The sequence below is a fragment of the Molossus molossus genome, unplaced genomic scaffold (assembly GCF_014108415.1).
Source record: "Molossus molossus isolate mMolMol1 unplaced genomic scaffold, mMolMol1.p scaffold_m16_p_2, whole genome shotgun sequence".
Lineage (NCBI taxonomy): Eukaryota > Metazoa > Chordata > Mammalia > Chiroptera > Molossidae > Molossus > Molossus molossus.
In genome coordinates, this window is record NW_023425355.1 from 104,426,184 (window position 1) to 104,552,353 (window position 126,170).

The 126,170-nt window shown below is 47.5% G+C and overlaps 7 protein-coding genes across 12 annotated transcripts; 6 read left to right on the top strand and 1 right to left on the bottom strand.

Moving 5' to 3' along the window:
- Positions 1-13,559: 13,559 nt before the first annotated feature.
- Positions 13,560-36,654, top strand: GRIPAP1 (GRIP1 associated protein 1). 2 transcript variants are annotated; one of them, XM_036270719.1, is made up of 26 exons: positions 13,560-13,629; positions 15,889-15,955; positions 16,096-16,157; positions 17,115-17,141; positions 17,999-18,106; positions 21,571-21,721; positions 22,737-22,921; positions 23,113-23,160; positions 23,834-23,865; positions 23,964-24,011; positions 24,146-24,245; positions 25,911-25,988; positions 26,183-26,275; positions 27,038-27,172; positions 27,946-28,041; positions 28,279-28,491; positions 28,625-28,738; positions 29,523-29,600; positions 29,699-29,794; positions 29,920-29,976; positions 30,081-30,180; positions 32,420-32,550; positions 33,643-33,765; positions 33,895-33,988; positions 34,830-34,984; positions 36,244-36,654. In XM_036270719.1, exons 1-26 carry the CDS (start codon positions 13,588-13,590, stop codon positions 36,334-36,336), a joined length of 2,526 nt encoding a protein of 841 aa, XP_036126612.1. In that variant the 5' UTR covers positions 13,560-13,587; the 3' UTR covers positions 36,337-36,654. The 2 variants fall into 2 exon arrangements, with proteins under 2 accessions (XP_036126612.1, XP_036126614.1); XM_036270721.1 differs by lacking the exon at positions 26,183-26,275 and having other exon boundaries at positions 13,583-13,629.
- A 1,812-nt stretch (positions 36,655-38,466) lies between these two features.
- Positions 38,467-47,701, top strand: KCND1 (potassium voltage-gated channel subfamily D member 1). Its single transcript, XM_036270822.1, has 6 exons — positions 38,467-41,134; positions 42,895-43,057; positions 43,160-43,243; positions 43,331-43,429; positions 43,690-43,940; positions 46,302-47,701. Exons 1-6 carry the CDS (start codon positions 40,011-40,013, stop codon positions 46,531-46,533), a joined length of 1,953 nt encoding a protein of 650 aa, XP_036126715.1. The 5' UTR covers positions 38,467-40,010; the 3' UTR covers positions 46,534-47,701.
- A 2,856-nt stretch (positions 47,702-50,557) lies between these two features.
- Positions 50,558-79,287, top strand: OTUD5 (OTU deubiquitinase 5). Of its 2 annotated transcripts, XM_036270455.1 has the most exons (9): positions 51,260-51,884; positions 61,643-61,736; positions 71,019-71,083; positions 71,171-71,327; positions 71,421-71,569; positions 75,942-76,145; positions 77,517-77,706; positions 77,795-77,908; positions 78,208-79,287. In XM_036270455.1, exons 1-9 carry the CDS (start codon positions 51,291-51,293, stop codon positions 78,327-78,329), a joined length of 1,689 nt encoding a protein of 562 aa, XP_036126348.1. In that variant the 5' UTR covers positions 51,260-51,290; the 3' UTR covers positions 78,330-79,287. The 2 variants fall into 2 exon arrangements, with proteins under 2 accessions (XP_036126347.1, XP_036126348.1); XM_036270454.1 differs by lacking the exon at positions 78,208-79,287 and having other exon boundaries at positions 50,558-51,884; positions 77,795-78,176.
- A 2,946-nt stretch (positions 79,288-82,233) lies between these two features.
- On the top strand, positions 82,234-86,614 carry PIM2 (Pim-2 proto-oncogene, serine/threonine kinase). Its single transcript, XM_036270854.1, is given in 6 exon segments — positions 82,234-82,468; positions 82,601-82,710; positions 83,382-83,432; positions 84,852-85,224; positions 85,667-85,843; positions 85,942-86,614. Coding segments are annotated over 6 exon segments (936 nt in total). The 5' UTR covers positions 82,234-82,407; the 3' UTR covers positions 86,106-86,614.
- Positions 86,615-88,046: 1,432 nt separating this feature from the next.
- Positions 88,047-97,497, top strand: SLC35A2 (solute carrier family 35 member A2). Of its 2 annotated transcripts, none has more exons than XM_036271615.1 (4): positions 88,047-88,379; positions 89,924-90,106; positions 94,618-94,769; positions 95,679-97,497. In XM_036271615.1, exons 1-4 carry the CDS (start codon positions 88,289-88,291, stop codon positions 96,432-96,434), a joined length of 1,182 nt encoding a protein of 393 aa, XP_036127508.1. In that variant the 5' UTR covers positions 88,047-88,288; the 3' UTR covers positions 96,435-97,497. The 2 variants fall into 2 exon arrangements, with proteins under 2 accessions (XP_036127508.1, XP_036127507.1); XM_036271614.1 differs by having other exon boundaries at positions 95,643-96,568.
- Positions 97,498-98,322: 825 nt separating this feature from the next.
- PQBP1 (polyglutamine binding protein 1) lies at positions 98,323-102,646 on the bottom strand. Of its 3 annotated transcripts, none has more exons than XM_036270806.1 (7): positions 102,510-102,646; positions 102,005-102,089; positions 99,848-99,959; positions 99,470-99,582; positions 98,970-99,272; positions 98,681-98,744; positions 98,323-98,520 (listed from the first exon to the last, which is right to left on the bottom strand). In XM_036270806.1, exons 2-7 carry the CDS (start codon positions 102,069-102,071, stop codon positions 98,364-98,366), a joined length of 816 nt encoding a protein of 271 aa, XP_036126699.1. In that variant the 5' UTR covers positions 102,072-102,089; positions 102,510-102,646; the 3' UTR covers positions 98,323-98,363. The 3 variants fall into 3 exon arrangements, with proteins under 3 accessions (XP_036126699.1, XP_036126696.1, XP_036126698.1); XM_036270803.1 differs by having other exon boundaries at positions 98,681-98,771; XM_036270805.1 differs by lacking the exon at positions 102,510-102,646 and adding an exon at positions 102,216-102,489 and having other exon boundaries at positions 98,681-98,771.
- A 116-nt stretch (positions 102,647-102,762) lies between these two features.
- Positions 102,763-107,837, top strand: TIMM17B (translocase of inner mitochondrial membrane 17B). The gene is made up of 6 exons (XM_036270809.1): positions 102,763-102,866; positions 103,751-103,850; positions 105,329-105,392; positions 107,056-107,184; positions 107,271-107,381; positions 107,470-107,837. Exons 1-6 carry the CDS (start codon positions 102,841-102,843, stop codon positions 107,547-107,549), a joined length of 510 nt encoding a protein of 169 aa, XP_036126702.1. The 5' UTR covers positions 102,763-102,840; the 3' UTR covers positions 107,550-107,837.
- Positions 107,838-126,170: the final 18,333 nt, after the last annotated feature.

The window sequence follows — 126,170 nt, forward strand, 5'->3', positions numbered from 1 at the left end:
TGTACTGCAGGCCGACGCACTAACCACTGAGAAGCCGTCCAGGGCTATCTTTTTTTTTTAATCCTCACCCGAGGATATTTTTTCATTTATTTTCAGACAGAGTGGGAGGGAGAGAGAGAAAGCAACATCGATGTGAGAGAGATATATCAATTGGTTGCCTCCCGCACGACCCCGACCAGGGCTGGGTACTGAACCACAACCCAGATACATACCCTTGACCAGAATCGAACCCACGACTCTGGTCTTTGGACCCACACTCTAACCGCTGAGCCACACTGGCCAGGGCTATTCTATTTATTTTATAAAAAAAAAACAAAACAGCCCTGGCCGGTTTGGCTCAGCGGTTAGAGCATCGGCCTGCGGTCTGGAGAGACCCGGGTTCGGTTCCTGCTAAGGGCATGTACCTCGGTTGCAGTTTGTCCCCGGCCCTGGTTGGTCGTGCGGGTGGCAGCCACTCGATGTGTTCCTTTCGCATCGATGTTTCTCTCTCTCTCTGTTCCTCTCTCTCCCTCCCACTCTACCTGAACAAAAAATGGAAAGATGTCCTCGGGTGAGGATAAAAAAACAAAAACAAAACATGTATTAGGCCCCGCCAGTGTGGCTCAATGGATTGAACGCCATCCCATAGACTGAGAGGTCCCAGTTCAATTCCCAGTCGGCACATGCTCAGGTTGTGGGCTCAGTCCCCGGTAGGGTTGTGGAGGAGGTAGCGATCAATATGTCTCTCTCACATTGATGTTTCTGTCTCCCCCTCTCTCTAAAAAAGTCAATAAAAAACAGTTTTAAAAACACATAATACCCAGAAGTCTTATTTTAAAAGTTTGTATTCTGAAATAATTTTAGATTTACAGAAGAGTTGCAAAGATATTAGAGAGTGTTTCTATACCCCTCACCCAGCTCCCCCTAATGTTAAAATCTTACATAACCATGGCACATTTATTGATGCAAAGGAAACAACACTGGCACAGTACTAGAAACTCAATTTAAGACTCTATTTAGCCCTGGCTGGTTTGGCTCAGCGGTTAGAGCATCGGCCTGCAGTCCAGAGAGACCCAGGTTCAGCTCCTGCTAAGGGCACGTACCTCCGTTGCAGTTTGTCCCCGGCCATGGTTGGCTCGTGTGGGTGGCAACCACTCGATGTGTCCCTTTCACGTCGATGTTTCTCTCTCTCCCATTCTATCTGAACAAAAAATGGAACAATGTCCTCGGGTGAGGATAAAAAAATTTTTTTAAAGACTCTATTTATATTTAATTGGTTTTTCTATGAATGTCTTTTTTCTGTTCTGGGATCCAAGTAAGCATACTCTGCGATCTCTTTCTGTGTAATAGATTACCATAATCTTAATGGCTAAAAAAATGCATTCATTATCTCCTAGTTTTTGTGGGTCAGGAATCCAGGCTGGCTTAGCTGCATCATTTACTCCAGTGGCTCTGACCAGGCTGCGATCAAGGACGATATTGGGCAGGATTAAGGACTCATCTGAAAGTGGGACTGGGGAAGGCTCTGCTCTGGGCTCCTGTGGTTTATGGCAGGATTCAGTTATCTGCAGCCTGTTGAACTGTGGGCTTCGGTTCCTTGCTGGTTGTCAGCCTGAGGTGCTCTCCGTCCTTGCCATGTGTGCCTTTCCTTCCATGAGGCAGCTTACAGCATGGTAGCTTGCTTCATCAAATCCAGCAAGTGAGAGAGTCAGCAAAACAAGTTACAATCTCTTGTAATCTAATCATAGAAGTGGCATGCCCTCGATGCCCAAGCATTTTGTTGGTTAGAATCAAGTTACTCCGCTGAAGGGGATTACAGAAGACCATGACTATTAGGCAGGGAACACTGAGAGGCCATCAGAAGCTCCCCACCACAGATACCACATTGCATTTAGCTGTCATATCTTCTTGGTGAAAGTTTCTCCATCTGTCCACTGAGAGGGCCTTGACATTGTGTGATTCCAGAAGCAATAAGCACATCTAAGTACCCAACTCTTGGTTTCTAAATGCTATTCTCTAATAAAAGGAACCAGGGCTCCTTGGGAAAATGGCTAATTTTAAGGCCAGGGGTAGGGAAATACAAGATGAGCCTGCAGCATTGTGTAGTACCAGAGAGTACTATATGTGTGTATGTGTGTGTGTGTGTGTGTATACAGGAGCCAACCTGAAAGAGCTCCCAATGAATGACCAATGCTGGAATAACGAGCAACCAAAAAATAATGATAGTATTGGATTATAGTTCAAAAAATAAACATTTATGATTCCATGATGTATAAATAAGAGATGTGATTGAATAAATGCTGAAGATGGGACAACTCTTCCTTATGTAAGAATTCCAAATAATAAATGTAAAAGGAGTGAGGGAAATAGAAAGTTGCTATTAGAATACCACAGTAATAATTGATCCACTAAATGCTAAAATTAGTGGACAAAACTTTAAGGTAACACAATAGTTATACAGCCTTAAAGTAGCGCCTCTGAAATATTTATTAAATACAGTCATACCTCAGAGATATTATAGGCTTGGTTCCAGACCACTGCAATAAAGGGAGTCATAATCTTTTTTGCTGGGAGAGGGTCTCACCTTCAATTTGTTTTTTAAAAAAATGCAATAAAGTGAAGTGCAATAAAACATATGGTTAAAAAAAAAACACATGTAAATTGATTTTTTAATAAATGGTGCAGAGGCAGTGCAGAATGAATAATTTCATCAAACAATATTAAAACAATTACATATTGCCCAGCTGGTGTGGCTCAGCAGTTGAGCATTGACCCATGCACCAAGAGGTCTTTGGTTCAATTCCCAGTCAGGGCACATACCCAGGTTTCGGGCTCGATCCCCAGTGAGAAGCATGCAGGAGGCAGCCAGTCGATGTTCTCTCTCATCAATGTTTCCATCTCTCTCCCTTTCTGTTCCTCTCTCTTTAAAATCAATAAAGAAAAAAATATTTATAAAAATAAAACAATTACAGCCCTGGCCGGTTTGGCTCAGCGATTGGAGCATTGGCCTGCGGACCAGAGAGTCCCGGGTTCGTTTCCCACTAGGGGCACATACCAAAAAAATAAAAATACAAAAAATAAAACAATTACATATCTACATGTCTAAAAAATCAGAACAGTGATTGACCCATGAAGAAGGGGATTTGCTGGGAATGAGTAAGAGGAAACCTTCTTGGGGTGGTATAAATATTCTACATCTTGATAGGAGTATGGCCTCTTGAGTATATACATCATTTATCAGTAAGCTATGCATTTTGTAAATTTTACTGTGTAAATTTTACCTTTAAAATGCCTGTAAACAGCCCTGGCTGGTTTGTCTCAGCAGTTAGAGTGTCGACCCGAGGCCCAAAGAGTCTCGTGTTCGATCCCCGTTAAGGACAGGTACCTTGGTTGTGGTTCGGTCCTTGGCCCTGGTCAGGGTCATGCAGGAAGCAACCAATCAGTGTGTCTGTCACATTGATGTCTCTCTCTCTCTCTCTCTCTCTCTCTCTCTCTCTCTCTCTCTCTCTCTCCCTCCCTCCCTCCCTCCCTCCCACTCTGTCTGAAAATAAATGGAAAAATATCTTCAGGTGAGGATTTTTTTAAAAATGCCTCTAAACAAATATTGAACTCTAGTAAACAGATTTGCTTTTGCAGAGGTACAGATTAACAATTCTGAAATTCCCTAATCTAAGCTTGAGGAAACAAGTAAATGTATTATTGGAGCCAGTTTACTTACTAAAGGAGTTACAAATACAAGAAGGAAGTTACAAATATAGAGAAAGGAACACAAGAACATACCCCTGTAGTGTTGAATTAAAATTGGAGGTATCAAGATGTTCTCATAATTTTAGATAAGACAGAGAAAGGGAACTCTGTGTGTGAGTGCGTGCATGCATGTAGTTCCCACGTCTATTCACTGAGAAGACCTAGAAGCAGATAGACATCTAGTGATGATCAATGGGCCCACATAGCATACAAATTTGAATTCATTTTCCATTTTAAAATATTTATTTTGAAATAATTCAGGTTTACAGAAAAGTTGCAAAATAACAATTCCTGTATACCCTTCATTCAGATGCTCCTTATGTTAACATTTTGCCACCTTTTCTTTATCATTCTGTCTCTGTCTCTATTTGAGTCTCTCTGGATCTCTCTCTCTTTCTGTGTGTGTGTGTGTGTGTGTGTGTGTGTGTGTGTGTGTGTGTATTCATGTTAGGAGTCCCCAAGACCATGCCCAAGTTTGGTGTTTCAGTAGGAGGAGTCACGGGATTCAGCATATAGTTGTACTCAGTTAAAGTTTATCAGCGAAGGGATAGATACATGAAAGGATCAACAAGGACACAGGTGGAATCTGGAGAAATCCATGCACAGACTTCCTTATGCTGTCCATCTCCCTTGAGGAAAGGGAACAGGCCCCTAGGACAAAGTCTGGAGGAAACCAGGCACAAACTTCCAAAAGACTTCTCCCAGTGGAGTCACACAAGATACATGTAATTCCTCTAGCAAAGAGTTGTGACAATATGAGTGATGTGCTCTGTATCAGGGAAGCTCATTAGAGACTCACTGCCCAAGGTTTTCACTGGAAGCTGGTCATGAATCACCCTCTACCTAGCAAGAACCAAAATTCCAGACTACCTGAAGGAATGCAGATGCTCAGTATAAATCACATTGTTTGTACAAGCAGGTTAAGCCCAGTGAACCATTCTTATAATTTAGGAAAGGTTTTATATCAGAGGAGGGAATTGCTTACCAGCCAAGTTTCCAGATGCTAGTCAAGGGTCAACTTTGCAATCAGGTCTCTGTAAGGCTAAACAGTCTCAGGCCTATTATGTTAACTCTCTCCTGTACAAAGACATATAGAGAAAGGTGTTCCCTTATATAATGACAGTATCATTATCAAAATCAGGAAATTAATACTGATACAATACTATCATCTATTTTACAGACATTATTCAAAGTTTGCCAGTTGTCCCACTGGCATCCTTTATAATAAAATAAAAAACTTTTTTCTGGTACAGGATTGAATCCAGGATCACATGTTGCATTTAGCTTTCATGTAACTTTAGTGTCCTTTAAACTGGATCACCTCACTTTTTCTTTGTTACATTTTTACAACTTTGATGTTTTTGAAGAGCATGAACCTGTTATTTTGTAAAATGTCCCTCAGTTGGAGTTTGCCTGGTATTTTCTCATGATTAGATTCAGGATATGAATTTTTGGCAGAAGCACCACAGAAGTGATGTCTTTGTCAGTTTATCACACACATCAGGAAGCAGGAAATACCAGTTTGTTCCCATATTGTTGATGTTAATGTTGTCTACTTGGTTAAGGTGGTGTTCACTCTCTCCACTGTAAAGTTACCCTTTTTACCATTATAATTAAGAGGTAATTTGTGGGGTGATCCTTGGATACTATGTAAATATAATGTTCTTCATCACATTTTTACCCACTAGTGTTGGCACCCATTGATGATTCTTACCTGAAATAATTGTTACAGAAGTGGTTGCTAAACTGTGATTTTTTTTTTTAATCCTCACTCGAGGATATTTTTCCATTGATTTTTAGATAGAGGGAGAGAGAGAGAAAGAAACATTGATGCAATAGAGACACATTGATTGGTTGCCTCCTGCATGACCGGCCCCGGGCTGAAGATCAAACCTGTAACTCAGGTATGTGCCTTTGACCTGGAATCAAATCCGCAGCGCTTCAGTCCACGGAGCCAAACCAGCCAGGGCTAAACAGTGATTTTTAAAAATTCCATCATTTCTTCTATAGTTATTCGTGTTCCTCTGTAAGGAAAATTTTCCACTTGTCCTTCATTTATTTATTTAGATCAGTTTAGACTCATGGGTTCTTTTTAAATTCAAATTTATTTGCCAGGCTAGTGTGGCTCAGTGGTTGAACGTCGATCCATGCACTAAGAGGTCACTGGTTCAATTCCCAGTCAGGGCATGTGCCCAGGTTGTGGGCATGATCCCCAGTGGGGGGCATGCAGGAGGCAGCCAATAGATATTCTCTCTCATCGTTGTTTCTCTCTCTCTCTCCCTCTCCCTTCCTCTCTCTAAAATCCATAAAGAAAAAATATTTTTAAATAAATAAATTCAAATTCATTTAATGCATGGTAAAACAAGATGCTCCGGGCTCATCTTGTACTTTCCCTGCCCCAGCCCTGGAATCAGATTTCAACAAGAAACCCTGGTTCCTCGTAGCGAAAAGTGGTAATTGGACAAGATAAATCAATTAAAAGCACATGAATTAGAAATGAATAAAGCTATCTCTATTTTCAGAGATATGATTTTATACCCGGCACACCCTAGAGAATCAATGGTAAAACTAACTCTAATGAGAAAAGTACTCACCAAAGTGCAAGGATATAAAATTAACACAGAGAAATCAATGGCCTTCATATATACAAATAATAACCACTTAGAGGATGTAATAATAGAGAAACCCCCATTTATAATAGCAACAAAGAAGATTAACATACCTCAAGAAGGAACCTAAGAGGAAATATGAAAAAAAAATCTATGTGAGGAAAACTTTAAAATGCATTTGTCAAAACCCACCTTTATAGCACACACACATAAAATGCACTGTAATATATGAAAATTTTTTTAAAAAAATCAACCAGGCAGTCAGGGAATCCCAGAATGGAACGAAGACTGTGACAACATAATCTAACTACAAATGTATGGCATAACCTCACTGAAGGGCATGGGGGGAAGACATGCTGACCTAAGTAACCTTGGAAAATGATATTTTACTGGAACTCCAAGGCTAAAGACAAAAGGAACCATAGAAAAGCAGTTAAACTCAATTTTGATAATGTTGTTTCCCACGAGGTACAAGCTCACAATTCTGATATTGCTATACATATCTACTGAGATTAAACAATTGAGTAAATGGGTGGTGGATGGCTGGAGCCAGGTTTCTCACTGTTTAAGTGAGAGGCTACAGATGAGTAAGAAGGGAAGGAGAGAATGAACCATGTGGTACTATTATGAATTCATGTTTATCTTAAAGTATATTCAGAATAATAGATATGGAAATAATTAGAGATATGTATGTATACATGAGTTAGTACACACATCTATTTCCTAGCTTCTAGGATCATAAACACCTTCAAAACTTAACTGACACACTGGGAGAAAATATGTAGAACTTATATTACAGTAAAGTGTTAATATCCTCAATATACAAAGAAATTGAGAAGGAAAAGTCCCAAAAGCCAATTGAAAAATGGTCAAAAGATGTGAACAATTCACATATTTAAAGATTTTAAAATGGCCCTTAAATCTATGAAAAGCACACTCTCACTCTTTGTGTGTATGCGTATGTTTTTTGTTTCACTCTTTTTTTTTTTCCTAATCCTCACCAGAAGATATTTTTCCACTGATTTTTAGATAGAATGGAAAGGAGGGAGGGAGAAAGAGAGAAACATCCACATCTCACTCTTTTTTATTTTTTAAATGTTTTTTCTTTATTGATTTTAGAGAGAGAGAGGAAGGGTGAAGGAGGGAGAGAGAGGTAGAAACATCAATGAGAGAGAACATCGATTGGCCGCCCCCTGCATGCCCCCCCACTGGGGATACAGGCCCACAACCTGGGCATGTGCCCTGTCCAGGAATCGAACCAGCGACCTCTTGGTACACGGGTCGATGCTCAACCAGTGAGCTACACCAGCAGGGCTCACTCTTTTTTAAAATGTTTTTTTAAATGGATTTTTCGAGAGAGGAAAGGAGAGAGAGAGAAACTTCGATGTTCGAATGAAACATAGATCAGCTGCCTCCTGCACGTCCCCTATCAGGGATGGAGCCTGCAACCTGGGCATGTGTCCTGACTTGGAATCAAATCAGTGACCTTTCCATGCATGGTGTGATGCCCAACAAACTGAGCCACACTGACCAGGGCCACACTCTCACTCTTAATTAAAGACACATGAAATAGAACTACACTAAGAGAATGGATAAAAAAACGTTATGGTATATCCATACTATGGTATTCTACCCATCAATAAAAAGGAAAAAATTCGGCCCTGGCCGGTTTGGCTCAGCGGTTAGAGCATCGGCCTGCGGTACAGAGAGACCCGGGTTCGGTTCCCGCTAAGGGCACGTACCTCGGTTGCAGTTTGTCCCCGGCCCTGGTTGGTCGTGCGGGTGGCAACCACTCGATGTGTCCCTTCACATCGATGTTTCTCTCTCTCTCTCTTCCTCTCTCTCCCTCCTGCTCTGTCTGAACAAAAAAATGCAAAAATGTCCTCGGGTGAGGATAAAAAAAAAAAAAAAAGGAAAAAATTCTGATACACACAACAATTTGGATGAATCTCAAAAGCATTATGCTGAGTGAAAGAGTACACATAGTCTGATTCTATTTGTATGAAACTCTACAAAAGACAAATTTAATCTATAGTGATAGCCACTCAGTAGTTGGCTAAGGTGGGGAGGGGTTGAGATGGGACATAAAGGAACCTTTTGGGAGTGATGGAAATGTTCTATATATTGACTGTGGTGGTTGTTACAAGGTTGTATACATTTAATCTCACTGACCTGTATCCTTAAAGTAGATATATTGAAGGGGAGCAGAATATGCTACCCTAAAATGTGGCATGTGCATTATGTTGAGCTGAAAGCAATCAAGACCCAGAAGACTCAAGAAAAACTTTTTACCTCTCCCTTAACTGCCTAAAAAAATTAGATAGGGGACCTGTACCAGAAAGAGAGCTATAACCAGAGATAACTTAAAAATTTTTTTTTCTTTATTGATGTATTAGAGAGACAGAGGAAGGGAGAGGGAGAGATGGAAACATCAATTGGCTGCCTCCTGCATGCCCCACACTGGGGATTTGGCCCACATCCTGGGCATGTGCCCTGACCGTGAATCGAACCAGTGACTTCTTAGTGCATGGGTCGATGCTCAACGACTGAGCCACACCGGCAGGGCCAGAGATAACTTTTTGTTGTTGTTGTTGTTAATCCTCACCTGAAGATATTTTTCCACATATTTTTTTTTTATTAGATAGAGTGGAAGGGTGGGAGGGAGGGAGGGAGAGAGAGAAACATCAGTGAGAGAGACACATCGACTGGTTGCCTCCCGCATGACCCTGACTGGGGCCGGGGATTGAACCTACAACCCAGGTACATGCCCTAGACCGGGAATCAAAACCAAGACCTTTTGGTCTGCGGTTCAACACTACCACTGAGCCAAACCAGCCAGGGCCCCAGGGATAACTTTTTTATCTGAAAGACTTACCTTCATGGCAGGGCAAACATCTGATTACCAAACATCTGCTCTTCTTTTCCTGTGAATTGCCTCCTTACCTTTGAAGTCCCAGGCCCTTGTCCCATTCTTTATCTTAGGATAGCATATAAGCTTCAATTGCTTGACTGCTTTTGGGTTTCATATTTGTATGGGGCTCCCACATGTGCAAAATTAAATTTGTTTTTCTCCTATTTTTTTTTTATCTTCACCAGAGGACACTTTTCCATTTTTTGTTCAGATAGAGTGGGAGGGAGAGAGAGAGAGAGAGAAACAGCGACGTGAAAGGGACACATCAAGTGATTGCCACCCGCAGGACCAACGAGGGCCAGGGACAAACTGCAACCAAGGTACGAGCCCTTAGCGGGAACTGAACCCGGGTCTCTCTGAACCACAGGCCAACGTTCTAACTACTGAGCCAAACCGGCCAGGGCTAAAGTATGCTATTCTTCATGTAGGATAAATAAAATAATATACATGTATCTGCTCATTTGTACAAAAACACAGAAAGGAGAAACCAGAGAGTAAATAGATTGGTTACCTTAACAAGGGTGGGAAGTGAAAAATGGAATTCAAACAGAAACAAAGAAACCCACTGTATTTCAAAGGAATCACACAACCCCATTAAAGGGAGTGGGAAAGGGGAGAACTAATTCAAGTAACTTTTGAATATATTATTTTGACTACCGTCAGATTAAAGACAAAGGAACTGCATCAAGCACTGAAGCTATAGTAGGCTTGTTAAGCACAGTATTTGACTGTATTTAACACAATATAAGACCACCATGAGCCTAACGACAAAAGAAACTGTATTGCCCTCTAGTTGGTAGATTTGTTTTTCACAGTCTTGTGGGCTAGCAATTCCAGCTATTTAATGTGTATTATGTGATTACATAAGTAAGTAAATTTATTGTGGCTAATGGGAGACAGGTTTCTGTTGGAAAAGGGGTTTACAAATACTATGGAAAGTGAGAAAACTAGAATGAACCTTGTGTTATTAGGTTGAAATGAAAGATATTAGTAATAAATTTATGTTTTATTTTTATTTATTTATTTTTAATTTTTTTCTGTATTGATATTTTTTAGAGAGAGAGGAAGGGAGAGGGAGAGAGAGATAGAAATATCGATAAGAGAGAACATCTATTGGCTGCCTCCTGCATGCCCCCCACTGGAGATTTAGCTCACAACCTGGGCATGTGCCCTGATCAGGAATTGAACTGGTGACCTCTTGGTGCATGGATCGACCATCAACCACTGAGCCACACTGGCCAGGATTTTTTTTTTTAATCCTCACCTGAGGATATTTTTCCATTTATCATCAGATAGACTGGGAGGGAGGGAGAGAGAGAGAGAGAGAGAGAGAGAGAGAGAGAAACATCAATGTGAGAGAGACACATCGATTGTTTGCCTCCTGCAGGACCCGATGGCGGACCGCAACTGAGGTATGTGCCCTTGACTGGAATCGAGACTGAGACCCATTGGTCCACTGGCTGACACTCTAATTGCTGAGCAAAACTGGCCAGGGCCAGGTCTGGCTCAGCGGTTAGAGCGTCGGCCTGTGGTCCTGAGAGACCCGGGTTCGGTTCCCGCTAAGGGCACGTACATTGGTTGCAGTGTGTCCCCGGCCCTGGTTGGTCGTGCGGGTGGCAGCCACTCTATGTGTCCCTTTCACATCGATGTTTCCCTCTCTCTCTCTTCCTCTCTCTCCCTCCCACTCTGTCTGTACAAAAAATGGAAAAATGTCCTCGGATGAGGATTAAAAAAAACAAACAAAAACTGGCCAGGGCATGAACTTATACTTTAAAAATGTGTATACCGCCCTGGCCGGTTTGGCTCAGCGGTTAGAGCGTCAGCCCGTGGACCAGAGAGGCCTGGGTTCGGTTCCCGCTAAGGGCACGTACCTCAGTTGCAGTTTGTCCCTGGCCCTGGTTGGGGTCGTGTGGGTGGCAACCAGTCGATGTGTCTCTCACATCGATGTTTCTCTCTCTCTCTTCCTCCCTCTCTCCCTCCTGCTGTATCTAAAGATAAATGTAAAAATGTCCGAGGATAAAAAATAAATAAATAAAATAAAAATATGTATACATATAGCAAACTATAAAAATAGATATAGATGTGTGTACACATGGATTAGAATACACACATATAACCCTGGCTGGTTGCTCAATGGTTAGAACATCAGCCTGTGGACCAAAGAGTTGAGGGTTCGATTCCAGTCAAGGGCATGTACTTCGGTTGTGGTTGGATCCCAGGCCCTGGTTGGGGTCGTGTGGGAGGCCACCAATTGATGTGTCTCTCTCACATTGATGTTTCTCTCTCCCTGCATGCCTCCCACTGTATCTGAAAATCAATGGAAAAATATCCTCGCTTAAGGATTAAAAAAATAAAAAAAGAATACATACATATATTTCATAGCTTTATAGACTGAGAGGACCTAAACATAATCAAACTCTAGTAGCAATGAAAGCTCAAAAAGGATGTGTCTGGCCCTGGACAGTTTGGCTCAGCAGTTAGAGCATAGGCCAATGGACCAGAGTTGCAGGTTGAGTTCCTGGTCAAGAACACTTTCCTCAGTTGCAGGTGCAATCTCTGGATCCTGTCGGGATTGTGCAGGAGGCAACCAATATAGATGTGTCTCTCTCACATCAACGTTTCTCCCTCTCTCCCTCTCACTTTATCTAAAAAAAATCAGTTGAAGGAGTGGGAGTGGGGAGGAGGGAGTCAATGTAAGGAAAACGGAGAAGCATCTGTAACAAAAATAAATCAATTAAAAATTTTAATGGAAAAATATTCAAAAATATTCTTGGGTGAGGATTTAAAAAAAAAAGGAATGTGTCTGGAGCATCTAGTAATGACAGAAAAAATGAAAAAGGAGATAAGGGCAAGTCAAAGGGACACAAAATTTGAAGGAGCTCCCACTGGCAAAATCTGGGACAATTAGAGTGTCAAAGGAAATAATGATAGTGATTGATTGTAATTCATTGAATAAAATAAGAATATCAGTGAACAGACATAAAATACATATGTAAATGGGGGAGAAGAGAAAGCTCTTCCTTATACTAGAACAGCAACTAATAAATATCAAAGGAATGTTTTGTGTTAGGAAATCATCAACGGATGCTGAAGCCAGTGGTTACAAATTTTTATGTATAGACAGAGAATTATAAAGCAAAATTGGAAAAATGTAAACAATGAACGGATCTGGGTAAAGGGTACACGGAATTTCTTTGTACCATTCTTGCTTTTCTGTACGTTTAAAATGATAACAAAATTAAGTCCCCTCGTCCCCCGGAAAAATAAAGAAAACAGGGAGTGTCCTAGTGCTGATATGTTGTTGCTAACCATGCTAATTATTTTAGTTCCCAAATAAAAACTACTATTTGGCTACTGTACTGAGGGTTTGCAAAGGAGCTCGAAAGCACAGGTGAGGATTTTTTTTTTCCCAAAAGAATTTATTTTAGAGAGCGAGAGGAAGGGAGAGAAACATCGATTTGTTGTTCCACCCATTCATGCATTCATTGGCTGATTCTTTTGTGTTCCCGGACCAGGGACCGAACCCGCAACAGTTGTTCCACCCATTCATGCATTCATTGGTTGATTCTTTTGTGTGCCCTGACCAGGGGTGGAGCCCGCAACCTTGGCGTGTGGGGATGACGCTCTAACTAACTGAGCAACCGGGCCGGAGCCCACAAGAGAGTCTTATAATGCACTTTAATACTTAAATTTGAATATTCGAGGTGTTTCACCGTCCCGTTTTGTTTTTCGTTTTGTTTTTTTAAGTGAAGCTTTTTCGTTTGATTCACTGCTATTCTTTAAAGTTTTAAATTTATTGGTGGTGAGGTCCTTTACCTAACATGATGTACATTATCATGATAAGAAAATCAGCATCAAATCTAAAAAAAGAAAAGAAAAGAAAAAGGCTAAGGGCTTCACAAGAGGTGGGATTCCCCTTTGGAGTCACTCAGGGGAGGGCTGGAACAAGACCAGCGCAAAGCTTCCGCTTTCATTTCTCTGGCTATTAAGTCAACCATTCTCATTAAAGGAGAACCGTGGAAGGGTGATTTTCTGTCGGCAAAAACTTTCTTCCTGACGAGTCCACCCATGACACAGGGATGCCATAGTGTCACATCACAACGGATACTCTATGAAAACTCAAAAGCCAGACCAGTTGACCTAGAAACTAGTAAAACATTAAATTGTAATTAATCTGACCTATCAGTTCTATTATTTTCTCTTCGTTTCCAAAACGCTGAACTTCCGGAATAGATTCCCCCCCCCTCGATTCCTGGCCAGTGGTTTGGTCCCACCCTCATTATGACAGTAGAACGAACTGCGTCTGCGCAGAAAGCTGTCGGGGGGGTGGGGGGGAGGAACATGGCGCAAGCTCTGTCCGAGGAGGAGTTTCAACGGATGCAGGTGCTGCTCACCGGGGAAAAGACCACCGGGCTGGGCTACTGGGGGCGGAGTAGAGAGAGATCGTGCCACCGGCTCTGAGACAGGGTTGGTTAGGATGGACCTGGAGTCTAAGGGGTTGGTCCGAAGGAGGGAAACTGAGGCTCTGAGTGGTGAGATTATTGAATTCCGAGATATTATTGGGCTCTAAGAGGTTGAATTCTGTGAGCCTTGTGGGCAGAGAAAAGAGTCCTACAGTAAGGGCTATCTTACTCAGACCTGGAGAGGATGAGACCTTTGGCCTGTGTGGGGGACACCATGGGTGGATGATGATAACATTAGGCTTTGAGGGAAGGAGATCCTGAGAAGGAGAAACCATTTTGTCTGGAGAGGAAGGAAGTGGGCGTTGGGTCATTTACGTCACGGTGGGGGGAGCCCTTGAGAGGGCAATAACATAACCTGCTAGGAGGTGGAAATTTTTATGAGAACATACCATTGTGCCAGGGGATTGGGGAAAGACCCCATATGTTGTCATTGTTTTGGGGAGGGGGAGATCCTGTGCAGTGGTGGTAGTGGATTCCAAGAAGGGGCAGTACCATTGGATGATTAGGGGTGATTAGGCCTGGGGTAAAGAAGTCACTGAATGGGTAATACCATTAATCCCTGTTAGAGAGAGGACCAGAGGAGTGATACCTTGGACCACATGGAGTGTGGGTCACTGGGCTTTGGGGAGGTACAGGACTGGGTACTCTGACCACTTGATTCTTTGGGGGAGGGGAGCTCTGAGATGGGATGAAAGGCCAGAGTGGGCCCTTGCTAAGAGAATTCCTTACTGAGAAAGACCATTGGGTTTTGGGGGGGGGAGACTCTGAAAGGGGAAAACCCTGAGTAGGGTCCTGTGGGAGGAGAGGAGGAACTCTGAGTGAGGGAAACCAGTTGTCCCTGTGTGAGGGACCCTAAGGGTGGAAGGTTGAGATCATTGGACCATGAAAGGGGAAGACCCGTGTAACTTGTGCAGGGGGCTTTGAGTGAGGAAGAGTAATCCAACTAGCCCACCCAAAGCCTTGTGGAGGAAAGAGAATGAAGCTTGTAGGGCTATCCCACAGGATCATGACTAGGGAGATCTTGTGCGGGGTGGGGACCCTTGAGTGAGGACAATTGATTTATTTAGGCCATGAGTGAGGGGAAAAAACACTGGGCTGTGATGGATAGGAACTCTAGGTGGGTACCAAGGGTGTACCAATTGAGTTAGGACTGTGGGAGACAGATCATTGGGTCTAGGAGAGAACAGATGCAGGAAGATTCTGTAGAGGCCAAGCCCTCTGACCTTTAGCACAGCATCAGGGAGGTGGAGACTGGTGCCATGGGAGGGAAAGGGCATGGTGGAGTAAGGGACTGTGGTTCTGGGAAGAGCTGGCATCAGCGCCCTACAGGGCTGGTAGGTAGGTGTATGCTGTTTGACATGGTTCATACTTTACTTTCCCTCAATTCTTGAAAAGGAATGGACATATTGAGAGTCTTGGGGATGGGGACCCTGGCAAGCCCTTTTTCACTCAGTGAGATTAGTCAGGAGACTACCAGGCCCTCTCCCCTTGGGAAAGAGGAAGGAAGGCAAGCCCCTGCTCCCTTGTCTGGCCAAGAGGATAGATAACACTCACCCCTGAAAGAAAAATAGTCAGGACAGTGTTTAGTCACGCAGTGGTTCTCAACCTTCCTAATGCTGCAACCCTTTAATACAGTTCCTCATGTTGTATGTGGGCGTATCTGCATGTGGGCGGACCCACCTGCAGACGGATAGAGGAGCGGTGTCTTGGTTAGGAACCGTCAGAAATATGTGTTTTCCGATGGTTTTAGGTGACCCCTGTGAAAGGGTCATTCGACCCCCAAAGGGATCGCAACCCACAGGTTGAGAACCACAGGTTTAGTGTGTGACGTCAGCCAGGAGGAAGAGGAGGAGGAAATTTATCCTGTGGGCATGGAGAGCCATGGAACACACATAAGCAAGAGCCCAACTATGTCAGTGCATAATGGATTGGAAGAGGAGAGATGGAAGCAGCAGGGAGATTCAGCTGGCTGTGCTTATAGGTAGAACTGGAGAAGGTGGGGAAGGGGCTGAGAGTCTGGAAGCTCAATTAGGATGCAGTATGCACAAGTCTTAAGGCGTGATTACAGAGGCACACAGAGGGCAGCAGAGTCTGTGGGACTCAGGGGATTGGTACCCTTATGGTGAGGATAGGGGCACATTCCTGACCAAATCATTTTCCTTCCCTGCTTCTGCCAAAGGCTCAGCTCCTGGAACTCCGGACAAACAATTACCAGCTTTCAGATGAACTACGAAAGAATGGTGTTGGTGAGCCAAGAGGGTCTCATTAGATGGGGGTGGTTTTGGGAAACAGAGGCTAAGGGAAAACACCTTAGAGGCCTGGCGGAAAGACCTTTTAGCACCTGGCCACTGACTGTGGCTGAGACTCCCTTCTTTCCTCACACCAGAACTCACCAGTCTTCGACAGAAAGTTGCCTACCTGGATAAGGAGTTCAACAAAGCTCAGAAGGTAGTTCCCTCCACCACTCACCCACCCATGCTTCCCTGTAGTCATCTGAATCATTCATCGGTCCAGTGAGCACCTACCATGTGAACCAAACCTAATGTTACATGCTGTCATTAGTCATTCAAAAAGTTTTTATGGAAGTCTCTTTAGTTTGCTAATTTTATCCAATTCTGCTCAATTTATCAATTAATTTTAGTTTACTCTTAATTCATTTTTAATTTCAATTACTTATTCTCATTCACTAACATTTAACTAAAGAGTCAAATCTAATGGTCAATCTGCCCTGAATCTGCCTCCTCTCTTCCACTCACTCTCCTGCCTTGTGCTCCTATTTCCCATCCTTGTCCTGGTCCTGTTGGTAAAGTGAGACTGAGCCTACCTCTCCAGTCCCCTGAAGGTGAGATAGCATAGCATATAAGCTATCGTGGCCTTTCAGGGCATTCAAGGCCTTTGTTTATCTCTTCTTCACTGCTCTCTCCCCATGCATAGCACAATGCTGTACATAATGTCTGCTCTAATATTTGTTAGATGAAGGAATACATAATGCAGAAAGTCTGGCAGTCAGGAAGCTGGGCTTGTCTTTGGTAGGGCGCTGAATCCTCCACCTGACAATGTCCTTGGCTGCTCAGCAGAGGGACAGCAGTTTCCATGGTGCATGGCAAGGATCCACAAAGACATGTTTGGACAGATGTAGCAGTACAGTCACAACGTCTGAGCCTGGAGACCTAGCCCATGAAGGGTTAAATACTGAGACCTTTGAATAGCCTGAAGAGCTTAAAGGAAAGGTTGTAATCAGGATGCCATGCACTCGCTGCATCGTTATTATGGGCTACAAATTTTCATGCAAGTTCTGTGGTTAAAGATGCTTCCATCTCCCAACTCCTGTTATCATTGCCCCCCCCCCTTGACACTTGTTCCTCTCTGTTTACCTTTTCTCTCTAACCCCCGCCTCACCTTTAGGCACTGAGCAAGAGCAAGAAAGCTCAGGTAAGGGAATTCGTTGGTGGGTGAATGTGTCTGGGAGACTGTCTCAGCAGGGATATTTCTGTATGCTGGGATTTCCTAGTACTGGCCTTTCTCTGTGTGTGCACTTGTATCCGTGACTATCCATTTCATAGCCATATGTTACTGTGTCTGTCTTTGTTTTCTTGTCTTCATTCATCTCTCACTCTGTGCCCTTCTGAGTGTCTTTTCTTCCCCCTTTCTCTTTATCCTTCTCTCTATCTCTGTCTTCCTGTTCCTCTCTCTGTGACTTGTTTCTCTCCCCAACCATCTCTGTGTCTCTCCCCAACCTGTACCTATCTCTGCCATCATTTCTCTTTTCTTTATCTCTTTCTGATTCCTTGTTTCTCTCCCCCCATTCCTCTATCTCTTCCTCACTCATTTCTTTCCCTGACTCCCTCTCTCCTCTCTTGCTGTTCTGTTCTCCTTCTATTGGTCTGTCTGCTCCTCTCTCTCTGTCTTCTTACCTTTTCTTTTTTCTCTTTCCCTTTCCATTCCTCTCTTTTCCCCTATCTATCCCCTTTCCTCATCTCTCTCTACCTTCTCTTTCCTCTACTTCTATCTACCTTTCTCTTTCCTCCCACTCCCTTTCACTCATGTCCCTGTACATCTTCCTTTTTCTATACCCCCTTATCTATCTCTCTCCCTGCCTGTCTCCTTTTTTTTTTTTTTTACCTCTCCTGCCATCTTTCTTTTCCTGTGTCTCCTGATTTTATCCATCTCATTCTTTGTACTCTATGTTCTCCCCACCCATGTCATTTTATACCTCTCTCTGTTCCTTTGCCTTACCTCCCCATCCTTTCTGCCCCTGTTGGAGACCTAGCCCATGTCTGCCACTGCAGGAAGTCGAAGGGCTGCTGAGTGAAAATGAGATGCTGCAGGCAAAGCTGCACAGCCAAGAGGAGGACTTCCGTTTGCAGAACAGCACGCTTATGGCCGAATTCAGCAAGGTGCCAATTCCTGGGATAGTCAAGGGGGATCTGAAGGGTAGAGGCCACCTGGACTGAAGTTGGAGGGCAGCTGAGGGTGGTTGAACAGAGACTGGCCCTGGATCACTGTCCATGGTGCTGAAACAGGTCCTGGCTCTCTGCTGGGGGGCAGTGGTTTGACAGATGGGGATACCTACTGTGCTGGAATTAGAAGACTCCAAGCCCTGAGGTCGGCTGGTTCCTGACCAAGTCATTTCTTTTCTTTGAGCTTCAATCTCCTTGTGTATATTGTGGGGCTGATGCTATGGAACCCCAGGATATTGGTGGGTCTTCAGTAAAGTTCTTATGTTTAACACAGGATGGACAGATGTTTGAGCTACTTCCCTTTTTTCTTTCTTTCTGACATGAACCTGGGGTTCTAGTTCTACATAACTCATCTTGAATTGGATAATTCTATCTCCTCACTGATTTTAGTGTCCTGGCTATTTCTAAACCTACTGGGCAGTTGAAGACATTGTCTTTTGTTCCCTGTCTCTAATCTGTATTCATGCTCAATGGTTTTTCTAAGTTTTTAGTGTGTTTTAAGGAAAAAAGTCTCATGACAACAAAATTGCATTCCCAAGGCTCCACGTAAGACTGTAGTGCTTAAGACCTTAAAAAAAAAAAAAAAAAAAAAAACAACCTTTAAGCAGGTACAATTCCAGGAGAGGTGATTTAGCAAGTAGTAGTTAAAAGCCAGGAGACCTAGATTAAACTCTTGGCTCTCCTTTTTACTAACTGCAACCTTGAGCGTGACACTTGACCTGCCTGTTTCTTGGTTACCAACTGTTTAAAATGGAACTAATGATAATGACAGTACCTGCCTTGCAGGGCTTTTGTGAGGATTGAATGGGTAAATATCTGTAAACAACTTAGAACACAGCTTTGCACATAGTATCAGCTATGTAGATGTTAGCTACTAATAGTATCCTTTTATTAATTTATTTTCCCTCTAATACATTTCTTGACTATTTTAAAGTTTTATGTCTATCCTTGTCCCTGCCCTGCCTCAGTCCTTTCCACCTCTCACCTGCTTTATTCCTACAACCTCCTTGCTGGTCTCCTCACTTCTAGCTTCTTCTACTAGACCAAGCCCTACAAGCTGTCCTGACCAACAGGTCTTACCACATCACTCCTTTATTTTATTATTCTTTAAAAATCCTCACCCAAGGATATGTTTCTATTTATCTTCAGATAGAGTGGGAGGGAGAGAAAGGGAGAGAGAGAGAAACATCGACATGAGAGGGACGCATCAACTGGTTGCCTCCCGCACGACCCCAACCAGGGCTAGGGACGAACCACAACCCATGACTCTGGTTCGCAGGCTGACGCTCTACCACTGAGCCAAACCAGCCAGGATGCACATCACTCCTTTATACAACACCTCCTTTGCCCGGCCAGTGTGGCTCAGTGGTTGAGCATAGACCCATGCACCAAGAGGTCGCCAGTTCAATTCCCAGTCAGGGCACATGCCCAGGTTGTGGGCCAAATCCCCAGTGGGGGCCATGTAGGAGGCGGTCAATTGATGTTCTCTCTCATTAATGTTTCTATCTCTCTCCCTCTCCCTTCCTCTCTCTCTAAAATCAATAAAGAAAAAAAATTTGCCCTGGCTGGTTTGGCTCAGTGGTTAGAGCATCGGCCTGTGGTCCAGAGAGACTTGGGTTCAGTTCCCGCTAAGGGCATGTACCTCAGTTGCAGTCTGTCCCCGGCCCTGGTTGGGTCATGCAGGAGGCAGCCACTTGATGTGTCCCTTTCATGTCGATGTGTTTCTCTCTGTTCCTCTCTCTCCCTCCCACTCTATCTGAACAAAAAATAGAAAAATGTCCTTGGGTGAGGAGAAAAAAAAATTTAAACAAAACCTCCTGGTGGTTCATTGCCCACCTACACTTCAGAGCCGCTGGTGCTCACATAACAGCTGACATCATTACCTCACTTCTCACTGCTTCCTGCCTCCAGCCTCAATGGTATCATGGTTCTTACTGGGTGAGGCAGGGACAGGTGTTCCTCCATAAATCCAGCTCATGTGCCCCAGCATCTGCCCTGGGCTAGGCCCTGCGCCAGGTATAGAACCTCCTTCACACTTTCCTCCTTCTGGGATCTGGAAGTGCTCACAGAGAGACCTGAGTTCAAGGCTTGCCTCCCTTTCCTGCTTATTTGCCAAAATATTTCAGCTCAGTTGTTCCTTCAATAAATAGTTATTGAACATCTGCTTTGTGCTCTGTATTATGGAAGTAGTTGTGAGAGGTACAGAATGGTCTCCACTCTTGGGGAGTTTACGTTCTGGGGGTAGGTTGGGGAGAAAGATGATAACATAGTAAAATAATAGTAGTACTGATAGCTGACAGTTATGTAGTGTTTACTGTGTGCCAGGTTCTGTTTGATGTGCTTTACATTATTCACTCATTTAATTCTTGCAGCAAGCCAATGAGATGTTACTAGTATCCCTATGTAACATGGGGAAAACTGAGCCCCAGAGAGAGGAAGTAATTTGTCCTAAGGTCACACAGCTAATTAATGGCAGAGTAGAAACCCATATCCAAGCAGTCTGGTTTCAGAATCTGTGCTTGTGACCCTATGCTACAAAATTGTCAATTAGAATTTATGATCCAAAATTTTTTCAGAGCTTTAAGAAATTAAAAAGTTTGTTAAATTTAGTTGTGATTAGTGCTAGGTTAAAAAAAAAAAAAATGAACAGAGTGCTATGCTAGAGAGTATTGGAATTTCTGTGTTGGGCGATGCTACTTGAAAGGGGGCACACCGAGCAGAGCATTGAAGGATACAAGCCAGTCATGTGAAGAGCTGGATTAAAGGAATAATGTTCTGGTAGGAAATATCCCAGGTAATAAAAATTCTTTGTGAGTCTCAGTATTCTCATCTGAAAATGGGACAAAGGATCTTGTCAGGTCTGCTGTGAGAACTGTATTTTAGTCAGGAGTTGATCAAGGGGCTGGATTAGTTTTATTTGCATTGTACAACTCTCCAAGGTGAAGGGCTGACAGTATGGGGCTATGGGCAGTGCTGGCCCTGGAAATGCCCTGAAAACTGTCTGTGGTGCCTAGACTCTCAGACACAGACCCCTCCACAGAAGAGGGATGGCGGTGGGGCTCTCCGTGATGCTGACATCTTGAACCAGCAACTTCCAGAAGAACCTGAGGTCTTGGATTGCGAATGTGAGGTTGGAGTGGGCAAGCAGAAATTTGTTCTCAGTATTATCAAACTTCTGTGACTACCACTTAACAGATGTGTGAATTTGAAGTCATTTAACACCTGTGCCTCAGTGTTCTTATCTGTGAAGTGGGGATAATGAATAATGAGAGCATCTACATAACAGGAGTGTTATGGGAATCAAATGAATTGTAAAGTGCATGGGCCAAGTGCTTTGTATATTTCAGCAAATATTGTCCTGATTCTCTGCCTTTCTGCTACCTCACTCTTCCCTTGTTCAGCTCTGCAACCAGATGGAACAGCTGGAGCTGGAGAACCAGCAGTTGAAGGATGGGGCTTCCAGGGCAGGAGCCCCCCAGGCTGGGAGTGTTGTAGATGGGGAGCTGCTGAGATTGCAGGCGGAAAACACAGCCTTGCAGAAGAATGTGGCAGGTGTGTGGAGGCCCTCCTGGGGACCTTGGGGTTTAAGTAGGATGTTTTCCTCCTGGGGAAAGGTGGAAAGGCTTCAGAATCAAGCTTGGCCCTGCCATGAACCCCAGCATATGACTTTGGACAAGCCATTTCACCTCTCTGAGCCAAAGCCTCCTCATTTACAAAGTGTTTATAGTGATGTCCACCCCCTGGGAGACTGTAAGAGAGATAAGAGTGCTATCTTTCTAAGTTTAGTTCAGTGCCTGGTACCTAATAGATTTTACAGATTAGCAAATTGAACGAGATGTTTGCTAAACAGAGAAGGGGAATAAAGGAATGCTGGGAAGATTCTAAGCCTAGATTGTCAGTGGGGTTTTGAGATCAAAGCTGAGAGAAAACTTTAAAGAATGTGGGAGCGTCCTGATGTGTGGACTTTTGGAGAGCAGCTGGGGCTTGTAGGGTAGTGGGTGGTAGTTTAGAGATCAGGAGGGAGGCTGTAGAATGTGACTGGGAGGTTATAGGAAGAATTCAACCATAAGTAGTCAGTGGAGGATGGTGGGCATGACCTTGGAGGGCTGTGGACAGGGCTTGGGAAACAAACTTAGTTTAATTTGATGGTAGACAGGATTTCAGTAGTTGGTGGGCTTAAAAGATTTGTGATTTGCCTGGCTGGTATGGCTTACTGGTTGAGCATCGATGCACCAAGAGGTCGCTGGCTCAATTTCCAATCAGGTCACAGGCCCAGGTTGTGGGCCAAATCTCCAGTGGGGGGCATGCAGGAGGCGGCCAACTGTTGTTCTCTCTCATCAATGTTTCTATCTCTCCCTCTCCCTCTCTCTCTGAAATCAATAAAGAAAAAAAATAAAATAAAAAAAGATTTGTGATTTGTGTGGATGGGTCTGAACCTTGTTTTCTAGGCTTGTGGGCAGGGTCTCTCTACCTGAGGGGTTGAAGATCAATCCGTCCTCTATTTAACACATAACGAGGTTCTTCAGAGATCACTTCATCCATTATACATCTCTGTTCTATCTACTAGCCCTGCAGGAGCGCTATGGCAAAGAGGCTGGGAAGTCCCCAGCTGCCAGTGAAGGCCAAGGGGACCACCCAGAGGGTCAAGCCCCCACTATCTTATCTCCCATGCCATTGGCAGAGGTGGAGCTGAAGTGGGAAATGGAGAAGGAGGAGAAGAAATTGCTCTGGGAGCAACTGCAAGGTTTAGAGGTGAATTTGGGTTTGTTGGGGTTAGGAACCAGGTGGCGGCCAGATGCCCTTGCTCTTCCTGTGATCCCATGGAGATGTTTGTGACATCACCATTTCATGGGCTGATAGATTAGGGAGGCAAGAGGGCAGGGGAAGGCACAGGCCTTACCTCCCCACTTGCTTATAACAACCTCCCTTTTCCTTCCCTGCAGAGCTCGAAGCAAGCTGAAACGTCCAGGCTACAGGAAGAACTTGCTAAGGTGGGACTGCCAAGCTTTCCCTGGCCTTTGCCTTATCCCATTTCCCACCTGTCATGCTTCCCCCAGCAAGGCAAAAGCTGGCTGAGTACTCTCATAGCCTCAATTTTGTCACCTGTGAAATAGAGAGACTCACCCTTATGCCTCAGAGTTGCTTTCAATATGCATTGGGCTAATGTGGTCCCACTATATCTTATACATGGTAGGGTCCATTTCTTCCTTCTGTGTCCTCCCAACTCTGCTTGTCCATCCATCCATCCATCCATCCATCCATCCATCCATCCATCCAAAAACTTATAGACTGCAGGCTCTTATCTTAGGAACTGGAGATCCAGTGTTGTGGAAGGCAATCATGATCCTGCTTTCCAGACCCCCAGCCCCCATTCTATTATGTAGCCATCTGTCAATATGTTAGGGACGTAAATGCTGGGCTTTGGAGCCTGAAGGAGCTGGGTGGAGATCATGTTATTTCTGCTGACCAGCTGGGCAACCAAATGACTGAACCCTTTTGGGACTCAGTTTCCCCATTGGTAAAACCAGTAATACTCAGGACTGTTTTGAGGATTCCATGAGATAACATAAGTAAATTCAGCTTCCAAAAAGGACTTAGTAACAAGTGTCTGTACTAATAATTATGATCATTATCACCTGTTTGTACCCCCTTGCCTCACCTCAGCTCTCGGAGAAACTGAAAAAGAAACAAGAAAGGTAAATTTCTTTTTTCCAGAGGTGAGGGAAGGGATTTGGTGGGACTAGGGAGAAGATTGACTTATAGAACTGACTCATCTATGTCTGTCTGTGCCCAGTTTTTGCCGTCTGCAGACAGAAAAGGAGACACTATTCAATGATAGCCGGTAACTACCAGTGTTGGAGGTATTGGTGGATAACAGGGACAGTGCCCAACAGAATTAACTAAAAAGCACAGGAACAGAGCTGGGAGATTGGGCCTTAGACCATGGTCAATGTACCCCACCCTCATCACCCTTAGGAACAAGATTGAGGAGTTACAACAGCGGAAGGAAGCTGATTTCAAAGCCCAGTTGGCCAGAACTCAGAAGCTGCAGCAGGAGCTCGAGGCTGCCAATCAGGTGAGGGGCTAGGTTCTGAGATCGCTGGGATAGGGACCGGGGCTGAGAGTCCAGGGAGCTCTGAAGTCTACAGAGACTAGTTGAGGAGTCTGAGATTTCTTGTGTTGGAAATATAAGGACTGGATGGGTTCTGGGCCTCCCAAGAGCTAGGAAAAATGGGAACTAGGGAGCCCTGAGAGCCCTTTGAGTTGAGCTAGGAGTCCACATGAATCAGAGATCTCAGGGGACTGAGGGCTTAGGGGCTGAGTGCCACAAGCTTGGATGAATCTGCACCTGGGGAATTGGAGACAGGAGTCTGGAGAAATCTCTGGTCACTGGGGACCGAGACCAGAGTTGGAGTAAGTCTGAACTCCCTAGAGGTTAGATGACTTTGAGACCTATAAGACTTTGAAGGGTGAGACTGTTGAACCTGGAAGCTAAGTGCTTTTGAGACCCTCGCGATATTGGTTCTGAGGCACCTAGGAAGTTGAATCACATGGGTTGGGTGATCCTGAGACCCCTGGGAGCTATGAATAGAAAACTGGTGCCCTAGCCGGTTTGGCTCAGTGGTTAGTGTGTCGGCTGCAGACCAAAGAGTCATGGGTTTGACTCCGGTCAAGGGCACATACCTTGGTTGAGGTTCGGTCCCTAGCCCTGGTCGGGGTCTTGTGGAAGGCAACCAATCGATGTGTCTCTCTCAAATGTTTCTCTTTCTATATCTTTTTCTCTGTCTGAAAATAAATGGAAAAATATTCTTGGGTGAGGATTGAATATATATACACACACATATATATATGTATATATACATATATATACACATATATAACATTATATATATATACACACATATAAATATATATATACATATATATATGTATATACATATACACATATATATATATATATTTATATGAAAACTGGTAAGTTTGAGACATCCAGAGACTGGAGTAAAAGTCTAGTTGGAGCTGAGGTCCCTGAGGGTTGGTGGTTGGGTGACTTTAAAGCCTCCAGGCTTCTCCCTAGAGTAGGTGAGTCTGAAGTCCTGTGGATTGGGGAATATGATGACTTGTGGGTCTAAGGCTCCTAGGATCTGGGGACAGAAGTCTGGGTAAAGCTGGGTCTTTAGTTAGTTAGGTCTGTAGATCCCCAGAGACTGGGGACAGGAGTGGGGTTGTTGGTCTGAGACCTCACCAGGAGCTGGAAACGAGGAGACTGTGCATGTTTGAGACCTCTAGGGTCTGGGACTATGATTCTGGGTGGGTCTGAGACTCTTGGGAGCTAGGGATATGGGGGTTGAGTGTGTCTGAAACCCCTTGAGGTTGGGGCCTGGAGTCTGTGTGAAGCTGTAGTCCCTGGGGACTGAGTGTGTCTGAGAATCCTGGGGCCTCCAAACTGGAATCTGGGTGAGTGTGAGACCTTTTACAGATGGGGGCTAAGTAAGTTCGAAATCACCAGGAGCCTAGGTGTTTTCTGAGATGCTTGGAACTGGAATATAGGGGTGTCTGAGGCCCCTGAGAGTAATGACCTAGAGCCTGGGTGAACCTCAGATATCTGATGGCTGGGTATCTCGAGACCCCCAAGTACTAGGGACATGCTATCAGGTGCTCAAAAGGGAATCTGTATAGTTCTATGTACCCCAGAGGAGGCTGAGGTCTAGAATGACCTCCCCTGACCTGGTCTCCACAGAGCTTGGCAGAACTGAGAGATCAGCGACAGGGGGAGCGCCTGGAACATGCAGCAGCTCTGCGAGCCCTGCAAGATCAGGTACATATACTGATGGGCTCAGGGAGAGGGCGGTAGGGTGGGGCAGTTACAAGTGGGTATTGTACAGGCAGGCAAGGCCCCAAGGGTTCTGCGTTTCCTGGTTGTGGTTCCTCTGTGTGTGTGTGTGTCCGTGTCCTTTCTTAACTGTCCCCCTGTTCTGGACCCACTCTCACCTGTTGTGGGGATGGGACCAGGTGTCCATCCAGAGTGCAGATGCGCAGGAACAAGTAGAAGGACTTTGGGCTGAGAACAATGCCTTGAGGACTAGCCTGGCTGCCCTGGAGCAGGTACAGGACATTTGGGAGCCCTCGCTGATCCCTCCCCAGTTCCCCATCTTGGGGCAGTGTAGTCCTGACCTCATGCTGTTTTCCCACTTTTGTTTCTTTTTCATTCTCAGCTTCTTTCTGTTGGCTTCCACCCCTGTTCTCTTTGTCCATCCACCCCTGCTTCTGTTGCATTCTAGTTTCTCTCCAGTAAAGTGCAAGAGATGGACTAGTCTTAAGTGTATACTCTGTGAATCATGTCTGTATCTCTATCTATCTATCTATCTATCTATCTATCTATCTATCTATCTATCTATCATCTATCCATTTCCATGTAGCCACCACCCAGATCAAGACAAAGAGCATTTTCTGCAACCCAGAGGTCCCTTCTACCCCTTCCCAATCCATACTTCCCCGAAGTAACCACCCCTCTGACTTCTAGCAACATAGATTAGTTTTGTCCTTTAACTTCATGTTAATGTAATCAGACACCCATTTTTGTGTCTGGCTTCCATCCTGCAGCATTCTATCAGTGAGGTTTATTCACATGTAGCTCTGGTTTGTTCTTTTATCTCAGTGTAGTATCCCATTGTGTGAATATACCACGTTTATCCATTCCCCTGTTGATCTTTCTCCCTCTGTTTTTCTCTTTGAAATTCTTCCTCTCACCTCCTGGTTCTCTTTCCACTTCTCTCCCTGTCTCCCTGGAACTGGGAGGCTAATACCTTGTGACTGGCCCCCAGGGGCCCCTTTCATGCCACTTCCCATCACCACTACTTTCTCCAGATCCAAACAGCAAAGACCCAGGAACTGAACATGCTCCGGGAACAGACTGCTGAGCTGACAGCTGAGTTGCAGCAGCGGCAGACTGAATATGAGGACCTCATGGGACAGAAAGATGACCTCAACTCCCAGCTTCAGGTGACACCTCGGCTGTGACCTGTCTTCTCCTAGTTCCCTAGTGCTGGCTCAGTGGAGTTTGTGATGAGGTGCAGTGGGAAGACTGTGTAGTCAGGAGGACTTGGCTTCCACTATGGCTTTCTAACATAGCACATCTGTGTCCTAGACCAAGTTGTTTAACTTCTCTGAGACTACGCATCTTCGGTTAGTTAGGAGAGCCATTCTGATTCCATAATCAGCAGAATAATACTGGTTTCTACTGAATAAAATAGAAGTTTAGTTCTCTCTCACGTAAGAGTCTAGATAGGTTGCCCAGGGATGGGACGATGGCTTCTGATCCATTACCAATGATCCAGGTTCTTTCTACATTGCTGTTCAGCCACCTTCAACACAAGACCATCTTGGCATCCAAGATGGTTGCTCAAGCTCCCCTACTATCATGTTTATATTTCATCTGAAAGGAAGGAGGAAAAGGGGAAGGACCCAGCATGCCCCTTTCCTTCACAACCTATGTTATACTCACCAGTTTTAATTCCATGACTGCACCTCACTGTGAGGGAAGCAGGGCAACATCAGCTAAACCACCATGTGGCCAACCACAAAGTCTACTGCTAGGGAAGGAAGGGAGAATGGATACTGGAAGCTAGCAGTCTCTGCCACGTTTCCCATGTAGAAATGCAGAGGATAATACCCACTTTATAGGGTTTCGAGAGATGGTCTATCAGAAGTGTCCTGGGTGATAAGCACCTCTTGGGGGCTCTTTATCAAACTCACTCCACTTGTCCCCACACTAGGAGTCATTACGGGCCAATAGTAGGCTGCTGGAACAACTTCAAGAAATCGGGCAGGAGAAGGAACAATTGACCCAGGAACTACAGGAGGCTCGAAAGGTGGGCAACTCTGGGAAGGCTGCAAGGAGAGGGATTGGCCTGGTTCATGGGGATGGGGCAGGTGATGTGGCCCAACCCACAGAAAGGGAAGGGATGGAATGTGACCAGTTCCATGAGGATGGGGAGCAGGTGGAGTATGGCTCGTTCCTTGGGCCTGAGGAGAGGGTTGTGGGCCTCCTTTGGCATTGGGGGAGGATGTTGACTGACATACTCCTGCTCCACCTTCCTGGCCCCCAGAGTGCTGAGAAGAGGAAGGCCATGCTGGATGAGCTAGCAATGGAGACGCTGCAGGAGAAGTCCCAGCACAAGGAGGAGCTAGGAGCTGTCCGACTTCGGCATGAGAAGGAGGTGCTCGGGGTTCGGGCCCGCTATGAGCGCGAACTCCGTGAGCTGCATGAAGACAAGAAGCGGCAGGAGGAGGAGCTCCGTGGCCAGATCCGCGAGGAGAAGGTGGGTGGGTAGATAATGATGTATGTCCGCCTCTCAGAGGATGAGCACAGCACTGTTGATGGGCCAGGGGATGGCATGGGTGAGGTGCCCACTTCTCCACCTGCCTGGCCCATGACAGTCTGTCCTCTCCCAGGCCCGAACACGGGAGCTGGAGAATCTCCAGCAGACAGTGGAAGAACTTCAAGCTCAGGTACACTCTATGGATGGAGCCAAGGGCTGGTTTGAACGGCGCTTGAAGGAGGCTGAGGTGAGTTAGTGCCTGATGAGGTGCAGAGGCTGGTCGGGAGTCATGCCAAACCAGGGGACAAGGAGTGATCAGGCCCTGGAACTTTCCGAGATGTCCTGGACTTGGGTACCCCCACAGCTTCCCTGGCTCACTAGCAGCCCTGTGGAGGAGATCAGGGATGACCATCAATAGGGCAGAAAGTCAAATCTGCAAATTTGAAAAGGCACCTCTTTCTTCTGAAGTTGTACTTCTGTCAGGAATTTATTGTAATATACTCATTTTGTTTGAACAAAAACTTTTACTGCCATTTTCTGGAAAACATCATAATACATGAGGGGTGGTGTTGTAGCCATGAGGAGCAAATGCTACAGCCAGTCATTTGCCTGGATTTGAGTCCTGGCTGGGCCACCTTCTAGATGTGTGACCTTGGCCACATTTCCTGACCTCTTTGTGGCCTGTGTTCATCATCTGTGAAAAAGGGATAACAATAATATCTACTGTCTAAGTATGGGGGGGTATGTAAAATGAGTTAATATATGTAAAATTTTTACAACATTCTTGGCCTGCAGTAGATGCTGTGTTATATTTTATTAAACAAAATGTAGATGCAGATGTCAGTCTTGGATGTGAACAGTACAGCTCTAGATGTGAAACTTCTATGTACTGCCTAAAGGCACACAATGTTCCCTGCAGGAGTATCTTTTCTGCATACTTGGGGGCCCCCTGCTGCAGTCCCTCACACCTCTCACTGGGCATGATGGCCCTTGGGAGGGGGGCAGGAACAGACCTAGGACTTGTCTTGTAGGAATCTCTGCAACAGCAGCAGCAGGAACAAGAGGAAGCCCTGAAGCAGTGTCGGGAGCAGCATGCTAGTGAGCTGAAGGTACCTGTTGCATGGTGGCATTTCCCTCTGGGGAGGGAGGGGCTCTGGTGGAAAGACTGTCTCCCAAGTGGAGGACTGAGCTGCCCTCTGCTTTGCAGGGCAAGGAAGAGGAGCTACAGAGTGTTCTGGATCAGCTCCAGCAGGCCCAGGAGGAGCGTGACTGCCACCTGAAGACCATCAGCAGCCTGAAGCAGGTCACTGCTTCCTCCTTGGTCCCCAGACACACCCCAGGCCTCAGCTTGCAGTAATGGGGCAGGGAGGGAGCACAGTGCATGCAGCCATTTCAGCATCCACCAGCCATGCTTTCTCTATCACACAGGAGGTGAAGGACACAGTGGATGGGCAGCGCATCTTGGAGAAGAAGGGCAGCGCCGCGGTATGATGGGGAGGTGTCCCAGCCCAGCCCCCTCCTGCCGTGCATCCCCCCACCCGTGGCCCCACTGAGCCTCAGCCCCCATCTTTCCCCCTGTTCTCCCAAAGCTCAAGGACCTCAAGCGGCAGCTGCACCTGGAGAGGAAACGGGCAGATAAACTACAGGAGCGCCTGCAGGACATCCTCACCAACAGCAAGAGCCGCTCTGGTGAGGGACCCAGACCTTAGGGGAGGCTGAAGCCCAGGGAGGCAGGACTTGGGTGTAAAGGCCCGATCTGCTTCTTGTATCTCACCCTAACTACTCTCCTGTGTCTTCTGCCCTTCTTGAACTTGGTCTGTTTTCCCTTTCTCTGTGTCTTTTTCTCTCCTCTGTTTTCATCTCTCTGAATTATCTCTTTCTGTGTCTCCATCTTCTATCTCCTTTTTGCTGTTTCTCTTCTCTGTTTCTGTCTCTCTCTGCCTTCTCCTATCATCTCTCTGTATGTGCCTTTCTCTCCTTGCTTTCTTTTTTATCCTCACCTGAGGACATTTTTGCATTCATCTTCAGATAGAGCAGAAGGGAGAGGGGGGAAGAGAGAGAGAAACATTGATGTGAGAGAGACACATCAAGTGGCTACCACCCACACGACCCCAACCGGGGCTGGGGACAAACCGCAACTGAGGCACGTGCCCCTAGCGGGAACCGAACCCGGGGCTCTCTGGTCTGCGGGCTGACGCAACTGCTGAGCCAAACTGGCCAGGGCATCCTTGCTTTCTTTTTTTTTAATTTTTTTTTTTTTTTTTTTACTGATTTTTTTAGAGAGAGAGGAAGGGAGAGGGAGAGAGATAGAAACATCCATCTGCTGCCTTTGCACACCCCTTACAGGGGATCGAGCCTGAAACCTGGGCCTGTGCCCTGACTGGGAATGGAACTGATGACCTCTTGGTGCATGGGATGATGCTCCATCCACTGTGCCACACCTGCCGTGGTCCCTGCTTTTTTTCCTAGTTCTCTCCTTTTCTCCTGGTGCCTTTTTCTTTTCTCTCTCCCTTTATCTCTTTGTCTCTCTCTGTCTGTTTTTGTCTGTCTATATCTCTGTCACCCCACTACCCTCACATGCACACTCCCGCACCTCAGCCAGTATCTCTAAATCTCTAATAGCCATCCTTTCATCTATAAATATGGACTGAGCCCCCATGCTCATGTCCAGGGTCCCTGATAGGAAAGCCTCCAAGTCTTAGTCCTCCAGGAACTTGAAGTTGAGCTAGGGAGACAGACTTACAATCAGGAAGCAACACTATGGTGTGATCATTATGCAGCTAAAGTCCATGTTATTTCTACCACTTAAGCTAGAAGATGCAACAACAACCAAAATTTGAGTTTCTTTGGACTTTTTCTTAAGAAAGACATGGCCTATAAATATGTTTAAATAAATATGATGCTTTGATGGCTCTGGTGCATCTTCTATATCACAGGCTCAGAGAAAACTTGCTCCCTGTCCCCCACGGCCATCCTGCTCTTGCTGGAGATCCTGGGGTTAGGGCATCAGCCCCCCCATCCTGATACCTCCAAGCAGCTGCAGGAGCAGAAGCCTAAGCACAGTGGCCATGTTTTAAGTGACATGGCAAAAATGAATGTATCTCTCACTAAATCATTGTCTTTCCAAGACACTCTGTCTCCTGAAGTAACCTCTTCTTAGAAAAGAGGAGTTTGGTTTCTGTTTTTTGTTTTTTTGTTTGTTTTTAAACGTTTTATTAATTTTTTAGAGAGAGAAGAAAGGAAAGAGAGAGATAGAAACATTAATATGAGAGAGACACATCGATCGGCTGCCTCCTGCACCCACCATTGGGGATCAAGTCCGCAACCCGGGCATGTGCCCCTACCCAGGAATTTAACCAGGACCTCTCAGTCCCTGGGACAATGCTCAACCCACTGAACCACACCAGCTGGGTTGGTTTCAGTTTTGTTACAGATTAATGTATGAATCAACAAACACATTCAAATTATGTACTATATATTCGCCTGGTTAAATGCAATTCAGATTTAGGTGCTTGGCTACGAGAGTTATCGCCATCTTTGCCTGACTCATGTCCTTATCCAGGGTCTCTACCTCTGTTATCTGCTCCAGCTTGCTGTCTCTCAGGTTTTCTCTCTGCGTGTGGGTGTTCCCCAGTGCCCTCTCCCGCTATCTGTACCCTGAGTCTGAGTGTGTATGCCATTTTTATGCCAGTTTGTGTCCACATCACCATCTTTTTTCCCATTTCTTCATCTTTGTTTCTGGTGTGTGTGGGTTTGCCTAGAGAAGCAGCTCCTTTTTCTGATTCTGCCTCTTCCTTTCCTTCTGTCGGCCCGAGTGTCTTTTTGCCTTTTTCCATCTCTGTCAAATCTATTTCTGCCTCTTCCTGCCAGTCACTGCTCTGAGACTCTGGGGGATTGGGGCTCAGGTTTCTCTACCTTCTCTGCCCAGGCCTCGAAGAGCTGGTTCTGTCAGAGATGAACTCACCAAGCCGGACCCAGACTGGGGACAGCAGTAGTGTCTCCTCCTTCAGCTACCGGGAGATCTTGCGGGAGAAGGAGAGTTCGACCATTCCAGCCAGGGTAAGGGGCAAGGAAGAGCCTACAACTTCAGCTTCTCCTACCCAATTTCTGGGCACTCCTTTTTCTCTCCACTGCAACCATCTCTTACTCTGGGCCCAGGACACACATTTCCTTGTAAACTTTAACCCAAGTTCACCAACTTAGCGATTCAGATCGCTAAGTAGGGGATGGGCAAATTATTTTCTCTAAGACCCTCTGTTTCATCATCCATGTGCCTTCCTGGTACCACAAAATAAGTGGTTCATGGTAGGTGCATCATCCATGTAGGAAGTCCTTTTTTCCAACTTATAATTATCACTTGTTATTGTTGTCTATTATGTCAGCAACTTCCTTGCCAGCTACTTTTATTTGGAAATAATTTTTTGTTATTCCATATGTGTGCATTGTCAAAAACATACACAAGCAATTTTTTTTTAAAAAATCCAAAGTAATCACATCTTTACCCAGAGATCACACTATAAATCCTTAGTTCATACCCCTCTGGGCTTCTTTCTCTTTTTTTAAGCTTAAATGAGATTAGCAGGTCTCTACCCTCCCAGTTAGGTAAAATTTTCATCTTATCTAATACTATGACTTTAATCAGATTTCTCTGGTTGGTCCAAAATGTCCTTAATTGCTGGTTTTCTGTACACCAGCATTCAGTTTCAGAGCACATGTTGCATCTGGTTGCTTTATCTGCCTTAAGTCTCTTGAATCTAGTGTGGTCCCTTTTTATCATGACACCAACCTATAGAAAAGACCAGTCCAGTTGACCTGCAGAAAGAGTTCTGTCTTTTGGATTTTCCTGCTGACTTTCTGGTGGTATTATTTAGCTGGTTCCTTTCTCTCCTAGTTTTCCTATAAAGTGGAATTTAGCTCACACGTGCTACAGGTTCTCCCTTCACCCTCTCCATAGGCTCTGAGGTGGTGTTTCCTGTTTCCCCCTTTAGGAAAAGGGGGATCCAGAGTCTCTGAGGGTGCCGAGACTCACCTACAGCCATGGGTGCAGAGCTTACCCTCCCCACTCCCGGCTTAGTTCTCATTCTCAGCCCTGATCCTGTCTGGGGCCACGACACTGAGCCAAGCTGGCCTTTCCCCTCCTCTTCCCTGCAGTCCTTATCCAGCAGCCCTCAGGCCCAGCCCCCAAGGCCAGCAGAGCTGTCAGATGAGGAAGTGGCTGAGCTCTTTCAGCGCCTGGCAGAGACGCAGCAGGAGAAATGGATGCTGGAGGAGAAGGTGTTGTCTATCTGCTTGTCCCTACATGGCCAGGAGGACGGGGATGGGGTGGTTGATGTTTGGCCAGCCCCTCCCCATGTGTGAACATGTGCAGTCACGGGGGCTGAGGTGGGCTGTACCACCCCACAGGTGAAGCATCTGGAGGTGAGCAGCGCCTCCATGGCAGAGGACCTCTGCCGAAAGAGTGCCATCATTGAGACCTACGTCATGGACAGCCGGATCGGTCAGTGCCCTCTCCCCAGCCCTCACTGCTCATCCAGCCTCTCACCTGCTCCATCCTTCCCCACTGTACAGTGCCTAGGCTTCTCTCTGGTCTCCCCTTGGAACTCAGCAAAGTTACTGACAAGACTGCAGTTGGCAGAGGGGACAGCAGGGCAGGCCCATACCTGTGTGTCTTTTTGTTCTGTCTCTTATCTTGGCTCTTCCCTCTTCTCCAGGTATCTGTCATCTCTCCACTCTTCTTTCTCTAGTGTGTCTCTCTGCTCTTTTTCTCTTTTCTTCTCCCTGTGTCTCTTCTTCTCTCTCCCTCTTCTCTCTTCTCCCTGTCTCTTCTTTCTGCCCCATTCCCCCATCATTTTGTCACACTGTTCCTGTCTATATTGTTCCATCTCCAGAAATTTTCTTTTTCTGTATGTGTATCCCTTTGGGGTCCTTATTTCTTCCTCGCCTTTTTCCTTCCTCTTTCTCTTCCTCTCCTCTCCTCTTTATCCCTTCCCTCTTTGTTTTGTTTGCTTCCTTCTTTCAAACATTCTTCTCTCCCATTTTTCCTTATGAATCAGAATAATAATGACAGATATGACATGTACTGAACTGACTGTGCTCTGTGCTTCACATGCAGTCATATACATTTTCCTAGTTCTATGAGTTAGTTATTATCCCTATTTCTCAGGACTGCACAGTTAGTGACAGCCAGGGTTCACATGGCTAAGTCTCTGTCCCCTACATGATATAGCTTGTCCCCCGCTTTTCGCCCCCACTCTCTGTTACCCTCTTTTCGGCTCTGTCTCTGGCCATCTCTCCTCTGGCTGTGCTGAGGGGACAGCTCTCAGCCTGGGACCTTGCAGATGTATCCGTGGCAGCAGGCCACACAGACCGCAGCGGGCTGGGCAGTGTCCTGAGAGACCTAGTGAAGCCAGGTGATGAGAACCTTCGGGAGATGAACAAGAAGCTACAGAACATGTTGGAGGAGCAGCTCACCAAGAATATGCACCTGCATAAGGCGAGTGTTGCCTACTAGCCTGCCCATCTGTCCTTGCAGCCACCTGACTCCCTAGGTCATGTGCCATGCAGCCCCTAGGTCATTTGACAGTCCCCCACATCCACCCACCCTGTTCACCGACTGTTCCTTCAGCCTCATCTTCTCATCTTCCAGTCAACTTACTATTGTCAGTTTAGTTGTTCGCTCTTCCCTTTGTCCTTGCACCCATCCACTCACTCATCCATTCATGCACACAGTCACCCAACTCTCCCATCAACCCACCCTACTATTTGTCCATCTGCCCTCTATCCATCTAATCATCTGCTCCATATCTTTTTTTTAAATTTTTTAAATTGATTTTTAGAGAGAGAGAGGAAGGGAGAGGGAGAGAGATAGAAACATAGATGAGAGAGAACATCGATTGGCCACCTCTTGCATGGTCCCCACTGGGATCAGGCCCACAACCTGGGCATGTGTCCTGACCAGGAATCGAACCGGCAACCTCTTGGTGCATGGGTTGATGCTCAACCACTGAGCCATACTGGCCAGATTGCTCCAAATCTTTTATTTATTTATTTATTTATTTATTTATTTATTTATTTATTTATTTATTTATTTTGGTACATGCCCTTAGCAGGAACTGAACCCGGGACTCTCTGGTCCGCAGGCCAACGCTCCAACCACTGAGCCAAACCGGCCAGGGCATTGCTCCAAATCTTTCTACCCATTTTCTGACCTACTGCTCTCTTTCTTAGCTACTCATCAATCACCTCGTCTTAGCTTTACCCACACACCCAACGACTTGCCTGCCTACCTGTTGTCCTCTATCTGTCCTCTGACTAGTTCATTTGTCCACCTATTTGCCTACTGTGGATCCCCCGTGTATCTACCCACACATCCACTTGCTCATCCTACCACCAAAATATTTTTCCCATCTCTGGGGGAGTCAAGTAATGCAGACCTGGCACCTGCTTCTGAGAAGCAAGCTCACCATTTACTAGAAAGAAGGTGGTGAGGGTGGGGGTCATATCCTCCAGTGCACCGTGCACAGCAGGAGATCCACCTCCATACTCATATCCCCAGCTCCAGGGGCCTCCACACCCCCCCCACACACACCTTTCCTGAGCTAAGCCCACTGCTGGGAGCTCTGTGAACTTCTCTGAATACCTTTCTGTCCTAGGCTAGACTTACTTGAGTATTGATTAATGAGGTGAGAAGGCTGACACCCTAGGCTTCCCCTGCTACCTTCTCTGGCCCCTGATGGCATATTTGTTTCTTAGGACATGGAAGTTCTGTCCCAGGAAATTGTGCGGCTCAGCAAGGAGTGCGTGGGGTCTCCTGACCCAGACCTACAACCAGGAGAAGCCAGCTAAAGATCTGCTGCAGGCTGCCCCCATACCTTCCCCTTCCCACCCCCAGAACATCATTCCCTTAAGCTGAAGTGGGGAAATGGGGGCCGGCACCAAAAGCAAATAGGTTGGGAGACTGGACATTAAAGGGGTTGGAGGCCTGATAGCTGGTTGTTAGTGACCCTGTCTTAGGGCAGTGGTCCCTGGGGGGTGAGGACCCTGAGGGGAGGAGCAAGGATTTCTTGCCCTCCTTGGCCCTGGTTCACAGGGGCATTTGCCTTCATTTCTGCATGAGCTCTCCCTTCCAGAGATCAACTCTTTTTTATTTTATTTTATTTTTAATTTATGTCTGGAAGCCTGGCTACTCTGCATTTGGGATTGGGGATGTTGGGTGGGGTGTGGTCCATGTTCAACCTCCTAGCAACATGTGTGTGTGTGCACGTGTGCGTGTGCGTGTGTGTGTGTGTGTGTGTGTGTGTAAAGGCTGTGCAGCCAAAATACCATCTGGCCAGACGGGCCCACCCACTGACTGTCTGCTCTCATTCTTTCCAACCAGTAGGGATGTACTGGGGAGTGGTGAGGTCACACCACTGGAATGGGGAGGGAGGTCTCTGGCCACAACTTGACTCGCCTTCCCTCACTCTCACCCAGCCTGTCTCCAGTTATGGTTGACTAGCCCCTCAAACTGTGTATAGCAGAAATAGCTGAGATATATATGTATATGGAGGTGTATGGGGTATGGGTATGGATGAGTAGACAGATGGGAGGATGGGTAAGTGTTAGATGGACTAATGGATAAATAAGTAGAAGGTTGTGCGGCTTGATGATGGGTAGATTGGGAAGTAAATGGACAGATGGAGGAATAGGTGAGTGGATGAATAAATGGATAGATGGATTGGTAGGTGAATAGGTAGAGGACGGGCAGGTGGGGGTGTAAGTGGACAGATGGTTGTCTAGGGGAATATCTGGATGGACAAGTGGGTAGATGGATGAGCTAATGAATGGGAAGAGAAAGGTGAATAAATAATGGGCGGGGCTCTGGATGGATGGACAGAAGAGATTACATATGGATAGGTTGGTGAATGGTTCGGTGGATAGGGTAAATATACAAATGAATGAGTGAGTGGGTCAGTGGAGAGATGAAGAAATGGATAAATTGGGAGTGTGATGAGCTAGGAAATAGAGGTAAATAGATTGAAAGACTAAAATTGGCCCTGCATTACTGCTCCCCAGCACCACACACCTTTAATTACTAAAAATGAGGGCTCCGTGTGCCATGCCCTGTGCACCCCCTTTCACATCACTCCGTTCAGTGCTCCCAACGGCACCATCAAGTTGTAACTCTCCATCTGACAGCGGAGGAAACAATGCAAGTCTCTTGCTCAAGGACACAGCAAGTCAAGTCGGCAAAGCTGGGGCTCGAACCCATCCATGCCAGAGGCACTTGGTACCTAGTGCTCTTGCCAAAGGATCAGAGTCCTCTAGGGGAGGAGGCATGATCTGAGGCTCCTGGATGTGGACAGATGGAGACTGCCCCTCAGTGTGGGGCCTGCCTGGGAAGGAACCTGGTATGGGGGTGGGACCTCGCTTGTCCCCATCTGCACTCAACCCCCCCATTTCATCTTTGAAGGCAGGGCAACAGCGCTCTAATCCTAGCAGTCTTGATTAAGAGCTGGGCTTTAAACCATGCCCCCCACCCCAGCAGCTTTGGGGGCCTAGCCAATCTAGAGAAATGCCCCCCACCAGTCCTCCATCCACACCTCCTCCAGCCTTGGGGGGGCAGGGAGGGGACACAGCGCTGCATCATTCCCCGTGGCACTCTGCTCTAGGGCCATTAACAGACGCCTCCCCATCGATCGCATCTGCTAAGTGCTGCTGATTCAGACGGGTGGGGGTGGGGGCCCCTAGGGGCAGAGGGGTAGGAGCTGGGCAGGAAGAGGGGGGAGTCCAGGAAGGAGGTGGGGAGAACTGGCAAGGCTCCCTACCACCCCCATTTTCCAGATGACGCGACTGAGGCCCAACCAGCTTTGTAGGAGGCGGAGTCTCCCCAGGGTCCTTCTCAGGCAGTCCTAGGGGAGGGGGCTCTGGGAGCCACGAGGCCCCTCCCTGCCTCTCCATCTCCCGGCAAGCTCAGAGGGGCGGGGAGAGAGAGCCAGAGGAGGAGGAGAACTCAGGCAGCTCTGCAGAGGGGGGCAGGAGCTCCAGTGTTTGGTACCCCCAGCCCCTCCGCTGTTGCCGCTGCTGCAGTGGGGACACAGGTGAGGTCGGCCCTGTGGGGAATGGGTGGGGGCCACTAGCAGCGCTGTCCTTGCCCTTCCCTGGTCCAGCCCCCACGCTTGAGCCCATCCTGAGATAGTTCCCCGGTCCTACTGGACCTTGTCCTTCCAGAGCCTCCTTCCAGGGACCCAGCCCCCTTCCCTGTCTGTGCTGCCTTCTCTCCCAGGCCTGCCTGTGGCTGCTGCTCTTCTTTCTGCTGCCGCTGCTGCTACTACTGCTACCCAGCGCACACCACCAGCCCCTCGGGGTGTGGTTTCCCCAGACCAGCCCCCGACAGTGGGACGCAGCCTTATCTTGGCCTCTCTCATCAACCTCCTGCAAGGCCCAGCATCCCCTCTTTCGGAGACACACCCAACTCCCTTTCAACATCCCACTCCGATCTCCTACCCATTTTGGGGAGAACTCCCTTTTCCTCTTAGTCTTTTACGATCCTCTGGGTGCTCTGGGTCTGTGCCCAACTTTCTTTCAAATGAGCCCCAGCCCCGCAGGATTCCCCAGCCCCTTTTTTGTCCCTGGAACTCTTGAGAGGGTGAACCAGGCTTTCTCAGTCCCCCTAGATACCCCTCTTCCCCCAGATACCTCTCAGCCTCTGAAAAATAACCTAGCCCCTTATCTACCTCATTAGATATCCTACTCTCTTCTCCAACCCCACTAGGGACCCCACCTCTCCTTCCTTCCCCAGAACTCTTGTAGAATGTAGACCCCCCCCCAGGCTATTCTTGGCAGCTCTAGGCACTCCCAAGACACCTCTCAGCCTCTTTACAACCTCCTGGCTCTGTAGACGTCGCTTAGGTGCACCAAGCCCTTTCCTAGATCCAAGAAGGGACTCCAACACCCTTTCCCTATAAGTCTTCAGGGTGTGGACCACCCTCCTCACCTTTCTCCCCTAGAACTCCCCTCCAGACTCTGATCTCAGCCTCTTTCAAACACCTCTGATCCCATTTCTACCCCTCTGGATGTCCCAATCCCTTCTCCAACCCAGCTCAATAGTTCTAGTTCTTTCTTCCTTTTATCAGAACTCCGTAGAGTGTGGACAGCTCCCCAGTGTTTCTTGTCCCCACTAGACGCCCTCAGATGTCTCAGGCACATGCTGACCCCTGCAGAATCGTCTCGGTCTCTAAACGCTCCCTCGGATCCTTCTCTGTCCCTCTAGACGCCCGTTCTCTGTTCCTTTCCATGTACCCATGCCCCTTCTCAGTCCCTTGAGACATCACTCAGGTCCTTTCCAGACCCTCTAAATGCCTCCCAAACTCCTGCCCCTGTCTCTAGTTCCTTCTCCAGGTTTCTCTTGGCCTCTCTAGACATCCCCAGTTTCCTTGTGCGAGTGGCCCAGGGCCCCTCCAAGCCCCCACCATCCTGGAGACAGCCACGTTCTCCTAAAGGCCACCCCCCAAGTCTCCGAGGGCCTGGGGCAGTGCAGGATGGCGGCAGGCGTGGCCACGTGGCTGCCTTTTGCACGGGCAGCTGCGGTGGGCTGGCTGCCCCTGGCTCAGCAGCCCCTGCCCCCCGCGCCAGGGGTGAAGGCGTCTCGAGGGGATGAGGTTCTGGTGGTGAATGTGAGCGGACGCCGCTTTGAGACCTGGAAGAACACATTGGACCGCTACCCAGACACCCTGCTGGGCAGCTCAGAGAAGGAATTCTTCTACAATGCTGACTTGGGCGAGTACTTCTTCGATCGCGACCCGGACATGTTCCGACACGTGCTGAACTTCTACCGCACCGGCCGCCTGCACTGCCCGCGGCATGAGTGCATCCAGGCCTTCGACGAAGAGCTGGCCTTTTATGGCCTGGTGCCTGAGCTCGTTGGCGACTGCTGCCTGGAAGAGTACCGGGACCGCAAGAAGGAGAACGCTGAGCGCCTAGCAGAGGATGAGGAAGCCGAGCAGGCTGTGGACGGGCCGGCCTTGCGGGCTGGCAGCTCCCTGCGCCAGAAGCTTTGGCGGGCCTTCGAGAACCCCCACACGAGCACCACGGCCCTCGTCTTCTACTACGTGACTGGCTTTTTCATCGCTGTGTCGGTCATCGCCAACGTGGTCGAGACCATCCCATGCCGAGGCCCCGCGCGGCGGCATTCAAGGGAGCAGCAGCCCTGTGGCGAACGCTTTCCGACGGCTTTTTTCTGCATGGACACGGCCTGTGTGCTCATATTCACGGGTGAATACCTCCTGCGGCTGTTTGCCGCCCCGAGCCGCTGCCGCTTCCTGCGGAGTGTAATGAGCCTCATAGACGTGGTAGCCATCCTGCCCTACTACATCGGGCTTTTCGTGCCCAAGAACGACGATGTCTCTGGCGCCTTTGTCACCCTTCGTGTGTTCCGGGTGTTCCGAATCTTCAAGTTCTCCCGACACTCACAGGGCTTGCGAATTCTGGGCTACACACTCAAGAGCTGTGCCTCTGAGCTGGGCTTTCTCCTCTTTTCCCTTACCATGGCCATCATCATCTTCGCCACTGTCATGTTTTATGCTGAGAAGAGCACAAACAAGACTAATTTTACTAGCATCCCCGCGGCCTTCTGGTATACCATTGTCACCATGACCACACTTGGGTGAGTGCAGACCCTGTGTTGGGAGCTGCCCTATCAGTCAATTGCACGCACCTTTTCTGTACAAGAAGGTTAGGTAAATGATCTCTCCCGGTTTGAGCTTTAGTTTGCTTATCTGTCAAAACTGAGGGAGTTGAACTAATCTTCAAATCCCACCCAGGTTTGACAATGCCTTGGTACTCCAGGTCAAGAGACCTGGGTTCAAAGATTGTCTTAGCTGTACTCTTTCTGTTGACCTTGTGTTCTCTGGCCTGTTTTCCCCGCTGTAAAATGAGAAATGCTGATTCCTTTTGAGGGACTTTAGTGACATTGTGGTTGTGAAAGTTCTCTGAAAGTTTCTGATGCAGGATACATAGGTATTGGCGTTTCCATCTTGACAACCCACAGCTCCCAACCCTCTAGAATCACCCGCTGTGTGGGGCATTACCTCTGTGGCTCCCCAGAACAAGATATTTTCAGCATAATTTGTTTTCTACTGCCAATCCTTGAAAGAAAATAGTTGGGATAAAAACATCAAATAGAACCAACCACTAAACTCATGTTCTTAAAGACACTGTCTAGGGCAGAGGCTGTGAGCCTTTTCTAATTTCCATCACCAGGATTAGGTATACAGTTGCTGCTTAGTATCTGTTAAATAGATGAATTGAGCTTGCTCAGTGCTTTAATAGAGGTATAGAAAATTTATTCGAAGTTTCTAAGGAGTAGAAGAAATTAATTCTGATTGGACATTTATGATTAGGTCGACGGACAAATACTGAGCCTTGAGAATGGATTGGAACTGGGTATTTTGATAGCTTTTATCCTATTCAGTCTTCACAATAACCCTGGGAGGGTGGGCAGCTGCCCATGCCTCCTAGTTGAGGATATAGTCTGAGATGACACATCACAGAGCCAGAAATAGCCAAGTTGGAGAGACTTTTAAATAAGTAAAATAAATAAATGAGTCAAAATAAAGAAATAAGGAAGAGCCATGGGGAGACGTACACAGCCTGAGCAAAGGTGTAGAGGCTTAAGACTGTAGAGGCTGCACTTTTGGGACTGCAGGCCGATGCTCTAACTGCTGAGACAAACCGGCCAGGGCGAGGCTGCACTTTTGTGAAGGGGATCTGATTGGTCCTGTGCTTAGATCAAAAGTATGCTGTGTAATCTTAAGCAAGTCAGTTATGGAACCTTCCTGACTTAAGTTTTCACCCCCTCTGTGAAACAAGGTGGTAAGATTGGCTCTGCTCCATCTCCATGGGAGGGGTGATGGCATGGAGAAAGGGAGGGGGGGAGTTTTAAGGCTCCCCCCTATTTTTTCATATGAGGGTAGTTTCAAAGTTTCCCCTGGGGGAATAGAAAGGGGTCCTACCTAGAGAAGGTAAGACAGATGCAAGCAAAACCATCGGACTATTGCTGCTGGAACTCAGAGCCCTTCAGCTGGCTTATTGTGGTGGAACTCTCTCCAGGAGACTATGTTTACTGCCCGTGACTTCCTCCTTCTCCCCCATGCTTGGTATTAATAGATTTCCAGCTGAGTCAGATGGCAAGTGCACAGCCCAGATGGGGGCAGCAGATGGTAGGGGCTGAGGGCCCATTCTCATTTGACCCCCACTGGTGGCCGGAAAGGTTATCCCTCACATTTTGCAAAGCAAGAAACAGGCTCAGAGAGTTCAAGTGCTTGGCTAGGGTTGCAGAATGAGTTGGATTGGATGGGATTCCGTGGGGAACTGAGGGGTGGGTGGGCACTTTTCTTGACCTTGCCTTACCTCCTCTGGCCCCAGATATGGAGACATGGTGCCCAGCACCATTGCTGGAAAGATTTTCGGATCCATATGTTCACTCAGTGGTGTCTTGGTCATTGCCCTGCCTGTGCCAGTCATTGTTTCTAACTTCAGCCGCATCTACCACCAGAACCAGCGTGCTGACAAGCGCCGAGCACAGCAGGTAGCTGCACCTTCCATCTAAATATCTCCTACTGCCCCCCACCCTAAGGCAGTTAGTCACCTTTTGTGTTTACCCACCTGACTCTTTCTCTCCTCTCTATAGAAGGTGCGCTTGGCAAGGATCCGGTTGGCAAAGAGTGGTACCACCAACGCCTTCCTGCAGTACAAGCAGAACGGGGGCCTTGAGGTGAGTAGCTCCCAGATTGGGGTTGGTCATGAGCAGTGATAGTAGGAGGAAGGTGCTGACCTCATTTCTCTGCTCCATCCACTCCAGGACAGTGACAGCAGGGAGGAACAAGCACTGTGTGTCAGGAACCGTTCTGCTTTTGAGCAACAACATCACCACTTGCTGCATTGTCTAGAGAAAACAACGGTGAGGCTTAACAAGAAGTGGCATGGCAGAATTAAGGGGGTCTCTCTGCCACCAAACCCTCTGTGGGACTGGAGGCTCACTACTAATTGTGGAAATCACGTAGGGCTTCCTGGAAGAGGCCCTATAGAGCTGAGCCTTGAAGGGTGGGCAAGGGAAGAGAAAACAACTTCCAGAAAGGAAGGAACAGCATAAGCAAAGGCCTGGCAGTGGGGGCAGCTCCTGTAAGGTGCCTTGTGACTATGCCTCCCTTCTTCCCACAGTGCCATGAGTTCACAGACGAGCTAACCTTCAATGAGGCCCTGGGCGCTGTCTCGTTGGGTGGCCGCACAAGCCGCAGCACCTCTGTGTCCTCCCAGCCAGTGGGGCCTGGCAGCCTGTTATCCTCTTGCTGCCCCCGCAGGGCCAAGCGCCGTGCCATCCGCCTTGCCAACTCCACTGCCTCGGTCAGCCGTGGCAGCATGCAGGAACTGAACACTCTGACAGGGCTGAGGAGGAGCCCTACCCCTCAGAGGTAAGTAACCCCCCACCAGCTGGCCATGCTTGGGAAAGCTCGGAGCTTGTACCAGAGGGTCTGAGATTTCATGACTCAAGGCCTAGCAAGTCAAACCCAAACTCTTCCATCCTGGGAGTTTGGGCTTATCTTGTCTGGAACTCCTCGTTCTTTTTTAATCTTTTTTTTTTTTTTTTTGGTACATGCCCCTAGCAGGAACCAAACCCAGGACTCTCTGGTCTGCAGGCCAATGTTCCAACCGCTGAGCCAAACTGGCCAGGGCTGGAACTCCTCGTTCTTTATTCATTCTTTCAGTAAACATTTATTGAGCGTCTATTATATGCCAGTCACAGTTTTAGGTACTTTGGAGTTTAGGAATTTATGAGTTTAGGAATTTAGTTCACTTTAGGCAGTGACTAGAACAGGCAGAAATCCCTGACCTTCTGGAACTTATATTCTATGGGATGTGACCATTAAACAAATACACAAATGATGTAGTATTAAGTGCCAAGGAGAAAATAAATTGGGGATGCAGATAGAGAGTGTAGAACAGGGTGTGATATAATTTTAACCAGGTGGTCAGGGAAGGCTTTACTGTGTTAACATCTGAGCCAAGACCTGAAGGGGGCCAGGGAGTGAGCCATGTAGATATCTAGAGGAATAGCTTTTCAGGCAGAGCAAACAGCCTGTGCAAAGATCCTGAGGCAGGAGTGGGTCTGAATGTGTCTAATAAGAGACACAGCCAGGCCCTGGCTGGTTTGGCTTTGCGGTTGGAGTGTCAGCCTGCGGAACAGAGAGTCCTGGGTTCAGTTCCCACTAGGGGCACATACCAAATAATAAATGAATAAATGAATGAATGAATGAATGAATAAATAAATAAATAAATAAATAAATAAAGACACAGCCAGGAAGCTACTGTGAGTAGAGTGGCGTGGGTGAGGGAGAGTGGTAGGAAATACAATAAAAAAGGCACAGGGACCAGATTATGTAGCTCTTTTACTATAGACTATTGTAAGGACATAGGCATTGTAAGGAGTGATTATAATAGATAACATTGTGTGTGTGTGTGGGTGTGTGTGTGTGTGTGTGTGAAGGGGGAGCTCATTATGTTCCAGACACTCTTCTCAGCACTTTGTATCATTTATTATCTCAGGCTCCACAAGAACCCTATGAGGTAGGATATACAACAGGTCCTTGAATAACATCATTTTGTTTAATGTCATTTTGTGTTTTTCTTTTTGTTCTTTTAAAATTACAGTTTACATTCAATATTGTTTTGTATTAGTTTCAGGTATATAGCATAGTGGTTAGACAATCATACTTTACAAAGTGTTCCCCCAATATTTCCAGTATCCACCTGGTACCATACATAGTTACTATAATATTATTGAGCACATTCACTATGCTGTACTTTACATCCCCATGACTATTTTGTAACTGCCAATATGTTTTTGTTTTTGTTTTTTTAATCCTCATTGGAGGACATTTTTGCATTTATCTTTAGATAGAGTGGGAAAGAGAGAGTGGGGAAGAGAGAGAGAAAGAAACATCGATGTGAGAGAGACACATCAAATGGTTGCCACCCACACGACCCCAACCAGTCAGGGACAAACTGCAACTGAAGTACATGGCCCTAGCAGGAACCGAATCCAGGAGTCTCCAGTCTGCAGGCCGATGCTCTAACTGCTGAGCCAAACCGGCCAGGGCATAACTGCCAATCTGTACTTCTCAATCCCTTCACCTTTTTCACCTAGTCCCTCAAACTCCCTCCCCTCTCGCAACCAACAGTCTGTTCTATGTATCTGTGAGTCTGTTTCTGTACTGTTTGTTCACTCTTATTGTTCTTTAGACTCCACATATAAGTGAAATCATATGGTATTTGTCTTTCTTTGTCTGACTTATTTCACTTAGCATAATACCCTCTAGGTCCATCCATGTTGTCACAGATGGTATACTTTCATTCCTTTTATGGTTGAGTAATATACCCAATGTCATTCTCTTATGACATTGATGAGATGCCTAGGAACTTAACCCTTGTTTTTATCAATTAGCCTATGGTAAAATTTGTTTCATTGCACATCATTACACTTAAAGTCACAGAACCTATCAACGATGTTAAATGAGGACTTATTGCATTATTATTCCCACACTTCAGATGAGAGAAAAAAGAGGTTTAGAGTGGTAAAAGTGGGACCAGGATTCAAACCCAGGACTGCCTGACTCCAGAGCCCTCACTCTGCACCACCATAATTGGGGGTACAGGGGAACCATTTAGCACAGTGCCAGGAATCCAGTAGCTGCTCAGTAAATGTCATGATTGCTATGGCAAGTATGAAGATGACTTCTTAAGAACCTTCCATCTTCCCCCCACCTTATCCACAGCCGCTCAAGCCTCAATGCCAAGCCCCATGACAGCCTTGACCTGAACTGTGACAGCCGGGACTTCGTGGCTGCCATCATCAGTATCCCTACCCCTCCTGCCAACACCCCAGATGAAAGCCAACCTTCCTACCCTGGTGGCAGTGGTGGCAGTGGGGCCAGCAGCACCCTCAGGAACTCCAGACTGGGTACCCCTTGCCTCCTCCCTGAGACTGTGAAGATCTCTTCCCTGTGAGGGGTGGGCCCACCGATCCAGAGGGCCCTTGTGATTCTTGGGGACTCCTTTCCAAAGCCATATTTTGGGGAGGCAGACAGGAGCAGGCCTGGGGACCCCTTCTGCCCCCCACTGAGAACTATGCAATGGAGTTGCATGGAATGGCCCACCTTGTGGGGATGTAGCCAGGGAATGGGTTATCTCCTCTCCCCCCGGTAGGAGCTGAATCACTGGGCTTCCTCAGGCCCCCAGCCTCCTTGCCCCAGTACACTGGGACCAGACCCTCTCCCCCAGCTGGCCTCCTGCATGCTCCTCCCTTTGGGCCCTCAGGCTCCCACCTGACATCTGAGCTCTAGCCTGAGAAGAAGAGGTGAGACTTCCTCCTCTCTGTCTGGGCTGTGGAGGTTTGGGGGTTCAGAGAAGAGAACCATCACCTCTGATCTGGCCTCTAAGAGAGGTCCCCACCCTCCACCAGGCCCAACAACGCCCAAATTCCAAAGCTTGGAATGCAACCACAGGCTTCATGGGCTGTGGCCTCAGCAGTGACATTCCACCCCCAGGCCTTGGCTCAGGGGTCAGGCTGCCTCTGCCAACACACACAGATAGCACAAACACTACTCCCCTTCTCTGGCTACTGGAAATGGGTCCTCGCAACCCCATCCTCTGCTGGGCCCCCAGCAAACTCTAGCAATAGCAGCTGCTGCCGTGACATTATGCAAAGCCTCTGCCCCGTTTGCTGCAGCAATTACATCTGCCCTAATCAGAGGGGCCACCTCTAATACTCCTCTCTCCTCTGGTTTGCTTCCTTCCTGGGTTGGGTTGGAGTCTGGACTGGCTGAGATAAGCACCTGGCAACCAGCAAGGGCTGGTCTGGGCTGGGTTTGGAGATTATGAGCTGATTCCATGTTCCTGGGCAGGAGTCCAGAAGCATCAGGGGCTGAGGCCTAGGTTGTTCTTGAACTCTGGGAGTTGTAGGAGGCAGGAGGAACTTCTTTATCTCCTCCTCCCCATAACACCTTTTCACATATTTCACTCTCTTCTCTCTCTTGGGTCACCTTCAGGAACTCTGCTCTCAGGCTGATTATCTGGCATCATCTCAGGTTCCCTGTCCCCAGCACTGTCCCTGTGGAGCTGGTGGCTGACAAAGATGTAGTTTCCATCAGTCAATAAAACCTGAGAGGAGAAATGAGGATGAGCACCTCCTGGCTCTGTGCATTTGGGGGCTGGGTAGGGCTGGGGAATTTAAAGTACTCTGATTTCAATTCTTTTTAACTAGTAGAAGGGCTGGTGTGGGTAAAGGTATGGGAGGTAGGTGGTTGGTGATGTGTTCTGGAAGATGGGAATCCAGGAGAAATGAAAAAGGGGAGTTTGAAGAGTTGACTCCAACCAGTGAGACAGGCTAGGAAGTTTTGAGACATGCTCCCTTAGACATCATTTGCTCCAGCTCCCTCACTCACAAATGGGGAAACTGAAATCCAGAGCAGCACATGCTTGCTTTGGGAGACACTTAAACCCAGGTTTACTGACAGCAAATGGCTCTGAATTGAACCCTGATGAAAAGAATCTCTCAGTATGGCAAATCCCCCTTCCTGTGCACGTCCCCTACATTTTCTCTTCTGTGCTACTGGGTAGACTAGCCTAGTATGCTGAGCTCTGTGGAGCACCAAGAAGACAGAACTTGGATTCAGGTTGGCCTGAGTTCCAATCCCTGGGAGAGAGAATTACTTACTTTTTGTTGCCTCAGGCTGCTAATCTGTGAAACAGATAATGATTCTTTTATTCACCAAATATTTATTAACTGGACATCATGTGCTTTCCCTAGGAGTACAGAGATAGGCAAAGTAGACATCATCTCTGTCCTACAGAGGTGAATGTGAAAGGCAACTAAGTAATTACAATATAGTCCAGGAGAATTAAGATAGATGGAGTACAGAAGCATGTAGATGGCAGGAGAATCTAACCTGGCCAACACAAGAAGAATGAGGCGCAATTAGGCAGGCAAAAGACAAGAGGCTACAAGTGTTTTAGGCAGAGGGAACAGCATTTGCAAAGACCTGGAGGTTAGAGAGCGAGTTTGGGGCCTTTGGGGAACTTAAATTAGTTGAGTAGAGCTGGGAAGGAGAGTGTGAGGCTATGATGAAGGTGAGAATATAGAGGTAAGCCAGATCACAAAACGCCTCTGAAGCTAGGATACAGATTTTGGACTTCATCCTAAGGAATCATGGGACCTCTAAAGGCTTATAAACAGGAAAGTCATCATGAGGTTTGTGTTTCAGAATGATAATTCTAGTTGTGGAGAGTGGATTCTAGAGAAACAATCTTGGAGGGAGGAAGAGCAGTGAGGAGGAGAGGAGGCTTTTGCAGTGGTCTAATTGGTAGGTGATGGTGCTCTGGCCAAGTAGTGGCAGTAAGAATTGGAGAGTCAAAAGATTTGAGAGGTAGAATTGGTGGGGTTTAGGATTGACAGGCATCTGGGAGTTGAGGAAGAGGTAAGGCTGACTCCTAGGTTTCTGGTTTACACAAAGGCTGGAGGGTGTCATACACTGTCAAGGGGAACATCAAAGCCATTAGCACACAGTGCCAGGCACATAGTAAGTACTTGGTAATGATTAGCTACAATTATTATCATAAGTTCAGTTTTATTTGTTTATTTATTTATTTATTGTTAATTCTCACCCAAGGATATTTTTCCATTGATTTATAGATAGAGTGGAAGAAAGGGAGGGAGAGAGAAAGAAACATTGATGTGAGAGAGACACATTGATTGATTGCCTCCTGCACGACCCTGACTGGGAATCAAACCCATGACCCTTCGGTCCAAGGGCTAATGCTCTAAATTCTGAGCCATACCGGCCAGGGCATAAGTTCAGTTTTAGATGTGTGGTGCCGGACCAATAACCAGTATGGAGTGGGATATATGGGTCAAGTGACATGGTCATGAAAAGATTCAATGTGATAACATGCATAGGCATTGGTCTCCGTTCCCTGAACACAATAGGCCCAGTAAATGTGAGTCCTCTCCCATTAAGTCTCATGAAAAGAAAACACAATAGTGTATTTATTACTGACACCCTTCAGGGAAGACTTCAACTAGGGTTGGCATCTGAAGGGAAAAGGTTAGGTGGCATTCAGAAGAGCTTTTTGATGGTCTCTCTTTCAGTCAACCTGTTGTATGGCTTGGCTCCTAAGACATAGCAGGCCCTCACCTTTCACAACAGCTTCTTGGTTTATGAGCTCATCGGAATCCCATAATTACTTCCTGAGGTAGTCTGGGCAGGCATTATCATCCCCATTTTACACATGGGTAACCTCAAATTTGAGGCACAATGACTTGCTCAGGGTCCTACAGTTGGTAATGGGCCATCTGTGCCTGGGACTGAGGTCTTCCTGACTCCAAAGTCTGGGATCCTTTCCGGTGCACCGTCATGCTAATTTATTGAGCACTTACTATGTGCCACAAACACTACCAGGCCCTTTACAAGCATGAATCTCTGACTTTGAAATTGGAATTATCATCATTGCCATTTTACAGAGAAGTAGAAATTGAGGATTGGGTGGATGTTAAATAACTTGCCAGAGATCACGCAGACAAGAGGAGCAGAGCTAGGATTAGCTTTTAATTTTCCCAGCTGCTCAGTAGCAGAGATTCTTACCAACCCCATTGTGAGACGCTAGATGGTGACAAGGATGGATGAATCAAGTTTTGCTTGATACAGGTAAATTCAGTTTCACGGGGGAAAAAAATAGGCAGCTGTGCCGCGCCTGCGCACTAGCCACAGGGGCGGGGAGGTCAACGCGGGGGCGAAAGTGCGGCGGTGCCAAAGAGGGCGTGTCTGCTTCCCAAACACCCACTGTCCCCACGATGAATGTCTGTCCCAAGGTTGGCCCGTCCGCTGTGAGTGACTGCATCTCTTAACCATTCACTGCAGCTCTCAGCCTGTTGCCAAGGTGAAACGGTACCCGCCTCTCCACGGGTGTGGATTTACAGGTGGGTGGGACCGGAACTGACGCTTCTGGGGATTGCTATGCTCTGAGAGTGTTGATTATTTTCCTGTCAGTCCAACTGACAGCGGCCAAGTTGGAAACCTGGAAGAGAGGCGCTTTTAAAACTGTTGTGGGCCGGGCAGGCCAAGCTGTCCTGTCGCAGTACCTCCGCCTGCGAGTCAAAGCCTCAAGGAGAGAAGTCAAGAGCAGGACGGCGCCACGAGAAGAAAGGCCAAGAACCAGGGTTCCGACTTTGACTGAAAGCTGAGGAGGGCAAGGGAGGGCGACCGCTCGCCTCTGATTGGCCCTTGCCCGTCAGTGAGGACCCACGCAGCCGCTTCGATTGGTTAGTGCCCGCAATTGTTGTGGCGGCAGTGAAGATTTTGCCCACGTACTTCCGAGCAAGAGGCGGGGCTGTGCTCTGGCGCGCGTGCGCGCGGCCCCGGGACCCCACCCGGTAGTTCAAGAACCTGCGAGGGGGCGGGGCGAAGAGCTGCTTGTTTTGGTTCTGTTTCCTTTGAACCGGAAGGCCGGAAAGAGCGTAACAATCAACTTGTCGAACTCGGAGAGTAGGCGACAACGCTTGCCGCGCTGCCTTCACCTTTGACTTCGCATCCGGGTTCTTCTGTCGCGTGACCTGCGCGCCGCCTACGGCTCTCAAACCGGTGCCTCAATCTCTTTATCCGGGTCCCGCCGATCCCGTCGTGCTTCGCGCACCACTGTAGCCCCTCATCCGGGTTCTCTCCCGGCGTGCCGCGCGCCGGGTTTGCTGGGGGGTACTCGGCTGTGCCGCCATGACTATTCTCCCCAAAAAGAAGCCGCCGCCTCCCGACGCCGACCCCGCCAACGAGCCGCCGCCGTCTGGGCCACTGCCCCCGGCGCCGCGCCGCGGCGGGGGTGTGGGCGTAGGCGGTGGCGGCACGGGCGTGAGCAGCGGCGACCGCGACCGTGAGTCAGGCGTCGTGGGGGCCCGTCAGCGGGCCTCACCGCCGCCTCAGGGCCCGCTGCCAGGGCCACCGGGTGCACTTCATCGCTGGGCGCTGGCTGTGCCGCCTGGCGCCGTGCCCGGTCCCCGGCCTCAGCAGGGCTCTCCTCCTCCTTGTGGGGGCCCGGGCGGTCCTGGCGGCGGTCCGGGCGACGCGCTTGGTGCAGCAGCAGCAGGTGTAGGCGCGGCTGGCGTGGTGGTGGGCGTGGGCGGCACGGTGGGCGTGGGCGGCTGTTGCTCCGGGCCTGGCCACAGCAAGCGGCGGCGTCAAGCCCCCGGGGTTGGTTCGGTTGGCGGGGGCAGTCCGGAGCGTGAGGACGTCGGTGCAGGTTACAACAGTGAGGATGAGTATGAAGCGGCTGCAGCGCGCATCGAAGCCATGGACCCTGCCACTGTCGAGCAGGTATGGGCTGGAGATGACAAGTGAGCGGGTATGGTGGATGGGATCCCCAGACTGGGTAGGGACCCAGGGGACTTAAACGTCTTCTTTCGGAGCCTGACAATGTTTTCTCTGGTAGTAGGGACGTGAGACACCATCTTTCCCAGCCCCCTTTCCCCAAGGGCTTGAGATTAGAGGCCCCAGATAAGACGGAGGACTTAAAGATAGGGTTTGGGGTCTTTTCTGGGCCCTGGGACCTCATCTTGTAGGTCCAATAGGTGGGAACTCCCCTGGAGAAACAGGCAGGATGAAATGCCTCCTGAGAGGGGAGTCTCGTGACTCTCCAAGGGACCTTGGTCTGTGTTTGGTGGTTTGATATTTGTTTTCCTCTGAGATAAGAGCCTAAGATCCTCTCCAGTGGACACAAGTAAGATGGAGACCTCAGAGATGTTTGAGTGTCCCCAAGATAACTTAAATTCTTCCACGGGTCTGAGAAACTCTGTATAGGACAACCCCTCCCCTTCCTTCTCAGGAGGACACAGCACAGGACCCTCAGTAGTGGGGTCTGACATTTCCCCAGGGGTTCTAAACTTGTGTTCAAGGGCCTGAGACTCTCTTTTATAAAATAAAAGGGCCTGAAACACACATATTCATCCCCTTTAGAGAAAGGGATCTTCTGAGCTTTCCTCCAGGGATGTGGCTTCACTTGGGGAGATAAGATTCCCTTCCCCTTGGAGCAAGAGCCAAAACCAATACCCAGGGACCAGAAACTATTGGGGTGTATGAGACTCATTCTCTTAAGTGACAAAGGTCTGTGTTCCTCTCAGTAGTCTGAGACCTCCTGGGGGACAGGAGTCTGGATTTCTCTCCAGGAGCTTAAACTTCTTTTAAGTGATAGACCTTTGGCCCCTCACCCCTACCAGGCCTGAACCTTTCATCAAGAATATGAGACTCACTGTTTTGGATGCTAGAGCCTAAGATTCCCCCTGCTTAAGGACTCAGGCGTTTAGAGACTGGATCTGAAGCCTCTTCAGGAGACTGATATCTCCCCACAGAGGTCCCAGGCAAGGTGAAATCTTTAGGGGACCTTTCTCTTCAGGGCCTAGTGTCTGAGTGTTCTCCTTGGGGGCCTGAGACACCCCCCCCCACCGGCCCCCACACACGCACAGGAATGTGAGGTCCTTTTACCTAATTATGAAAGACTGAAACACATCTTGATAGCTCCCTCTCCCCCTTTAACAGGGATCTAAGCACCCCCCTCCCCTCTGCCAAGTGCCTGAGCTTGTCAAGGATGTAAGATTTCTGCCTTGGGAACTTGATCTTGAGATCTAGGCAGAATGGAGTCCCAGAAATGGAGTCTGAGGCCTCCCATGGACCTAAGTCTGCCTTCAGGGACCAGAGACCCACTGTGCCAAGGACACTTGAGCTTTCCCTCAAGGACAAGAGGCCCTTATGTACCCCTGTGACTGTTGTATCTCTGTAGATGAGGTCTGAGCTTCCCCCTCAAGGAACTTAAGGTACTGCTATGGAATAGAACTCCCCACCACCAAAACTGATTCCCAAAACCCTTCCCTTGGGAGCATAGATTCAGAGTTCTTGGGAAATAGGGTCCTGAGTCTTCCACTCCTCCCCAAGAGTTTGAATTTGCCGTCATGTACATGTGACATCTCCTTCACCTTAGGACCTGAGACCTGGCCTGCTCTGAGAGTCACCTCATTTCAGACAGCATACATATACCTGAGTCATGGTGGCCTTTTAGGGATGTAAGATTTCTTGTCTTGGGGACTTGAGTCTAAGACCACCCTCTTCTTGTGAGCTAAGTCCTGAGAACTGCCCACTCCCCTTGGAGACATAGGTAAGGTGAGATTCTGAGGAAAAGAATTGGAGCCTTTTCCCAGGGGGTCTAAGCTTCTTAGGGACAAGAGGTCCTTCACCTCAGAGAGAGACTTGAGCCCTATCCCCCTTGTGGATATGAAGCACCCCCCCCCCCCCCAACCAGGTAATCCTTGATCATCAGGGAAAAGGACATGAGGTCCTCCCCAATGTGGCCTAAGGCCTCCCCCATTGGACAGAAGTATCTGGGTGCTCTTCACAGTCATAAGAAACCCTTATCCTCAGACCAAGAAGGTCCCCTTACTTTCTATGAGAAGGTTGTCAGTTACTGGGGACAGGGGACTGGAGTCTCCCCTTAATAACTAGCAGATATTCTGAGAGTCACCCTGACCCAGCTCTGCTTGCTTCTCATTTACAGGATTGGGGAAATATTCTGAGCTTCCTGAATTGCTTTCAACAAGCTTTTTTCTTTCCAGAGACAGGAAAAGGGTTTGGGACATTCCCACTCCAGGGAAATTCTCCACCCATATCCCTGTCTCCTTTGGCTCAAATAAATCTTTCTGTACTTCACAGGGGCCTGGGCCTTATCTTGAGCCCCCCTCCTTGTTGCCTTTCCACCCATTACTACTCCAGGCAAGGTAAATCATCTGGACCCACAGAGTCAGGACTAGGAATTGCTTCTTCTCTCCCTGCTTGGGGCAAAGTCTGCCTTTCTTCCTTCGCAGAAATAGAGAGAGATACATTCTTTGTCCCAGGGATAGAGAGAAAGAAAGTCATGTGCTGCCATGGTGACTAGAATGATACCTCCTTATATCCCCTTTGCATCTCCTAGGCTGAGAGTTCCTCCTTTATACTTGTTTCCACAAGAACATGAAAGTAAAACTCTGTGGTTGCATGATATCTTCCCAAATACAGAGGAGAAGCTTTCTGTCCTCCCACTTCTTGGGATAAAAGGAGGAAGATGCTTCTCCCTGCTGCACCTGGTCCAACTTGGGACCTTTCATTGACGATAAGAGAGAGATTCTTCCTGCTGCCACAGTCTGGTCCTGAACTGTCACTGGGACATTTGTAGCCTAGCAGCCAATTAAATTCCTTAGGAAAGAGGGGAGTTTTTGAGAGAGGGCCCACATGGTGAGTCTGACTGCTCAGACTTCCTGTTTGTCCCGATGCTGTGACTTTACCTCTATTGCCTTTAGGAACCCTTTTGGCAACTTAGGGTCAGGGATTTCCTTTCCCAATCAGGGCTACCTTACTGAGAGTCTACTATATGAAAATAATGGCTTCAAAGCGTCCTCAGCTTGAGGACCCCACAACATTTTTAGAACGGGGCATGCATGCTGAGGTGGTGGGAGAAGCTGAACCTGGCACTATAGCCAGGGTGCCTGGGTTCCTATTCAGGCTCTGCTGGGGTTTTGCTGGATGAACAATAATAGTTATGCTTCTGTTCTCTGGGCCTCTCCTCATTGGTCAGGTAAGGATCAGATGGGGGGGTCATTTAGGTTTGGGATTTTATTATTATTATTATTATTATTATTTTTTATTCCTTACCCAAGGATATTTTTCCATTTATCATTAGATAGAGTGGAAGAGAGGGAGACAGAGAAAGAGAGAAAAATCGATGTGGTTCCCACATTGACCGGTTGCCTCCCACACGACCCGGGACAAACCTCAACCGAGGTACCTGCCCTTGACTGGAATCAAACCTGTGACTCATTGGTCCGTGGGCCAATGCTCTAACCACTGAGCAAAACCAGCCAGGGCTAGGTTTGGGATTTTAGAGAGCTCACACCAAAGCTCTCTGGACCTGGAGGCGACAGAGAATGGTGGGTGTCTTTTGAGAGAGAACTGGGTTTCTCCTCTTCTCTCCCTTGCCCCCTCATTTCCTCCCAGCCATCCAAGGTTGGTGGGCAGGACAAGCAACCTGGTTGGTGTGAGGCTCAGGGTTTATTGTTTTTTTTTGGTCAACTGTGCTGTGGTGAATAAGCTTGGGGGTTGCCTGTCAGGGGGCCTATTGGATGGTGTGGAAGTAAGGTTGTATATGTTAAGAGTTTGGGCTTTTGAACTGGGCAGGCCTTAGTTCAAACCCCAGGGCCTCCTGCTTAGCTACTTCATAGCTTTGGGCAAACCCTCAGCTGCCTTTTCTTTTTGCAGAAGTCCACCCATGCACAGTGATTGAGTGTGTGAGTATCTAAATGACCCACCTCAGACCTTGGCTGATTCTTCTCTTGCAGTTTCCCCAGGATCATCTGGGTTCTTCCTAGGAGTCTTTGTAACCTATTGATTCCTCCTGTGGGGAGGCAGAGTGGTATAGCAGGAAGTGGTCCCTGCTTGGGCAGCCTGGATTTGAGTCCTGTTTCTTTGGGCAGTTCCCTTTTCTGGGTCTCAGTTTCTCTGTCCATAAAATGGGTAGTGGTGAGGAGGGAGGTTGGATTCTGTTCTGAAGCTAGTTGTAACCTCTTTAATTCCTTGTTCCCCACCCCCCACCCATTTAGAAAGTTTTGAGTGGGGCCCCTTAGCTTTTGGTGGTGGTATGCTATGAAGTTTCAGGCAGCATTCCACTTCCTTCTCCCTGGCCTATAGGTTCTTGAGTTGTTTTTAGTTTTTATAGCTTTACTGAGACATAATTCACACACTATACAATTCACCAGTTTAAAGTGTAAAATTCAGTGGCTTTTACTGTACTCACAGGGTTGTGCATCCATCACCACAATCAAGTTGAGAAAAGTTTCATCACCTCAAAAAGAAACCCTTCATCGTCATCATCATCTCCCAGTCCCCTCACCCTCTCCCAGCCCTGGCAACCACTAATCTACTTTTTGTCTTCTGGATGGTTTGTAGAAATGGAATCATACAATATGCAGTCCTTTGTGATTGCTTCTTTTTTTTTTTTTTTTTGGTATGTGCCCCTAGTGGGAACTGAACCCAGGACTCTCTGGTCCATAGGCCTATGCTCCAACCACTGAGCCAAACTGGCCAGGGCATGACTGCTTCTTTCACTCAGCATAGGCCCATTCATATTGTAGCATGGATCAGTACTTCATTTCTTTTCGTTACATCATAATAGAATCTTAGATTCTTCATTTTTTATCCCCTTCCCTGCAGAAGCCTGGCATTATGTTGTAGGGTCTTGCTCTTTTCCCATCCTTCTGCCCTGGAGAGCTTGTGTTGGTCGTGAGAGAGCAGTGCATCTGTGTTTTTCATTGGATGGGTTGCCTCTGTTTTGTGTGTGGAGCTAAGCCAGGCTTGTGAAGACAGAGCTGTGAAGCCCAGAATACTGAACACCTCTTAGCCATGGGCTCTGGGAAAACATCTGTCCATGAGCTGCCATTGCTGCTACCGTCTTCTGCTCCCTCTCCCCTTCAGTGGCAGCTCATTTATTTTTATTTTTTGTGGTACGTGCCCCTAGCGGGAACCGAACCTGGGACTCTCTGGTCCGCAGGCGGACGCTCAACCGCTGAGCCAAACTAGCCAGGGCGGCAGCTCATTTATTGATGGTTAGGATCAGCAGCTTTCTAGGCTATGAGGGAGTCCAGGCTCCTGCTGCTTTGATTCTAACCCTCCCCCCTGCGGGGCGGGTGCTGGAAATGTGGATCTTGCAAGCTGATAGCCATATGGCATTGCCTCACAGCTCACACCAGGAGTGATACCAGGGGATTGTATATTTTTCCTGTGGTTGCTGTGACAAATTATGACAAACTGGGTGGTTTAAAACAACAGACATACTCTCACAGTTCTGGAGGCCAGCAGTCCAAAATCAGTTTCACTGGTCCAAAATCAAGGTGTTGGCAGGGCCTCACTCCTTCCAGAGTCTTTAGAGGAGAACCCAGTCCTTTTCCAGTTTCTGGGGGCTGCTGACATTGCTTGGTTTGTGAGAGTATCACTCTGACCTCTACCTGTCTGCACATCATCTTCTCTGTGTATGTGGTCTTATCTGTTTTTGTTTTTTTTTTAATCCTCGGGGGCATATTTTTGCATTTATCTTCAGAGAGAGCAGGAGGGAGAGGTGGGGAAGAGAGAGACACATCGACGTGAGAGAGACACATCGAGTGGTTGCCACCCACAGGACCCCAACTGGAGCGGGGACAAACTGCAACCGAGGTATGCACCCTTAGCGGGAACTGAACCCAGGACTCCCTGGTCCGCGGGCCGACGCTCTAACTGCTGAACCAAACCGTGCAGGTTGGGGGTCTGTTATGTTTGGATGGCCATTATTCAGCCTACTACAGGGGTGTTCTTGTTTCCCTTCCAGGGAGAGGAAGTGAACTCATTAAGTGCTCTCCTCCTGGGCAGAGTCCTGTAATATTTGAGTCTGCCCAGTATCCCTATTATTGGGAGGCTTGTTATCCCATTTCACAGTTTGGAAAACTGTGGCTCAGAGTAGTTCATCACATGGCTCATGATTAGAGGTGGATTGGAACCTAATTCACTTGGGTCCCATGGTGTGTTTCAACTTTTCTTGGGCCTTTGGACCAGGAGGTTGCAGAGTTTTGCACCTGGGATCCCCTGGTGTCAGAAGGCTTTGCCCAGTCTCTTTGTGGAGACTCAGAGATGTGGATGGATTTGTGCACAGGCTCAGTAGTGGGCTTGCATGATTGAGGGTCTGCACTTGACTTCCTCAGGCCAGGGCATTGATGTAGCTTAAACTTCTCTATGGCTGGGTCAGCACCCCCCTCACCAGCCTTTCCTTCCTGGGCCATTTTCCTAAACAACTTCCAAGTGGGCACCTTTCTTGGAGGCTCCTGTCCAGCTAGGGTAAGGAAGAGACTGTGCTAGGAGCTTCTGGAACTGTATAAACTTTCTGGAAAATAGGACCAAAATCTCCCTGTTTTCTCTCCTCATGGAGAGAGAGAAGGAGTTTCAGGAAGAGCACAGGATCTTAAGGCTACTCTGGTGCCAAAGCCAGTGGGTAGCTAGTGGCTTGGCCTCCAGATCTAGGCGCAGATGCTACTTTGGCTGCTGCAGGACTAAAGCCCTGCTTGTGCAAAGGGTATGCTCAGGTCTCCCTCGTTTTTAGGGACAAACCAGGCTTCCCCCAGGATGGCCTGTCAAGTAGGTCTCCTTATTATGGCTCATGGGGCCTGCCCTGTTGCCTCTACACTAGGACTTTCTGGTCCCCAAACCCCAGCTCTTTTCTGCCTCTATAAAATGAGGATAATGCTTCCTGCCATCTGGGCTGTGCTACAATTAAGAAGTCACCTTTTACATCTGGCATCTGGTGTGAGGCAGGCATTGGCTAATATGAGTTCATCTTTTTTCCTGGCCCTGCCCTACTTACCATCATAGTCCTACCCAGGACTAAGCTCTGCTGAACTCATTGCTGGCCTCTGGCATCCCTGATGCTTTGTGGCAGAAGTGATTTCTTATCCAATTTACAAGCTTTTCTGGAGGTCTTGATGTTTCAATCCTTTGCTCAGGTGGTACATCCTCTCAGTTGCTAGCTTTATGGCTGGCCAGGTCCCTTCCTCTGTGTTGTCCAGCACTCCTGTGTTTACCTCTTTCCCAGCCCTGCTAATACTTGTGTGTAGTTACTGCCTGTTTCCCCATCCCTCTAGCAGTTTGGGAGTTTATGGAGGGTAGAGAGCAAGTCTGATTCATTTCTCTGGCCTCATGGGCAGCCCAAGGTTGACTTAGTACCTGCCTGGTAACCCTTTGTTGGATAAATAACTAGGAAGCCTTCTCATCCCCTTTGATCTCCTTACCCCCACACACACTTGAGGGCAGGAGGTTGCTGTGTGCCTTTCTTTTTTAGAATGTCTCCTGTACAGTCTGAGACTGTAGCCATAGGTGCAGCTTCTCTGCTGGAGACCCCTGGCTAGGGCAGATGCTGTGGTGCTAGAAGATGGCTGACCCCATGGGGCAGAGAAGGATGGATTTGGGGGAACTGGCTGGAGTGTGCTAGTCCATAGCCTCTGGGGCAGGAAGAGTACCTGGACTGCTGGAATGTTGTGCACAAACAAGAGTCTTTGTGCTGCCCATGGAAGCCCATTAAGGGCTTCCCAGTGCCTTTGTCATCTCTGGAAAGCCAGTCAGCCATACCTTCCTGGGATGTGAGCCCTGATGTTGGGGCTGCTGGGTATTCCCTTGTAAACCCCTCTTCATCCCCTCCTGTCCAGCCACTCACCTGGGACTTTCTGAGGCCCTCTTAGTTGTACATTATCTCTGTCTGTGCTGGTCTCGCCCCTTCTCTGACTGGTGACCACCACACCAATATGTGGAACATTATTTACAAAGCCTTTTCTGGTCTTGAAGCTCCTTTGATCTTTTTGACAGTTCAGTTCTTTCAGGTATATTACATAACTCCCATTTGATAGGAAACAGGCTTGGAGTGTTCATATAGCTTACCCAAAATCATGCAAGTGAGTGACAGAGCTGGGGTTGGAACCCAGAACTTTTGGCCTCCAAACCTTGTGCTTCCTATTTTGCCAGGAATTTCTCTTTCTTGAGCTGGGGAAAAATAGCCTACAGAGAGGTGATCCCCTCAGGTTGGCAGTTGCCTGGTTCCTATAAATTCCTAAGTGTCCCCAAGGAGCAGGCTGAGATTTTTGGTCCCTAGTTGTGATGCTGGATCAGGTTGGCTTCTTCTGATGGCCAGCAGAGGGCGTGAGAGGCCTGGGAAAGGTGCTGCTTTTGGTTTGTTTGGTTTTGAAATGGAAAATATGTTTGAAGTGACACGTGGACATTCTAGTTTTTTAATAGACTTTATTTTTTAGAGCAGTTATAGGTTCACAGCAAAATTGAGCAGAAAGTACAGGGAGTTCCCATGTACTCCCTACCCCCACACATACATAGCCTCCCCCATTATCAGCATCCCCTACTAAAGTGATACATTTATTACAATCGATGAACCTACATTGACACATCACAATCACCCAAAGTTCATAGTTTACATTGGGTTTCACTCTTGGTGTACATTCTAGAAGTTTGGACAAATATATCCACCATCATAGTATCATACAGAGTAGTTTCACTACCCTAAAAACCCTATTCTGTCTAATCTCTGCATTATTTTTAAAAACACATTTGTGCAGGTTCACTTTCTGAACTTTTGGGGCCAGATGTGCTTTGGAATTTAGAAAATTTTCAGAATTTAGAAAATTCACCTGGTGTGTATGTTGTGTATCTATCTGTAACACCTCCATTGGGGTCTGCAATAGCACCTCATAATCAAAACCAGAATGTTTCTGCATGGAAATGTTTGAATATTCATCTCCAAGTGGGATAAGTGGGTTCTCATCATCTCAGGTCTAGTAATGACGCCAAATAAGTTACATGAAGTCTTTTGGCTTTCAAAGCATTCTGAGTTATGGAATTTTGGACAAGGAATTGCATACCTCTTATAAAGAAGGAAGTGAAGTAAAATCACCGGCAATACCAACACTTAGGGATAATATTTTGTTACATAGCCTTCCCAATTTTGTGTGCATGTGTGTTTGTATACATAATGCATATACATATATGTTAAATGTGTTCCCTCACAAGTAAAAGCCTATTTTCCATACATTTTGCCTTATACAAGATCTTGGAATTCCCTAGCTATGTGTGGGGCTGAAGATCTTACTAATCACTCCATTCTCAACATCTCTCCTACCCTAAGTGGCTAGAGGGTCCCCAGGTGAAACTTCTTGAGGTAGAGCCAGGTTCTCCCCGCTCCCCATTCTTACCAGCCCTGGGCCTCTGGCTGCCTGTGGGAAGGTCCCAGCATGGTTAGCAGGAGAAAGAATGCAGCTGGGGCTCCCCTGGCAGCAAATTTTTTGCTTACACAGTGACTGGTTCCTTAAAAGAAAGGGTCTCCTGCTTCACATGCATTGAATGGTAAAATAGGGCTGAGCACATGACCCTGCCCAGTGTCCTCTCAGCCAGTCAGCTGGGCCCCTCAGGAGCTCAAGGGCAGAGCTCTGGGGAGGGGGTACAGGCCTTTCCTGTTGCTGACCCCCACCTCTTCCCTGCAGCAGGAGCACTGGTTTGAAAAGGCCCTGCGAGACAAGAAGGGCTTCATCATCAAGCAGATGAAGGAGGACGGCGCCTGTCTCTTCCGGGCTGTAGGTGAGTCTCTGCCTCAGCCTTCAAGGGCCCAGGGCTGCCCCTGAGTGTCCAAGTTGTCAGAAGTAACCCCTGAGACAGGGTTGGGGACAGAGTTAACTGATCTTTTAGGGACTCCAGGCCCCAGCCTCAAGTTAGTATCTGGCCTCTAGCCCTTCATCATGACGTAGTATGGTGGTGTGAGAGTAATAGCAATAATAGTGATAAGGAAAACAACACTAGTTATGGACAGATTGCTCTGTCAGGCACTATAGGAAACCCTTTAATTCTTCCCCAACCTGGGTAAGTGTTGGGATTGTTGCTTCTATTTGTCAGATGGAAAAGCAGCTCAGAGATGGAGAATGGCTTGCCTAGGGTCAGATAGTACATGGTGGAGCCAGGAGTTGGAGTCTGGGTTAGATTAGTCTGAGTGCTCTTAACCACAGCATACTACTTTCACCTTGGGATCATAGACCTTGTTTTTAATTTACACAAAAGTAGAGACCATAGTGAACCCTCATTTACCTATCATTCATCTTCCAGATAGTCATCAACACATGGCCAGCCCTGTTTCATCACTACCCTGCACACTCTTTCTCACTCTCTTGAAACAAGTATTTTTTTAACTCTTTAAAAAAATTTTTTATTGATTGATTTAAGAGAGACACATTGATTTGTTGTTCCACTTACTTATGCATTCATTGGTTGCTTCTTGTGTGTGCCGTGACCAGGGATCAAACCCACAACCTTGACATATCCGGGCAATGCTCTAACCAACTGAGCTACCAGGCAACAGCTGAAACAAGTATTTGTAAAAAATATGTTTTAATTGATTTTAGAGTGAAAGGAAGGTGGTGGGGGGAGAGACATCAATGTGAGAGAAACATTGATTGACTGCCTCCTACACAACCCCTACTGGGGATCAAGCCAGCAACGTGGGCATGTGTCCTGATTGGGAATCAAACCAATGACCTTTCAGTGCATGGGACAATGCTCAACCAACTGAGTCACACCACCCAGGGCTGAAATTTATATATGTGTGTGTATATATATGTGTGTGTGTGTGTGTGTGTGTGTGTGTATATATATATATATTTTTTTATCCTCGCCCGAGGACATTTCTGCATTTGTCTTAAGATAGAGCAGGAGGGAGAGAGGGAGAGAAACATCGATGTGAGAGACACATTGAGTGGTTGCCACCCACACGACCCCAACCAGGGCTGGGGACAAACCGCAACCGAGGAATGTGCCCTTAGAGGAAACTGAACCTGGGACTCTCCGGTCTGTGGGCCGACACTCTAACCACTGAGCCAAACCAGCAAGGGCTGAAATTAATATTTTTATGTTTATTCTTTTAAATATGTTTTTATTGAATTTTTTTAGGAAGGGAGAGAGAGAGAAACATCAATGTGTGAGAGAAACATCCATTGGCTGCCTCCTGCACGCCCCCTACTGGAGATCGAGCCTGTAACCCTGGGCATGAGCCCTCACCAGGAATCAAACCAGGACCTCTTAGTCCATAGAATGACACTCAATCCACTGAGCCACACTGGCCAGGCTGAAATAAGTATTTTTAAAGCAAAACCCCAACATTGGGTTATTTCATTCATAAGTATTTCTATATGTTTCTCAAACAGATAAGGTCCTGATCGCTCGCTCCCTCTCAACATAACCAAAATGCCATTATCATACCTAACAAAATTAATAATTCCTTAATGCCATTTACTATCCAGTCTAAACCCAGCAAGTGGTCGTGAGGTCCAGTGCTAGCATCTTGGGGAAGCTGGGAGTGTGATCCGATCCTCCCTTTGGGTTTTTGATATCTTCCATAAAAAGTGCCCTTCTGATAGGAGCTGGGAGTCAGAAGCCCTGTCTTCTTGTTCTGGTCCTAACTCATTACTTTCATTGTCCTATCTGTGAAGTGGTATTGATTCTGAAGGGCTCCTTAAATCCCTTCTAGGTCCATTATTCTCAGTCTGTGAGTACACCCCCTTACCCCTGTGCCTTCTGTTGGGCTGGACTGACCCAGGCTCCACTCCAGGTAGTGCCACTGATTCTTGGTTTGACCTTGGGCATGCAGCTTTTTTATCCTGAGCCTGTTACAACCTAGTAGCCCCTCGTGGAACAATAGCATTGGTAAAGCCTGAATGCTATTCTTAGTGGTGCCTCGGAGTCACAAATGTTTGTTGACTGGTGAAAGAATGTTAGATGGAGTGAGTGGTTGCCTCACCCTTTCTACTAAACAGAGGAGGTTTGGGCATTGGACTCTTTTGGGCTGGAAAATCCCAACCTCCCACCCCTGTGGTTTAAGTCTGTGTTCTCCCTGGGATGGTTCCTAGAGAAAGAGTTTAGGTTTGGAACCGTCGTGGACCAAAGAAAAGCAAAGAAAGAATAGGTGGAGACCTGTTTGGTGCTAGGTCTTGTGCTGAGACCTCAGGCTGGTTGTGGGGTAAGCAGGGTTTCTGGTGGAGTAAGGGTTGGAGAATGCAGCTGGGCATCTGGATCTTGAACAGTCTTTGGGGCAGTCCTTGGGGCCAGTAATGACTTTGGCTTGTGCAGTAACCCATATCAAGAGCAATATTTGGCCCAGCCAGTGTGGCTCAGTGGTTGAGCATTGACCCATGCACCAAGAGGTCACCGGTTCGATTCCTGGTCAAGGCACATGCCCAGGTTGTGGGCCAAATCCCCAGTGGGGGGACATGCAGGAGGTGGCCAATCGATGATCTTTCTCATCAATGTTTCTATCTCCCTCTCCCTCTCCCATCCCCTCTCTCTAAAATCAATCAATAAAGAAAAAAAACGCGCAATATTTGCGCATGTGTTCATTTAGCTGTTTCCCCCAAACATCCTGTGACCCCCCCCCCCTCCTGTTGGGGCCTTCCAGTAAGAGACCTGAGATTACAGGAAGAGGTGACCATGGCAGGTTGAAGGCCTTTCCTTTTCAGTGCTATGGCTATACATTTCCCCTGACTGAGATGCCCTTGGCTTTTCTCCATAAAACCTTAGAAATCCCAGGGTCTCTCCCCTGAAGTACATAGCCCCTGGGTCTCTGTGCCTCATATGGAATTTTCCCTGGGGCAGAGTGCATAGGACCTGTGGGTGGGAAGGGGACCTTGTCCTCATGCTTTCTGCTGCCTCTCTGCTTCCAGCCTAGCTTGGATAGGGACAGGTGGTAGTTGCCCTAGGCTCTAGTGAGAAGGCTGTAGGTTCTAACTTCCTGTCACACATTGAACAGTGGAAGGAGCACATAACTGAGGGTGGGAGTTGGAGGGGAGATTATAGACACAGGGGACACTCTGTTGTTCCTTGACCCTGACTCTTTGCTAGGCATTAAACTGGATGTTTCAGGTTCACCTGCAAAATTGGGATTTTTATCCCATGAGACAGTTGAGAAGATTGAGGCTCAAGAAAGGGAAATGACATGTTCAGGTTATTAGTGGCAGAGCTGGCATGGGAACCCAGAGGTGCCAAAGAACACATTCTTTCCATGGCCCTAGGAAAGCCCTAGCTTTTTAGTTTAGCTTTCAACTGGCTAGGTGACCTTGGCTGTATTCCTTGTCCTCTCTGGGCCTACTTCCTTACTCCAACTAGGAGCATGTGGGCCTCTACTATTGGAAATCCTGAAGCTGGTGGCTTTCTACCCTCTGTTTTCCCTCTGAGGTCTAGGTGTCCCCAGTGTGAACCACTATCCACTGCTTGTGCTCAATTCTTTCCCACTACCCCCTACTGAGAACTCGTGAGCATCAGCGAAGGCTTGAGTAGAATAGAAGTGGGATCCTGAGTCCCAGAGGTATCCTGTGGTCCACTCTGCCCCTGCTGTGCTCAGATAACCTCATCCTGGAAATGTGAGTCTGCATCTCTCGTCCTTCCCTCTCCCTATGTGCTTTGACTCAGCAAAACCTCTGGCCCTGGTCTCTGTAGGCAAAGTAGAGGCCACATGTGTATGTGTATCTGCATGGGCCATGAGAAGCAGCTGAGGGTGTGTATATTACAGCAATGAGGCCCAGAAACATTAGCTAGGCCCACTCCTGGGCCTTTTCTTTTTTTTTCTTGGTACGTGCCCCTAGCGGAAACCTGAACGCGGGACTCTCTGGTCCGCAGGCCGACGCTCCAACCGCTGAGCCAAACTGGCCAGGGCTCCTGGGCCTTTTCATCTTGGAACATGGACCATCAGTATTGGAGGGATGGATTAGATCAATTTTGACTGTTTTATAATGGGGAAACTGGGACCTCAAGGAAAAACAAGGACCCTATTACCTATGTCACACAGACCTGTGTCAGAACACCAGTGTTTCAGGTTGAACCAGGCCATAAGGAGAAGATCCCATGGGCCACCATATATACCAGTTTGCGTTTGCCTTTGCCCTGCCTCCATCAGTCTTCCCATCTTTGCCATAGGAGTCCTTGAGTAGAGGAGCAGGCATCTCAGAGATCAGGCTATTAAGAGGACTGAGTTCTGTAAAATAAAAAAAACAAAACAAAACTGAGTTCTGCTGTCTCCTCACTGAGTCTGTGACATTTGGGTTAGTTGGGGCCATTGTTCAGATATACACCACAGCTGCTTAACAGGCCGGTGAGGCTTTTCCCTGGCTCATCTGCTCAGTGGGGCCAGGGTTCCCACTGGGCCAGGAGGGAAGTAGGAACAAACTGGGTCCCTGTCTCCCCGTGCTGCTGTGTGTACATATTTGTGTGGTTTGTTTTTAGATTTCCTGTAGACACCAAACTTCCTTTTCTGTCCTCAGCAGAATTTGCCGTGGCTCTTTTAGCAGACAGGCAGGCAGGCAGGAACCTGGCAGAGAGGCAGATTCTCAGGTGCTTCTAAAATGAATGGTAGGGCCCTGTATTTAAACTCCTTTAGACAGTCCAGGCTCTCCTGTCTTTTCCATATAACTCATGGGCAAATAGTGACTATATTTTAGGGAACCTGAGGAGGTTTAGAGACCTGCTGGGCAGCAGTGGAGGGAGGTTGAGGCAAGTCTGTCAGTGCTATTGGCTCTTCCCCCCTCCCACCAACCCCTGGAAAAGGCTAGGAAGGAGGGGCTAGGGCCCTCAGTTTGCACAGCCTCACATCCTTTTTTTTTTTTTAATTCTCACCCGAGGACATTTTCCATTTTTTGTTCAGATAGAGTGGGAGAGAGAGAGAGAGAGAAACATTGACATGAAAGGGACACATCGAGTAGCTGCCACCCGCACGACCCAACCAGAGCCAGGGACAAACTGCAACCAAGGTACATGCCCTTAGCGGGAACCAAACCCAGGTCTCTGAGGACCATAGGCCAACGCTGTAACCGCTGAGCCAGACCGGCCAGGGCACAACCTCACATCTTGTCCAGCCTTCAGTCTTTCCTAGTTGGTGGCAAGGGCATCATCTACTTGTTGAATATGATAGTTGTCTGTAGTTGTGAGGGTTGTCGTGTAGGAATTTAGCTTCAGGGAACATCTTAGGCAGGATCTGCTAGCTGTGCGTGTGTGCACTTCTATGCTGGTGTCGCTGTATGCTCAGAGAGGGGATAGAAGTGGGATCTGAGGAGGTAAGGTTTATGCTGACCTCTGTGGCACTAGTGAGGGGTACAGCCCCTGATATTTGTAATCTCTGCCCACCCCCAGCCCTTTCCAGCGGATTCCTGCTTGTGCTAGTGGGGAAACTGATGTAGACAAGATCAGGCCTGGCCCCAGAGAGTCAGGTGGTTAAGGTAATAGCTGGATTGGAGTGGTGGTAATGTCATCTTGAGCATTAGTGCTTCAAATCAGTCCTTGAGAGCCTGGCCTCCCCTTCATCCTCCCAAATGTGTGACCTTGGGCTATCTGTACCACATTTCTGTACCTCAGTATATCTCCTGTGTAAAGTCAGGTTTTTGAGCGTGAGGATAGAATGAGTTGGAGTGTAAAAAGGCCTTGGGGGAACCAATCACAGTATTGTACTGAGAATTTCTGAGCCCTATTTGGCTTGGGGACAGAGATGAGATAGTGGGGGACCCTCTTCCAGCTGGACTCTGGGAGGGGAGAGCAGGTGCGGATTGCCCACAAATGCAGCGTCAGCAAGAGGAGGAGTTTCGGTTTCTATCAAAACAAGTTCTCTGAATTCCCCTACCTCTGCAAGTCTATTGGGCCCTTTCTCCCACCTTGGCCCCCACAGGGAAGCCTAGCCCAGTCCCTAGCCCCTGTGCTAATATTCTGGGAGGAAGAGGGCTTTCAGGAGGACAGAGGTGAGACTAGCAAAGTCAAGCAAGAGCCTCCTCAATGAAGACTTCCTGTGTTCTTAGCTCGCACTGGGTATTTTTCCCACCTTATATCCTTGAAAAGATCCTTCTACTCTCCCTTTTTGGGGAGGTACTATTGCTCTGTGTCCTTGGTTCTGGGGAACCTATTTTCTAAACTAGGGTATAATCTTATAATCAGTGAGGTTGGTCATCTCCCCTCTGCAGCTGTTGTTAAATACATGTATCATACCACCTATCGGTACATGTTAGAATTGAGGAGAAGTTATATTTTACATTTTATTGATAAGTAGAGACAGTCATACTTAAGGACCCTGTTGTGTGAAACCTGTATTACTGATTTGACATTAATTTGGTTATTAATGGTTTGCAGTACAATTACAGAAAGTGAGTCTGTAGCCCTTTGTCGTCAGTAAAGGTAGAGTACTGGTCCTACGTACACAAGGGACGGCCTAGACTCGAGGTTTGGGGCTTTCCTCTGGTTGAGGAAGTACAACAGAAATAAGGAAGGGCTTAATAAGTGGTTCCGGTGACATTCTAGCTGACTTGTGGGTAGCTGCCTACCTGAAGGAGTCATCATCTTCCTCATGACAAATGGAGCCTTGTTTCTTGAACATCTAGTATGCCTCAGATGTTTGGCAAACCATCCCCTGTAGTCTTCACAGCACCCTATGAAAGGAAGAGGAGTTACTCTCTCCACTTTATGGATGAGGACATTTCAGCCCAGAGAGTTTAAGGACCTTGTCCAGTGCTGCATGGCTAGGAGGCAGCAGAGCCTTTCTACCAGGCAAAGGGTTCAGTGGCAGGGAAATGTGGAGACGCTCATGGAGTTCTCCCCCAACTGTTTTCTCTGTCCCAGTCTCTCACGTTCCTGTTTTGTATCCAGCATCTAGCTCAGGTAGATAGATGTATCTCTTAGGCCTGAAAATGCTGGTTGACCCTTTCCTAGGAACATCTCAACCATCTCCCTGAGCCTGGCAGGCCAGTTGCTATTTAACCTCTTTGCTCACATCTCAGTTCCTGTTTACTGCAGCTGCCCACAGCACTGCCTCCTCAGCGCCCAAGCCCATTCTACAGAAATAGCTTGTCAAGCAGCTCTGGCAGGCAGGCAGGCAGCAGCAGTGGGCTCTGTGGTACTGGTTTCTAAGAAAGGCAGCAGCAGGGGGCCCCCAGCCTGTGCACAGGGCATGTGACTTGCTGGAAGTGCCGCTGGGGGGCGGGGGAGAGTATAGCCGCAGAACCCACATCCTTGTTTACATCAGTGATGGGGCTACCCCTTCCCGCCTTCACAGCCAGCCAGTACTCCACCTCACCCTCAGGTCCCTGCACACCTCCAAGAGGACTTGAGAACAGCATGGGCCTCATTTTTCTCAGCAGCCTTTCTCTTCTTATCTCACAGAATTCTCTAGGGAGGGAACAGGAGGGCAGCGAAGGCATTCTGGCATTCAGAGGTAGACTGGCTGTCATGGAAGAATGCTGCGGTGTTCCCTGCAGGACCTGCCCCTGCCCCAGTGGCCCAGGGAGATCCCACCAGAGCACCTATCTTCTGGGGAGTCAGGGAAATTCCCTTTTCATCTTAGCCAGTGGGTATGATGCATACCTCATCTTCAAGCCCACCTTAATTTCCCATAGAGAAAACTCCCTGGCTCCCCCTACTTGTCCATCCACTCAGCAAACTTTCCAATTTCCTGCACTGTATTGGACCCAGAGCTGGGGGGAGACTTGGATGTGAACTACCCTCTGGCTCTCGAATAGGAGCCCAGTGTGATCAGGCAGATGAAGTCTGTACACACTTTTGATAAATCTGGTGATAGAGGTGTCTGGGAGGGTGGGGAACTATTAAAGAACACATTGGTGTTTGACAAGTAGGCAGTCAAGCAGGATGAAAAAAACATCCTGAAATGAGGGAAGGCATGTGTGAAGATCCTCAAGCGAGGCAGAGGGAGCCTGGGTCTTAATTTGACCAAAACCCTGTGATGCTTGAATCAACTGGGCTGCCCTTCCTGAATTAAGCTTAGTTAGGTGCATATGTATCTTATCTCTCTTACTAGACTGTGTGCTTCTTGCAGGCAGGGGCAGGATTTTACTCAGCTCTGTCACCTTCACAGTACCCCACATTTAGGTCCCACTACAGCAGTGGTTCTCAACCTTCCTAATGCCATGACCCTTTAATATAGTTCCTCATGTTGTGGTGACCCTCAACCATAAAATTATTTTCATTGCTACTTCATAACTGTAATTTTGCTACTGTTATGAATCACCATTGGAAATATGTGTTTTCCGATGGTCTTATGCGACCCCTGTGAAGGGTCGTTTGACCCCTAAAGGGGTCGCAACCCACAGGTTGAGAACCACTGCACTACGGGCAAGGGGACTCTGATTTACTGAGTGATTGCTCTGTCTCAAGCCCATGCTGGTCATATTACACCCTTTATCTCATTAATCTCACAAGAAGGCCTGCCAGGGAGTTAACCCAGCTTGTTCCTGTTTCACACGTGAGGCAGGTGAGGCTCAGAACACTTGGGTCACTTACCTCTGGTCATTTAGCTCAGTCTAGTACCTGGCAGAACTGGGCTTAGAGCCCAGCTGTTTTCCTTTTTCTTTTTTTTTCCAACCTACAAAGGCCATACTAACTCCGGGAAGTCAGGCAAACTGAATTCTAGAGTTGAATTTGTCACAGACTGACTTTCTGTGTGAACTTGGTCAAGCCACAAACTCTCTCTCAGTTTCCTCATGTGAAGAGTAAGGGTGGGGGTATGGAATTGATAGTGCTTCAGGCCACTTATGGGAGGGACTTAAAACGTTTATTGACATGTCTGAGTGGTCAGGCAAGCCCTAGACAAAGTCATCTGCATGAGAGGCCTGTGGTTGTGTCCCTCTCACCTGCATTCTTGTTAAAGACTATCTCTGCCTGCCTCTTTTTCCATGACTCCATTCCAGCCCACAAGGCCAAGAACTCTTCAGGCCCTGGGGTAGGAAAGAAAGTTTCCCTGGCCCCCAGCCCTTCATTCCAAGGATGTTCCGTGACTTGGAACTCTTTTCTGGTAGCAGTTCTGATCCCAGACTTTCCTTTCTTCTGCCTCCACAGCTGACCAGGTGTATGGAGACCAGGACATGCATGAGGTTGTACGAAAGCACTGCATGGACTATCTGGTGAGACTTTGCAGAGACCTTGGGGTAGGGGCAGAGTGGGAGGATCTCCTCCTCACACAGACCATGACCCTCTGACCTGTTCTGCAGATGAAGAATGCTGACTACTTCTCCAACTATGTCACAGAGGACTTCACCACCTACATCAACCGGAAACGGAAAAACAACTGCCATGGCAACCACATTGAGATGCAGGCCATGGCAGAGATGTACAACCGGCCTGTGGAAGTGTACCAGTACAGCACAGGTACTTTTGTGGTGGGTAGGTGAGCAACTGATAGCTCCTGCTCTGAGCCTGCCCTACCCGGCCCACTGTGGATGCTTCTTCTCTTTTATGCAGAACCCATCAACACATTCCATGGGATCCATCAAAATGAAGATGAACCCATCCGTGTCAGCTACCATCGGAATATCCACTACAATTCAGTAGTGAATCCCAATAAGGCCACCATTGGTGTGGGGCTGGGCCTGCCATCATTCAAACCAGGGGTAAGCCTGTTACCATGTCCAAGATGGCTGTTGGATTTAAGGCTAGAAACCTTTGTTTGGGTCTCAGTTTTACGCTGAGCCCACAAAAATATCCTGTCCCCTCTCTGAGTTGCCCCTGAGGTCTCACCTCTGTGAAATCAGGGAGTCACCCAAGGTGATCTCTCAGGGCTCATTCTGTGGTCTCAGTTTGTCTGAGTTTGCTCATCCATCTTTTGTACCTATGGAGGGGTGGCATTTTGGGATATGGAGTCACATTTGGGAACCATGAGCCAGGGCTCGGTCTGGGTGTCTTGGCACCCACATGGATTCTCCTCTGAAACTCAGCAGTTACAGACATCTGGGGTCACAGAGACTTGGAGTTCAGGCGTGGCTTCAATACTTACTGATTATGGGACCTGGGCTAGCAGCTTGGCTGATAACAGGTAGTGCCTAGCACTGGGCCAAATGCCTAGTAGGTGCTCAGATGGTGGTAGTACATTTTCCCAGCACACATAGGCAGATCTCATTCTCTTTCATAAACAGTTGTCTGCTGGGGGTTTTAATATCTTCTATTCAGGTTTCACTTCCTACAAACAGAAAGTGCTCCTACCTCATTTTAGGAAACACACCCTAACAGCAACACACCCTCCAACATTGGGGTTTTTTTGTTTTATTTTTTAAATAAACTTTTAATGTTGGAACAGTTTAGATTTTTAAAAATTATTACGGTTAGAGAATTCCCATATACCCCACTGTGATTAACATCTTATTAACATAGTACATGTGTCACAATGAGCGAATATTTGATATATTAATTAAAGACCATAGTTGATTCAAATTACCTCAGTTTTTCCCTAATGATCTTATCTGTTCCAGGATCCCATCCAGGACCATATTACATTTAGTTGTTATCATGTCTCCTTTGGCTGCTCTTGGCTGTGATAGTTTCTCTGAATTTCCTTGTTTTTGATCTGTTTACAGACAATTGTTTTGCCTTTTCTAGAATGTCATATAATTGGAATCATATAGTATATTGTTTTTTCAGAGTATCTTCTTTCACATAACACTATACTTTTAAGATTTTTTTTATTTGTCCTGGCTGGTGTGGCTCAGGAGTTGAGTGTCGACCCATGCACCGAGAGGTCACTGGTTTGATTCCCGGTCAGGGCTTATGCCCAGGTTGTGGGCCAAATCCCCAGTGTGGGGTATGCAGGAGGCAGCCAGTCGATATTCTCTCTCATCGATGTTTCTATCTCTCTCTCCCTCTCCCTTTCTCTCTCTCTCAAATCAGTAAAAAGAAAAAAAAAAATGTTTAAAGATTTTTTTATTTGATTGCTTCTTTTCTTTTTCCTTTTTAAAAAAATATGAATGCCTTAAGTTTACAGAAAAACTAAGAAGATAGTACGGAATTCCCATGCATCCCACACACAGTTTCATTACTAACACATCAGATGACTGTGATTCATTTGTTAACAATATATAAACCAATATTGATACATTATTAACTGAAGTCACCATGTCTCTTTAGGCTTCCATGTCTGTAATGGTTTCTCACACTTTCTAGAAGTACTGGTCAGGTATACTTTAGGATATTTCTTTCTCTCTCTCTTCTTTTTTTAATCCTTACCTAAGGATATTTTTCCATTGTTTTTCTTTTTTTAGATAGAGTGAGAGAGAGGGAGGGGGCTGGAGAGAGAGAGAGAGAGAGAGAGAGAGAGAGAGAGAGAGAGAGAGAGAGAAGAACATTAATGGGAGAGAGATACATCGATTGGTTGCCTCCCACATGATCCTGATCAGAGCCAGGGTTTGAACCTGAGACTCTGGTCCACAGGCTGAAGTTCTAACCGCTGAGCCAAACTGGCCAGAGCAGATGTTTCTCTTTTGGAGTATCTGTTTTTCTCATGATTAGACTGTGGTTATGGATTGTAGGGAGGAAGATCACAATGGTAAAGTACAATTTTCTGTCAATAGTATATACTATGAACATGATTTGTGACTGTTGCTGTTGACTTTGATCACCTGGCAGAAGTAATGTTTGTTAAGTTTTCTCCACTGTAAAATCACTCTTTTACCCCCACTCCCTTTTCCACACTGTACTCTTTGGAAGGAAGTCATTTTATGCAGCCCATACATAGGAAGTGGGTGTTATCCTGTGGATGGTTTGGCTCAGTAGTGAGATCATTGGCCCTTGGACCTAAGGGCTGTGGGTTCGATTCTGGTCAAGGGCATGTACCTGGGTTGCATGTTTGATCCCCGGCCCTAGTAGGAGGAGGGCTTGTGCGGGAGGCAACCAGTCCATGTGTCTCTCTCACATTGATGTTTCTCTCTTTCTTTCTCTCCCTTCCACTCTCTCAAGATCAGTGGAAAAATATTCTTGGGTGAGGATTAACCAAAAAAAAAAAAAAATAACAAAGTGGGTATTATGTTTTATCTCCTTGAAGGCAGCATATCTACATACATTATTTGGAATTCTTCTTACAAGAGAGATTTGTCTCTTGTCCCCATTTATTCGGTTGTTTATATCAATATGGACTTATATTTATTTTATACTTAATTCAATGCTGTTTTTATTTTGATGCTCAAATTGTTTCAATGTTGGCTATTGGAAGCTCTCTTTCTTAGTTCCTGTGTCTCTTTGATATACCCCCATCATTTTGGTGGTGGTTTTGTTTATTTTTGGATTTTTGTTATTGTTTTGTTTTTATTTTTTTGAGTATTTCCTTACTTTCTGGCACTAAAGGTGTTCCAGGCCCAGCTTGTATATATTCTTCCCTGGTCTTAGAACCAGCCATTTCTTCTAGAGGCCCTCGTTCCATTTATTGGAATGTTATTAGAAACCATGATCTGGGTGCTGAGTGTGCTCTTTGGTACTGGGGTGTCCTTCCTTCTAGGTCCTTTCAGCTGACAGAGTAAGAAGATATATGTGTGTATACTAACCTGTGTGTATACACATATCCAGAAATATTTCTATACATAACTGTATCTATATGAAGCTACCAGCTGATAGGTACTACTTTGTTTTTTGTTGTTGTTAATCCTCATACTGATGTTTGGTAGAGTGGGATTGGGGCGGGGGAGAGAGAGAGACATTGATGTGAGAGAGACACATCGATTAGTTGCCTCCCGCATGACCCCAACCAGGGCTGAGGATCGAACCTGCAACCCAGGTACCTGCCCTTGACTGGGAACCGAACCTGAGACCCTTTGATCTCAGGCCAACGCTCTAACCATTGAGAAACCCAGCCAAGGCGGTACTGCTTTGTTTTTGTTTTTAATGCTCACCAGAGGTTTTTCATTGATTTTTTTTTTTTTTTTTTTTTTTTTAGATAGAGTGGAAGGGAGGGAGGGGGAGAGAGAAAGAGAAAGATAGAGAGAAAGAAACATCGATGTGAGAGAGACACATTGATTGGTTGCCTCCTGCATGACCCCAGCCAGGACCAGGGATCAAGCCTGCAACCCAGGTACGTGCCCTTGACTGAGAATTGAACCCTTGACCCTTTGGTCTGAGGGCCCACGCTCTAACCACTGAGCAAAACCAGTCAGGGCAGTACTGTTTTGTTTTAATGTTCAATTTTCTAATGACAAATGGTATTGAGCATCTTTGCATGTGCATATGAAATTGTGTGTTTAGATTTTTTGCCCATTTTTTAATTATCTTGTTCTAATGTAGAGTTTATGTACTTTTTGGACTATTATCCATAGGCAAAAAATTATATTTTATATCAGTTCATGCATACACACACTGGTGTGCAGTGTGTATCTGTGCATTAAAACAATGTTAGAATTTTGCTGAACAATACTCACATTTACTCCCTGGGATATGCTCTGATATTTTATATAATTTTGTTTCTTAAAATGTAGTTGTATCTTATGGTCTAACAAAGAGCACTCTCATACAGTGTTCCACAACTCATAGCATCTCACATCATGCTGATGCTACTCCCTCATCCCCTTAAATACCTGACTACTCCCTCCATCCTGTGCACATACAGCTAACTTCTCAGGTGATCTTTTCTCCTTGTCTCATCTGAGCATAGATGAGGAAGGCCTCAGCATTGTGAAACTGAGTCATCACTGGGTAAGGCTTTTTTAAATTCTGGCCTAGGCTGGAGGGCACCTGGCTGCCCCAGACTTAGTACTTCAGTTGAGTTGTCTTGGGGTTGGGAGCAGGGCTTTTGAGTGTAGGAGTTTGGAACTCCTGGTCCCACCACCCAAGCCTGCTTTTCCCCAGTCCCTGATGAATAGGCAGCTTGCCAGGGGGGTGCTTAGTAAGAGTACCTACCTTCCTGTCTCCTCTCTTCTGGGCTTGTGGGCCCACCTCCCTGAGCCAGTTCTGGCTCTTGACCAGAGTTCAGAGTGTCACCCCATATCCCTGTTCCTTCCACCTTTGCAGTTTGCAGAGCAGTCCCTGATGAAGAGTGCCATAAAAACATCAGAGGAGTCATGGATCGAACAGCAGATGCTGGAAGACAAGAAGCGGGCCACAGACTGGGAGGCCACAAATGAGGCTATTGAAGAGCAGGTGGCTCGAGAATCCTACCTGCAATGGCTTCGGGATCAGGAAAAGCAGGCCCGCCAGGTTCGAGGCCCCAGCCAGGTGGGTCCTGGACTCTATCACTCTGGCTAAGAACCCATTATTTTCCCAACTCTGCCCTAAACAGGCAGAAAAAAAAATTAAGCAGTTTTGACATCTGGGAGAGAAGAAAGCTCCCAACCCTGCCTGTACTTCATCTTGGCCTTACTTTTGGCATTGTGCCTGAGAACTCTCAACACCTGTGCAGAACAAACTCTTAAGGAGTAAGAAGGGGAGAGCAGTCACTGGTGGTGACATGCAGGACTGGTGGATAGTTTCAGAGGGACAAGCTTTTGTTGAATGTCCTTGTGTGCCAGGCTCTGTGCTGAGAATGTAAAGTCAGGTCTAGCTTGCCCCACTCTCAGTGGTCCCCTGTCTATCAGTCGATGCATCAGTGGGGCCCTTGACCCTGACTGGGAGACCAGTGGAGATAGGGGCTCTAGTTAGTCTTTATACAGGAAGGTTGAAAATTTTAGGGTAGGGAGGGGGCAGGATATATAGACATTTGAGGAATCACAAGGAGTTTAGAGTGATTGTAGATGTTGGCAAGAGCTGAGTAAATCGTTGCCCCACACTGTTCTAGGTGTAGAGTTATATTGGTGAGCTAGGCAGGCCCAGACCCCTGTCTTTGTGATGCTTACATTTTTGCAGAATGGAACAAAATAAATAGTAAACATAATGAATAAATTAGTTGATGTGGTATGGATGAAAAAATATATGGAGCAAGGTAAAGGGAATAAATAGGGCTGAGTGGGACTGGGAGTTCATAGTATTAAATAGTGTGGACAGGGTAGGCCTCACAAATTTGAGCAAAAACTTGCCGTAGGTAAAGGAATTAGTTAAGTGCATGTGCCAGGGCAGACAGAAGACTAGCTAGAGCAAAGGCCCTGAGGTAGTACACCCCTGCTGGAATTCAGGGGCAGCTAGAGATCAGTGTGGCTGGACAGAAGTCAGTCAGAGAGGCAGTGGGGCCAGATTGGGAAGGTACCTGTAGGCCATAGTGAAGACTTTGGCTTTTATTCTGAATGAAGCAGACTCTGGAGGGTTGTGAGCAGAGGAGGGACAGGATCTGACTTAGGATTTAACAGGATCCCCTGACTACTGGGTATAGAATGGAGTCTGGGTGGCAAGTGTAGAACGGGAGACCAGCAAGAAGGAGGCTGCTACAGTAGTTCAGGTAGTTGCTGATGGTACAGACGGGGGGGGGGGTGGCGCACTCTGGATATATTTTGAAGGTGGAGGTGATAGGTTTCTTGTCAGATTGGCTGTGAGGGTGTGAGGAGGGTTAAGCTGTGTCACAGTCAGGATTCCAGGAGGGAGCGAGCCCTTGGGGATGGGGCAGAAGAGGATTGAGACTATTGTAGGTTTTTACCTCTTGTTTCTTCCACACCACAGCCCCGGAAAGCCAGCGCCACATGCACTTCCGCCACAGCAGCCGCCTCCAGTGGCCTGGAGGAGTGGACTAGCCGGTCCCCGCGGCAGCGGTCACCTGAGCACCCTGAGCTGCATGCCGAGCTGGGCATCAAGCCCCCCTCCCCAGGCACTGTCTTAGCTCTTGCCAAACCTCCTTCGCCCTGTGCACCAGGTCAGTGACTTGCTGACAGGGAGCATGCAGGGCTTAGGAGGTGCTGCCTAGGTCCTGGGCCCTGCTTCTGACTGTCCATCTGCCCCAGGTACAAGCAGCCAGTTCTCAGCAGGGGCCGACCCAGCGACTTCCCCCCTCGTGTCCCTCTACCCTGCTCTGGAGTGCCGGGCCCTCATTCAGCAGATGTCCCCCTCCGCCTTTGGTAAGCCTCCTCTTTCTAGGAGCCAGGTGCCAGCCGGGAGCTGGGGAGAGATGAAAAAAGCAGTAAGTCCTGAGGGGGAGTCCCTTGAGCCTCTGGCCATCTCCCCAAGAAAAGGGAATCTTTTAGCTTCAAGGGATATGTCCCAGAGGGGTTCTGAGTGGGGTTTCATAAGCTCAGAGGAGCTGTCTTAGAGATAAAGAGTTAGAGGGGCCTGAATGGGATCTTTTCCAGAGCCAGGGATCAGCGAAGGGTGAAGAAAAGGCTGTCTCCTCCATTCTTTTTCTCTTCTTGCCCAGCAGGTCTGAACGACTGGGACGACGATGAGATCCTAGCATCGGTGCTGGCAGTGTCCCAACAAGAATACCTAGACAGTATGAAGAAAAACAAAGTGCACAGAGATCCACCCCCAGACAAGAGTTGATGGAGACCCAGAGACTGGAGACTATCTCCCAACCCCCACCACTCCTGCCCTCCGGTGCCACCTCACCTTTGGCTTTCTTCCCTCTTGCTGTCTTCCTCCTTCCCTTTCTCCCCTCCTTTTCCTCCTCCCCACTTCCCTCTTGCTGGCCCACCCTTGCACCCCCTCTCATCGCTGCCACCACCACCATCACCTGTCTCTTCGCCAGCTGACGTGCCCTGTTGCCCCCCGCACAGCACCATCCCTGCATTCCACAGGGGACTCGGGCAAGGGTGCCGAAGGTAGGCGAGAGGCACACAGAGACAACCCAACTGGCAGCCAGGCAGCCCCCGAGGAGAGACATTCAGACAGAGGAAAGCCTCCCTGACTCCCATTCTTCCAAGCTCAAAAAACTTTGTCAACCCACCTCCACAACTATGCCAGGGAAGTGGGAGGAAGAAGTGGGGAATTCCCCTTCCCAGTACCCTAAGAATGTCTGAGCCTTCAATGTTGAATTTTTTCTTTATTAAAATGTACTTTTATCTTATAAAATTAACCTATCGAAAACAATGTAGACAATAGCATTGACTCTCTGAAGGTGGCATCTCTGTGGTTGGGGGCAGGCAGGTTGTGGGACACAGTGGGCACAAAGATGTGGTTACTGTCTGTGGCCTCCAGCTCTTTGGAGATGGGCAGGGTCTAGAGTATGAGTCAGGGTGGAGTAGAGGGGCATGGGTGGCAGGTATCATGTGGGCTTTGGACAAGGAGACTCTGACCTCACTGCATTCCTATTGCTTCCATACCACCACCAGTCTCTTTGGAATCTTGGAGTGGGGGCAACTTTGAGGATTATGGCCGCCGCCCAGGATTTGAGTGTGGGGAATGGGAGCAGCCTTGGCAGATGGGGCACTTGTGCCCTGCAGGTGTTGACAAGATCCACCATCTGTAATGTCCTTGGCACAATAAAACCAAATGTCCGTTTCCCCGGAGCGCCTCTGTTCTGTGTGGGGCAGAGTGTGTGTGTGTGTGGGGGGGGGTCTCTGGGCAGAGGCAGCAAGGGTACAGGCTTTGGCTTGGCCTCTGAGGGCTGCATGCTCTCCAGTAGGGTCTCTCTGAGACCGAGTTTGTTCATATTTGATTCACTGCTTACTAAACCACCTTCTGGACCTGTTACCACCAAGAAAGTTCCATCTTTGCCTGCTGCCCCTGCCTCAGTACTGGCACAGTGTGTAGCCTGCCCACCTTATTTCTTGGGGTGCGATGGGAGCAGAGGACTGAGCTTGAGGGCAGGGACTGAACTTCCAACTTCTCTGCCTTCCTATTTTGCCATAAATGTTTGCTCTTTTGATCGTTTGATGAGAAAATGCTTTGGAAAGGTACAGCAGATGCTTAATAATAACATGAGTTCAGTGGAAGTGATCAAATGGGCCTCTCCCACTGGGTTTTAGAAGCTGAGGAATGGCTAAACCCTTTTTTGTTTTTCACGTCCCCCACTTCTCTGACACTTCTGTGTCCCGACCTTCCTAGGGGTAAAGCCAAGGCAAAGAAGGATGGCTGGCCCCGGGTTTTGTCAAGTGTCTTTTTTGCTGTGCCTCAATAATGGGGTCCCTGTGGAAGGATGCGTGTCCAGCTCTACAGGTGAGGGCATGGCTGGCTGAGTGGTTGTCCGAGGGATGTCTGGAATCCACTGGTCAAGAAAGTTAGTTTGAAACCTTCCTTGGCTTTTTCTTGTCATGTGGCCTTGGTCAAATCACAGGCTCTTTGAATTTCAAGTGGCCCATATATATGACGAGGGTGATTAACATCTACTACCTCACCCTCTTTATGGTTGTGAGCATTGAGAGAGAATGCATATGGTCAACATAATGCATGATGGCACAGTGCCTAGCACATTCTGAAAGTTCAAATGTTAGTAGATATTTATTCTGTTGAAATTTATGCACTATTTGCCCCTGCCTACTTCTTATTGCCTCCAATTAATTACCTTGCTCTCTGCCTAGAATTTACCCTTTCCCTGTCCAGAGCCCCCAGCCTTATCTTTCAGGATGTGTAGAGGGTCACCTTCTGAGAAAGAAGCCCTGTGTGACCCCATCCACATTCTCCCATCTATCTACAAATATGCCTTTACTCCTTCCCCAATAACTGTACTATGAACTTCCTAGGCAAGGGCTATGATGCTGACTTAGCTATCTCTCAAATCTGCACTCCCACCAGGGCCTGGTAGGCTTACAGTTGACCCCTAATAAATGCTGGGTGAATAAGGGAGGATACATGTGTGTATTTTCCTTTTGGGTGTTGTCTGTGTGTGTGTGTGTGTGTGTGTGTGTGTGTGTGTTACTGTAGAGAGTCCAAGTCTTTATGCGCATCTCACAGGGTGTTTCTAGTTATGTATGTGACGAGGGCTTGTGACCAGGTGTGTCAGATGGTGACAGTTTGTGTCTGTTTCTGAAATGAATGCGTGTTTGTGTGGGTCTGTCTGTGATAACACCTCTGTGGTTCCTTTCTGATGGGGTGGATGTCCGTTTGTGTTCTTTTGATGAATTCTGGGTAGCTATTTCTGCACAGTGTCAGTTGACAGTGTTGCATGCCTGTGGGTATATGTGTGTCTATGACTGGGTCCATATCTGTTTTTGTGACACTGCCAATATGTGGCTCTATCATATATGTCTGCCTTTGCAGCATGTGTGTCTCTCGAGCATCTCTATGGCTTCCTGTGACAGATTCTGGGACTCATTTCTGGGACAGTACAAGTTTTTATGTGACAGTGCACATCTGTCTTTGTGACAAGTTCTGAACGTGTGTCTGATGGACATTTCTGTGTCACTGTATGTGGTAATGTAGATCTACGTGAATCTCTCTGGAGTGCCTCTCTTTCTGTGACTGTATCTCTGTGTCATTCCGGGACATGACTCTGGCAGCATGCCTGCCTGACAGTGGATATCACTCTCTTTATGACAGTGAATGTCTGCATGTGTGTCTAAGACGTTTACATGAATATGATGATACATATTTCTATGTATCTCACGTGGTATTTCTCTGTGTCTCTCTTTGGAGTGCATGTCTGTCTTCCTATGGCATGAGGCCCATCTCTTTTTCTCAAATTTGTGAGTAAGGGTATTTTACCACCTCTTTGAGCCCCCGTCTCTCATCTGGAAGCATACCACCAATCCACCACCACTCTGGCTTGCTCCCACTCCTCAAGACACCCCCCCTACCCAGCCCTTCCAGATTCTAGACCTGCTGACGACTCAGGGCCAGGTCTAGCCAGGTCTATGTAGGTAAAAGGCTCCACCCCCCCCCCACAGGCCACAGTCTCTGTCATGCAGCCGTTGAGCAGCATTCCCCCATGGTGGCAGTCAGGGGGTTACCCCTCCCTGGCATCTGAACAGGATCTTCCAGGATCCCAGGCTTCAATTTCAGGGCAGAGGCCATTGGTTGCCTAAAGGGCCCTTCTTGCAGAGGAGCACCCTTAAAAGACAGGGTCCTGGATAGCTACATGCCCAGATTCTTAGAAGCCAGACCTGGCCTTATCTCCGCGCTAATCTCAAGGCAGCAGCAAACCAACTTCCTAGCAAAGGAGGGGTGTGCCGTTTTTTTTAAGTTTATATCTATATATACACATACGCACATATATAAAAACAACCCCGCGCAACAACCAAAATAAATGCAGTGGCTGCAAAGGGATTCCCAGAACCAGTTTCCTCTTCGCGCGCGCCCCTCATTTGCATGCAGGCCCCGCCCCCAGGACGATCCGGGCGCATATTTGCATAAGGGGGTACTTGAAACCTTGAGGGTGGTATGCAAATGAGGGATGCCTTCGATTGGCTGCGGTACAGCAGGTGCCGCGTCTGGATTGATCAAAGCCAAGTGGGCGGGGCTGTCGCCCTGAGCGACTCTCTCGGGAGGCGCGTGCCCCGGCTCAGTAGCGTTGGGGCTGGCGAGCGCTGCGAATCATAGCCTTGCGCCGGTCGTGGGCGCCTCTGGGCCACCAGCTTCCCTGCCTTCCATCCTGGCGCCCCCAAGTCCTGGCTCCCCATCCTCACTGCCCCGGGCATCTACGCCCTGCGGGCTTACCGGGCTCAATCTGCGCAGCGCCTCCTCCATGTTGAGCAAGCCTCTTCAGGGGCTCGCGGTGGACCCCGTGACCCCCACACCGCCGCCAGGTGAGAGAGGCTTCTTTACCGCTACCAGGCCAGGCGGACTGAAGCGGTGGAGGGCGGTGCGGGGAAGGGGGGAGGGGTCGTGGAGGGGCTCAGCACGCGGCCACCCTGACTTCCTCGCCTTCGCCTGCGTAGGAGGCAAGGATCGGGAAGCATTCGAGGCCGAGTACCGACTTGGCCCCCTGCTGGGTAAGGGGGGCTTTGGCACAGTCTTCGCAGGACATCGCATCACAGACCGACTTCAGGTATCCGCCACGAGGGTCTGGGGAGGGTTAGGTGTGCGTGTGGCGGAGGCGGGAGGCCCGAGGCTGGGCTGCTGATTGACTGGGAATGAACGCACAATGTGTGTGTGGTAAGGTCCTGAGAACCAGGACCCGGCTTGGCTTGCTGGGGGCGTTCAAGAGCGCGCGCCTTCGTGTGTGTGTTTGTGTGTGTGTGTGTGTGTGTGGACTCAGGTGGGCGTGTGGGGGAGGGTCAGGGAGTGAGACCAAGGAGTGGGGGGTCCTGAGGAATCTGGACCTTGGGATCCAGGGGATGTATAAATGTGTACGAAGGTGGGGACCCAGAGCTGAGATTTGGGGGATTTTGGAGCCAAGGTGTCCAGTATAGAGTCTTGAGGAACAGGACACCGGGACAGTCTTGGGGCCGGATTGGAAGGTGGAGCACTTGGTGTGTGAAGAAATTCGGAACTCAGAACCTGGAGTTCGAGGTCCTGAGCTTAAGAAGGGAGAACCCATGGCTGAGGGCGGTGGGAGAGGTGAACTTGGTCCTGGGGACTTGTGGGCCGGGAAGAAGCCCTGGCTCCTTGGGGGTCGCGGTGTGGTGTGGTGAGGCCACAAAGACTAGGATGAGGCTCAGGACTGGGAGGGCTCTGGGGGTCATCTTCCGACCCCGTAACCCCAGCCCGCTTCTCCAGGTGGCCATCAAAGTGATCCCCCGGAATCGCGTGTTGGGCTGGTCCACCCTGGTGAGTATCTTAGGAACCCTTCCTGACCTGGCGGCGCCATAGCTGACGATGGACCCAATCGCCCCCTTGCCTTTTTATGGCTTGTGTGCCTCCCTGGGCCCTGTTACTAGCGAGATCACTCTTCCCAGCCCGTGTTTACTCCCCTGCAGTGACATCCACACCTCCACACAATTCTGACTCACTCCAGTTCCCTTAGAGCCCTGGATTCTCCCCTCTAACTCCCCTTTCTCATCCTCCCTCCAAACGCTGCCTCAGGGGCTGCCCGCGGGGCATGCTGGTGGGGAAGGGGGGTGCAGAGGTCACTGGTTGCCATGGTGACGGTGGCTGCTTCTCTGCCGTTAGCGCGCTAACGGACGGCAGGGTGGGTCTGGGCCAGTTGTAAAGGTGGGAGCGCCCCCTAGCGGGATCTGGGAAGACTGCGCCTGCGCAAGCTGTGGGACCTAGAGGGAGAGCGTGCGCCTGCGCAGTAGCGGAATTTTCATCACCGTGAGAAAACGTCTGCAGCCGTGCAAGTCAGTGGAGTGGCCAGGAGAGGGCACCATCTCAGGCAGGGAGGGTGCTTCTGAAAGTCCTTGTGCCCACGTGGGGCTTATAGAATGAGCCGGCTTTTGTGCCTAGTAACATTAATGCCCTTTATTGAGTACCAACGGTATGCCTCAGGTTTTGCTTCATCATAAAAACCTTACTGTATTCCAAGTCCCACTAATCACTTTCATTCAATATGGTTCTAGATGCTTGGTGACAGTAACAAAATATCGTTATAACATCGAGTTCTTACTTTGTGCCTGTTCCTTTACAATTGCTCACTTTCTGTGCCAGACACAGTTCTAGGCACTTGGGGAAAATATCTTCATTGAGACCTTGGTTTGTGGTAGGATTTTCTCTACTAATTGTTTTCCCCTATTTAACTCATACTATGTATTGAGCCCTACCCTGTTACCAGGCACTACTAGTGCTTGAGCTATGTCAGTGAGCAAAACAGAAACCATTACACAGTAATAGTATTTATTTAGTGCTAACTCTACCAGATGCTATAAAGTGGTTTCATCTATTTAACATTTATTGAGCACCTATGTATATAGGGTACTGTTCCAAACTCTTTGGAGATGTCAGTGAACAAAACAGATAAAATATTCCATAATAGTCTTTCATTAAGAACCACTTTTATTTGTTTTTCAAATATTTACTGAGCTATTACATGTCAGATGTGCATAGGCTTTTGGCTTTAATCACCTTCCCAATAGCTTTTTGAGTTTGAGCCCTTAAAATGAGGAAAATGAGGCCCAGGGAAGGAACTGGTTTGCTCAAAACCCACCTAGTCAGGAGGCTGAGCGGCTGTGATTTAAATTCAGGCAAGAAGTCAGCCTCAGAACTACTGGTCTAATGTCTGTGTTCCCTTCTCCCTGTTTCCTCCCACAGTCAGACTCAGTCACATGCCCACTGGAAGTAGCACTGCTAAGGAAGGAGGGAACAGGTGGTGGATACCCTGGGGTGATCTGCTTGCTTGACTAGTTTGAGACACCAGAGGGCTTCATGCTGGTCCTCCGGCAGCCTTTGCCTGCCCAGGATCTCTTTGACTACATCACAGAACAGGGCCCCTTGGGTGAAGGTCGAAGCCTCTACCTCTTTGCCCAGGTAGTGGCAGCTGTTAGGCACTGCCATGCCCGTGAAGTTGTCCATCGTGACATCAAGGATGAGAACATCCTGATAGACCTCCGCCGAGTCTGTGTCAAACTCATTGACTTTGGTTCTGGATCCCTGCTTCATGATGAACCCTACACTGACTTTGATGGTAAGGCTTCCCTAAATCTCAGTGGGGAGATTTTTTTTTTTTACCTTTTATCTTTATGGATGCTTGACCTTTAATCTCCAGTGCTGGGGTGTTCTGTAACCCTTGATATACATCGCACCTTTATAAGGTTCTTGATTTTTAATATTGAAGGCTCTCATGCCTTATCCTGTTAAAGCCCATCTCACAGTGCCCTGACCTTGTTCTGACCTCTTATTCTGATGAGAGGATCCCGTTTCCTGAGTGTTTTCTGGTAAGGGTAGCCTACTTTTACTTCTAAGTGCTTTTGTTCTGTGAGGTGACTCTGCTATCTTAACTGCTCTTATTCTGGTGATGAGACCCTGCTGTCATATTTAAAGAGTTCCTATTGTGGACCATATTTTCTGTGGAGGGTTGGGTGAGAAGAAGGGCATTAACAGTGGTCTAACACCTGGCTTGTGTGCAGGGACAAGGGTATACAGCCCCCCGGAGTGGATCTCTCGTCACCAGTATCATGCACTCCCAGCCACTGTCTGGTCACTGGGTATCCTTCTCTATGACATGGTATGCGGGGACATTCCCTTCGAGAGGGACCAGGAAATTTTGGAGGCTGAGCTCCACTTCCCTGACCATGTATCCCCAGGTGAGGCCCTCACTGGCCCTAGCCCAGTGGACTCCATACCTGCCAGGGACTGGTACCCCCAACTAACTGCTAATTTCCTGTGTTTTTCTGACCTGCAGACTGTTGTGCTCTAATCCGCCGGTGCCTGGACCCTAAACCTTCTGCCCGACCCTCACTGGAGGAGATCCTGCTGGATCCCTGGATGCAGACACCAGCCGAGGATGCACCCCCCAGCCCCCCTAAAGGGGGTCCTACCCCTTTGGCCTGGTCCCTGCTGCCCTAGTTGGGATAGCCATCCCCTGGCCTTGCCACAGGGATAAAAGGACATCTGTTGATCTGGTTTTACAGGTCATTAAAAATCCAGTGTTACTAGGGTCAGAGATTGGGGATCGGGGTCAGAAAACATGAGCCAAGTCTGCCCAGTCCCCATCCCAATCCTATTAAGGAGCCTTCCTCCCAGAATTTACAGTTTTATTCTGGAGGTGGGACTTCCTTGTTTCTCATTTTTCCTAGGATGTTTATTTGATTGAAGTTAATTCCATTCTGAGCCCCAGGACTCTTATTCTGATGTGTTACAACCGTTACACTGGCACCTCCTGCCTGCTACCACCACACAAACTTTGTTCAAATGCTCTAATTTGGGCAAGGGTGCTTTCCTTTGAATACCCCAGCAGCTCTTATTTTAGTAAAGGGACTCTTTCTTCTAGCCTAGGGTTCCATATTCAGTCAAGCTGCTTTCCTACCTCAGCCCAGGGTTGCTTATTCTGGGGGAGGTGATGCCCTATTGTTATCCCAGGGCTTTTTTTTTTTTTTTTTTTTTTTTTTGGTGAAGGGACCCTACTCTCTTATTCCAAGTGCTCTTATTCTGGTGAGGAGAAACCCTACTTCCAACATTTGGGAAGGAATGGGAGATGGACACCACCAGAGTCCACTAGGATGGGGTGGATGGTTTTTTGGGGGGGATGGGGTGGGGGAAATAAGTCTTGTTGTTTGTTCTCCTGGGGCCTCCCCCTCCACCTTTTTTTGGATTCTTGCTGCCTCCTTCTGAGCCAGGATTGTCCAGTTGCTGAAATGTAAATACTTATGTATTGGGAGGAAGGGAGCTCCAACTGTGTCATCCTCTCCCTTCTCCACTTGCCTGGATTATTTAAAAAGCCATGTGTGGAAACCCACTATTTAATAAACGTAATAGAATCACAAGTGACTGGCCAGTTGTAGTTGCAGTTGCAGTGAGGCATTTGTGGAGCATCTACTGCATGCTGAGCCAAGAGGGAGATGACTGGATCTCACCTCTGCCCTCAGGAAGCCTGTCTAGTGGTGCCATCCTAAAGATCTTTTATGGATTCATTTAAACAGGATCACAAATAGAAACTGTTGACACCCTCCCCCCTCAGCTCTTATGTAATGCCCAGTATGTGCAGAAGGGCTCCATTGGAGATAAGACACTAAAGACATTTGGGACACATCCCCAATTAAAGATGGCTACCTCAGGGACAGAAAAAACTTCCCCAGTCCTAGGGAGGAAATAAATCCTTTCCTCATGGGGGAAGAAAAGCCCTTTCAGGGCATTGGTGAGGGTGGGGCTAGGTTTAGTTGCAGACAGGAATCTTCCCAGGCCTTCCATGGTTTCTAACAACCAGGATGTAAGACACCTGTTTTGCCCTTACCTTTTCGCCTCTCCCTTCTCTCCTTAACTGCTCATTTCTCCTTCCTCAATTCTTGACGTACTTGCCCTACTCTGTCTGCTTTTCACTTGTCCCCACCTCAGCTGTACCCTCTCGCCCTGCTTTGAAAAGCTAACCTGTAAGTCTTTCACCTGCTGGCTTACCAGTCCATTCCTCAGTTCTTTTCCATCTCAGTGTTGGCTTACTTGCCATCCCTTCTTGGTCTCAATTAAACTCTCCTGTGCCTTTTCACTTGCATATCCTAAACTGCCCTGATTTTATCTGCTACCTTACCTGACTGACCCTCACCTGCCCCGCCTCCTCAAAGTCTCATTTCGCTTCCAAAAGCCTGCAGGCTTCTCAAGGGGGCGGGTCCTCACCGGGAGAGGCGAAAGAGGAACTTCAGTCCAACCAGGAAAAACCTAGTTTTGATGTGGAAAGGGCGGTGCCATCGGAAGACTCTGCCAATAAAGGACTGAGATAAGAGCGGGGCAACTGAACCAATGAGACGAGGAGACTGGGTGGGCGTGTGATGAAAGCGGAATCAATGAAGGGGGCGGGTCTAGTAACGGGAGGAGGCCGAAGAAGCTGCAGAGATGAGAGGCTGAGGTGGCTGCATGCCCGTTCTCCCTATCCTGATGGAATTTGGGAGTCACGAGGCCTCTGTCATAACTTGGCGTTAAGGAGCGGACAAGGAAGACCACTGCTCTGGTCAGCCCTCACCCCTGCGGCCCGGAAACGGAAGTGACAGATACGGAAGTGGCCTGCTGTTGCCGAGGGGACGGGCCAGACAGATGCCAACATGGCAACGGTTGGGTCTGGTGGTTCGACCGCGGCGGCCGGGCCAGGGGCGGTCTCCGCGGGGTCGTTGGAACCTGGTACCGTGAGTGCGGGTGAGACAGGTTGTGGCCAAGCGGTCAGCGGCAGGGCAGGGGTCAGGATCGCTGGGGGGCGTCAGGAAGGTTCCTCACTGAAGCGAGAGAGCATCCCTTATGGACCGACCTATGTGTGTAGCGGGGGATGAGGGTGGGTGGGGGAGGGAAGACGGAACAGACCATTGTGAGTGTGTTGGGGGCAGGAAAGAGACCGATTTTGAGGGTGGTGGTGGGGGTCCCTTCTGCACCTGGAGAATAGAGACCATGTTGAGTCTAGGGGGATATTTCCTTTTGGGGAAGCTAAGACCATTCTAAGTGTGTGGGGGGTCGGTTTTAATGGGAGGGAGAGACCATTCCGAGGGTGGGACAGATTCTCTTTATAGAAGGAAGAGACTATTCAAAGAGTGGAGGAGTTTTTCCTTATAGAAGGGAGAGGCTGTTTTGAGGGTGGTGGTTTCTTCCTTATAAAAGACAGGGACTATTGTGAGTTAGGGTGGGGCGGGTCCTTCCTTATGTGACTTAGAGAGTCCATTTTGAAGATGGGGATGTCCTTCATTATATGGGGAGCAGTCCGTTCTGGGAGTCCCCTCCTAATGGAGGTAGAGTTTATTATATGTTGGGGGGGGTCTTTCCTTATATGGCAGAGAAAGGACTTTCTGAGGGTGCCGGGCCCTTCCTTATAGCTAGGATTGTTTCTTGTGTGAGTAAAGCAAGGAATAATTCCTTGGCTGGAGGTAGGGGGATACAACGATTGGAGGACTGGACCATGTGTAGTATAGGGGAATATTTCCTTATATCATTGAAGAGACCAGACCATTTTTGGTGAAGTAATCATTGATTATATAGGGTTCATTCCTTGGGACAGCATGGAAATCATTTCTTATTTGTTAGATTATTTTGGGTCAGAAGGAATCTGTCCTCATAGGAGGGAGGGGTTGGAGAGACCATTCTAAGTGTGAGGGAATGAAATAATTGCTTAGTTGGGAGAAAGACTGTTTCTGAGGGGGTGGACTTGCCTTATATAGTGGTCTCATTCCCTGTACATGGGACAAACCCTCATTAAATAGAAGCAACATTTCATATATAGTTTTGGTTTGCTCATTCATAAGATGATAATCTCTATAGTTCCTTTGGAAATCAGAGCAATACAGGAGTCTGTTGAGGTAATTCATATAAATTCCTCAGCCCAGTGATAGGCACACAGTAAGTACTCAATAAATGTTGAGAATGTGGTTGGTATTTTTGTGGGAGAGACTTGCTTTTCACTCAGAGGAAGGGTGGGGGGTGTCCAAGGCCTGCCCTAGCCATTTCCTGACACCTCATGAAGGATTCCAGGTATGGGCCCCGCCCACTTCTACCTTTCTGGCTCTTCTTCCTGTGACTGAGGCAGTGGGAGCAAGAGTCAGACCCTTATTGGGTCAGGATGGACAGGCAGAAGGAGGAGAAAGCAGTGGTGGCTAGGAGGATCCTGGTTGAAAAAGGAGAGGGGAAGGTGGTGGTGTGGCTATGCCCTAAGCCGCTTCTGACTCCTTCTTCCCCCTTGCTCCTTTCATTCCCCACAGCTCACCGGCGCCTCAAATACATATCCCTAGCTGTGCTGGTGGTCCAGAATGCCTCTCTTATCCTCAGCATCCGCTACACCCGCACACTGCCTGGCGACCGCTTCTTTGCCACTACTGCTGTGGTCATGGCCGAGGTGCTCAAAGGTCTCACCTGCCTGCTGCTGCTCTTCGCACAGAAGAGGGGTATGAGTTAGAGAGGGGGGCTGCACTGGAGTGGGTGGGTAGGACTCTGCATGTGTGGTGTGCATGTGTACATACACCTGCACCCACATGGAGGGTTTGCTGGGGGAGTAACTGTCTGTCTGTAAAACTGCCTGGGAAGTGTGTAAGTACAACCAAGCTGCCTTGTTCCTCTAGCTCTGAGTAGCTGCATCCACTGTTATACCCAAATCCCCCTGGGAGCTAGCCTGAGGGGACTGTATGAGTGAGACAGTCTGTGTCCATAAGTAGCAGCTGACCCTTACGTGATGATTTATTTATTTATTTTTAACTTTTTATTATTTCAATTTTTTTAACAGTTTTATTTTTATTTTTTATTTTTACTTTTTGGTTAATCCTCACCCGAGGATGTTTTTCCATTAATTTTTTAGAGAGTGGGAGGAAGGGGGAGAAAGAGAGAAGCATCAATATGAGAGAGACACATCAATCAGTTCACCTCCCTCATGACCCCGACCAGAGCTGGGGATTGAACCCGCAACCCAGATACGCATCCTTGATCAGAAGCGAACCCATTACCCCTTGGTCCACGGCCCAACGCTCTAACTGCCTAGCCAAACTGGCTAAGGCTCTTTAACTTTTTGTTATGGAGAATTTCAAACACAAAATTGGAGAGAATGATAAAATAGTAAAATATCCATGTACTCATCACCCAGATTCAACAATTATCAACTCATGGCCACTCTGCCATTAAATAGCATCAGTGATTATCCACTCACTACCAATCTATATGTCTGCCTACCTACCCCCTTATTATACTGAAGTACAATAAGTCCTCACTTAACGTCATCCATAGGTTCAGCAACTTTAAACAAAACGATGTATAATGGAACCAATTTTACTATAGGCTAATTGATACAAACGAGTAAAGTTCCTGGGCATCTCATCAACAGTTGTAACACAATGACATTGAACAAAACAATGTTATTTGAGGACCTTCCCTGTGTCCCACATGAAGTATTATTTTGAAGTAAATCCCCCTTATTATCTTGAATATATATTTTGGTACATTTAAAAAATAACTGCCCTGGCCGGTTTGGCTCAGCGGTTAGAGAGTCGGTCCAGAGAGACCCGGGTTCAGTTCCCGCTAAGGGCATATACCTCGGTTGCAGTTTGTCCCTGGCCCTGGTTGGTCGTGCGGGTGGCAGCTAGCTACTTGATGTGTCCCTTTCACATCGATGTTTCTCTCTCTCTCCTTCCCACTCCACCTGAACAAAAGAATGGAAAAATGTCCTCGGGTGAGGATAAAAAAAGAAAAAAAAAACTAATATCTAAAATTATACATTAAAATTAATAATTTTGAAAGTTAACAAAATAATCAAATATTCGGTCAATGTCCAAATATTCTAGTTTTCTCGTGTGATAAACATTAATTAATTTTTTTATTTTTCAATCCTCACCTGAGGATATTTTTCCATTTATTTTCAGACAGAGTGGGAGAAAGGGAGGAAGGGAGGGAGGGAGGGAGAGAGAGAGAGAGAGAGAAACATTGATGTGAAAGAGACACATCAATTGGTTGCCTCCCTCACAACCCCGACCAGGGCTGGGGACCGAACTACAACCAAGGTACATGCCCTTGACTAGAATCGAACCCGCGGCTCTTTGGTCCACAGGGCAGTACTTTATTATTTTTATTTTTTTTTATCCTCACCCGAGGACATTTTTCCATTTTTTGTTCAGGTAGAGTGGGAAGGAGAGAGAGGAAGAGAGAGAGAGAGAGACATCGATGTGTCCCTTTCCAGCCAGGGCTCAAGTGTCATAAATATTTTGAAAAATTTGTTTGAATCAAATTTTGTGGTTTTTTTTTTTAATTGAATTTATTGAGGTGACATTGGTTAATAAAATTATGTAGGTTTCAGGGGTACAATTCTATAATCTGTCATCTGTATATTGTATTGTGTGTTCACCACCCCAAGTCAAGTCTCTTTCCATCACCATTTATCCCTCCTTTACCATCTCCTATACCTCTCCCCACCCTCCTTTTCCTATGGTAATCACCATACTGTTGTCTATGAGGTTTATACTTTTTTGCTTAATCCCTTCACCTTTTTCACCCAGTTCCCCAACTCCTGCCCCTTTGACAGCTGTCAATCTGCTCTCTGTATCTATGAGTGTTTGAATCAAGTTTCTATCAAGATCAGTGCTTTGTAATTGGTTGTCTTCTGAGTTTGTTAACCTCAAGGTTTCCCTCTAACTCTTTTTTTTTTTCTTCTTCTTCTTTGTAGTTAATTGAAGAAATCAGGTCATTTGTCTTATATAGACTTTGGGTAACCTGGATTTTGCTGTCTCCCTGTAGTATCATTTAACATTTTCTTCCATCCTCTGTGTTTCCTATAAGTTGGCTTTATCTACTAATTTAAACACCTCCCTGAAGGCCTTCTTAAAATGTTGCCCAGTCATTTCTCTATAAAGGCCTTGCATGGGGCTATGCCCTTGGCTCTTATATTGAAAAATACTTTCTTACCCACTCATTAGCTCCAGGGCCCTGGGAAGCAACAGTTTAGGGACCTACCTGCTCTGTTGCTGATTGATTTCTAGTGAACACTGCATACCAGGTCCTGCTTTGGCTGTAGAGGCAGACATGTATCTTGCCCTCATAGGGCTGATTTTTTATTTTTTTATCCTCACCTGAGGACATTTTTCCATTTTTTGTTCAGATAGAGTGGGAGGGAAAGAGAAGAAGAGAGAGAAACATCGATGTGAAAGGGACACATTGAGTGGCTGCCTCCTGCACAACCCAACCAGGGCCGGGGACAAACGCAACCGAGGTACATGCCCTTAGTGGGAACAGAACAGGGGTCTCTCTGGACCACAGACAGACGCTCTAACCGCTGAGCCAAACTGGCCAGGGTGTGATATTTTATTTTTTAAATAACGGGTAGGTAAGAGGCATCTAGGGTTTGTTTGTTTTTTAATTTTTTTCCTTTATTGATTTTTAGAGAGAGAGGGAGAGAGAGGCAGAAACATCGATGAACGAGAACATCAATTGGCTGCCTCCTGCATGCCCCCCACTGGGGATCGGGCCCACAACCTGGGCCTGTATCCCGACCAGGAATTGAACTGGCGACCTCTTGGTTCATGGGTCGACGATCAACCACTGAGCCACACTGGCCAGACAGGGCTGATATTTTAGATAAGGAGAAACAAATAGCTGCAGACTTAATCCCAGGCTTTCATCTCTTAACTACAATTTCACATCCCCCCCATTTTTTTTTCCTTTTTTTAAAATATATTTTTCTTTATTGATTTTAGAGAGAGAGAAAGGGAGAGAGAGAGAGATAAAAACATTGATGAGAGAGAACATCAGTTGGCCACCTCCTGCATGCCTTCCACTGGGGATCGGGCCCACAACCTGGGCATGTGCCCTGACCAGGAATTGAACTGGTGACCTCTTGGTGCATGGGTTGACACTCAACCATTCATTGAGCCACACCGGCCAGGCCCCTCGTTTTTCTTTTTCCTGAATTAGTTTGGTAGTAAAATGTGGCCTAACCTGATGTGGGGCTATTTATATATTTGTGTTTTTTATTTTTGTCATTTGGTGGAAATATGAATGTGCTTGATTATGATGTGTAGCCTATATATGTGGGGTGTCTTATATGAAATATATTGTATATATACAATGTTACATTTCTAACACCTGTAAATTTTTGAACACCCAAACAGCTGGGCCAAGGAAAGTTGGGTAAGGGGTTAGACATTGATAATTACTCCTGGGATTAATGCCATGAAAGGTAAGGACAGGGAATGTGAGCGAGCATCAACAGTTCCTGTGATAATCTTGTGCAATAGTTGGGTTTTTCTTGAGGAGTGAAGCTGAACTGCAAAAAAGAGTGGGGTGAGCTTTGCAAAGGCCTTATTATATAGAAAAGTATAGTCATTTATTGATTAGAGTAGGTCCCAACTAGACTTTCTGCTTATTCGAACCTGCATAGTTCCATGTGTCAGGGGCAACTGCTTGGTGTGTGTAGGGCTGCCAGAAAGATGCATCTAAGTGGGAGATGGCCCCTCGGGCTGCTCACAGGCCAGTAAGGAGCCAGGTTAATTCTACAAGTGGAATCTAAAACTTTCCCTCTTTGGTAAACAGCCTTCCACCTATACTCCTTGGGCATCTGCTTCACAAGATCCTAATTAATGCTGATTTGTTCATTGTCCAAGTGTGTATTGAGTGCTTGCCCTGAATGGGGCCCTGTGCCAGGAGGTAGACTCTAAGATGAATGAGATATGGCCTGTGATTCTCAGACACAGTGTTAAGTCCATTGTTAATGGACTACTTTGTTTATTCAGCTGAGTATCCGAAAAAAAAACTACTGGAGATGTGCTTATACTGTAGGGAAATTGAGAGCACAGACCTCATTTTAGCCCTTGGGGAGTCCGAGTGTGGTGGGGAGACACAGGCCCAGGCCCAGTCCCAGTCCTCAGAGGATCCCTATCTTTGGTAGTCAGTGCTAAAAAAAGGCTCTCCTTCACCCACCAAGGTAACGTGAAGCACCTGGTTCTCTTCCTCCACGAGGCTGTCCTGGTGCAGTATGTGGACACATTCAAGCTTGCAGTGCCCTCTCTCATCTACACCTTGCAGAATAACCTCCAGTATGTTGCCATCTCCAACCTGCCAGCTGCCACTTTCCAGGTGAGCCCCAAGCCCAGCATGGCACGGGAGGAACTGGCTGCGGTGGGGGGTGGGCTGTAGAGGGCAGGAGTTGTATCACCTTGGGGATATCCTTGGAACTTCCTTGACCTCTGTTTCCTCATCTGTGAGAAATGGCAATAGCTACTCACTGGGATGCTGGGATGATTAAAAGATATTACACCTGGGAAGAGCCCTTGGTTAGTGATAGATTAGCTTTAGGCTATTTGCAGGTAGCCCTATGAAATGGTTCAAGAGCCTGGATTCTGGGGCCAGGCTGCCTGTGTTAAAATCCCAGCTCTATTTTCTAGCTGCGTGATGTGTGATATTGGGTGAGTCACTTAAAATCCCTATTTCTTAGTTTTCTCATCTTTAAATCATACATTACAATAGTGCATACTTCATACATGAGGATTAAATGCAAGAATTCACATAAAGTGCTTAGACCCACATCTGGCACATAGTTTGCTGATATTTTGTGGTGGACTTATTTGCATCAACAGGTATTGATCAAGACCTCCCTCGTCATGATGTCTACCATTCATTCATTACTTTCTGTGTGAGGTGTTTGACATACACCAGCCACATTTTACAGTAGATGATGTCAGGGCTTAGACAGCAAGTGCTTTCCCCCTCATCACATAGCCAGGAAATGGGGTTGGGATGGGCTTGGGTGTGGCTGGGGACTTCCTTGTACAGTCACCCTCCTGTGTACCTTCTGGGAGGTACCGCAGAGCTATTTAGCTACATCTCAGTCAATGGCCAGTGGCTGGATATTTTTGCTGTTTTTATTGTTATCTACCCTACCCTGTCCCCCCATTGTGCCTGGGAGCCCATAGTGGGTGCTGTCCCCCACGTGCACATGTTGGGGGTCAGTGGCAGCCCTCAGTGCCTTCCACATGCCACTCGCAGGTGACGTACCAGCTGAAGATCCTGACTACAGCCCTGTTCTCCGTGCTCATGCTGAACCGCAGCCTTTCCCGGCTGCAGTGGGCCTCCCTGATGCTCCTCTTCATGGGTGTCGCCATTGTCCAGGCACAGCAAGCAGGTGGTGGGGGCCCACGACTACTGGATCAGAACCCTGGGGTGGGCCTAGCGGCTGTTGTGGCCTCCTGTCTCTCCTCAGGCTTCGCAGGTGTCTACTTTGAGAAGATCCTCAAAGGCAGCTCAGGCTCTGTGTGGCTGCGCAACCTGCAGCTGGGCCTCTTCGGCACGGCACTGGGCCTGGTGGGGCTCTGGTGGGCTGAGGGCACTGCTGTGGCCCACCGCGGCTTCTTTTTCGGGTACACGCCTGCTGTCTGGGGCGTGGTGCTCAATCAGGCCTTTGGTGGGCTACTGGTGGCTGTGGTTGTCAAGTACGCTGACAACATCCTCAAGGGCTTTGCCACCTCCCTGTCCATCGTGCTGTCCACTGTTGCCTCCATCCGCCTCTTTGGCTTCCATGTGGACCCGTTGTTTGCTCTTGGCGCTGGGCTGGTCATCGGCGCCGTCTACCTCTACAGCCTTCCCCGAGGTGCAGCCAAAGCCATAACTTCCACTTCCACCTCTGCCTCCGGGCCCTGCACTCACCAGCAGCCTCCTGGGCAGCCACCGCCACCCCAGCTGTCTTCCCACCGTGGAGACCTCAGCACGGAGCCCTTTCTGCCAAAGTCAGTGCTGGTGAAGTGAGGGCTGGCGGCGGTATGGGAAGACAGGGTGGGGGACTGGGTGGAGGGTGTTGGGCATCTGCAGGACCCAAGTCGCTACTTGGGGCCTGGCTCCTCTGGGGTTGGAAGTCTTTTATCCCAGGTTGTTGAGACTTCCAGAAGGGCATGGGGCTGGGCAGGTGTTACATGAGACCTTTCTTGACTGCTGACCTCCCCCTCCTCTGGAGGGGTTTTTTAAGCCACCTCCTCCACCCCAGTCTAACCCCTTTGAGGACCAGGTTGGTGGTATTGTCATTTAAGGCCTTTTTGTCTGCCCTCCTCCTTCAGCCAGAGGTGTCCTGTCTCATTCCTGGGAGAGTCCCTCCACCTTTGTAAGGACAAATTGGACAAAAATCCTACAGCTTTTTAATGACTGATGCCTACCTGTGGGGTTTCATTTCCCATAGCTCTAGGCCTTCTCCCTCACAATCACACTGGATCATGTTAGCACCTGTCTTTTTGTGGCCTTCAGGCAGCTTCCTTGACACTGAGATCCCAGAAAATGGGTCTCTTGTGAGCACCCAGGGAGAGGTAGGGGCGAGAGCTGACATTTTTGCATCAGCCTGGTCTAGAAATAGGCACAGTTTGGTTTTTAGTGGTTTGGGGATTTGTGTAGTCATATAATGATCCAGAGTGTGGGAAAAGCAGGGAGGGAGGTCCTTGAAGTGGCTGAATCTCATTGAATCTAAGACACTGTCAGTTGCCAGATACAGGGTTCTTTTCTGAGACATCCTGAGAAAAAAATAAAGCTGCCAACCACACTTACTACCCCACTGGCTGAATGAGGCATTTTTACTTCATGGGGTGGGGGGTGTCTTAAATTTGCTGAAATATGGAACCTGCCCCATGCACTTCTCAAAGCTTATTAATCCCCTAACTGTCGTGTGTGTGTGTGTGTATGTGTGTGTGTGTGTGTGAGAGAGAGAGAGAGAGATGCCTGGGCTTTGCTATGTGTAAATAGGGCCGTTGGATCTTTATTTTTGATTAACTTGTTCTGATTTTTGGTTTGTTTTCTAAGGAACTGTAATGAACAAATGTCAGGATACCTAATGCCAAATAAAGATGTTGTATTTATTTAGTCCACGTGTAGCTTTCTGACCCAGGGGACCCGATCTCTACATGTGGGCTCTGTTACTAACCCCAGGATTACCAGCCTCACTACTGTCTCCCTCGCTTGCTCAGGACACCTGCCTGCCAGCCCACCCCAGCTTTCTGTGTTTTTCTTTCCTCCCCATTTCCACCACAGGTTGCTCACCAAGGTGAAGGGTTCGTAGCTGCTGGGACTGAAGACGCTGGCCTGGCCTCGTTCTCCCTTCTTGCCCTGGCCCAGCCAGGACCAAACTCTGATCAGTATTAGGGGTGGGGGGAGGCAGACACCAAACCCCCTGTCCCCACCACCCCCAACCCCATAGAGGGCTGACATGACTAAACTCTCTGGTAAGGAGGGCCCATACAGGACCCACCTCAGCCTCCAGCCCCTGCTGCCCCCATGTCCCTGCTCCCCCACAGTATTTCTTAGGTGAGTTTTTGCAAATAAACTGTTTTGCATCTTGCCGCCTTGGGTTGGAAAGCTTCAAAAATGCAAAGGAAGCCCTGGCTGGTTTGGCTCAGCGGTTAGAGCGTTGGCCTGCGGTCCAGAGACCCGGGTTCGGTTCCCGCTAAGGGCACGTGCCTCGGTTGTGGTTTGTCCCCGGCCCTGGTTGGGTCATGCGGGTGGCAGCCACTTGATGTGTCCCTTTCACATCAATGTTTTTCCTTCTCTCTCCCTCCCACTCTATCTGAACAAAAAGTGGAAAAATATCCTCGGGTAAGGATAAAAAAAAATAAGTAAATAAAAATGAAAAGGAAGGAAAGCACTCTGGCCTGGTGGGTTATGATCCACTGAAAAGCTTTTATTAAAAACCTCAAGGGTTCAGTCCTGTTGCTTGGTTCGGGAGGCCTCAGCATTGGCCCGGAGCACAGCCCCTGGGGATGGGTAGGGGCGCTGTTGGAAGAGGGGCCCAGCAGCTGTCGTGTCTGCACCCGTCTTTGCCTCGTTTCGCTTGGGGAGTCCTGTTGACCATGTGCCCCTGGGGGTGACAGAGGGTCAGAGGGTGGGAATGTGGGATGTGGTAGGCACCCCACTTCCAAGCAAACTGATAACTCAGGGAAGGAGATTGTGAAGCAGAAAGGAATGGTCACCCATGCAGGGAATCCAGGAAAGAAAAGGGCTCGAGGGTTGTCGCTTACCGGGGTGCATCTGAGTATGAGCTGGGGTCCATGGGATCTAACTCTTCATCTTTCCGGCTTGCAACTGTGGAAGGAGGTGGCAGAGTAAGGTCTGCAATGGAGGCACAAAGGACCCCTGATCGCTGAGCTTCCCTCATCACAAGAAAAATGAAGCCCACAGCTGCCATGGCTGCAGCACCTTCTCCCAAGCCCGATTCAGGCACTTGCATAAAGGGAAGTAAGGGCTCCTGTACACAGTGCACCCCTGGTGCTTTGCTGCCTCACCCCAGTCCTGGCCCGCTCAGCTTACCCTTCTTGCTCTTGGGGTAGGGAGCCAGCTCCTCCCGGCGATGGTGGCGCCGTTCTTTGCTCTCTTCTCTGTCCACCTTGTCATACCCACGGTCCCGGTCCCGATCCCGGTCCCGGTCCCGATCCCGGTCCCGCTCTCTCTCTCTGTCCACCTTGTCGTAACCACGCTCTCGGTCTCTGTCTGACTTCTCATGGCCCCGATCAGACTTCTCATGGCCCCGGTCAGACTTCTCATGGTTCCGGTCCGATTTCTCATGGCTCCGGTCTGATTTCTCATGGCTTCGGTCCAACTTGTCCTCAGCATCTGGGGACATTAAAGCCTTGAAGTGACCTTCCTCCTCCCACCTCAGGACCCTCAGTAGCCTTTCCCTTTGCCAGCCTCTCTTGCCTAGGGCTGGGTCTGCCGGTCTCACCTGCCCCTCCTGGATCCACTATCATCTACTGAGCCCTTTCTGAGAAATGCTAGAAGCACTTGAGGCACCCTTGGACCTGTCAACTCACCTGCATTACTGCTCCTGAGCTTCTTAGCAGACTTGGTAACGATGGAGTTGGAGTCATGTGGGGAGAGCCAGGACACGAGGTCTGTGTCCACATTCCAGTAGTAAGGGAGCCCACTGCAGGGCAGCAGGAGGGAAGAAGTGTCAGCACAGATGTCTTCCCCTTGTAGCCTCAACTGTTTCCCAGTCTCTGCCTATACCTACCTCATGTCAGGACCTCCCAGGGAGGACCCCCAGATCCCTTCCCTTGTGTACCCCATTTCCCCAAGGTCAGGGACCCCCAGATCTCTTCCCTTGTGTACCCCATTTCCCCAAGGTCGGGGACAGCACAAGAAAGGTGAAATCAGAAATCACACCCCCCCGCGCCAATCTCCAGGCTTACCAGGAAGGATCAAACACCTTATACCAGCTTGGTGGCAGGCCCTCCAAGCGTGTGGCCTCATAATCCACAGGATCATCATCATAGTCCTCAGCAATGATCTCTTCCTCTGGTTCTGCCAGGACAGGCAAAGGAGAAGAGCAGTAAGTATTAGGGATTCTCATCCTACAGTTTGGGCCTGGAGAGACACTCACATTCACACAGACATGCGTATGCGTGCCAGGTCCCATCAGCCACGGCACATAGCACTCATGTTCCAAATCCTAGCATCTAAATAGCGAACTTACCAACACATGTATGTACCGAAACCTGTTCTGTTCCTGGGTTCATGTAAGATATACTGTTACCCAAGCCTATTTGGTTTTCAGAGTTTAGATAGGGATTTATCCATATTTTTTCAGTTCCTGAGTTTAGGGAGTACATAACAACACATTACCAAAAACTAGCTGGATAAAATGAGTTTAAACAGCAAGAAGTTTGTCCTGGCCCATTTCGCTCACCGGCTAGAGCATCGGCCCATGGATGGGAATCGCGGGTTCAATTCCCAGTCAAGGGCATGTACCTGGGTTGCAGGTTCAATCCCCAGCCTGTTGGGGTCACGCGAGAGGCAACCAATCGTGTGTCTCTCACATCAATGTTTCTCTCCCTCCCTCCCTTCCATTCTATCTGGAAATCAATGGAAAGGTATCCTTGGGTGAGGATTAATAAGAAGTTAAAAATTAAAAAAATAAACAGCAAGAGCTCTGGCCGGTTTGGCTCAGCAGTTAGAGCGTCAGCCTGCGGTCCAGAGAGACCCGGGTTCGGTTCCTGCTAAGGGCGTGTACCTCGGTTGCAGTTTGTCCCCAGCTCTGGTTGGGTCATGTGGGTGGCAACCACTTAATGTGTCCCTTTCACATCGATGTTTCTCTCTCTCTCTCTCCCTCCCACTCTATCTGAACAAAATATTGAAAAATGTCCTCAGGTGAGGATTAAAAATAATAATAAAAAAAATAAACAGCAAGAGATTTAGCTGAAAATGTCCAAATCTACTCAGCTCCCAAGGTTGGCAAATAGGGGGTTTCTGATTCCTGTATTTTTAGTAGCAAGAATTTGACTAGCAAGGGATCTATCCAAACACTGCTCTGAATCCATTCAGTTCCTGAGACCCGATGCATACAGTTGTCAGTTAATATCAGTAGAATAGCTCTGGCCGGTTAGAGCGTCGGCCTGCAGTCCAGACAGACCCAGATTCGGTTCCTGCTAAGGGCACATACCTCGGTTGCAGTTTGTCCCTGGCCCTGGTTGGTCGTGCGGGTGGCAGCCACTTGATGTGTCCCTTTCACATTGATGTTTCTCTCTCTCTCTCCCTCCCACTCTATCTGAACAAAAAATGGGAAAATGTCCTCGAGTGAGAATTAAAAATATATATATGTATATACCAGTACAATAAAAAAGGTGTATGTTGTCAGCTCAGTACCAGGCCCTCAGGAGGCCTATCATGGACTTCAGCTGTGGATATAAGTAAGAATGAAATGTATGTCAGCAACAGCATAATGCCTGTCACACTGTAGGCCCAAAAAAGATGTCAGCTATAATAATCAGTATTGTTAATAAGATATATATTATCAGAAAAAAAATTAGGTGCACAGGGCCTGGCACCTAATAGGCTTAACATAATGTGTATCCAGGCACTTAGTACAGCCAAAATACACATAAGCTATTGATATGATGAACAATAATGTATATACCATCAGTACAGTGCCTGGCACCACAGTAAGTCTGAAAAAAAAATCTATCAGTAAGGTAAGGAACACTGTACCAGCATCCTGCCACTGTCCTTGTCGCACAGAAGACTGCAGTAGATCACAGCTATCCTTACTATTACATACCCTGTAATCACTTCCACGGATGCACTGAATCCAGCATACAGTAGGCCCAAATAGGTATCAGCTCTCAATATTAAGGATGAAATGTCTATCTCCCCAGGGTTCCCTCCCCCACCCCATTCTTGGCATCCAGTAGGAATGGGTGTCAGGAATCCATATGGTTAACAATGAAATGCCTGCCACCCCACTGATTGGTGCACAGTAGGCCCATGCACCGTTTCAAATGGCAGAATCAACAACAAAGTGCCTGTCAAGCCTGGCACATGGTAGGCCCATCTGCTCTCAGGTCTCTCACCGGGTTCCAGATGTTTGAGGATGCCTCTCTTGGCCAAGCGGGTCTGCAGAGCAACGGGCAGCGGCATAGCGAGTAGAAGACAGACCTAGGAACGGAGAGACAGATTAAAAACCAGCTCACATGAAAATTTGAGTCTGGATCCTGTAACCAACCGCCTCCCCCCAGCATGTGCTCATCTGGACCCCTACCACCTCCCCACCTGCACCACTACCTGGGCAGACGAAAGCTGTGTTCAAAGTTGGGAGAGAGAGGTGGCAATATCACCAAAACTCTCACCAACCCTCCTATCCAGAACAGACGTTCCAGAACCCAGTTCCTTGCCCAGGCCCAGGCTCCGGCTCCGCCCATCGCCGCAGGGGTCGAACGCGACTCCCCCACGCCCCAGAAATGGTCTTACCCAACGTCCCACAAAGACTGACGGGTGGGAGGAACCAAAGAGATTGGATGGGGGTGCACAGTGTAGCACCTCCTCCAGTTCCAAAATACGCACACCCCTCGACATTACCAATAGAGTCACGCGGGTAGTGGAAAGCTGTGAGTCAGGCTGCCTCGCTGTTGTCGCCGCTAGAATCACCAGGACCACGCTACTCTTTTCTCCCAAAGCACAAAGAGAGATCCTCTCTCCCCAAGACTTGAAATAAACTGGACGATGCTCAGGCTGCGAAAACAGATGACGCATTCTGGGCAGCCAATGAGAGTGCACCATTGGCCTGACGTAGGTCGCAGCAACCTAATGGGGCCGTGGGATAGGTAGGAGCTCGGGCGCCTGTGTGCGTTTACAGTGGGGGCGTGGCCCAGTCGGGCTGAGGCGGACTGCGCGGCTGGACGCCGGCGCCATGGAGGAGTACGCTCGGGAGCCCTGGTACGGCGATGGGAACAGGCCTTGGGACTGTCCCTGCGGCACCACGGCCAGCTATGGGAGGCGGGCGGGGGAGGCACTGGCCCCACAGCGTCATGGCCCAGACTCCGGAGACGGTTAGTTGTCTCTTCCCGGTTCCCCTCCATTTGGTCCCTCCCACTCGGGCTCCGTTAAGAGGGGCCACAACCATGTTCCAGGAGAAGGTGCGGTGCAGGATGAACCACTTCACGTTTTCCCTGACCCCATATCTCCCTCCGTCTTTGTTAACGAAAAGAGACATGCTGGTCGAATCCATTCTTGCCGAGGGGTGGCGCCGTTTTGAGCAGAAATCCCCAGGGCGACCACGGATGGTTTTTCCCAGGTTGCTTTACCGAATGGGGGTGGGACCTGGAGGAGCCTATTGCGAACAGGGAGGTGGTGCTGGATCCTCCCCACCGCCCTCTTGGTTTTTCCCAGTTGTGCGAGGTTTAAAGCGCGGGGGGAGAGGGCGGGGCTTGGATGGACGTGCTCATTTTCGGAGAGGGGGGGTGCTACAATACTAGCCAGTTAACACTAGCTAGTTAACACTGATAATACTAGCCAGTTAACATTTCTGTTGTGATTATTTAAACGTGCCAACTCTTTGTGCATATCAGTTCATTTATTCTTTGATAGTAAAGCGGTTGGCTAATTCCTTGCTTAACTGCGAAGGAGGGGGGGTGGAAAGGGCAAAGACGAATATATTTCCCTCCTTGCACTATTTCTTGCTTAAATGAGGGGGAAAATAATCTCATCTGAAATGCTACTTCCCATTTGGGTGATTTGGTTTCTCCAGTTGGAAAGAGTCCTTGTGTCATGGCATAGGAGGAGGGTTCACATTAACCCCATTCTCCCCTTTACACTTGCAGCCCATGGCGAATTGTGGATGATTGCGGTGGAGCCTTCACTATGGGTGTCATAGGTGGTGGAGTTTTCCAAGCCATCAAGGGCTTTCGAAATGCCCCTGTCGTGAGTCCTGGCCTTCCCTGGGTGGTGTGGGGCTCCTGCCCTGCCAGCACAGGATGTATTGCTCTGAAAACTGCTTGGAGCTGTCAGTTACATGCACTTAATCATTCTGGTGCCTGTTTGTGTATTATGTGCCAGGCCTGACTCCAGGATCTGGGGTTTTGGGGAACTACAAACATGGCCTGTGTCCCTCATCCCTAACCCACTGGAGCTAGCTCCTCTGTGGACATGCTTTGCTGTAAAAACTATCATCACTGTTGATATAAGAGTGTTCAAACCTATAGAAAAATTTTGCAAAAGTTCATTAGACTATTTGAGCCAAATAGAGGATGTGCCTGGAAACAAGATCTCAACAGACTGAGAAAAATGCTTCCCAGAATGACAGTTTGAAGTTTTATTCATTTGGAATTAAGGGGTGAACATAGGGAAGATTACATGGATATGGGAGGAAGCAAAGCAAGGAAATACCTATAGTTGGATTACGTGATAGTTAAGAGTATGTGCTGTCTTGAGGGTCTGAAAAGATTTTAAAGATGTGTTAACCTAGATGCACAGAAACAATGCACAGGGCTTACTTAAGGCAGAGATAACCTTTTTTACTAGGGAAATTACTACCCACCATGACCTCCAGTTAGGAATTTATGATCAGATCATCCTGTGTGGTTACTTTTGGTTAGATTTTATTACAGAGCCCTTTTTTTCATCCACATCACCAAATTCTATATGTGTGCAGAGCCAGACAGATTTTACCTAGAGGCAGATTCTGGGTCAGAAACCTGGATAAAGGGAAGTGACAGGAGTTTAACTGTCAGAGGGAAGACAGCCTTAAAGTTAAGAAAATGTTTTTAATTTAACATAATCAATCCTGTCTCGCTCTCTGACATCTCCTTCCTGGAGATATTTGCCAAGGTCTCTGCAATTTATGTATCTCTCCCCATCCCTCTCCTCAACTCCTGTAACTCTTTCCTGGATCTTTACCCAAGTTTCTCCCTCTCATCCTCAAGTTCTCAGCACAAATGCCCCTTCCTTAAAGAGGTCTTTTCTTATTCCTCAGCCACTATCGTATCTCAGTCCTATTTCCTCTGGGATGCATATTACTGTTTGAGGCTGACTTGCTCATCTATACCCTTGCTCATCAGGATCTCTCTGTCCCACTAGAATGGGAGCTATGAGAGGGCAGGGACCAGGTCTACCTTGTTTACTACTCAATCCCTGCATACAGCATGGTGCCTAGCACGTAGATGCTCAGTAATCATTGAATGAATGGAAGAATGGATAGGTGGATGAGAACTCCTCAACCCAGCTTTGATAATACTTGTGTTGGGGTGCTTTTCAGTCCCCTAGTTCTTGGCTGCGTCTCTAAGTCTCTACCCCTGAATAACCCTGACAGGACTCCCACCCCCTTCCCTCTCTGAAAAGCTAAAAACCCTGTCTGCCAGTGGTCTCAGCCCTGCTCTGACTCTCCTCCTCACTTTCCCCAGGGAATTCGGCACCGATTGAGAGGTAGTGTCAACGCTGTGAGGATCCGAGCCCCTCAGATCGGAGGTGAGAGGCCTGGGGAGACAGGAGATGTGATGGCAGAGTTGGCGGTGGTTGTTGCTTTGGGTCTAGTCCTCAAGTTGGAGGTTCACATTTGAGCCCAATCCTGCCTGCGACTTCTTGGGGGGTGACGTTTCCCAACAGTTTAATATGGGCGAGTTCTGGAGTTTAAATCCAGACCCTGGCTCTTTCCTGATGTGACTGTGGGATAGTGGCTTAACCTCTCTAAACCTCATCTGTAACATGGGGATGATGATAGCAGTAAGCACCCCAGTCATTTTGTAATTTACATAGCATTTACTAAGTGCTAATTGCTCTGCTAAGCACTTTAAGAGTATTAACTAATTTGCCCTGACCAGTGTGGCCTAGTGGTTAGAGTGTTGGCCTGCACACCAAAGGGTTGCGGGTTCAATTTCTGGTCATGGGCATGTGCCTGGGTTACAGGTTCAATCCCTGGCCCTGGTTGGGGGCATGTGCGGGAGGCAACCGATCAACGTGTCTCTCACATCGATGTTTCTCGCTCTCTTTCTTCCTCCCTTTTTCCCTTCCACTTTCTCTAAAAATTAATGGAAAAAATATCCTTAAATGAGGATTAACAAAAAACTAATAATAATATTAACTAATTTAAAATGTTACAAGTCACCCAGCCAGTGTGGCTCAGTGGATTGATGTTTTCTATCTCTATCTCTAAAAAAAAAATCAATAAAAATATATTAAAAAAAATAAGAATAGCCCTGGCCGGTTTGGCTCAGCGGTTAGAACGTCAGCCCGTGGTCCAGAGAGACCTGGGTTTGGTTCCCGCTAAGGGCACGGACCTCGGTTGTGGTTTGTCCCTGGCCCTGGTTGGGGTCATGTGGGTGGCAACTAGTCGATGTGTCTCTCTCTCTCCCTTCCTCCCTCTCTCCCTCCTGCTCTGTCTGAAGATAAATGCAAACATGTCCTTGAGCCCTGGCCGGTTTGGCTCAGTGGTTAGAGCGTCGGCCTGCGGTCCTGAGAGACCTGGATTCGGTTCCGCTAAGGGCGCGTACCTTGGTTGCAGTTTGTCCCCGGCCCTGGTCGGTTGTGCGGGTGGCAGCCACTCGATGTGTCCCTTTCACATCGATGTTTCTCTCTCTCTCTCTGTTCCTCTCTCTCCCTCCCACTCTACCTGAGCAAAAAATGGAAAAATGTCCTCGGGTGAGGATAAAAAAAAAAAAAAGTCCTTGAGTGAGGATTAAAAAAAAAATTATAAAACAAAATAATAATAAAAAAAGTTAGAAGTCAAATAACCTGCAGTACCTAGATTAGGTCTTGGGACACAATAAGGTCTCAGCAAACATTTTAACTGTCATATTGTTAACTGGCTTCCTTAACCTATTTGCTTCTCACTGAAACAGATCAGAAGTTGCTCTGTTAAAAGCCATATAGAAGGTAAATGTGCTTGTAAACACTTGTCACCTCCCTATGAAGGAGAAGGGAGTGTCAATTGCAATTTGAGACAGCTTGAAGAAGTAGCTATCACAGGGACAGCGGTAGGGAGTATCCCCTAGGAGTTTGCTATCTGTCTTTGCGTCTAGGTTTTTCTCCTCTTTCTTTGCCAGAGCATTCAGGCCTTGGAAGTCCCCAGTCCCTGAGCTGTGGATTCTTGGGATTCCCCAGGAACACTAATTGGGTCTCTGTCCCCCTGCAGGTAGCTTTGCAGTGTGGGGGGGCCTGTTCTCAACCATCGACTGTGGCCTGGTACGGCTGCGGGGCAAGGAGGATCCCTGGAACTCCATCACCAGTGGAGCGTTGACCGGGGCTGTGCTGGCTGCCCGCAGTGAGTGCCCCGAGCCCAGGCCCCAGCCCCTTCTACCCTTTTCTTCCAGCCCTCACCCCTGTCTCCCTGCCTCCTTGCTCCTCCAGGTGGCCCATTGGCCATGGTGGGCTCTGCAATGATGGGGGGCATCCTGTTGGCCCTCATCGAGGGTGTTGGCATCCTCCTCACTCGCTACACTGCCCAGCAGTTCCGCAATGGTGAGTATCTGGTAACTGGTCTGGGAGAGTTGGGAAATGCCCTGCCTAGCCTCCTCTGCTCACCTTTACTTGATTTTCCCCTCTCCAGCACCCCCGTTCCTGGAGGACCCCAGCCAGCTGCCCTCTAAAGAGGGTACCCCGGCCTCAGGCTATCCCAGTTACCACTGAGGAAGTGACCGCCTGTCATCACCATCATGGGAGCTCCTCCTTGGTTCCCTCCCCGATGATCTACCTCGAAGGGAGGGCTGGCTCCCAGTTGGCCCTGGGACCCTCCAGAGAGGGCCTCTACTCTCTCTGTTCCCTTGTCCCAGGGAGGGTTGGGGCACCCCAGCTGTCCTGATGGATGGGTCCTCTTCTCTCAGGGCACCCCAGCCCCACACTCATATGTAACAAGCTCTCACCCCAGCCCCTTCCTGTATTGCCCTGATGAGTATTTAAAGCCAGTTTTGAAATGCCTACGTATGTACTCATTCAGCCACCTTTAGGAGGCCCTCCTTAAGAGGCAGAGCCCTCTTCAGGGACGCAGAAGCCCTAGGATTTGGAGTCCCACAGAGAGTGGGCCTTAGTGAATGTCTGTAGGATGAATGAGCAGGAGGGGGAATGAATCAAGATGTTAATAGGTACATGAATAAGCATGTGTGGGAGCCAAGTGATGAATCATAAGCACATAGAGGAATAGGCTTGGGAAAGAAGTGAAGAAACAAGGATTGCTGGGGCGGAGGGGGTGGTTCTGCATATCGCTCCCCTGACCCCTCGCAGACCCTCATTGCCAAGTCTCAAAAATCAGACCTCACAATGAACTCTGTCATTCTGGAGACCAGTCACCCCATTGGTGTGAAGATGATCACCCTCCATTATGGCCTCCCTACGGGCCTCGGAAGAAATAAGGGTCAGGGAGATCCGGCTTCCTTGAAGATGGTGTTCTGGGCCAGTCTCATCTTCTGGACCACAGAGATACTTCTGCTCTGTAGTGCTCAGTGTTAGTATTTTTTAAAGGGGAACCACAAAGTTAACTAGAAATGTGTTTTGGGGCAGGGTGATTATGGGAAAGATGTTTCTGGATGGACATTGGCTCCAAAAGCTCTCCAGTGTAAACCCCTGCATGGGTGAGGCAAACATCTCCACTGGGGTGCAAGTGCTCCAGTGCAAATGGCCTCATGGGAGACATAAAAGCTGTCCCTTTCGTGCAAGCCATGGTGAAGGTGGAAATGCCCTCCCATACAAAGTCGATCCCTGGGGGTGCAAATGCTGAGTCCCATGGCCTCCCAAGGCTTCAGCAGGGACCTGGCCGCCCTCAGTGGTAGCAGAACTGCAACTGCCTGCTCAGTGCCAGGCAGAGCCTAGTTGTCCCAGTGAAGACCCTGGGGAGGGCAGGACGATGGTGGCAGGCGTCCTGCATACAGGGCCTCAGCAGAGCCCCATCCTCGAACTTGCAGCTCCATATGCAGGACTGGGGGCCTGGCCAGACCCAGAGTATCCCAGACTGCAACCCTTGTATTTCTGGGCCACTTCCTTTAGTCTCGCCCTTCCTCAGTTCCAGGCCACATTCCCCTGTATTTCCAGACCCCAGACCCCACCCTGATCCTATCAAATACTATCCCACTTGCTCTTGTGAGCCTTTCCCTTCCAGGGGTCCTCAGGTTCCAAACCCTCTCCCCTCAAGCTGCTGTGGTTTCCCACAGACCCTAGTGTCTTCAGGCTCCACCCCCTTCCTGTCTTTCAGCTCTGTCTTCTAAGGTTTGTACAGGACCTATCTCATTTATATATCAACCCAAGCTCCTTTGAGGCCCAGTCCCTACTGTATCTTCCTGGTCCCCTCCAAATGGGTTCCGCCCTCACGGCTCCTTACATCTGCAACTTCGGGGTCCTCAGCCCCCAGACCTTTTTGCATCTTCAGACACTGCCCTCTCCTGCCCCTTCAGGTACCTCCAAACCCCAGGCGCTCTGCCCTCCTCTCCCGCCCCTGGGACCGGTTCACCGTCCGGGGCCTGGAAGGTGGCTGGACCCACGGAGCAGTTCATGGAGACTGCAGAGCCTTCCGCTTCAGCTTCTTGGGCTGGGCCGCGGGCTGGGGCCGGGGGGGGGGGGGCACCACCAGGTTTAGAACCGGACGTCCTGGGTATCCTGTGAGAGGTGGAGGGTGCCATCGGGCTGTAGTGGGGCTCTGTGGGAGGATGAGGCTGAAGCGTCGCTCAGCTCCTAGTCGGGCCTGGGGTGCCCAGGGCCTCAGGCCCCGCCCTCTTACCAGATGCTTGGCCCACTTCACTTCCCAAAAGAAGGGGATGTGGTCTGAGACCCCTGGTGATTTCCACCGGCAGGAACTGCCGAGAACGGGAGAGGGCGGGAGTAAGAAACAGATGAAGAGGGAAAGAAAGAGGGACATACACATAGGGAGACAGAGACACTAATGGAGCCGTACAAAGAGATACAGAGAAACATGGAAAGTAAAAGACAAGACAAAGGACAGCGACAGTAAGGAAGACTGTGAGGGTCAGAAATGCAGGTAGGGACGGGGGAACTTCAGGGTCTGATGGAGGCAAACAGGAATGAAGTCAGGTGGCCTTATAGGGCTGTGAGCTGGATTGAGGGGCGGGACCGCCAGAAGGCTGTCTGGCCAGGCCTCCTCAGGCCTTCTGCTCACTTTTAGCTGAAGGGCCTCAGAGGAGGAGAGACTCCGACCTGCCTTCTTACATTCTCTCATCTCTAATTTAATCCCATCTGCTTCCAATAAGGATTTCAGCTGCTCTGAGTTTCTTCCTGTTTTCTTCCTCCTGGCATTCTCCCCTTATGTTTTTTTTAAATCTTCACCCGAGGATATTTTTTTATTATTTAATTTTTTTCTTTATTGATTTTAGAGAGAGAGCTAGAGAGAGCTAGAAACATCAATGAGAGAGAACCTCAACTGTCTGTCTCCTGCATGCCCCCCCACTAGGGATTGGGCCCACAACCTGGGCATGTGCCCTGACAGGGAATCGAACTGGCAACCTCTTGGTGCATGGGTGGACACTCAACCACTGAGCCACACTGGCTGGACTATTATTATTATTTTTAGAGAGAGAGGAAGGGAGAAGGAAAGAGAGGAACATCAGTGTGAGAGAGAAATATTGATCAGTTGCCTCCTACATGCACCCGGACCAGGGATTGAACCCACAACTTAGGTATGTGACATCCTGACCAGGGAACTGAACCTGAAACCTCTCAGTGTACACAGGAGGACGCTCCCACCAACTGAGCCACAATGGCCAGGGCTGTCCCCTTCTATCTTGATTTCTGTCTGTCTTCCCCATTTTTTTCTATAATTTTCCCAGCTGGTGTATTTTTCCCCGTGGCCTCTGGGTTTGCCATCCACCTGTCTGCATGGTTTTGGGGGGATATTTGGGGGTTACAGAGGTGGACCGGATCAGGGAAGAACAGGGGGTTCAACCTGGACAGTGAAGTGGAAGAATTGCCCTGTCTACTTCTTCAGACAAAGGCCCTGAGAGGATGAGGAAAGAGACATGGGGAAATCAAAGACAGGCAGAGAGAGAGAGACAAAGATACCAAGAGAAAGAGAAGTCTGAGTTTACGGAGACATCAAAGGAAAGACAGAGACGCAAAGAAAGACCCAGTTTGGTCGAGTGGTTAGAGCGTCGGCCTGCAGACCAAAGAGTCACGGGTTCGATTCTGGTCAAGGGCACGAGACAACCAGTCAATGTGTCTCTCTCACATGTTTCTCTGTCTCTCCGTCTCTCCCTCCTACTCTGTCTGAAAATAAATGGAAAAATATCCTCGGGTGAGGATTTAAAAAAAAAAAAAAAAAAGGAAGAGGAAGAGCAGCCCAGCCCATGTGGCTCAGTGGTTGAGCATGGACCCATGCACCAAGAGGTCACCAGTTTGATTCCGGGTCAAGGCACATGCCCACATTGTGGGCCCGATCCCCATGGGGGGCATGCAGTAGGCAGCCAATCAGTGTTCTCTCTCATCGATGTTTCTATCTCTCCCTCTCCCTCTCTAAAAAAAAAAAAAAAAAAAAAAAAAATCAATGAAGAAAAAAATTGGAGGAGCAGAGACTGTCAGAACAAGACAGAGACGTGAAAGAGAGTTGAGCAGAGAGAGGGAGAGAGAAAGTAAGAGAGACAAAATAGTTGGGCGCACACATACCGTGAGTCTTGGAGTTGCTGGATTAAGTGCTCTTATGTCCTCTGTTCTCTTAGTGGCAGTTGGAGAACAGGGCCTGACTGAGCAAGACAGCTCTGAAAGTCCTCACCCCAACCACCACCCAGGTCATCGAGGTAAGTAGGAGAGCCACCTCCCCTGGGGATATACCTTTAGAGACCTGTGGCCCTAATGTTGGGAACTGGGAACCATCTCAAGAAGTCCATTTAGGGTCAACCTCTGGAGCTGACCAATGGTGGCCATCTCTGGAGAATCTACAGCATCATCAGACTGCCTGCAATCATGTAGAAGAGGAAGGATGTTCAATGATCACTTATTTTTTTATTGAATTTATTGGGATAACATTGGTTAATAAAATTATGTAGGTTTCAGTCCTGGCCAGTTTTTCTCAGTGGTTAGAGCATCAGATCACAAACAGAAGGGTCGTGGGTTCAATTCCCAGTCAAGGGCACGTACCTGGGTTGCAGGTTTGATCCCTGACCCTCGGTGGGGTTGTGCGGGAGGCAACCAATCAATGTGTCTCTCTCACAATGATGTTTTTCTTGCTTTCTCCCTCCCTTCCACTCTATCTAAAAATTATATAGGTTTAAAGTATATAATTCTATGATACATCATTTATATGTTGTATTGTGTTCACCACCCCAAGTGCAATGATCACTTCTGAGGTGACAGGAACCTTGCTTTTGTTACCTTCATTGTACACATAAGGAAGGCAACTTGCCCACAGTTATACTGCCTGAAAGTGACAAAGCTGGACTTTATATTTTTATTTATAGTGTTTAGGGTTTCAGAGATGTTATTTGCAGCATAATTTCCAGGACAACACATTATCGGTCATGATTATGGGTGTCATTGGAAGGTTTTCGCAGGCCATCACCACAATTTCTGAGCCCCCTTTGTTAAAGTAATCATTTCAAGGACAGACTTATCTTTTTTTTTTTAATTACTGATTTGAGAGAAAGAGACAAGAGGACAAAATATCAAATTATTGTTCCACTTATTTATACATTCATTGGTTGATTCCTGCATATGCCCTGACCTGGGGCCAAACCCACAACCTCGGTGTATGGGGATGATGCTCTAACCAACCGAGCTACCTGGCCAGGGCTAAGGACAGACTTATCTTAATGGAGATCAAGTCAGCAACAATTCTGGGCATTCACACAGGGCTCTGTGTTCATACAGGAACTCAAGACAAAGTTTCTCACTTGAACACCTCACCAAATCAGATGTTTGGACTATATGATACAGAATGTAAGCTTTACCTGTACAGCCCACAGAGAGGGGGCATTTCCTCTCCTCAGATTCCTTTAGTTAATTATGAAGACACTTGTAAGACTGAGCTCTGAAATTTTATTTAGTGAGCATTAGAAAGAAAAAACAATTAGGCCTATGGAAGCTAAATTTTTATTGCAAAATGTGAAGGAAATCTCAGTTCCTTTAGGATTTGCTCCACTGAACTCCATTTCCTTAATAATTTCAGTCCAGACAGGCTTTCTGCACACCCCAAATTTTCCCCAGGCTGGAGTCTAACTTCTGGGGACTTAGGGAAGACATGGGGAGAATGGACTGTCCTTGGAGGTCATTTCTTTCTTTTAAATTTTTTTTCTTTATTGATTTTAGAGAGAGATGAAGGGAGAGGGAGAGAGAGATAGAAACATTGATGAGAGAGAACATTGATTGGCTGCCTCCTGCATGCCCCCCGCTGGGGATATGGCCCACAACCTGGGCATGTTCCCTGACTGGGAATCAATCCAGCGACCTCTTGGTTCATGGATCGATGCTCAAACAGTGAGCCACACCGGCCAGGCTGAAAGTCATTTCTTCACACAGACATCTTCCAAGATGTGCCAGGTCCTGTGTAGTCCTCAGGTATTGACCCATACCTTATGCTTCTACTTTATCGCTCAAACTGGCTATAGGGTACCTACAGGTCTAACTCTCTTGGTTAAATCTGTGTCCCCCAGGACAATAGGAAATATTGCTTTTTCTCCCCAGCCATAATGGGAGCTTGATGGTTTTATGAGGACCAATTGCCTAGACCATCATACAGACATGTCTACCCCAAAAGACATAGTCAGCTTCAAAACACATAAAATTGATGAAGGATGAATAACCATAATATGTAAAGAGTTCCTACAAAACAGTAAGAAGAAGACAAGCAACCCACCCTGGGTGGTTTGGCTCAGTGGCAGAGCATTGGCCTGTGGATCAAAGAGTCATATGTCAAGGCCATGTACCTTGGTTGCAGTTCAGTCCTCAGCACTGGTCAGGGTGCTGTGGGAGGCAACCAATCAATGTGTCCCTCTCACATCGATGTTTCTCTCTCTCTCTCTCTCTCTCTCTCTCTCTCTCTCTCTCCCCCCCCACTCTATCTGAAGATAAAAATGGAAAAAAAGTATCCTCTGGTGAGGATTTAAAAAAGAAACAACCCAATAAAAAAAGAAAACAAAGGATGAGGAGTATTTTTTTTTATAAAAGAAGAAACCCAAATGGGCAATGAAAATATACTTATGGTAAGTCAGGGAGCTGTGCATTAAGACAACAAAATACTATTTCATATCAATCAAATGGCAAAAAAAAATTTAAGCTGATAACACCAAGTGTTGCTAAGGAATTCCAGAAACAAGGTGTCCCATTCACAGCTTATGAGAGTGTAATGGGAACATCAATCATTTTGGAAAACTGGCAGTATCTACTAGAGATGCATATATGCACACTTATTACCTAGTGATACCATCTCTAGGTATATACATAACAGAAATATGTACAAATATTAACCAAAACCCAGCTGGTGTGGCTCAGTGGATGAGCGTTGACCCATGCCCCAGAGGTTGCTGGATTGATTCCTGGTCAGGGCACATGCCCAGGTTGTGGGCCCGATCCCCAGTGGGGGGCATGCAGGAGGTGGCCAGTCTATGTTCTCTCTCATCAATGCTTCTCTCTCTCCCTCTCCCTTCCTCTCTCTCTAGAATCAATAAAGACAATTTTTTTAATTAACCAAAATCATGTACAATGTTTATGTTTATAGCAGCTTTATTTGTAATAACCCCAAATTGAAAACTACTAAAATACACATTAACCAAAGAATGGATGAATATTTTGTGGTGTATTCACACAATGGAATACTATAGAGCAATTTGTTGGAGACAAGTCTTCGTGGATTTCTCATGTTTCTGTGTGATCCAAGCCTTCTGAGCAAAGGGCATGTTTGAAAAGCAGTTTTGGAAGTTAGAGATAGTATATCCCTCTGGAGAGATTTAGAAACAATTTAGGAAAATAAACTTAGAAATGCCTCTCCCATCTCACAACCAGGAGATGGTTTACATTTCAGGGTAACAAGTAATCTCCATCTATGGAGGGGAGGACAGTCAGGTGTGTCAGCAACTTCATAAAATATCAGTCTCCTAATTTCTGATTCCTCTACTGTGGTGCAACCCCCTGCATGGGAGGGGAACATCTGGCCTCGTGCAAACTGGAGCATGAGGAACCAAAGCAAGGTATTGCTCTGGCTGCTGCGTTTTGCCGTGAATAATAAATGATCTATTTTTCTGACACAGAGGTCTTGTGTTTTGTGTGTGTGTGTGTAAAACTGTGGCAGACTAACTTCTTAGCTTGCTAGTAGGATAAAACCTCAGGTTGTGACTTACTATGAAAATGAACAATTATAATCTATATATGTAACATGGATGAATCTCTCAGTGTTGGGCGAAAGAAGCTGCTGGACATAAAAGAATGTATAGCATACATTGTCTTTATACAATGTTTCAAAATCAGGCTAAATTGCCTGGCCGGTGTGGCTCAGTGGATTGAGCATCATCCCATGGACTGAAAGGTCTCAGTTCAATTCCTGGTCAGGGCACATGCCCGGGTTGCAGGCTCGATCCCTGGTGGGTGTGTGCAGGAGGCAGCCAATCAATGTTTCTCTCTCACATCAATGTTTCTATCTCTCTCTCTCTCTCTCTCTTCTCTTTCTTGCTCTAAAAATCAATAAAAACATTTTAAAAAATCAAGCTAAATTAAACCATGCTGTTATAAGTCAGGATGGTGGTTAGCCTGTGGGGGACAGTGACTGGAAGCGGGCACAAGGGAGTACATGAGGTGAGGTGCTGGTCACATTCTGTTTATCTGGTTGCCGGTTACACGTGTATTCAGTTTGTGGACGTTTATAAGATTGTACCCTTCTGATGTGCACTTTTATGTATGGATATCATATCTCACTAAAGAGCTAACTATGTACTAGAGCCACGTGTAACAACATGGATAATTCTCAAACCAACGTTAAGACCGAAGAAAGAAAGTTGAAGACTGCTGTATACAGTATGATACTTGTTTTAAACAAGTATTTCAAAACATGCAAATAACATGCTGTTTATAGATCCCTAATTAAATAATAAAATAATAGAAATATGCAAGGGAACGATAGATAATAAATTCAAATGCAGTTGCCTCAGAGGAAGGAGGGAAAGGTATAGAATTGGGTAGGGGAACCTACTGGGTAGGATTCAGCTGGTGCTGAAATACTGTTTCTTTTTTTTTTTTTTTTTAATCTTCACCCAAGGATATTTTTCCATTTATCTTCAGATAGAGTGGGAAGGGGAGAGAGAGAGAGAAACATTGCCATGAGAAAGATACATTGATTGGCTGCCTCCCGCACAACCCCGATCAGGGCCGGGGTTGAACTGAAGCTGAGGTACGTGCCCTTGACTGGAATCGAACCCAAGACTCCCTGGTCTGCGGGCCGACACTCTAACCACTGAGCAAAACAGCCAGGGCTGAAATACTTTGTTTCTTAAAGAAAAAGACTTGAGGCAAATTACAAAATGTTGAGATGTATTGGGAGAAGATTTCCAGGTATTCATTATATTATTCTCTTCACAGATTATTGTGCATTCGAAATATTTTCTAATTTAGAAGATTAAAAAGAATCACGTTGATGTCAAATTGATTTAATAGATTAATTTGGGGACACATTTATCTAATGTTGATTCTTCATGCCCAAAACATTATATGTCTCCCCATTTATTCAGGTCACTTTTCCTTTTCTGTGGAAATGTATAGAGCTTGTATTTTTCTTGCTCAATGTATTCACAAGAAATTGATGGATTTTGTTATAATGATGAACACCATTCTTTTCTATTATGGTTTTTAATTTTAAGTCTATAAAGGAAATAAGTTTAGATTGATTGATTTTTAGAAAGGGAGAGAGAAACATCAATTTGTTGTTCTGCTTATTTATGTATTCATTGGTTGATTCTTGTATGTGCCCTGACCAGGGATCAAACCCGCAACCTTGGTGTGTCAGGACAATGCTCTAACCAACTGAGTTATCTGGCCAGGGCCTATTCAATTTCTTATTCAACTTTATTTCTGGTCACCTTGCTCATTTGCTTCTCTTATTAGGTCTAAAAGTTTTTCATATAATTCTCTTGAATTTTCTAAGCAAATATCAGTGGGCTTCAGCCAGATGCCATCTGGTGAACAAAGTTGGGTTTATTAGCTCATTGCAATAAGGGAGAAAGCACATCATGGAGAACTCTGGGGCATGTCAGTAAGAGGGGGTTCAGAAAAGACATGACATTAAAACAACTATGAGGTATCACCTCACACCTGCCGGAATTGCCGCCATCAACAAGTCATCAGACAGCAAGAGCTGGCGAGGGTGTGGAGAAAAGGGGACTCTAGTACACTGCTGGTGGGAATGCAGACTTGGGCAGCCACTATAGAAAACAGTATGGTGTTTCCTCAAAAAATTAAAAATTGATCTGCCATTTGACCCAGTATACCCACTTCTAGCAATATATCCTAAGAAGCCTGAAACACCAATCAGAATGAATATATGTACCCCTATGTTCATAGCAGCACTATTTACAATAGCTAAGATCTGGAAACAGCCCAAGTGTCCATCAATAGATGAGTGGATAAAAAAGCTGTGGTACATACATACAATGGAATACTATGCAGCTGTAAGAAAGAAAGATCTCTTATCCTTTGAGACGACACGGAGGGACCTCGAGAGTATTATGCTAAGCGAAATAAGCCAATCAGAGAAAGACAAATACCACATGATCTCACTTATTTGTAGAATATAATGAACAAGGTGGGTTGATGAACAAAATAGACCCAGAGACATAGAAAGGAGTATGGTTCAGACTGACAAACCTCAGAGTAGGGGGGTGTGGGGAATGGATGAGATGAACCGAAGAACTTATATGCATGTATGCATAGCCAATGGACATAGACAACAATGCTTGGGGGTTGAGGGGGCCAGATGGGGTGGAGGGTGTCTGGTGGGGGGAGGAGAAACATCTGTAATAAGAATAAATTAATAAATACAGATTTTTTTTTTACTTATTTATTTTTTTATCCTTACCCGAGGACATTTTTCCACTTTTTTATTCAGACAGAGCAGGAGGGAGAGAGAGGAAGAGAGAAACATCGACATGAAAGGGACACATCGAGTGGTTGCCACCCACACAACCCAACCAGGGCCGGGGACAAACTGCAACCGAAATACATGCCCTTAGCGGGAACCGAACCCGGGTCTCTCTGGACTGCAGGCCGATGCTCTAACCACTGAGCCAAACTGGCCAGGGCATAAATACAGATTAAAAAAAAAAAGAAATATCAATGAAAAGAAAAGAAAAGACATGACAGGATATGGGTTTGTGTTAGATGATCTCAGGGAGGGTTAACAAGGCAAAACTTCACTGTGGATTTGCCTGATTTCAGAAAGTAGGGGTAATTCTATGATGGAGTGTCTCAACAATTCATATCTAGAAGACAAAAGGAATGAAGCGGTAACTGGTAAGGAAGCAGCAGCTACTCAGACAAGACAGAGGGGTGTTTGGTCATTTCGTGGTTTGAACAATGTTCACGTTTTTTACTGTGTCCAGACTTGATTACAGAGTGGTCTGTTGTTTGTCTTGATCCACCATGGTCACAGAGTGACCTTGTCTGATGTTGATATTTTGTTCAACAGGAGAACGCCAAGGTCTAGCTGTGAGTGCCAAGCCAGCCCCTCGTAACACCAAGGCTGAGGTGATAGCATCAGGCCAGCTCCTGGATGCCAGGGACTGCATTTCTCTTTCTCAGTAACCCTTTTGTCCAAGTCAGTGTTTTGATCACTCTGCAGAGGCAGGATGGACCCCCCAAAACACACCCAAAATTTAGTTTGGATGTTAAGCCACACAGGTACCAAGAAGATATGAAAAGGTTTTTACTCTCATAATGAGGCTTTCTGGAGAGAGCACAGAAAGGAGACAGGTTTGGGATTTTATTGTGGTTAGGGGGTGGGGCTGATAGGGGGAAGGGCATATAATAAGAATAGACCACAGTTCAATAATTGTTTCCTTTACTAACTATAGATAAGAACTTTCTTACAGACCCTGGGAAACTGGAGGATGTGCTGCAAAAAGAAAAACAGGGCTGCCCTGGCTAGTTTGGCTCAGCGGTTAGAGCATCGACCTGTGGTCCAGAGACCCGGGTTCAGTTCCCGCTAAGGGCACGTACCTCGGTTGCAGTTTGTCCCTGGCCCTGGTTGGGTCATGCGGGTGGTAGCCACTCAACGTGTCCCTTTAACGTCAATGTTTCTCTCTCTCTTCCTCTCTCTCCCTCCACTCTATCTGAACAAAAAAATGGAAAAAATGTCCTCGGGTGAGGATAAAAAAAAAAGAAAAGAAAAGAAAAGAAATAAAAACAGGGCTGTAAAAAGATAAGACACCTCGAAGCCTGAGCATGGATGGGTCCATTACTCAGAGAAGAAAACATTTTGAGAACAAACTAAGGACAGGACAAGCTTTGATTTGGTTGCTGAGCCAGGACCCTGACACCCTCTGGGAGTTTGCCTCAGGGACGCTGACCATTTTCTGGGCTCAGGAATGGGCTGAGTTGTTTGTAACATCATAGATTAGCCACCTTATTATCAGACTTCAAGCTCCTGAAGGCCAGACTGCAGACCCTCCCCTCCCCTTGCTCTGTTACACTCACAGCTGCATGTAGTTATCTTCTCCCTCACCCATATACACTCAGCCAGCTGGCAAGAGTGGGGAGACAGCAGAATTTCCAGGATGACCTACTGCTCTCTCCATACTGCCAGCATTATTGGAATAAAACGTTCATATATGATTCAACCGTGTCTCTGCTTAATTTGGCTCAAGAAGTGATAGGTGGCCTCGGACCCATTTCGTGTCTGGTATCAGGGCCAGGGTGAGGGTTCCCACACACAACCAGAACTTTGAGTGATTTGAATTTTCTGCTGGTGCCAAAGGAAGGAGCACTCAGACTTTCTTATAGCTTGCCCAGATATGGGGGAAAGGGTGAGGGAGAGGGGGGTGAAGCTTAAAAGCTGTCAACAAACAAAAAATGGGGTCTGGCCGGTGTGGCTCAGTGGTTGAGTGTTGACCCATGCAACAAGAGGTCTCCGGTTCGATTCTCAGTCAGGACACATGCCCAGGTTGTGGGCCAAATCCCCAGTGGGGACATGCAGGAGGCAGCCAATCAATGTTCTCTCTCATTGATGTTTCTATCTCTCTTTCCCTCTCTGTTCCTCTCTCTCTAAAAATCAATAAAGGAGCCCTGGCCGGTTTGGCTCAGCGGTTAGAGCGTCGGCCTGTGGTCCAGAGAGACCCGGGTTCGGTTCCTGCTAAGGGCACGTACCTCGGTTGCAGTTTGTCCCCGGCCCTGGTTGGGTCATGTGGGTGGCAGCCACTCGATGTGTCCCTTTCACATCAATGTTTCTCTCTCTCTCTCTCTCCCTCCCACTCTATCTGAACAAAAAATGGAAAAAAAAATGTCCTCGGGTGAGGATAAAAAAAAATAAAAAAATAAAAAAAATCAATAAAGGAAAAAAAAAATTTTTAATGGGGTCAGACTCTTTATTATAGTCAGATGAAGTCAGGACATGAATCTGTATATTCTGATCTCCATTGCTGAGATTTTGCCAATCTGGAGGTAGCTCAGAGAAAGTTGTAGTAGGACAAGGGCTAGTCCAATGAGTTGCAGGTTCGATTCCAGCCAAGGGCACATACCTTGGTTGCGTTTCGTCCCTGGCCCTGGTCGGAGTTGTGCAGGAGGCAATCAGTCAATGTGTCCCTCTCATGTTGATGTTTCTCTCTCTCTTTCTCTCCCTCCCACTTTATCTGAAGATAAACAGAAAAATATCCTCGGGTGAGGATTTTAAAAAAAGTAAAACAACATATAAATGCACCAGTTCCAGAAATGATGGTGATTGGTCCTCGAAACAGACCCTGGAAACAAGGATCTAGATGACCAAACGCAGCCCATCGAAACATGTCCCAAAGTCCAATTGGTCTCTTGGAGAGAGCCAGGTGGCTTTTTCTTTTAGCCTCATCAGAAATTATTCTACTTGACAGATAGTGTTTATAAGTGCAACAAGAAATGTTTGCTAAAGCATAAATTCCCCATTGGCTAGCCAAAGGAAATCAATGGTTATGAGCTTGCTCGTGACAACTCTGGTAATTAATTTAAATGTAAACTGGTTTGTTGAACTTCTAAGAGTAGAAGTTGTGTCATTTGTGACATCTCCTAAAGTGAGAGACAATTTGGGACCACCTTTTCAATTGTATTATCCCCACTGTAGTAACTGCAGCTCACATGAAGAGGGCAGCAGCTCCCCCTACTGGGAGTTCTGAGGAGTCTGTGTGTCTCATTTTTGGAATTCTCTAGAAATCCTTGGGGAAAATGGCCCTGAGGGAGGTAGTTTTAAATATCTGAATGTCCAGAACGATTACACTGAGTACACAGAGCAAGTTAGTGTGCAGCAGGCAGGTGTAAGCCCCACGTATCCTTGTGGAGCACAGACTGTATTGGGAGTAGATATATCATTGATCACAGCACGAAAAGGGCAATTGGTATCCCGCAAGAGGGGCATATTTATTGTGTGAAGTTCAACAGTAGCCGAAAAACAGGTTGGAGTGTCTCTGAAGAGAACGAAGCGCCCCAATGTTAGCTCCCATTTCTGAAGGACTAGGTCATGCTGATTTAGTTGTAATGACTTCAGCAGAAACAGTCTGTGAGGACAATGTCCAATTTTTACATGATTGAGGTTTGAGATTAATTTTTTTTTTAATCCTCACCCGAGGATTTTTTTTTTTTTTTTGCATTTATCTTCAGATAGAGTGGGAGGGAGAAAGGGAGGAAGTGAGGGAGAGAAACATCAATGTGAGAGAGACACATTGACTGGTTGCCACCCACTGGACCCCAACATGGGCCGGGGACAAACTGCAACTGAGGTACGTGACCTTAGCAGGAACTGAACCCAGGTATCTCTGGTCCACAGGCCGACGCTCTAACTGCTGAGCCAAACCGGCCAGGGTGAGATTAATTTTTTGAGAGAAATGTTAAGTACCAAAAGGGACCTATAGAAAGAAAGCTTCCTTCTAACCTATTTAAAAGAACAGCTATATTAACCCTGGCCAGTTTGGCTCAGCGGTGGAGCATGGGCCTGTGGACCAATGAGTCCCGGGTTTGATTCTGGCCAAGGGCATGTACCTCGGTTGCAGTTGGTCCCTGGCCCTGGTTGGGTTCGTGCAGGAGGCAACCAGTCAGTGTGTTCCTCTCACATTGATGTTTCTCTCTCTCCCTTTCTCTCCCTCTCTCTCTACCTGAAGATAAATAGAAAAATATCCTTGGGTGAGGATAAAAAAAAATTTTTTTAAAGAACAGCTATATTACATTTTTGTCAGTTTCAGGTGTGTGTGTGTGTGTGTGTGTGTGTGAGAGAGAGAGAGAGAGAGAGAGAGAGAGAGAGAGAGGTTTAGCAATCAAATTCAGACTTGTAGCTGGTCTGAGAAAACAATAAGAGTTTTGGTTTTTTCTTAAATGACAGAGGAGACCATAGGAGAGCAAAGGTAACAGGATGAAAATAAGGGAGATCATACTGAGAGATATTTTATTTGGTTACTAGAGGGTGTCAAGGTACAATAATAGTTAAAATTATTAGTGAAATACAAAGAAAAATGCTGAAGAATCAGAAAATTTTTATATTTATTTTTCAAGTACAGTTGACATACAATATTATATTAGTTTCAGGTGTACAACATGTGATTAGACATTTATATGCCTTACAAAAGGATCACCCAGATAAGTAGTACCCATCTGACAACATACACAGTTATTACAATGTTATTATTTTATTGATTGATTGATTTTAGAGAAAGAGAAGAAAGGAAAGAGAGACAGAGAGAGACTGAGAGAAATATCAATTTGTCGTTCCGCTTATTTATACATTCATTGGTTGATTCTTGTATGTGCCCTGACCCAGGAGTGAACTCGCAATTGGTATATCAGGACGATGCTCCAAAGAACTGAGCTACCCATCCAGGGCAGAATATTACTGACTATATCAGAAAACTAATCTTGTTTGATGGTCCTGGGCAGAAGCTGAACACCTCTGCAGCCATCAGCTTCTGGAGAATTCCTAGGAATCCTCATTTTGAAGCCTATTAATAAGGTCTTTTCCATTTGCTGCTCCAGGGTGGTTGTCCCTTTGATCACACAGGCTTTGTTTCGGTGGGTACTTCGGAAATGCAGACATCTGGAGGCGTCGTCTGAGCCTCCAGTCGTATTAAATCACATTGGCCTGTAACAGGGTAGATTCTAGGGTTGGAAGTGAAATTACAAAACACTGTATTAACTCAGAAGTAACTAACTAGAGGTGGTCCCAGGGGGATTAGTTCTGATTGCCATCAACGCTAATGGCAACACTTTAGTCCTTGGAAGTTTGAAGCTTTCTCAGAAGTTTGTTGATTTTATTTTTAGAATTTCATTTGGTCTCTACTTTTTCTGAAGATTATGGATGATAATGACTGTAGAGTTTCTTTTTTCTTTTTTTCTTTTAATGGCTGTAGAGTTTATGAGGGTTTAAACCATACAGAGTTTTAATTTTTTTTTTTTTTTTTAATTCTCACCTGAGGAAATTTTTCCATTTTTTGTTCAGATAAAGTGGGAGCGAGAGAGGGACAGAGAGAGAGAAACATCAACGTGAAAGGGACACATTGAGTGGCTGCCACCCGCACGACCCAACCAGGGCCAGGGACAAACTGCAACCGAGGTACGTGCCCTTAGCGGGAAGCGAACCCGTCTTTCTGGACCGCAGGCCAACGCGCTGAGCCAAACCAGCCAGGGAGATACTGATATAGAGTTTTTAAATAACAGAGTTATTTAAATAAGTGCAATGCATGTCCCTGGATACTGGAAAGATAAGTTGAGATAGCCCCAGTCAGGACTACAACAGCAAGCAATCTCCCATACTATTTCAGGAGAAGCTCAATTCACCTGGAAAAGAAACCACAACAAGGACATGCTCATGGCTCCTTCGGAAGTGTTCAAGAGAGCCCCGAGTCTTTGGTTCCTATCCACGTCCTGCCTGTACAGTCTTTGCCATGATTATATAATTGGAGGTATGGCATGCAAAGGGACCGTCTCAGTAAGATCCTTAATAGTTACCCCATTGCCTGGCCAGGTGGCTCAGTTGGTTGCAGTGTCATCCCAAACACCAGAATGTTAGGAGTTCTATTCCCAGTTGGGATGCGTGCAGGTGGCAACCGGTCAGTGTTTCTCTCTCACATTCATGTTTTTTTCTCTCTCTCTCTCAAATCAATAAAAACATACCCTTGGTGAGGATTAAACAAAAACGTTACCCCATCAATGTTGGTTTAGTATTAGGGCCATTTATCTCTGCTATTGTGGCTAATATCATGAAGAATTTTTGCCAACCTCTACTTTTCATGGCTATCTCAAGTAATGACAAGTGTATAGAAATCTCTTCATTTTTTTGTCTGTTTTGATCAGGGTTCCTGAGTGGCTTCAGATGAATATGAAATTATCACTGTAAAAGTCTAGTTATGTTTCCTCTGAAAAGAGAGGGGAAGAATTATGGCTGCAGGAAAACACAATTGACATAAACATACTCAAAAGAGTTATTACAGCCAATTTAAACAATAATTCAGGTCCTCAACAATTTTATCAAGGCATTGTATTAAAAAGTCGGCCCTTCTTAATAGCCAAGTATACAAATGAAGAAGAGGATGTCTCCTTTGTTAAACAAAATGATCTCTTTTATTATTTATTTATTTAAAATATGTTTTTATTTATTTCAGAGAGAGGAAAGTAGAGGGAGAGATAAAAACATCAATCAGCTGCCTCCTGCATGCCCCCTACTGGGGATTGAGCCCACAACCTGGGCAGGTGCCCCAACCGGGAATCAAACCAGTGACATCTTGGTGCATGGGACAATGCTCAACCAACCGAGCTACACCAGTGGGGTAAAATGATCTCTTTTAGATAGATAAAACTAACAGATTTGTTACCAAACTCAAGGGGTTCACTGCTTGGGGTGTTCTATTCAAGAAAGAGATGTGGGCCTCTGGCCAGGTAGATCAGTTGATTAGAGTGTCATCCCAATACACCAGGGTTGTGGGTTCAATTCCCGGTCAGGGCACATACAAGAATCAACCAATGAATGCATAAATAAGTGGAACAAAAAATAGATGTTTCTCTCTCTCTCTCTCCCTCCCTCTCGCTAAGGCATCTCTCAAATGAACTACCTTGTTGATGACAAAAGTTTCCCAAAGTGGTTACTTTAATTCCAAAATTTCCCTGATTAAATTATACCAGTTAGAGAGATGAACATATGTGTTGACATTACAGTGAGAAAACATGAAGGAACCAGGTGCTTGGCCTGGAAGAGGCACAGTTTTAGACTGAAAGGATCCCACGGGAATTGCAATGTTCCCTAAGGGTGATGTTTGTGTAATTTAGTGGTTCCAGATTTTGGCCCAAGGCCAAACTTTACTGATCCTGAGCCAGGAATAACCCCTCCTGATTCTGGGCAGATGAAATAAAGCACAGCGATTCCCAGGAACACAAAGACAAGACTGAGGAAGAAATCTACATATGACTTTTTTCCCCATTTTTTTATCTTTATTGATTTTAGAGAGAGAGGGAGAGAGAGATGGAAACATCGATGAGAGAGAACATTGATTGGCCGCATCCTGCATGCCCCCATTGGGAATTGGGCTCACAACCTGGGCATGTGCCCTGACCGGGAATTGAACCGGTGACCTCTTGGTGCATGGGTCAACACTCAGTCACTGAGCCACACCGGCTGGGCCACATATGGCTTTTTTCCCCATTTATTTTTATTGTAGTGAAATACATATAACATAAAATTTGCCACCTTAACCATTTGTAAGTGTACAGTTCACTGGTAATAAATACATTCCTAATGTTGCTCAACTGCCACCACCACCCATAACTCTTTACATCTTTTTTTTTTTTTTTAGTCCTCATCCGAGGACATTTTTCCATTTTTTGTACAGACAGAGTGGGAGGGAGAGAGAGGAAGAGAGAGAGAGGAAAACATCGATGTGAAAGGGACACATCAAGTGGCTGCCACCCGCACGACCAACCAGGGCCGGGGACAAACTGCAACCGAGGCACATGCCCTTAGCGGGAACCGAACCCGGGTCTCTCCGGACCGCAGGCGGACGCTCTAACCGCTGAGCCAAACCGGCCAGGGCAACTCTTTACATCTTGTAAAACTGAAACTCTATTCATTAAACAAGACCTCCCCATCCTCCTCTCCCTCAAGCTTCAGGCCCCCAGAATTCT

Bases quoted from the DNA above. Each gene is read 5' to 3' on its own strand.
- OTUD5 (XM_036270454.1), top strand. From the start codon at position 51,291: ATGACTATTCTCCCCAAAAAGAAGCCGCCGCCTCCCGACGCCGACCCC. The intron at 71,570-75,941 runs GTAAGCCTGTTA...CCACCTTTGCAG, and splicing joins TGCCATCATTCAAACCAGGG to TTTGCAGAGCAGTCCCTGAT. The intron at 76,146-77,516 runs GTGGGTCCTGGA...TCCACACCACAG, and splicing joins AGGTTCGAGGCCCCAGCCAG to CCCCGGAAAGCCAGCGCCAC.
- SLC35A2 (XM_036271614.1), top strand. From the start codon at position 88,289: ATGGCAACGGTTGGGTCTGGTGGTTCGACCGCGGCGGCCGGGCCAGGG. The intron at 88,380-89,923 runs GTGAGACAGGTT...CATTCCCCACAG, and splicing joins ACCTGGTACCGTGAGTGCGG to CTCACCGGCGCCTCAAATAC. The intron at 90,107-94,617 runs GTATGAGTTAGA...TCACCCACCAAG, and splicing joins GCTCTTCGCACAGAAGAGGG to GTAACGTGAAGCACCTGGTT.
- PQBP1 (XM_036270803.1), bottom strand. From the start codon at position 102,071: ATGCCGCTGCCCGTTGCTCTGCAGACCCGCTTGGCCAAGAGAGGCATC. The intron at 99,583-99,847 runs GTAAGCCTGGAG...GCTGCCCTGCAG, and splicing joins AAGGTGTTTGATCCTTCCTG to TGGGCTCCCTTACTACTGGA. The intron at 98,521-98,680 runs GTAAGCGACAAC...TGTCACCCCCAG, and splicing joins TCATACTCAGATGCACCCCG to GGGCACATGGTCAACAGGAC.
- TIMM17B (XM_036270809.1), top strand. From the start codon at position 102,841: ATGGAGGAGTACGCTCGGGAGCCCTG. The intron at 102,867-103,750 runs GTACGGCGATGG...TTACACTTGCAG, and splicing joins GAGTACGCTCGGGAGCCCTG to CCCATGGCGAATTGTGGATG. The intron at 105,393-107,055 runs GTGAGAGGCCTG...GTCCCCCTGCAG, and splicing joins CCGAGCCCCTCAGATCGGAG to GTAGCTTTGCAGTGTGGGGG.
- KCND1 (XM_036270822.1), top strand. From the start codon at position 40,011: ATGGCGGCAGGCGTGGCCACGTGGCTGCCTTTTGCACGGGCAGCTGCG. The intron at 43,058-43,159 runs GTAGCTGCACCT...TCCTCTCTATAG, and splicing joins ACAAGCGCCGAGCACAGCAG to AAGGTGCGCTTGGCAAGGAT. The intron at 43,430-43,689 runs GTGAGGCTTAAC...TTCTTCCCACAG, and splicing joins ATTGTCTAGAGAAAACAACG to TGCCATGAGTTCACAGACGA.
- GRIPAP1 (XM_036270719.1), top strand. From the start codon at position 13,588: ATGGCGCAAGCTCTGTCCGAGGAGGAGTTTCAACGGATGCAG. The intron at 24,246-25,910 runs GTGAGGGGCTAG...TGGTCTCCACAG, and splicing joins AGCTCGAGGCTGCCAATCAG to AGCTTGGCAGAACTGAGAGA. The intron at 29,795-29,919 runs GTCACTGCTTCC...TCTATCACACAG, and splicing joins CCATCAGCAGCCTGAAGCAG to GAGGTGAAGGACACAGTGGA.